Source organism: Harpia harpyja, chromosome 2 (assembly GCF_026419915.1).
Source record: "Harpia harpyja isolate bHarHar1 chromosome 2, bHarHar1 primary haplotype, whole genome shotgun sequence".
Classification (NCBI taxonomy): domain Eukaryota; kingdom Metazoa; phylum Chordata; class Aves; order Accipitriformes; family Accipitridae; genus Harpia; species Harpia harpyja.
Genome location: NC_068941.1, coordinates 54716481 through 54860659, shown reverse-complemented (window position 1 = coordinate 54860659; position 144179 = coordinate 54716481). Strand labels below are relative to the sequence as shown.

The 144179-nt window shown below is 37.9% G+C and overlaps 1 protein-coding gene across 2 annotated transcripts; it reads left to right on the top strand.

The window, feature by feature from the left end:
* Nucleotides 1–26360: 26360 nt before the first annotated feature.
* MTNR1A (melatonin receptor 1A) lies at nucleotides 26361–88330 on the top strand. 2 transcript variants are annotated; one of them, XM_052779903.1, is made up of 2 exons: nucleotides 26361–26802; nucleotides 83059–88330. In XM_052779903.1, exons 1-2 carry the CDS (start codon nucleotides 26610–26612, stop codon nucleotides 83925–83927), a joined length of 1062 nt encoding a protein of 353 aa, XP_052635863.1. In that variant the 5' UTR covers nucleotides 26361–26609; the 3' UTR covers nucleotides 83928–88330. The 2 variants fall into 2 exon arrangements, 1 of the variants encoding a protein (XP_052635863.1); XR_008234111.1 differs by lacking the exon at nucleotides 83059–88330 and adding an exon at nucleotides 31625–35280 and having other exon boundaries at nucleotides 26609–26802.
* The last annotated feature ends 55849 nt before the right edge of the window (nucleotides 88331–144179 follow it).

Below are 144179 nucleotides of genomic sequence, written 5' to 3'. Positions count from 1 at the left end.
TGCTGGAGTGATTGATTCCATCAGATTTATTGGTATTTTGTGTGCAGACTTCACTAGATTGGAAACAGATGTTTCCAATCCACTTCTACTGCCCACAGTTTTATCTGTAAAAAGCATGACAATGGGAGAGACACATCTGAAAATGATTCTAGTAATCACTGAAAGGGTGACAGCAAAATTTGGAAAGGGATTTTCATTTGAACAAATCACATTATAGATTATGAAAACCACTGAAATAAGAATAAACACTGTGACAACTGTACGTAATTTTCTGCTGTTCTCAATATACCTGTAATCATGCAAAAGGCACACATCAACTAAATAAAGGTATCCATAACTGTGCCAAGGATTTTATGAGTCACTCATTCAAATTACAATTCTACTTCCACTGTTTCTTTGTTTTCCTTCTTAAAAATTTCTAAATATCACAAGAACTGGCAGTCCCTACACTAAGGTAGCTCAGTGCTACACAGCAAACTTTCTTAGTGATTCCTGAGGCATTAGTAGCACTGACAAGATTACTAACAGTGCATAAGACAAATGCACAGTGAACTAAGCCTGACACTTGTTTTATTTGGACACCAGAGAGCTATACCAGATTAAAGTATATTGATAAATAATACAAAAATCTCAGCCCCTAAGTGAACGTTGTTGTATCTTAGCAAGAATATACACGGAAAAAAATGGGTACCTTCAATTGGTAATAACTTATTTCAGCAGGACTGTCAATAAGAGAAAAATGAGCATCTTTTTACTAACGATGGATCTTCTCTCTTTACTGACAGTTACAAGTAATTATAACAGATTACCTTTTTTGTTAATTTTCTTATCTGGGATACTTTGTGACAGCCAAACAAAACTCATTGTAAAGCACATGCTGATCCCAAGTAATACCACTGAGACTAGGGCCTGAATGACCAAGTCTGAAAAGAATCAAAGCAAGAGATACAAACAAATTACCTGTCTTGTATGCTAGGAGAGCACGTTCTTCATAAATAATGAATCTGTATGTCAGGCACAACAAAAGATATATTTCTGTATGGTAGGTCAACCTGTCAATCCATTTTCTCATACAGAAAAACACCCACAGTAGCTGAAACCCGCCAGACAAAAATATAAGGACTGCTTTCAGAAGCACTGAAACAAGTTAGAGATTATATACAAATACACACAGAAATATCACAAAAGACTTTAAAATTGTGATTCAAACAAAATAACCTTTCTCAAACTGCTGCCAGAAAAAAGCCCACACCAAAATGAAAACATACAAAACCCCAAGCCTTGTACTGACAAGTTATGCAATATTTATTTTATTTAGTTTTCCTTTATTCAGCAACCAGCTTTTTACCTTCTGTATTTTGGGTAATTTCCTCAAAATATGTCATCAAAAAAGGTAATCTAATTGACCAAAATAGCCAATAATACTAAGCAAGTTTTTGCCAAAAAAGGTAATATGTGCTCAAATTATTCCACACCATTTGAAAAGTGAAAAAACTTTGGGTTTTGCTTTCAGACGACTTCTCCTATAAAATCATAAAAGTTCTTTAGTTATAATGAAATAGCTGCAAATTCAATTGTCTCAATTAAAACATTTTGTTATGTCTGACTTCTTCATTAGTCAGATGGTTGTTCACCAAAGATTATTTTAAGCAGATTCAGTCTGCAAATAAATTGCTAGGTCACTAGATATATAGAAAATCTCTCTACAGACCAATTAAAAATAGTAATAACTACTACTCACACATGCTAGCTATAACCTCAAGTTACACTCAAAGATGAAAGGGCAAGCCATTGTCCACCTCCATTACTTTCTTATTGTGTCAGTTGAATTTGCTACAAAATGCTAATAAAAGGATTTTTTTTTTCCTTTGAAGATTGCTTTGATCCATTAACTAGATGAAAAGCATTAATTTATTTCATGTAAAACACTGAATAGTGAATACTTACCAAATAACTCAGATGGAATAAACATAAGGAAAATAAGTCCTTTTAGGGGATGACATGCTTATACCATGTCACAGCTATTAGAGTTTAGAATAAGCTTCAGTGTTTAGTACCACTGAAGTATTATTATGTATTTGCCCCTTTATGATTGATGCTATAACATCAAAAAAATACATAATGCAACTTCGGAAGTCTTTCTTGTTAACAACTCCATTGTTTCCTCAACTCTTGCACAAATAATAAATACAACTTCCAATCACTGGTATTTACCTCTTGCAATGTAGTGCTACAGACCAGCTCCTCAGACATGAATAAGGGGATATCACAGGAATCAGAGTCAAAATGTTGGCCACCCATTTTCACACATGAAATTGCAAACTTGTTCAAAAAATAAATCCAAAGTATGCGTGCACCTAAGAAATCATCATGATATAAAAATATAGCTAAAATCTGTTATGAAATTCTAAAGCAAAAGAACTTCTCTGAAACTGATCACAGCACCAACTTCAGTACTAATTCAGGTAAATTCCATAAAGTCAATGCATATAGCTCACAATACCATAGCCACAGCATTTATTCAATATCCCAGACAACATAAAAAGTATATGACAACTGTATATGATGTTTTACTATCTTTAGATATGAAAATAAGCCTAAAAGCAATACATCCCTTCATAAAGGAAATTAAAATTATATGGAAAGTTGTGGAGAATGGTAGAAATTTTCAACTTTAGAGAACAACATACCTTCAGCAGACCTTGAAGCAAATCACTGTTGAAATTAATCAGTCATGTCAACAAAGTAACTGTAGATATAATCAACATAATTGAAATTGATGGTACTAAAAATTACTGGCTAACATATGACTTTAACTAGGACAGATGACTTCTGAACACTACCTCTGCATTTTCATATTTAGGTTATTACTGCAGAATTTTTCGTAGCTGAAGTCCCAGAAGGTAAAAATTTAGATATGATGAAACTGATAACACAAAGCTGATCAAACACTTCATCCAGTATACATTGCCCATACAAACTACTGTAACAATCTTGAGCCTCCAAATCACATCAACTTCCTTGAAAAGATGACAAATATTAAGTACAATAAGCCTTTGATTAGCTTTGTCAGCTAAAGAGAGATACATTACAATTGAACATAACCTAATAAAGCCACTAACACACACTACACAAGAAACCAGGATACAGGTCACACCTTCATTTGGTGGCTTTATAGATGTTAGGAGCCTGCATACAGCTGCAAAACTCAGCTGTGACCAATTTACCCTAATGAGCAAACCAGGTGGGCCTCCTTAACTTCAGCCAAGAGGCTGATTGTAAAATATCTTAACAAAATGGGGTAGAATGAATGACAGGCTTTTGAAGATGGGAAGCCTTAAGATGATCTGGCATCAACCGGTTCAAAGTGCTCGCTGGGTAATCACATTAGTGATACTGATCAACTAGTGAGGAAATCCTCTGTCAGATTCACTCACTTTCAACCCATGGCACCAGAAGTAGAATAAACAATATAAAGTAGTGGAAGAAAAGTATAATCAAAAGCCCCAACAAAACTGAATTTTTTGAGGAAGGTGAAGACCACTAGAGAAGATATTTATTTGCAGATCCTTGTTGCTACATCAACTGGAGCTGCTAAGGGTTGACTAAGATTCTGCATCTGTAGCAAATTCTTGTAGGGCAGAAAACAGAGGGTTATGGACTCATCTGCCAAAGTGGACTTGACCAGAAGTTTGCTCTAGAATTTGGCTTCTAGGGGATCGACTCATTTTCTGGATATGAGAAATCCAGACAAATTTGCTGACAAATGTCTGCTTACATAAGATCAATGAGCAGGACTTTCCCTTCACATGATTACATCATAACTGTACCACAGGTTTCATTCCTGCCATCATCTTCTTAAATAATTTGAATGTATTGGTTTTGCTTGCCCCTCTAAGAATACTGAAGGGGATCAAAACATGTCAGCGATGAAGAAGGGTGTTCATATGGCCTTACATATCAGGTTGAGTTCTGACATTAGACAAAGCGGCAGCAGTACAAATTCCTTTTAGAAATACAAGAACCCAGAGGTCATAATCTTCTCAAACTGTGTAGCTTAGCAGACTTTCCTGATGCTTCTGTGGTTTGATAATATTAAAACCCAATACAATTCATATAACAGGAACTAGACATAAAGTGTATCATAATGTGATTCTTCTGATGTCAGTAGATATCATCAATACTGACCATATTCTCCTTAAGGACTTGAACCTTCAAAGCTGCTTATGATTGGCCTGCTAAATATTTAATAAACATACAAATGAATTATTTAAAAGAATGACCATGTCCAGCTCAGTTTTCTTAAAATCACTCATTCCAATGAAAAAAATCTAAGCATGCAAAGCCCATCTACTGTCAGCCTCAAACAGTCAAATAATTCTAGGTTCAAACTAGGTTGCAACAGCTGTTAGTTTTTCAAGCTTATTACTAAACAATTCAGTATTCAGTAGAACAAACATCTCTTGGATGTTTGGGGTTTTTAAATTTTTTTTTAATCTCAAGATATAAGGTAGTCTGCACTTTCATCTGTTATGAGATAAGAAGTAGAAGGAAAAATAAAGCTTTCTGCAGTTTGTTATTCATCTCAGCTAAACATTTGACTGGAATATGTGTGCTGTGATTTCATAATTTCACAACTGATGCATATGCAATGCAGGTTAACTACATCTGTCTTGTGAAAGTGGACCTGTCAAAAGCTTCTGGGCATAATGATCTCTCTCCCTCAATGTACTGGACACTCATCTGTTGTGGACACATATTTAGCTAACAGTCGCAAGAGCGTTCCAGATGCCTTTAGAAGGCCTTGAACAGAGTAAACAAGAAGACAAAAAAAGAAAGTTACCAATTAGAAGAACACAGGTGCGCATTCCACGATAAAGGGAACTTGGCACAAAGAACTTCAATTCGGCAGTTTATCTTGACCAATTAGACTGAGACAAGTTTCGCATGTTTTAGTTGATATAACCAATTATGTCCTATGTTTATGCGTGTGTACAGAGTTAGTATAACCAATTATGTCCTATGTTTATGCGCGTGGACACTATATGCTTGCATGCAGCAACTGATCAGAGCTTTTGAGGAACTTAGAGAATTGTATAAGAATGATCTGCTATGCTCAATAAACTGGCAACTTTGATCATCATATTGGTGTGCTGTTGTCCGTCCCCGCATGGAATTTCTCTACACTCATCCTAGGCACAGGGCACTCTCCGTACAGCTAAGAAGTTATCTGAGGCACTGAACGAGTTCCCCAGGTAGAGCTGCCTCAGCCTTTGACTAAATACATTGTATGATACCTCAGCCTGCCAGTGCCACAACTCCTTGCAGATGAAAGACAGACCACGCTTGACCCACTTTTGTCTTGGTCCAGTACTTTTTCCACTTCAGATGTGACCATGAACCACAACAGTTAATTGCAGATTAGCTCGCCACTTTTATGAGAAAAGAATCAAGTCCATAACCTTTAGTCACATCATAGTCCTTGTTCTGCCTGCAGCCTCTTTGATACTGATAAATTCAAACCCATACCTGTGGGAGAATTGTGGGAGAACTTGTGGGAGAACGAGGGAAACTGCGTAAGGCGCAACTGTTATTCTCTGTTTGCTAGCACAAGACACTACTGTTCTTTGTTATAAGTTTGCTGAAGTAAGCACAAAAAGTAGAACAAGGTCGGGCGTACGTGACTGATAACAGGAGGGCAACGTGACCGAAGACAGGGTGCAAGACAGCATGCAGGTGGAGGAACTATTCACGTGATCAGAAGAATTTATCCAATTAGACTACTGTTTAAGCGCGTGAACGGCACATGTTAACCAATCAACAAATGGCTTATGTGTGAGTAGATATTAGAAACATATATAACCGAGTGTTGCGCAGTTAATAAACGGAGAAACCGTTTGATCCACAGTATCTGTGTTGGTCCGTTTTCTCCCCAGGGCGAGTCCCTGGCGATGCGTCGTTTTCCCTAGATTGTTGCAGCGGAGAAAGTGCGGCAAGTGGTGACCCCAACGCAGACGCGGACGCGGAGTGTGTGAGTGTTTTGCCTGGCCAGGCGATTGGAAGGTGGCCCTCGGGGCGATCCTGCCGGTGACGATGGCAGGTTATTATTAAGGTACCAAAGGCGGTAGGCAGGGAGGTGGACTGTGGAGTGCATACGGCCCCAGTCACGAGTCTCATCCAGTGGATGATACAACGGGGCTTCATAGTAAAGCCGGGAGAGATATTTGATGCATCGCGGCTGCAGGCTGCGCGCGAGGAGTTGGTGGAGGAGTGTTTGAGTGGAAAGAAAGCAGCTGCGGATAAGCTCGCAGCTCTTGGTTCAGTGTTGACCGTATTGAGGAAGGGGAGAGAGGCAAAGGCGGTTTGGATGGCGGCTACAGCGGTGTTGCGCGGAGAGGCGAGTAGAGAGGTGGTTGATTTGTTAGAGGTACAGGCTGACAAAGAGAGTAAAGACACTACAGGAGTCGGAGGTGAGGAGACGTTGGGAAAACAAGTAGAGAGACTGGAAGGAGCGGGGGATGCTCCGGACGCCTTGGTGTTTCCAGTCTCTCGCGGGCAATTAGAGGATTCTTTTTTTGGGTATCCACCTCTCCCCCTGCCAGGATTGTTTTCACATGAGTCAGAGGAGCCCTCTAAGTATGTCCCGCCAGTGAGTAGTACGACCACGGGTCCTAGTGCACCCCCGGTGTCTATGATAGAGGTACATTCGGATGAAAAAGACCATTGCATTAGAAAGAAATTGCAAGCAGAAGCAGTTCCATTGCTGGACTCGGATGAGGAGAGTCCACTGCATGCAAAACAGAATCAGATCATTGAGGTAACGGAGGTTTTGATAAAATTTAAAAATTTAGCGGCGACTATTGAACAGACAGTACAGCATGCTCAAAGTGTTGTAGGTCGTGCGGCACAGCCTCCGGTGTTTACGGATTGGAAGTTAATAGCAAAAAATTGTGTTCTAGAGGGTGTGGATTTCAAACCTTCAGATGAAGGGGGAGTATTAGCATGTCCGTTGTTAATCACTCAAGATGGACCTAGATGGCAACCACTAGATTACAATTAGTAAAGGAATGGCAAACGAGCTGTAGAGATGATGGATTGCAAGGCCCAAGGACGCGAGCTCTGTTAGATGTGAATTATGCTCAGCCGTTACTACCCTTTGATTCGAGACAGCTGGCGCGTGCAGCACTTACGGCACCTTTGATGTGCCTCTGGGAGCAGGCGTTTAAAGAGGAAGCAGAAGCGGTTGTTTTGGATGCTCTTACTCCAGGACACGATTTAGTAGGGGTCTCTACGGTGCAGTTAACGGGGACCGGAGATCATGCATCCCCTCAAAATCAGGCCGGTTTGCGAGGTCGGGTGATAGCGGCTTCTTCTAAGTGTGCTAGAAATGCATTTATGAAGGTCAGTAAGTTTGAAAAGAAAAGAGTCCCATATACAAAGATTATTCAGAGACTTAATGAACCATATCAGGATTTCTTAGAGCGTTTTCAAAAGGAGGTGGAGGTAGCAGACATACCGGACGAGGTTAAGCCAGTTCTTGCGAAAGAATTAGCTCGTACACAAGCAAATGACCAGACAAGGCAAATTTTATCGCAATTGCCAGCAAAACCTTCAGTAGCAGATATGATTAAACAAGTGTTAGAAGCAGAAGCTCAAACCGCAGCGGCACCTGTGGTTGCAGCAGTTACAGCTGTACTTCGCAATCGCACAAATAACAACCCGAGGAGAAACATTTCTTGCTTTGGTTGTGGGGGAAGTGGTCACGTTAGAAGCCAGTGTCCTTCCGTGTCTAGAGCCAATCTGGGCAGGACGCCAAATTCACACCAAAAAGGGAGTTGTTTCCGCTGTGGGAAGTTAGGGCATCTTGCAAAGCAATGATGTCGCATGACACGGGCCAGGGAACATCAGGGAAACTACAGGGGCGGTCCCAGCACGGGGCAGGCGGGGCTGCCGGAGAACAATCCGTCCTGTCAAGCATATCCCGTAGAATGCCGAGAATCACCGATGATTGGACAGCAAAAGGACGAGCCCCTGCCCTGGAAGATGACCACCGATGGGCTTTAAAGACTACCACAGGAGTGTGGGTAGAGCAACCAACAACGGTAACATTGAAGAGAGCAGGATCGGGAAAGAGTACGGGTGGAATTTTAGTGGGTGATGGGGCTCACAAATGGGGAGTCGATATTATTCCGGGAATATGCACTGAAACAAACGATGCTATACAAGCCACTACAGTTCCCCTCACTGAAATACCAATGTATATTCCTGAAGATACCCCTATGGCCCATTTGGTGTTAGATATGTCAAGGCGACCTACTATTGAATGTACAATGCAAGCACTGTGCGAGCGATGGGGACAGACCATATGTCAAATTAGAGCCCTTTTAGACTCTGGGGCCGATGTTACAGTAATCCCACAAGAAGTTTGGCCAGTGTCATGGCCTCTGGAAGAGACCAGCATCTCAGTAATAGGGGTTGGAGGAAGTCGAGGTACCCAAAAAAGCCTTTTTGCCAATTCAAATTCAAATAAAAGGAGAGGACCAATCGACTGTTATCAAACCTTTTATCTTAAAAGGACTTCCTTTACCCCTGTCAGGGAGAGACGCTATGCAAGGCTTGTCGCTGCGCATAGTTTCCGACTCACAGTTGAACACAGATCCACATTTTTATAGGGACCGCTGGCCAATGCCCACTGGCCCTAGCCATGAAGTGGAAAACTCAACAACAGGTGTGGGTTGACCAGTGGCCCCTTCCCCAAGACAAATTGTCTCAGCTACAGCTATTAGTACAGCGTGAAGTAGAAAAGGGACATTTAGTCCCAACCACCAGTCCGTGGAATTGCCCTGTGTTTGTCATCCAAAAGAAGTCAGGTGCCTGGCGTCTTCTACATGATCTCAGAGCGGTCAATGCCGTTCTTGAAGACATGGGACCTTTACAACCAGGTTTACCTTGGCCATCCATGTTACCCCAAAACTGGCCTGTTGTAGTGATTGATATAAAAGACTGTTTCTTTTCTATTCCACTCCATCCAGACGACCAACCCAAGTTCGCAATGACGATCCCGACGATCAACAATCAAGAACCAGTGCAACGTTACCATTGGGCGGTGTTACCACAGGGGATGAAAAATTCCCCAACTCTGTGTCAGTGGTTTGTTTCTCGCGCGTTGCGTCGTTTTCGGGATACACATCAAAATTGGGTTCTCTGTCATTATATGGATGATATTTTGCTATGTGGGGAGGGAGACATTAACACAACTTTAAAACACTTAGTTCAAACTCTTAAAGAACATGGTCTAGAAATAGCACCTGAAAAGGTACAAACAACTGTTCCAGTGAAATATTTGGGAACACTCATTCAGAAATGGGCAGTCCAGCCTCAAAAACTACAAATTGAACACCAAGTGTCAACCTTACACGACCTACAGGTGTTGGTTGGTAACCTACAGTGGTTAAGACAATTCATTCCCATAACACACAAGGAGTTACAACCCTTGTTAGCAGATTTAGCAGGAACCCCAGATGTCGCAGCTCCTCGCACATTGACAGACACACAAAAGGCTGTGTTACAACAGATAACTACTAAACTAGCTCACAAGAGTCTCAACCGTTATACCCCAGAAATCCCATTAGAATTGCATATAACTATGCAACGAGAAGGAGCAAATGGTCTAATATATCAATTCATTGATTCACGGGTATGTCCTTTGTTATGGCTGTATACCAGTTATCCCAAACAAGCCGCACCACAATTTTTAGTAGCATTGGCAGATGCAATCTCTCGAGGACGACGACGAACGCAGCAGTTATCAGGAAGAGATCCTAAATTTATTTCAACATCTGTTAGTCCCCGTAATTTTGAACAATTACTAATGTTTGATATGTGTTTACAAGCGGCCTTAGCAGATTTTATGGGGCAAATTATCCCGGCTAGGGGTGACCCTCTCATTAAGAGTCTATTATCATCAACCTTCAAACCACAAACACCCATTTCAGAGAAACCCCTCCAAGGCCTCACTGTGTTTAAAGATGCCTCTGGAATGACTCAACAGGCAGCTATAGCCTGGTTTTTGGACAATCAATGGCATACCAGAGCTTGGAAAAGCCAAGGATCTGTTCAAATTTTAGAATTACATGCTGTGTTAACTGCTTTAACGACTTGGCCTACCATCCCTCTAAATATTGTAACAGATAGCGAATATGTGTATAACTTAACACAACAATGTAAACAAAGTTTACCGGGGGGGACTGAACCTGCTCGAGAGCTGTTATCCATATTAGAGAAAAGACAAGAGCTTGTATTTTTTGCACATATTAACAGTCATACACAAATACCGGGCGCTTTAACGGGGGGAAATGCTCATGCAGACAAAGCAGCAGGAACCCTCATTCAGACAGTAGGTGTTCCCATTTTACAACAAGCCAAACTTTCTCATGAATTTTTTCATCAGGGAGCTAAAGCACTAGCAAGACAATTCCGACTACCCCTGTCTGATGCTCGAGCAGTGGTCGCTTCTTGCCCACACTGTCGTCAAACTAACTCTTGGACATGGGGAATTAACCCCCGTGGTCTACGACCGAATCAAATTTGGCAAACAGACATCACAGTCTATGAACCATTCAAACCCCGGAAGTAGTTACACGTTACTATAGATACTTGCAGCGGCTATATCTGCCCTACTGCTGAAACTAAAAGTAACGCCACCGCCACCATACGACATTTTTGTCACGCCATCAGTATATTAGGGGTTCCACAAGAAATAAAAACCGATAATGGCCCCAATTATATTAGTTCTTGAGTTCACGAATTTTTAAATAAGTGGGGCATCTCACATATAACTGGAACACCCTACAATTCTACAGGACAAGCAATCGTTGAACGGGCCCATCAAACCCTAAAGACGCAGTTAGACCGCCTTAGGGAGGGGGAGAAGGTACCTGTAAGCTATCAAAATGAACTGTTAGCCAAGGCCTGTGTGGTAATAAATCATATGCCACGAGGCGACTCAGATCCATCTCAGCATCACACCGCGGCACAGCGACGTTTTTCTACCGCATTGCTATCTGACTGTACACTGGAAGCACCAGTTCGGTATCGAGATGGAATGGCAAGGGCTGGTACCCATTTTACAATGGGGGCGAGGATACGCCTGTGTCCAAACAGACTCAGGACCCAGATGGGTACCGGCCAAATGGATCCGACCAGATGTACAAGGAACCAATAAGGATTAACAGCCTACAAAGTGATACCCCCAAAACTGCGAGGAGGACTCTGTTCCATAGGACGATTGAGAGCCTGGGCACCTACAGAAGCACAATTAATCAACGTGACACATCGAGAAAAAAGAACTGTACAGGTAACGAAATTGGACAGCTCTTGTGACCCCAACGTCCATTTACCCACTGATTTTTTATACTTGACACTCTCATCGGTTACTCCAGTAGGACCTCGGATAAACAGAATGAATATTCAAGCTTTAGCCTGTTTGGTTTTAAAACAAGGAAATGCCACTGCTCGAGCCATCGACGTATTAACAGCGCTTCAGGAAACGACAACAAATCAATTACAAGCACTACTTCCACCCATAGATTTTCTGCTGGCTCAGTTTGAGGTAGGATGCAAAAAAACCAACACCCTTTTTCCAGAATTTTGTTGTTTAGACTTTACAAACAACACCGAGACGCTGAAAACCATCAGACAACAAGCCGAGATTATTTGACAACTCCAAGATGCCGTAAAAGTGGTAGGGATTTCAGGTATTCCTGAGGATTGGTTTGGCTGGTTGAAAAAATGGGGTTTCTCCATCATTGGAGGTCTGTGTGTTTTGGCCATTGTCTGTATGATCATCCCCTGTGCTTTGGCGCTTTGGAAAAGTATGTTAGATAGAATAGTTAAACAAACTATGCACGCTTATGTATTGTACTCACCTATTGCAAGCAAAACTGTTTAGATGAGCTTAGGGAGGGGGAATTGTGGGAGAATTGTGGGAGAACTTGTGGGAGAATGAGGGAAACTGCGTAAGGTGCAACTGTTATTCTCTGTTTGCTAGCACAAGACACTACTGTTCTTTGTTATAAGTTTGTTGAAGTAAGCACAAAAAGTAGAACAAGGTCGGGCGTACGTGACTGATAACAGGAGGGCAACGTGACTGAAGACAGGGTGCAAGACAGCATGCAGGTGGAGGAAACTTCGCGTGATCAGAAGACTTTATCCAATTAGACTATTGTTTAAGCGCGTGAACGGCACATGTTAACCAATCAACAAATGGCTTATGCGTGAGTAGATATTAGAAACATATATAACCGAGTGTTGCGCAGTTAATAAACGGAGAAACCGTTTGATTCACAGTATCTGTGTTGGTCTGTTTTCTCCCCAGGGCGAGTCCCTGGCGATGCGTCGCTTTCCCTAGATTGTTGCAGCGGAGAAAGTGCGGCAATACCAAGCAGCAATTTGAGATGTACTGAATCAATAGTTTGTCAAAACAACATGTTAGTAGTCACAGTCACGCAGCCCATTTGAGAAACAGCTCTTAGGAACATACAACAACATAGAATATGTAGGACTGATTTGTGTAGACCAAAAGAAAAGGGTGAATGTGGAAAGCAATTGCCCACCCTTTTGAGAAATTGCACTGAACAAGGCCTGTAGCACCTGCTGAGCAACTCAAATACTTCAAGAGCTTGTGTTCTGGCTGCCAGCACAGGCTTTAGCCTGTGTTAGTACATCTTTACACTGCTATAAGCAATGCTAATTGCACAAAGACTGCACACCTTCATTTGCTGATTAGCTATTCTCAGCACAATGTTTTAAAGCCTGTCTTTAATATTTTCCAGATGCATGTTTTTTCTCTTGTTTTTCCTTTGCTCAGTCTTCATCAGTAATCCAAAATTAAAATAGTTCATAACCTTTTACTGCTAGACAGGTGCACAGTATTAAGTGTAGTATAAAAAAAAAAAAAAAAGCTTGAGAAATTATGCAAACTCTTGAGACCAAACAGAGATGGGAGAGGAAAATACACATGGCAATTGAGTTTCCATCAGTGCCAGCTGTGATCACTTATGACTGTTCTTGTTGCAAACTAAAACCACTTCTCTCATCATCTAAACAAGTAGTTTGTCTTTATTTTGATTTGTTTAGGTTTTTATTTGTTTGATTTTTTTTCTTTTTTTAAATTTATGCTTCATGTCCTCAGAGAAAGCATGGCCTTTCTCTGCAAGGAGTAAGGTCAAGTTAGGATTCAGTGAGGGGAAAAAGTGCCTCACGGGATATAGATGCAATAGTGAAGTTATCTTACTTTTCACCTAGTGTAGGCAAAATTCTGAAATTTTTACGAGTCATTACTGAGGCTAAAATTTTACTGAGTCAAAGGTTTATTGTGTTTTTTGGTTTGGGCACTCTTTGGGGGGGTGGGGTGGGGTGATGGTGTTTTATTTGTTGTTGGGTTGGGGTGATGGTGTTTTATTTGTTGTTGGGTTGGGGGTTTTTTAAAATAAGGTTAAGGAATGGCCAAAAACTCAACTAAATGTCCTGATTTGACCTTGTTTGTGTCATAGTCAAACACACATTAGTAATTGGTTATATTTAAGAATTGCCTAGAGGATCTGGTCAGATAGAATTCCAGTTTAACTACAATGCAAACATTTAATAAGAGATTGTGCCTATCCTAAGAAGTTGACAGTTAAAATAGATAAGATTTAGAAATGTGAGAGAGAATGTATAATTATCTCCATTTTACAGATGGAGAACTAAGGTATGCAGAGACTAAATGACTTGTCCTGGGCAATGGAGAGTGTCTTAGGCTAAAACAAGACCTGAGCTAAGGGGTTTTTTGTATCCCAATATGATGCTGTAATTAAAAAGCTGATCTTCCAGGTAATTTTTAGCTTTATTTCCTTACAAAATAAGGTTTATGCGCTATGCATGACGTCTCTCTCAGACATTACCTCCCTTACCTAATTTACCAATTTCAACTAAAATGGCACTTTCTATGAGTTTTAAGCAACACAGAAACTAGAGAGACATCAGCAGAGGTAAAGACACACAACTCACTGTAATATACCTGGTTTTCCTACAGTTGTATGCGTAGCTTCCAGTTAGCTACAAGTCCAGTGCTTTTTACTTGCCTGGAGTGTCATGGGGCACAAAAGGAAGATGGGAACAGCTTACAGGAAAGTAAAACAAATCTTGGAAGGTTAAATCAGTTAGTTTCACTGCTCATGTAATAGCTTGATTTTTCAATACTCCCTCTGAATAGTGTCTGCATTTGAATTCAAACAAACCCAAAGGATATATTAGGAAAATCTTCACAGCTATAGGGATAATTGAATATTGTAATCAATGTCCTGTGGACACTATGAGGCATCTATCCCTGGATGGAAGAATAAGCTAGAAAACAAGTCAGGAATCAATTTGGTTGACTCTGTCACAGGATAATGGAATACATCAGATAATTTCTTAGCATTTCTCCTGATCCTATTCTCCATGATGAAAAAAGAACTCTTCTGGTCAAAAATTAGGTGCTTTATGCACAGGTTAGTTGCTGAAAAAAAATCACAACTTTGATGGAGTTGTTTTCTCTGAATTTTTACTGTATTGTTTTTACTCGAGGGTGCATCTGTGACTTCACAGGCAATAACAAGGGACCTCTTATATACCTGTCAAGTGAGCCTCTACTTCTAAAAGAATTTCCATTTAATACATCTCTCTCACCTCTGGATCTTCTACCTGGGCAAAATGTTCTCTATTTATCCTGTCCTTTTGCTTCTATTACTACTTTTTTTTTTTTTAAATTCTAACTGTAGCATAGCTTTTCTTCTTATACTTAGACATTTCTAAGTGTATATCTGTACTTTGAACTAATTTTCTCAATCCTTCCCATAAGAAGCCTGTTTATTCTCCTCAATGACATAGTGCATAGCCAGAATCTACTGTGATACCGCATAATTTACATGCCAGTTGTGCATTATCCATACTGCATTTTGCCTGTTGTCACTCCTTCTTATAATGGTATCAAACCAAGATGCCTACTCCCAAGAAACTAAGGCTATTTTAATTGAAAACATTAATTGAAAAGTAATTTTAATACTCATTTGTAGTAATTGTAATCGGCAAAAGCTGAAAACAATTACATACAATAGGACCCCAAATGAGCAAAAATTAGCAAAGCTTAATTTAAAAAAAAAAAGCAGAAGTGCTGCCATAGAAAATGGGCTTACTACAAGTTAACCAAATCAATCAAACTACGATTAATCAAATGCTGAGTCATGAAAGAGTATTAGGTTTGAGGAAGCATATCAAGTTTTAAACAAAACGTAGGCCTTAATTCCTCGATTTGGGTTTAATTATTCCTAACATCTCCATATTACCACTCTTAATGACTTTAATTTTCCACTGTTGCTGTTCCATCATCTCAGCTAATGCAAGTGATAAAGATCTGTAACTTTCATGTTACATACGCAGATAAGATCATTTGCTCTCCACTATTTGTGGCACAATGTGCGCACTGTGTAGCATGTAGTAGATTAACCATTTTCTGAAGGCTTGTTTTTCTGAAGTCAGTGGCTTCTACAGGAACACAATCAACTTTGAAATTTAGAAGAAAATCCAGATTTGCTGGTTTCCACATCATTCAATCTTAAAAAAAAAATAAATTCTAAAAAAATTCACTAGCAATATGGAATGGAAATCAGTGTGAAACTTGTATTTAATGCCCAAAGGATCCTCAGGAAAACAGAATGATTTCTGCTTCGCTCAGTTCAGTAGGCATTCTCTTACGGTGCCTCCAGTTTTTAATGGAGTGTGTCAGGGATTAGAAAGAATGTCTTTCTGGATTTGTCTTTCTGAACCTTTTTTCTGGTTATAATAGCTTCCAAAGATAATTATCTCTCTCTTGCTATAGAAGTAGAAAGAAAAAGCTATCTTTCCAAATGTGAGAAAACAGGAGGGGAAAACCTACAAAAATGGACTGGCATTACAGAGAAAATGAAGAAGATAGATTGCCTTAAAGTTCATCAAATCTCAACGGTTTGTATTTAAAGTATGTTAGAGCAAGAAAGTGTAATGAGTCCGGTAACAGGAGTACAGTAGCACAAACTTCAGAATCTTAGTTTCAAAGCCCAAACTTATTATTTACATATCCTGAACATTGGACAGAGACAAAAGAAGTGGGTTGTAAAGTAAATTGCCCAAAGATTATGTGAGATTTTAATCTAAATGTTTCTTCTGTGTGATAGTAGTATGCAGCAAAGAAGCTGCATGAGTGGGGTGCAATGCTATATTTGAGAAAACCTCATATCCTGCTGAAACAAAACAAAAGGTTTAATATGTGCTGTGAAAGCCAAAAATGGTTAACAAAATATCCATTAACAGTTGTCTATGTGTATCACTAAATTTAAGTAATTCCTTAAGTTTTTTTATAACTTTGACTTGAGGTTTTCCACAGAGGGTGAAGGAACTGTTCATGCATGTTTTCAAGAGCTCTGAAATAATTTTATAGCTGTAAAAAGAATCATTCCACCACATCAGATTATTAAGTATTGTATCACACATTGAGTTACAAATATTATAAATTCTTATGTTAAATAAAACAGTTTATAAGAACTTAGCCTGAAAGCCTTGTGCATATAAGTAATTATACCCATGTGAATAGTCTCTAGCATTTTCATGATTAGAGACTAACTGGGTACGTTCTTTTTTTTTAATAAACTAGTAAGAATAAATACACTTTATGGTAACTATTACAATTCTCAAGGGGCAAAGATTTTCAGATTACTTTTGACACTTTCATTACCATGCATGTTGTCTTTGCAGGCAGTTTTGATTTGTATATTGTCACTTTCTTATTTTTGTTTTAGAATGCAAAACAGTTTCAGTAAAACCAGAAATATTTTTACAAGGATTAATCATGGATTAATGATGTCAAACTTCTAAGCTAATACATTTAAATGGTATCCCCTTAGTGACCGTGTGTGCCACGAGTGGTGTTTATTGACTGATTAATCACCAGATTTATTTTTTTCTGTTTTACTGTCTTCTCATTTTTCTTCGTCATTTCTGCACAGACGTTAGAGGTTGTTTGTTGGAAGAGGGCAGTAATTACCATGAAACAGCATCCTCTGAAGAAGTAGAGATCACAAGTTAATAAATACCTCTGTCTTATCGTCCCAGGTTGAGGATTTAAGGTTGGAAGTGAAATGAAAAACTGCAAGTGCAGAAATTACATTGCAGGGTGAGACTGGTTCAAAACTGAAGAGAACTTCTGTGGCTAAGCACGAGGATTGGGGCAAAGTTGGGCAAACAAACTGGATTTCTCAGCAAGAAGATGGGGATGTGTGGAGGGAGACAACATAAATACTAAATAAAGCTGCAAGATGTTACCTGTTAGATAAGCACACACCCACACACCTATCTTGCCATGAGGATGCATAAACCCGCAGATCCAATGAATACAATCAACCTGAAGAGGATGCATGAGGAATCACAAGACGCAGTTCGTGTTACCTGGAACAGGCTGGGCCAAGCGTGACAGAGTGACGTAGTGCTGACCATGACGTCAGGAAGTTCTTATGGCCTCCCGCCACCACTCCAGCTTTTTTCTGAACAGACAAGGGAAATGAGACAGTCTTTTCTTATGTGACCAGAATAATATTAACTCCCTCAACATAGCCATCATCACACTGGGTATCCTGATTGGAAGTTTCAGAAAAGATGTCAAGCTCTTGCTGTGAAGGGAGAATTGCCCTCTCATGCATCATTGTCTCTGAAGTATGCATTCAGGTACAATAGTAATAGAAGACAGCATTTCTGTCCCCTGGGTGCATTGCATCTTTTCCACTTATAGGAAACATTTCTCAGATCTGTTAGTTTGCTTGAAAAAGAAAAGTGGTTTTTGATTACTGAACAATATTAAATGTGCTGAATCCCTTCTTAGGGACCTCCGATGTGTCACTTGTTTAGTCATCTGAGGAAAACATCGTATTTGTTGACTTTGAGATCCCTGAGAAGATTGAGAAACCCTTGCTGACCTTGTGGTTTATTTTGTGGCTAGGTTTTATATTGACACATGACTCTTAACGACCTGACGAGTTACTAATAAGGATGAAGTCTGGTGCATCATATTGAGGAGGGAATTAACAGGTTACAGGAGAAATTGTTACTAACTCCATTTTTTGTTTATTAGTGAAACACAAAGAGTAGGAAATACAAATAAGTTAGATAAAGTGTGAAATAACCTGTTGAAGGCAGTAAGAAAAAAAAATATAAAGAGAAGCTGAGCAAACATTCAGCAGTACACAATTGCCAGCTCAAACAAAATTACTCATTTGGCCTTTCTAGCCTCCATTTCTTCATATACATTCTTTCCTTAGAAACTGCTCACAGTGGTGTATCACCTGGATGATTTAGTGGAAGTTTTGTCATTTTCATGGACAAAGGGGGAAAGGTTTATCAATGTCACGAGCCTTATTCTCATCTACAAACTATATCTGAGCCTACTCTGGGTTTATTGGGGGGGGGGGGGGGGGCAAACAGAAACAAACAAAACCCGAACCAAGAAGTTGTTATTTGTAGACTCAAGACTGAAAAGGTTTTTGGAAACACCGCAGACAGAGGACACTGTTTAAAGATTTCTTCCTTGCCTTACTGATAATACTCTAAATGAAGAAAATGGCTCAGCCCATATTTGTTGAATACAATTTAAAAGTAACTATGTTACTGATTCCTTTTTTGTGAGCTTTTATATTATCAAAATCACTCAATACTTGGTACAGTCTCTGATGATTTCAAATCAGATTAAGTCGTAGTGTTTTTCAATCAATTCTAATTGCACATATTTCCACATTTCTTAAAGGGCACATTGCCAAGCACTCCATAGCATTACATCATGGAATTGTGTCATCACTATTTCAGTCAAGTTATATTCCACTGATTTCAGTAGAGTATTAACAGCCTAAAACTAGAATATTGACTACACACAACAATCATATGTTTTTCCACTGTAAGCATTTTAACCTCTTCCATTCCCCCACACTCAGCACCCTACCCTCCCCCACCCCTGGGTCATTCTCATCCAGCTTCATGACAAAGGCTATCAATCTCAATTCTTCCCATTCATTTCACTTATTTCCATGTTAACTTTCTCTACACATTCTTTGAGCTTGTATGTATTTTTCTGCCTTTCTACACTTGGTAAGGACCATACTGGCTGGATTTTAATACATGAAGCTTTACTGCAGTCAATTCTTTTTGTAGTGCCTTCCCAGTTCAGTGATTTCAATTCAAAACATGTCCCCTGTCTTCCCCATATTTAAACAAAAGGAAAGCCAAAGAAAACATTCACTTGGACTGAGAAAACAGTCATAGAAGAGAATACAAGGGAATATTGAAAGGTGTTAAAATTGCTGCTGAGAAGGAAAAAAAAAATCACACAACAGCAGAATATTCAAAGGTGAGTATAAAAAATATACAACCAGAAAGAGAATTTTCTTTCTGTTTTAAACCATTTTGCATTCTCTGTTAAAGGAATATGCTGTTTCCCTCATTGCCATAGGAAGTACGACTCCTGTATAGAAAAAAACAAATTTAAGTATTAAGTAGGCAGCCTGCATTTGGTCAGCACAGTGAGAACACTAGAGAAATAGGTGGACTGGAAGCAGCACGAACTTCAGAGTTTGCTAAATAACAAAGCACTGTAATAGCATATGTAAACAGGCAGCAGCCTTGCAAGAAGTTGACAATGTGAATGTGCAGGTGTGTTCCGGCTTTTGGCAGAACTTTAATTTAATTGCAGGAGTATTTCAACTTCTACAGTTAATGCAAGTAAATGGTATGTACCAGGCAGTGTCTGGAACTGTGCCTAGAAGGCAGGGCAGCAGAGTGACACATTATCATGACACTATAAAATGCCAGCGCTATGGAAATTCTTATTTTTAACATTTTAAATGCAGACTTGGAGGACAAAGAAGGCAGTCACAAATAATAGAACAGTTCTGTCCCCTCAGTGCACAAGTATGCAGTAATACAGAGTGCCTTGTCTAGCAGCAGCTTTGCTTGTTAATCACTGGACTGCTAACATTTTGGGACAATCTACATCAATCAGCTCTCAAAAGCAGTTGTTAGGGACCAATATCCTGAAGAATCACAGGACAAAGAAATGGACAGGGCAAGAAAACAGGTCATGTAGTAAGAGGTACAGTTTGAGGTAAGCAACCTCATGCTATACTTACATGTAACAAGTTAGGCCCCTTACTGTGATCTACCACTAGAAGCGCTGATTTAATACAGCGATGAAGCCACAGATGACAAAGCTGAGTATTAACTCACTCAGCAACTTTGGTGTCAGACTACAGACTTCAGAAAGTATCAGTTTCCAGTCAGGATTTATAGCCCTGAACCTTAACCACACCCATTCCTCCAGCTTCGAAGTTAGCTCCCAATTAATCTTTAAAATCAAAATTAAGAGGTAGCATGCTTAAAACAGTGAGCTACAATATGCAACATTGCACATTCCTACCCTAAACCACAGATGAGCCAAGATTAAATCTCTTTTCTGCTCACTAAGTTTCAAAGATAATTTTCTAATCATCCTAGAGAATGCTTTAACAATTAGATAATGTACTATTCTACAGTGAGAAGCTACCATTGCCTCCTTTTCAGGCAATTTCATGTTGCAGCAGAAGAGAGTATTAATATAGAGAAGAGTCCTAGGACATAGTTCCATTTCTACAGAGCATTTCTCCCTGTCCTAGCCATGGATGGCATCTCACCTTAGACACACCTAAACCAGAAGCAGCCCATGCTGCACAAGAACTGTTGTAACAGCTCTCTCTGAAAGCAAAAAGTGTGCCCTAAGACAGCGCTGAATAAAAAACTAAAGAGCTGGTGTATTTCCCATCGATCTCTTACATCACCTGCCCAAAAAAGGTACTCGTAGACAGGATGCAATTTACACAGCTATTTTAGTACTTACAACATGCAGGTAGAAGATGCCACAGATTGTAAGTGAGAAAAAACCCACTGAAATAAAAGACTTGTCACACAGATGCAGCAGGGAAAGAGAGCTGCAGATCACAAAATAGAACATGATGAAATTTCAGCACTCAAAATCATTCCTCTAAAAGACAGAAGTAACAACAGCCAAGTTCATTTGCAGTGCAGCATCACAACCAATTGTCAGATGTAATGAAGAGCAGGTATCTCCCACCATGGGATGAGATGGAATATACTTATTGCCACACCAATTTTACTGTTGATGAAGTGGAATTGTCCCTCGTGTTTACCCATAGGCATATCAGCAAGAGCTGTGTACTGAACATCAGCTGTCAAGGCAAGTTTGTGGGAAGAACTAAAGGACTGTGGTGGGTTGACCATGGCTGGATGCCAGGTGCCCACCAAAGCCATTCTATCACTCCCCTCCTCAACTGGACAGGGGAGAGAAAATATAGCAAAAGGCTCGTGGGTTGAGATAAGGACAGGGAGAGACCGTTCACCAATTACCGTCACAGACAAACCAGACTCGACTTGGGGAAAATTAACTCAATTTAATACCAATCAAATCAGAGTAGGATAATGAGAAATAAAAAACAAATCTTAAAACACCTTCCCCCCACCCCTCCCTTCTTCCCAGGCTTAACTTCATGCCCAATTTCTCTACCTCCCCCGCCACCAGCAGCGCAGGGGGATGGGGAATGGGGGTTACGATCAGTTTATCACACGTTATCTCTGCCACTCCTTCCTCCTCAGGGGCGGGACTCCTCGCTTTTCCTCTGCTCCAGCATGGGTCCCTTCCACGGGCTGCAGTCCTTCAGGCACAGACTGCTCCAGCATGGGTCCCCCGTGGGGTCACAAGTCCTGCCAGAAAACCTGCTGCAGCGTGGGTTCCTCTCTCCATGGGGCCGCAGGTCCTGCCAGGAGCCTGCTCCAGCGCGGGCTTCCCATGGGTCACAGCCTCCTTCAGGCATCCACTTGCTCTGGTGCGGGGTCCTCCATGGGCTGCAGGTGGATATCTGCTCCACCATGGACCTCCATGGGCTGCAGGGGGACAGCCTGCCTCACCATGGGCTGCAGGGGAATCTCTGCTCTAGCACCTGGAGCACCTCCTCCCCCTCCTTCACTGACCTGGGTGTCTGCAGGGCTGTTTTTGCTCACATATTCTCACTCCTCTCTCCGGCTGAAGTTGCCATTGTGCAGTTTTTTTCCCTTCTTAAAGCTGTTATCACAGAGGCACTACCACTGTCGCTGATGGGCTCAGCCTTGGCCAGCAGCAGGTCCATCTTGGAGCCGGCTGGCACTGGCTTTGTCGGACATGGGGGAAGCTTCTAGTGGCTTCTCACAGAAGCCACCCTTGTAGCCCCCTGCTACCAAAACCTTGCCATGCAAACCCAATGCAAAGACAGTGCCAGTGCTCTGGGAGAGCAGCCCAAGAGGCTGGCAAATGTAATGGTGAAAGTGCTCAGAGCATCACAGTGAAGAGGAGCTACGAGTTTCTTTTTTTCCTAGAATGCCCAAGAACCATCAGCATTATAACTGTTCTTCAGGATAACGGGGGAACTCCGAAGGTTTCAAAATAATAAGCTTTACTACAAAGAACAGCACCAGACAGAATCTGTGCCCAAGAATTTAATGCTGAGCATTCAAATGTGCAGCTGCTTCTACTCTCCCCTACTGCCTGCCACAGAAACACACTGCCACTTTGTTTACCTCATCCCTTTCTCCCTCAACTCTAAGATAGTCTCTACATTTCACTACTGAAACACCTGTTGGGATTGAGCAGAACAGAGTCTGCATTTACTTATTTCCTGTAGCTCCTGGGCTTCTCTGAAGAAGAGAAGGGCACCAGAACATAAAGGGTATCAGACGCTGCTGCTACACTGCCACAGGCACCACAGCTTACCTACTTTCTTGTCCCAGTACAGCCCTCCAAGGGCTTCCTCCCAGATTTGTGTCCAAGTCAGCCCCTGCCCAGGTATGCTATCTGTGTCATCAGCCTCCCCGGCTGTTCCCTCTGAAACCAGGACATGCATGAAAAACATGCAGTACCCTGATGAAGACTTCTTCAGATGGAGACAACTGTTACGCCTTTTGCCCTCCCACTCCATTCTCTGCCAGGCACCTGTACCAGCACTCTCAGTGCTTGGTCCTGTTACTGGCCATCACGTATTCCAGTCCCGCCTGCCAGGCAGCCTCCATTCTCTTAATGAGAGAACCAGCTGAATTGCTAATTTATTCTCATGCTTTCTACATTTCCACCTATCTTTTCAGATGGATGGTGTGGATCCATTAACTCCCCACACTTCATCTGGTGTCCCTTGCTGGGTAGCAGTTAAGAGCTTCTCCACAAGAGAAGGCAAGCCAGGAGCCAAGGCCGACAACAGCCCTAGAGAGGGCAAAGAGATGAGTCAGGCCCAGCACCCATCCACAGAGCCCACGATAGGATCAACAGGAGACAGGACCAAAATCAAGACTACAACACGAGTCCAAGGTCAGACAGGAAACAAAGCCAGAGATAGGACAGGGGCAACAGGCACATTCCCAACATAACTCAAGCAAAGACAAATCAGGGATCTTCTAAGACAGACCAGACAAGTTCTGTGTTTCTTCAGGTAATAAAGTAAATTCACCAAAAGCTGGTTCGGATCTCTGCTAACTTTACCGATTACAGTGAAGTCAATCCTGATTTAAACGATTATAATAGCGGGTGACTGGCCCTGGTGATTTGCTTGTTCTCATGCCTTCATCACTTCTATGCCGCTTTCACGTAAAGCATAACTTAACTTCATGCACTCTTTATAGATGCATATGTAGAAAAAAGTGTAGAAAATGTGAGGAAAGAGAGACCAGCCCCAGCCGATGTAACAGACAGTACCAGACAAACTGCCTCTAAGACTGTCTGACTCTGAATGCTGAGCGATGTGAACTAGCCTGATCATGCCAGAGCTGCTCCTCTGCAGTTTTCACAGCCTGCTTATTTGGGTGGCATATTAATGTCTCTAACTCTCCAGAATGTGAGTAAACACCTGTAAAACCTTAAAGAGCAGCATGTTTTCTAGGATGAGTTGTCTCTGTCGAGGCGAGAGAAGGACAGCCCAGGGGGAATGGGAAGGCAGTCCTGGCTGGAGCCTGACCTACGTGCTGATGCTCAGTTCCCACTCTCCAGGAAGCAAAGTGGGCACACTGAGCAACAGCACAAGGCTTCTCAGGGTATCTTGGCCCTTGTTAGCGCTTGGGTCTCCCTCAGCTCTTACAGGGTTTTCTGATAGGACCTCTCCAGTTCCTTTTTCAGAGAGCATTCCCTTCCCCAAGCATTGCTCTCACCAGCACAAGCAGCCCTTGTGCCCAGTGTACGCTCTTGTCACAAGACTAAAGTGAGACTGAGTGATGCCTCCATTCGCCTGTGGGTCTAAATTGCAAACATGTGGCTGAACATCCCCGCAATGAGACAAAATAACATCCCAGCAATGAGACAAATGCCAGCAGTCCCGTCATGGACCAGATTCCCTTTCTTTGAAGCAAAATCCTGGGCTGATGCTCATCACCACGCTACCTTCCGGTTAAAAATATTTGACCTTGCGAAACTTCACGACTGTCTCTGGGCAGCCCTTCCCTGTCCAGCGACACACCCGATGAGGTCTACCGAGGAGCGGGCAGTTCTGCCTGTCTCCACGTGTGCCTGCCCTTGACCTGATGGCCCCCTGATACTGGCTCCCCCCCAGTTTTAATCTTCTTCCACAGCTCGATAACCTGTTTGTAATGTACCTACAAGGACACACAGGCTCGTTTTTCCCTCTCTGCAAGATCACCTTTGGGGGGTGGCGTGGCGGACACAGGGGACGGGACAGGCTGTGCTCACCAGCGCCGCGCTGGAGAGGGGTGTGGGGGGGAACACGGGGAACCTACTGCAACCTCCCCTCTAGTGCGGGCTGCTGCTCTCCGTCTCCAGTGACGGGCTTTGCTCTCCTCGGGGAAGAGGAGAGGTTTCCCCGACACCCACCGCTTTTACAGCCAAGCGCAGCCGTGCGGGCTGGGGGCGGCGGCGGGCCCGAAAAGGGGGGTTCAGTCCTGGGGTGGGGGGGTAAAGCGCGGCCATCCGTAGCGCCTGGGGGTACCAGCACTGGCTGCCGCTTTCGCCGGGGTCCCCGCGCGGCCGCCGGTTTTGTTGTCACACCCGCCGCCGTTACGTAACGCGGCCGGCGGAGCCACCGTTGCTCGTAACGGTGTTTGCCCCGCGTTCCCACCGCGGGAGAACCCCCCCCCCCCGTGGTTTCGGGTACCCCCCAAGCCGCGCAGTACCCCGATAAGTGTTGCGGGTGGGATCGCGGGGGTCGCCCGTGGGCGCCAGCGCCGCTCACAGCCCCGTGCTTAGCGGAGCGCAGCGTGGTACTGCCCTCCGCAGCCTGTTATAAGGGAGAGGAATTCCTATGCCCAGTTTGCTCCGGTATTTTAAACAGCTTTATACCGGCCGAGCGAGAAGACTCGGTGCCGTTCTAACAGTCAGAAGAAAGTGCCTTTTTCATTTCTTTTTTTTTTTACCGGAACACCCACCGTACGAGGGGGTACCCCGCTCACTCAACCGGTTCCTCCGCACGGCTGGGCAATGGCTACCTGTTCCCTCCGCGCTGCTTTTGGGGAACGGCGGAGCCGGACCCCACCGGGCTCGTAGCCGCGGCGTGCGGCTCGCCCGCGCCGCCGAGGGGGCGGGGGAGGGGCTGCGGGGGCGCTGTGTCTCCCCTCCCCCGCCCCCGTGCAACGGCGGCACGTGGTGCTCCCGGGACGCGGGTCCTCAGACGCCCCCCTCCCTTCCCCCACCCACAGCGAGCGCGGCTTCGCGAGGAGCTTTTTATAGCAGCACCGACCCGCTCCCCGATGGTGGGGGGGGGGGGCGGGGGGTGTGTTTCTCGCCGCGCTCACGTTACCGTGCGAGTGCAATGTTAAATAAAGCCGGGGGAGGAGGGGAAGGGAGTTCAGCGCGCGCCTAACCAAGAGACGGCGTTAACCAGAGGAGCTAAAAATAGCCCCGAGCGCTGCAAAGCCCATAAACCGCAAGACGGCAAAACCCATCGATCCGCCGCTGAATGGAGCGGCCGGGCGGATGAATGGAGCGGCCGGGCGGGCGGATGAATGGGGGAAGCGGAGCGCGGGAGTGAATGGGGCCCGCCGCGCCGGGCGGGCGGGCGCCGCGCGGGGGAGCTGTGGCGCTGCGCCGCCGCCGCCGCCGCCGCGCGGCAGCTGGAACCCCCCCGGCCGCGCACGTGCCGGCGCGGGGGCGGCTCGGTGTCACCTGGCGGCAGCGGTGGCGGCGGCGGCGGCGGGCGGGGCGGGGCGGGAGGCGCGGGGGAGGCTATAAAAGCGTCCCGCCGCGGCACATGCACACTTCGGGGAAACTTCCTAGCCGGAGCGGCCGCGGCGGCCATGGGAGGAGCGCCCGGTCCCGTCAGCCCCTCTCCGCCCTAAGGGCGGGCAGCCCCGCGGCGGAGGGCGGCTGCGGCCGGGACCCCCGCCCCGACCTGTCCCCTCCCCCCCCGCGGGAGGCATCGCTGGCGGGCGCGCCCGCTCCGCCGGCACCGGGCTCCGCACTGGGAGGAGGAGGAGGTGGAGGTGGAGGTGGCGGCGGCAGGATGAGAGTGAACGGGAGCGAGCTGAACAGCTCCGTCCTCCCGCGGGACCCGCCGGCCGAGGTCTCCCCGCGCCGCCCGCCCTGGGTGACCTCCACCTTGGCCGCCATCCTCATCTTCACCATCGCGGTGGACCTGCTGGGCAACCTCCTGGTCATCCTCTCCGTCTACCGCAACAAGAAACTGCGGAACGCGGGTAAGGGGCCGCGGGGAGGCCCGGGAGGGGGGGTCGCCCGGGGTGGGGGCTGCGGGGCGCAGCGCCGGGGTCTCTCCGTCTGTCGGTAAAACTTTGCCCGGGCGCGCAACTCCAGGGCCGGGCGCTCCTTGCCTTCATCCCCAGGTAGCGGTTATAGGCTGTGACACATGCCGAGGGCTTCGTCTTCCCTACCGAGTCAGTGATCGAGCGGGTAAGGGTATTTTTAGCGCCCGCCACCGAATCGTGGTGCTATTTTTAGCTCTCGACAGTTCCCACCTAGCAAAAAAGAGAGGCAAGGAAGCCTTACTTAAGAACGAAATTCAGACGTGGTACTGGGGATGCTGCTGTGGCATACGGTGTGTGCCCGCGCATGCTGGATGCTGTTCTTCTGATTGATTTTTGCTCAGTTACAGAAATGTCTCCAGTAATAAATACTACGGTTGGAGCTTCAAAGCGAGCAAATACTAAGTTATAGACGTTGCAGGATTCAGGAAGAAAAACCACCAATAAAACAAACCAAGACAGTCGTTTCATTTTCTTTGTTCACCTCCTACTTGCTATCTAGGTCTTTGGGGAATGGGAAACATCTGACAGAAAACAGATTTAGGCACATTCTTTAAAAAAAAAAAAATCTCGAATTTTGACAGGATAGAATCTGTGATGGTCGATTGAGTAAATCCCTCTTAGTTCATGGATTATTGGTCAGACGGGCAGGAACTTCTTCACATTCATTCTGCTTTATCATGTCAGACCAGCTGCTGCGCACGTGTACCAAATCTGTGCACTCAAAACCCTATGCATCTTTCATTGAAAAAAATACAGGAGCATGTGAAGAGAGCTGCGTTGTTAATGAAAGCAGAATTTCACTCCATGATGACTGAGATGCTGCTTTTATTTTTTTCACAACTGGCTGTCAGATTCTTTATTATAACTCCACTAAGTTCATTAGCTAGTGGTTTAAAATTAATCTGAGGGGGAACTTGAGCCCGGGCTTTGCTGTAAGCTAACCTAATGAAGGTAGCTAATACTGGACTCTGGCAAACAGTGGCACACTTAGCTTTTTAAGGTTAAGTCAGGTAATTCAAATGGGTTGTACGTTTCAGTTTTATTCAGCCATAGTGGAATGCCAACACACAGGATCAAAATGAAGACTAACAGATTTTATTTTTTTTCTCCCTCTGGTTGCCACTGATGTAAATTCTAAAAGCTATGTTCTCTTCTCGATTTCATTGACAGAAATTTAATTCACTGGAGCTGGCAGGGTTACGCATTGCAATACTATATATTAGGAGAATCAGACTCCAGAAGTCCAAGTCAGTGCTTGACTACCCCAGCTCCCTGGGAGATTTTCAGGTGGAGGGAGAAAGGGTCCAGATAGGCATATCACTGGGGTTACTCCAGGGGAAAGGGTCAGATTCTCCTCCCCCTTAATTACTAAATACATACTTCAGCACTTCTGTGGGGAGTCTGCAATACAGACATGTCTGGTAATAAGTCTGAAATAAATGTGGTGCCTGTTTTCTGGAAACATAACTGAATCCTTGGGCTCTATGTGTGCGCATATTCTCTACTGTAGATCTCACGTAATCCCTCTTGAATCCCAACATGTGCTCACTTGCTCACTCTTACTGCATTTCTTGTTCTTGCCTTCTCTGTCATAGCGGCTGTTAAGAACTGCAGCAAACTGGCAACAGTTATCTCCTACAGCTAGGAGAACAAGCATTCTTCTGAACGTAAATTATTTTAGACTGGAACATGAACTAGATACTGGTTTACCCTCTGAAATTAAGGATTAATTGAAACAAGTAGATGCTTTGTACAAGATGGGAAATAGTTTTTAGTCTGTTTTAGGAAAAATATAATTAATAACAAGTTTTTTAAAATTTTTAAGTCTTTTTTTTCTTCAAAGTAAATATTTTTTTAGTACATGGATAAAAGGAAACTTTGGAAAGAACATAATTAATTAAGATTCAAAAAGGTGTGCAAAGTGTTTTTGATAAATCCTGCAAAAAACCTATGCCTGGGCATAACTTTACTTATGTGAGCACCACTATTAAACTTGGCATTGAATTAAGAAAGGGTTACTCAGGTGACTAAATTTATGATGAGGCATAAGTATTTAGAATACCCTGGCCTAATACTTGTGAGTATGAAGAAGAAAGTTTCCTGAGTCTTGTTTACACTAATTCAGATTATTCAGGAAGAGATTACATTGAAAATGATCTGATTTATACATACAACTAATTTGCAACTTGCTAATTATAAAGACAGTTACAACTTTTTCAGAGCTGTAATAAGAAAGAAACTTCTGATTTTACAACAACCTATATTTATTAATAAGTCTTTTGCTGGCACATTTATTGAGGAAAAAGGACACAGGATGAAAATTCCACTGGAAAAAAGGTCAGGGAGGAACAGAAGATACCTCCTGAAGAAAATGTATCTCATTGAAGACTTTGTTCCTTCTTTGCAAGAGAGGACTAACAGAGATAAGGAGTATTTAACACTTTACCAAAAAGGTGGATTTGGTGGGGGAAAACATCTTGCATCTCTGTCCCAATCTCTATTATATAAATATTTTTGGAAGATAACTACAAATTGAACCTATGGACTTATGATTAAAAAAGTGCATTGGGAAATAGTAGGAAGGCCTAGAAAAACCTTCTCAACAAGTGGTGTAACCTTCCTGACAGTGAGAAGGTTAGTAAAAGACACTGATCAAAGCAGAGAAGTCAGTATCTCAAAGAAGTTTGTCTCAGCAAGCGAGGAGTGTCTGATACTACAGACTCCTTCATAGTCACAAGCATGGCTTCAGTAGATGCTCTTCTAGACACAGAAGCTGATGATGCAACTGGTAGGATCCTCTTTTATTTAATGTACTTGACTTGTAATAAGTTTCATAGTTCTGGTCTGTTCTTTTTTTTTCTTTTTTTCTTCTTTTTTTTTTTTTTTATGGTGGCTTTGTAATCTAACAGGTGCCTGACACCAATTCAGTCCTGATGGGGACAGCTGTGATTTAATGCTAGCCTATGCAAAGACTGAATTTGGTTTATGATGTCTGTGATCTTTTAACTTTGAAACAAAGTTCAAGGGAAACGTTCAAGGCATAAGGATTTCAATGGCCATATCTTGATAGCACATTCATGCAGCTTGAACTTCAAATGGATGTGCTTTCTTTAATAATTAATTTTAAAAAGAATAATAGCTCATTTTGAAAAGAAGTTTGGTGTAAATCATCCTAATGTGTCTCGTTTTCCATGGCTAATATTCATAGATCAGAAATAAGGTCATTCAACAGTTCCACCCTGAAAAGATGAAATAACTAGCCTTAGGGAAGGTGAATTAAAGAACTACTAGTACTTTTTGCAACCAGTGGAGTTTTTACTTGATCAACATTGGGTTAGAGCAACTCTGAAAACTGAAGAGACCATTAAAAGTGATTTATGTAATATTACACACAAATTCAGTGATTGCTAGTATCCTTATGCCTTTGTTGTTACCCATGCCAAGAAAAACAATGCATCAAGAACAAGGTGAGAGAGCAGTTCTAAGTCTTTGACTATGGAGATTAGTTTACCACTTGTTACATTAAAATGTCAGTTGACGTGCACCTGTATTCCAGTGACAGGGCCATTTGGGTACTCAGTGGTTGCAGGACTGGACCATTCTTAAGGTCAATGAAGAAAGCTCTCTTTTACACCTCTTGCTCTTCTTTCTCTTTCTTTTGAAACTGTTCTCTTGGCCTGGTGGGTTGCTTTTTCCTGGGCGCTTTATGTGCTGAGGTCCAAAGGTGCCCTGGCTACCCCTCCAACTGATCCCTGTGTTGGAAGGGAACCTCCAGCAGGCAAGAAGAGAGCCCCAGCAGTCTCACCCTCACTCTTCAGTGCCTGTCCTGTCTGCTAACACCTGACACGAGTTGGGGTAACACAGGGACTGGTGCCAAGCTGGTAACTAGCACCTACCACATCAGGGCAGAAAGCTTCATTCACCCCCTTCTCGCCCATCTCTGTTCTGTGTTAGATGCATTTGGGGTTTTGTACTTTTTCCCAGGTTTCCCATGTCCTTGGCCCACATGTTTTGTTGCTAAAACTCTTGGTTTTGTTACTAGTGAAGAAGGCAGAGAGTAAGTCTGACACTGCTGAGGCCCCAGGGCCCTAGAGCAGCAACATAGTTACTTCAGTAGGACTGCACACATGCTTAAACTTAAGTATTCGTTAATACTTTTCTGAATGAGATGGCAATGAAAAAGGGGAAAAAAAGACAATGTTTGTATGCTAAATCTGCCTCAGCTGTATTAGGTCCAAACACTTCTGTAAAGACAGCTCTGTGAGTGCTCAAAAGAATAAAACTCAAGAGTAATCTCTGACCAAAATCTGTAAGATCAGTGAAGTTACTTATGGAAGAAGTAGGGAACACAGCTACTTATGATTTTCTTTTTTTTTTTTTTTTTTAAATCCAATTTTTGTTAAATAGTACAGCCATTGCAGAATTGGGGGATGAGATCTATCAATAAGAATTTTATTTTGGAGGCTTTTTAAACTGGCCCTGGGTTTTGGTTTGAGCAGTATAAGAATCTAGTTGAGGAGTGTTCCTCTCTTAGTGCATTTTCTAGAATATAAACTTTAAATATAAGAATGGAACTATCTTTTGATAATCAGGTTGGAGGTCTAATCAGCCTTTTCAGAATATGATTGTTCTTGATGATGTTTTGGTTTTTAGTTTTAAAATGGTAATGTTAAATGCTCTATTAAAGATTGTTTTATCTAATAAATGAAACTCCTGTTGTGAATTCAGACTAATGGAATCATTGTTTCTGTCACAGGTGGTCCTTGGACTTCTTTTTGTGCCCCGAGAGACAATGGGTAGCCCGACAAATATTTGACTCGAGGGAGATAACTTGTAGAAGATCAAGTTGTAGCGCAAATTCAGGGTTCTGATGAAAACTGGGATGTTGATGGCAATGAACATTATTTCAGACATGAATAACTTCCAGTATTAAAAATGGTAAGCTGTTTGGGAGAAGGGAAACTACCTAGTGGAGATGCTGACCTTTGCCAATTGTTGAACAGAACTGAGCATAAAAATACAGTTTAAATAAAGCTGTTCCTCAGACTGGTTTTGATTGAATATTTTACTGAATCAAAGGTTTACTTCAGAAACCTGTTTAAATGGCACTGTGCTGTCAGTGACTAAAGGTAGAGATGAGTATTTCAAATAATTAATACTCTATTCTTACTAATATGTCTGTCAAACTCAGCTATGTGTTCTTTCTGCAAGATTCTGCATTCTGAAGTTTATAGAGGCACTGCTTTTTCTAGTTTGCTGCTGCCAGCAGACAAGGGTACTGATATGCTATGCTACTTGCTGTCTCTTTTAGGTTATTTTTTTGAGGGGGTCTCTCTTTCTCATTAAGTTTATTTTCATCTTTAATCTTTTCCTTAGCAATTTCTGATCTGCTTCTATTCTTCTCTCTTTTCTATTTCTTTTTACACTATCCACTTTTCTGTCTTGTTATAACATAGATACTTCACGTCTTTCTAGCATAAGACATCATCAGCAAGTCTAGTTTAGTGACAGAAGATGCTACCAACAATAGGCATCCAGTGCTGATATGACAACGTCCTCTCTGTTTATACAAAGAGGCTTGCTTTCCTAGGGCAATAAAAATGTTGCAGTGTCAATTCAATGCTATGCATCACAGTTTAATTTTGCAACCTCAAGAACCTTGTCACCCTTGCTGTTGGCAGTTTTTCTTCTACTCACGTCCATGAGCTGCCCCAAATTCCACATTTTCCGCTCCTGAGAAACAACTACCAACCTCTGTTTCAGGAGGACAAGTGTTACTAAGAATTTTTCAGGATAACAGAACACAATGTTTTAATGTTTGCTTATTTAATAAACAAATAAACTTGTATTTACATGTGTAGTTAAGTAATGCTTGGAACTGTAATACCAATGCTGCTACTGAAGAAGTGTTCTTTCAAAATCTAGCCCTCCTGAAGTCAAAAAGATGGGCAGTATTACAGTTCAGTGGGATAATCGAGGTTCCTACCTTACATGACAGAATAAAGGTCTGATTATCTTCTTACTTAGTTTTAAGAATAGATAAAATATACAAAAAAACTTTACCAATACCCTTAAATTCAGATAAGTGTGCTGCAAACTTCTTAATCTTTTCTTTTTCAAGTACAGCAGAAACTAAGGTATAATCAGTAAGTCTATTTACAGCTTTTAGATAGTGACTTCTGTAGCTTAAATAGTTTTGTGCTAGTAACTGACTAGTAAGTGTACAAAGTTTTGTGCCCTGTAGTAGGTTTTGGGGTTTTTTTAATGAAGTTTGTTATCTATAGAGAAGGCAAACTTGTACCCCTTCCTTGAAGAAACACCTTGCACCAGAAGTAAAAGATTTGCAGCTCATTCTTTTGATTTTATAAATGATCTAATATAGTACCAGGTCATATAGTTAGATATGCTTTTTGAAGAATAGTTATTACCTTATTGATGAGCATAAAAATGCAGCTCTTGATCATCTGACAGTCCTGTACTTGAGTTAGGGACTTGAATTAGGTTGTCTTGGTTTTGGGGAGGGGGGTGAGTTGGATTTTCTTGATCATGGAGGACTCCTCATTTTTTCCATTGCTAGAGTTCTAAGAAAAAGCCCTTCAACACTTCACTCAGACTCTCTAATCTCCCCTAACTCTGAAGGTCCCTTGCTCTCTAAAACAAAAGAGACAATAGAAACAGCTGATTTCAAACCCTGCTGTGTGTGACCAAGCACTGGAATTCTCTATTCAAATACATGCTAAGTAGCTGGAAAGGTTTATGGATTATTTCTGGTTAATTATATTTTATTTTTTTGTCCATACCTTTAAACAGACTTCACCTACCTTTGTTGTGTAAGTTGGACAGGATATGTAATTTTTCCATTTAGGCCTACAGAAACCCCATTCTACATGATGTTTACATGTGATTCTACATGTGATGCTGAAATATAAGGTCTATTTATGTTCTATCACCTTGACTTTTCTTTTGGAGTGCAGATGCAAGATTAGCAAAACTAACTGCTCTTCAGGGAGAGGTTACCAAGCAGAGGTACTCTGTGCTGACAGAGGTCAGCTCCTCCCTTGGTGCTTGGTATTGCGTGAGGTCAATCAGTAATACTGCTTTTGTTAGTCGGTCATTTCAGCCGCACCTGAGTATTAGCCTAGCGTAGTTATAGTACAACTGTCAGTACTATGTTATTTAACCAGACAAGATGGTTAACTCTATAGCCATTGGCCAAAGTGATGAATGGGCATGAGTACAGGGATCGGCCTTGATCAGTCACACCATAGAGAAGTTTCAGCAGATACCCATCTTCTTGTGTGTTTTGAGGAAGAATCGTGAATGTTCTTTTCCCCCTGGTGGTAGCTATGGATTTCATTTGATGCTCCTGTTTTCCAGACTGAGCGATGAGCAGTTTTCTGTTTCTCCTTAGTCTTACTTGATTTTTAAGGACACATTCATCTCCCTGTCTGTGTTTGGGAGAAAAGAAGTGGTTTCATTTTCAGAGGTAAAAGAGTATTCTTAGCCCAATACAGTTAGGGTATGGACATTTTTGTGTTAGAGATATTGAAAGGAAGGTACCTCTTTCCATGAATTTTCCTCATTAACAGCCACTACTTGCCCCTTCAGTCAAACATCGCGAAGTCACTCATAAAATGAAGAATTGCAATGCTTTTTTATCCTCCTTCAGCCCTCTTGGGATATTTTCTTTTTTTCCTTAAGTAACAGCATCCACAGACTTATTTTGAGACTGGATATTGTTGAAAATATGGGAGTTACATATTATGAAGAATCAAAGTTTGCATAAATGCAAAAGAATCAGTTACTTCAGTTGCATTTTTGTTTCATTTTGGATGAAGAATTAATGGCCTATAAATAAAAAAACCCCACCTGTTTTTATTAATAGTTTGTGTGTATTTTGCATTAATATGTTCTGTCTTAATTATAGTACATTAAAGGTATGTCTCCAGATTATCTCTGGCTGTGTAATTCTGGGGTCTGCCTTCTGTAATTTGGGTATTGTAATATACTGTAATGCCTGCACCTAACATGCAGGTTCACATAATTGCAATTTACTTCACAAAACCTAGGTTCCTCCCCACATTTCCATTATGCCATATTACATCTCCAAACCTTCCCTGAATCTCTGTTACTGAATTAGTTCTCACTTAGAACAAAAGATTGAAAAAAAACCTTCTCGATCATCAAATCCAATTTCCAGGTATAGTAGGTGTTCATACAAATCCTTTCAGAATCACCTTTCACCTTAAGTTATAGCTTTTTCTCCTTATTCCAACTCAAGAAGGGTATTCTCACTGCCTAAATGTATTTTCTGTCAGTTTATATGCTTTTGCTATGGTACCAGTGTTACTTAACATTACTTAACATATCTATTCTTGTAATGAGTGGGAATTAAAACATGACCTCTTGGCTGTCATTTTGCTAGTCCAAACAAGTTGGATATCAAATTCTATTAGTCTATTTACAAAATAATCTTCCCCCTTGTGTGAGAGAGCACTACCCCCAGGAGCATGCGTCATCTCTGGAAATACCTTCCCTAAAAGTGAAATCCTGGTTTTACTGAAATCAACAGCAAACCTCTTACCAAGGTCAGTGCCTGTCTCCTTTCACTTTTCTGGCCGTGCTGCTTGCCCATGACTAAGAAGGCTGCTGTACTGCTAACAGCCTTAAACCCAAAGTGTGGTAAGCAGAGAACTCTTTACCATAACTTTGGAGTCAGAACAGGATTTTTGTTGGATCGCTGATATCCTTGCAATAAAGCTGATTACAGATCAGGGTCATAAGTGCCTGATCTGTATATCCTGAGGTGGGTGCATCACGGGAAGCCACTTACAATTTCATGTATGGTTGGTATGCAAACTATTAAGTCTGAGAATTGATGCTTCAAGAACACCCCTGGGAATAAAGAAAACACAAGAGACCATCTACTGCTGCAATGCTGTCCTTTCTGGGGCTTGGGGGTTTTTTTTTGTTTAACAAATAGAAATTACGTTACTTGGGTCAAGGACAGTTTGCTTGTACTAGAGTTGTCTAGTCAGATCACATCAGTTTATCCTTGATACTATCTTTGTCCTCGTCTGCTTTCTAGGAACTTGTAGTTATTTAATATGTTAATTAAGCAGAATAAATTTCAGAATTGGGGTTTTGCTGCTATAGCCTCATTGTACAGATTGTCTGGTGGTTCTGTTGCAAAATACAACATCAACATATATATATATGATGTTCCTTTGGAAATTTCTCTTATCAATCTGACTATCTCTGACCACTATCTTTTTAGCTCTCCTTTTGATTTTTTTCTTGTCTAAAGAACTGTACTGTTGAGAATCTCTGCAGCGCCTCATAAACCCGTCTTATTCTCCCTTCCCGATGATGTAACACATTTCAACACCTGTTGCTAAGGATTTTCTTAGCATTGGCTGTGACTTGTTTTGGGGATATACAGAAACACATTTATATTAAAACATATGTAAATCCTACTTGTTTTTACCACGTTGCAGAAGGTACTCATACCAAAGTTTGTTTCATTTTGTGGTATACTTTGGTTTTATGAATTTACAGATATAGATGTATCTAGAAACATTTCCTCTAATTATGTGGGTATTTTGTAGAAAGCACCTTTTCATTTTCCCTTTTTTTTTTTCCTAATGCAGCATCCACTGGCACATTATAACTCATATTTTAGTATATTGCTTGTGAATATACACACTCTCTCTAGACATGAGAATCTTTCGTATGTAGGAGAACAATATTCAGCATGTCTGACAGGAAGGAAGGACGGTAATGTTTCCTTATCTTTCCTCCACCTAGACACAGGTGGTGGGTTTACTTCATGGTATAAATTAGAACAGTTTCAGTGTTTCTGTAATTCATGCTTACTGAGACAGCTCCCACAGGGAGTTATGTATCGGTGAGTGTCATGTCAACATAGCTTTCACTGGCCAAGCTCATTCTAACTATTCTGTGTGTAAGTGTCCAGGACTACAGAGTTAACACAGTAATCCTCATAAGGCTGGATAAAACAGCTTCTCATCTCCTCTGTATACTGGTAAGTACGGAGAAGAGAGCAGAACCAAGTTTGTGTCTTAGCATATATTAAATACCTAATGTAGAGCTCAAAATGCTGTCAGATTTTCTCGCACTTTCTTGCAGCAAAGGTTTTTGAACATTGCTTTTAGGAAATAATTGGGCATTTCTTTTGCAGCTTCTCTTACAAATTTGTATACATCCTAATCCTGTTTTTTGCAGCTCTTCTCCTATTGCCTATTCAGTGTATCCCACTACTGGGAATCTCTGCAGTGGCTGATAAGATTGTCAACTACGAACATTTTTTTGGTTGCTGGAAACCTGCCTTGATTTTCATAGTTTTTATGGCATAATACTTGTCTTGTTCATAGATGCTCTCCTCCAACAATATTTTGTATCTAGGTAACATACCCACTTTTGTTCAATTATTTTTGGATGTTCCTAGGAATTTGTCATGCTTCTGTTCATCATACATTCGCACTTTTTCTTTGGATGATCCATAGCCACTGGGTATTATGCTGAAGATGGCATGAAGATGACCACTCCTGTATTGAAGAATAACTTTGCACTATCCTTGTTAAATTGTTTGCTGCTGAAGTTGTTTTGGGTTTTTTTTTTTTTTCTTCTCCCTGCATTTTTCCGTTGAGGGTAGATCTGTCAGGTTTTGTCTGAAAGGCTCTTGTTTTAGAGTTGTTACTGACTTGGGTTTCTCCTTTATGGGATCCATTACATATTCTGTGAAAACTGTTTTTTATACACTCTGTAATAATAGAATACTGAGAAGCTGCACTGTTCTTACGGGCATTATGAATACTAGCATTTTAAAAGGAGGTCGAGTGCTACTTTTGCAATTATTCCTGGTAAGAAATTCTAATGCATACTGAGTGACAATCTAGGGGAGATGATACAGTTGTACAAAGCTTGCACTTACACCTTGTTAATACTGCTTGCAGCAATCATTATCTAAAAAGTGCCCTAAAGATGTGGGTGAATCTGACAAACATGTAAATGCAGAAGTATGAATGGAAAAAAAAGAGAAGCAAATAAGCTAAGCTGAAGCAACCTAGTGGACATAGAATTTGCAGTCTGCTTGTTGTCGCTGCTTGTTTTGTACTGGGGTATCCCAGTTGTCACAACAGTGATGCATCCCTTCATTGTAAGCTTTTCTAGCAGGTCTTCTCTTTTACTTTTCTCAAGCTATTGCAGTGACAGGGCTTTGCTGCCAGAATGCTTACTGGAGTCTAGCTGCCTGAGCACATCTTTCTTGTGCAGAGATAACTTCATAGACTACCACCAAAGCAGTGAATTGATTTCTAAGATCTTTCGCTTATATTCAGATATTCATATTATCTCCTGTCCCCATATTTACTCAGAAAACCTTCTTGATCAGATTCAAATTTCACAGAGATTTCACCTGTTTCTGTCTTTTGAATTGTTGACCATTCCTTGTGGTGGCTGGACAGAATGTTTGCTTACTTTACTCAAAAACATGAAACTTGCTTGTCTTGCAAATAAATCTCCAAATCATGAATTTGCTTGTGTCTTTTTTTGGTCTACTCTCTTATACAGGTATTCCAGGGTGGCAGCTCCAGTATATGTTTAATTTAAGCTGAAACCCATTCTGAAGACATATTTATTAACATTTTAAGAATTTATTTTGTAGGAGCATTTCTACATATTCATGTGATAAGTACAAATGTAGTATGTGACGAACTACTTTTTCTAGAAACACTAAAAAATGGACATTTTTAGTACTTTGGAATGTTACTGGAAATAAAGAACTGTCTAATGATCATCTGTAAATTAAAATAATATTATGCCTTCTATATTCAGAAACTCTGAGCTTCTACTGAGGTAAGAAAAGAGTCGGATGAGCTGACAAGTTAGCAGTGTGGTATAACTGGAAAAGTTAGATTAATGTCAGCTATAGTAGGGCACTAATTAGGCAGTAATCCTAAAACCAACCTTCCTCTCACAGGTGTCAAGTATGGAGTTAGTTATTAGAAGTAAGCTGCTACTCTCTTTGCACGTGTACCTACGTGGTTACTTAGGGCTGGAGTCTGTCTGTCCTACCAGAGACCATTCTCAGGATTAAAAGCCCCACACCCCACCCAGTGATTACGGCTGCAGTAATTACAGTACTCGTGGTGGACAGAAAGGGCCCCACTGCAAACTTTCAGTCATTCAAGGTGATTTTAGTCCACAGGGTGTCATTCAGCTAGCAGCCTCAAAATGGTGCTGTTCTCTCTCATGCTTTCCTGCTGCCTTTTATTTCTCTTGCTCCTGGAAAAGAAATTGGACCCTTCAGAGGGCAGAACATTTTGAGTTGAGATTTTTTTGCAGTTAGTGTCATTTGATAAGTATCCTGATTTTGATAAGTACCCTGACTTCTTTGCCCTGAAATTAGTTATTCAACTTAGGTTTTAGCTCTGACCTGGAATTCTCCTCAGCCACCATGCAGAACAGTACAGCTACTTCAAGGATACCTTTGCACCATGCATGAGAGATGGACCTGCATGATACTATACCCCATCGTAATCCTTGTCACACTGAGGCTTTCCAGAAGGACCTGCTCTTTTGTTCAGGACACCTTGATTCCACCAGGCTTCTGGCCATTTTAGATTGCAGTATTAAGGGAATGCATTTGCTTCAGTTCTCCTACCTGTTCATTATCTGACAAGGATAATGAAACATTTTGCTGCTCATAACTAAAACAAAACTGCATGTTATCCAGCATGCTCTAAAGTACTGAATAATAAATGCAAGCGGGCATAGTTCATTTTGTCATTTTCTCTTGCCCTTTATTTCTCTGGAGTTTTACAGCAGCTTTAGGTTGTTTTTCCAGCTCTTCAACAACAAATGGCACCAAGCTCTCCAATGTTGTTATTTGTGCTCCTTCAGAAGATCAGACTTAAGAAATCATCTACTGAAGTTCTAATGAAAGGGCATCAGTTGCCCTTTTTCTTATTGTCTTCGAGAACCATCTTCCCAGTCCTCTGTGGACTTCATTGACTCTATGTCCATACTCAAAGTTCAGAAGTGACTTTTTTCTTTCAGTCTGTGTCAATATATTGAATACTAAATTTCTGAGCACTTGTGTATGTGACCTCTATTTCTCGTTCTCCCTGAGGCTTTTGCTTTTACTACTGTTCTCTTTTTTTGTCCTTCTATTTGTCATGACTTTCCTTCCATATTTGTTCCTAGCCAAAGCTCATAATACATTACATTTCATTAGATCCCCTCATAGATCTTGCTTTATGTCATGATTTTCAAGCTGTCAGTGTAGAAAATAGCTAAATCCATTGGCTTCTATTGCTTTCTGCAGTCCCTAGGCAATTTTTTCTACATGTATTTTCTACATCAAACCCTACATCATTTTAAACTGTGACTACACTTAGGAAACAATGACTTCAAAAATTACACTTTAGCGCTTCATATTTATTCTGCCTCTACATCAAATCCCTTCAGTTTACAAATCATTGTGAAATATCAGGAATGTTCAGCTATAAATGTAAGTCTTTCCTGCATAGGTAGATAGACTTGATAGCATTCCAGTAATAACTATTACTAATAGTTTCTGAAAGAAGTGCAGCAATAACATAACTTCAGTCAAAACAATTTCAAAAGATAAGACTTTTATAGTAAGTAGAGAAAAAAATAAATTTGAACCATCTGAAATACAGTATTACTCTGCAGGTATCTTAGAAAGATTTACTGACAAGTGTTCTTCACTTCTTGCTGTTTCAAGTTCTTGTTTGGATTATGGCCACTGGGAAAAAAGTCTGCTTGGAGTTGAGCTGTTTAAACCAGTACCTAATGCTTTGTTAATTAACCAGACAGATTACTTACTTTAATGACTTAGCACTGCCTTCAAAATTTCATCATGTACTGGCACTATTCTGAAAGGAGGGGATGTGGAAAAAGGGATTAACATGAGTCTTGAAATTAGTCTCAGTTAAGTGGAGCAAATGGTAGAATATTTTGAACCTGAAACTCGTAGGTACCTGAAATTCCCATTTGCTAGTTTTGTGAATCCAGAAAAAAAATCACTGCAAGTTTCCTCTGTCACCAATGACTTTTACTTGTACAGCTAACTATTATGTGGGTCTAAACTGTTTTCTTCAATACACTGTAAAGCCCTTTGAGCGGTAATAGTGTATACATTACGCAAACTATTGACACCAAAAAATAGGAAACAGAAGTATGAATGAAATAAGAAGAGTAAGGCTTTTCTAAGTATGGAACAAAAAATTCCGACCACATGAGATTTTTCAAAATTCTAGTATTAGATAAGTAGTGACTCTTTTAAGGACCTGTGTTTCCCCTGAAGCCTATTTGGACACGAGGCCTTTGGTTTTGGAACTGAAGATGCCACAGATGCCAAAGGATCTTCTAGATACTCAGTTTTCAGAGCTCTTGAAATCCTGTAAGAATCTGTAATACTTTGTAAATGAGACTTGGACAGTGTAAAAAATTAGTCCAGGACAAGAAAGATATTAGATCACATGCTGATTTAAGATACAGATGGAGTAGGCAGTTATGTATAGGAATGCCATAGGCAGAGTTAATCATATATTTGAAGAAGAAAAAGGACTAGGGTGACCTCTTCGATTCCCTTCTATACAAACTCAAATAGGAATATGACTTTAAGATAAATTTTTTTCAACTGAAGTCATGCTCAGCATAACCTTGGAAGTATTTTCCAAGAAAATTAAATATCATCTGAAATTGACTGCAGTCTGTTTTATTTTGAGCCATATTGTTTATATATTTGTTGAGGCATATGCAATGATAAGTAATTTCTTCTCAGCTGAGAATCTATTTCTTTCTTATGTTACAGCTGTCTGTCTCCTCTTACTGTTGTAGTATTGTAAAAGCCCAGTTCCTAAGCCATTTTTGGACTTCACTGTTTGAATGGTACTGGCTCATGTGTAGCATCCCAGTTCTGCTCTTGAATTTACTTGTTCCAATACTTTGTTATGTTCCCATGAACATTTCCCAGCTTCATTCTGGAGCAGTTTTTTGTCTCAGCAGGGCAGTCAGTGATTCTTTATCTGAAATAACTGTGTAGGGAGTATAATCTTCCACAGCACCTCTGTGACATATGGAAACCTTGTACAAGCCTATGACTGCAGCTTTTCTGTCAATTGGCTTGGTTTTCCATGGAGAAAACATATAGTTAATGCATTTGATTTCTTTCACTATGTCATCAATGTTATATCTGATCCAACTTGCTATTTTCTGTCACTGCTTTCTTCAGGGCCTCCTCATACTCTCTTTGAGTTTGTATTGTTTCCTTAGCCACTGCATGGACACCTGTGATGTCCCTGAATTAGTCTCTTAGCTCTTTTGTCAAAGTATTCCACTATTCCACCATTGACTTTATTCCCAAAAGAATATGAAAAAATGTTAATACTGTGTATCTAGTGTGCCCAGTTTAGCTGATGCTTCATCTTTTTTTGTCAATATCCATTTTCCTTATCCAGAATAGTTAATTTGTGTTCACCACCTGTTTGATTATTTGATCTTAAATGTTTGTGGTTAAGTGCATAGCCTCTTCTTACTTAATAGCTATGTTAGGATCTTCAAGATCAATAGAAATTGCAGTTGGAAGGGTGCCTTAGGGCTGTGGTATTAGCCTTTCTCATGACAAATTCACACTACTTATGGTTCTTCCCTTTCTAGGTGTATTTCTGAGTCTATTGATCAAAATCCATTTTTCTGAAACTTGTGTATTTTAAAGGAGTATATGAATCATTACAAATGTACAATGCTCAGGAATGCCCCTAGCCCCTCAAAGAATTTCAGGCACTGCACAATTAGATTTATTTCAGTGATGGACGCATTTGTTCAGAGCATGCCTAATTTAGCATATTTAGGCTTAGAAAAAAGGAAGCTTTTCAGCTTCAGTGGCACTGTAGAACTTTGCAAGAAAAAGTATTAAGAACTGTCCTTATTCTGGACTGTTGCTTCCACTAAGGTCATCTCACCTCAGGCTTTTTGGATTCCTTCACATCTTACAAGCACAATCTCAGACTACCTTATCTGAGGGAGACCTACTATCTTTATAAAGTGAGTACCTATAATAATGCAATAGATTGGCTTCAGTCTCTTTAAAAAGCTTGAGAGATACATTGTCTGAATACAGTGAAAGATACTAAGTTTCTCTGAATTCCAAGCTTTAGATGTGATTTATTCTGTAGTACTTTAGAGCTGAGGCAGAAATTTGTGAATTTATCTTTTGGGTAAGTAAGTCATCTATTCTGAACATGGCAGATTGTGATTTTGTTTTCCACATCTGTGATGTATTACTTCAAAACTTGTGTCTGTATATAGACTCAGTTGTGCAGACTGTTGTATATATTGCATATATGTAATTACATATATTAATTTCTGACTTTCAAGTTTGGTACTCTCCCTGCTCTTTTGTGAGTGGTCTATGAGTCTGTCACTATGCAATTCAGACTTGATCTTGCCATACATTTTTAAAACAATTTTGGTGCAGCTTGTGAAATTCTGAAAATGTACCTTGCATGTTGCAAGAACGATAACTTTAAAAGAAAACACTTGAGTTTTTCTCCAAATATCCTTCCTTATAAATGCCTTTTGTTCACAAAAGTGTTTTATTCAGAAAATATGTCCAATACAGCGTCAAAAAATTACCTTGAAATGAACTGTGTAATTAAATGTTCTTTCATAATCATGTACTGAGACAATTTCCTACATAAGTCTGCACAGACGTTTTTGGATGAGATGATACAATGAGGATAAACATTAGAAGATGTTGGGTTTATTTTTTCTGGAATTGTTCCAAAACATACCATTTTGGGAGACATCAGTGAGATGGCAAAGCCAGTGGAGTTCATGAGACTGTGATTCACCTGATCTGCTGAGTTCCACTACAGCATAGTCTTTTCAGTGTAACTGTAACTAAACATTTGTTACTGGATTACAGGTATTGGATACTACCAGGTAGATTAAGTGGCCTCCCTTCAAAAAGTCTTTATTTCCAGCCTTTCCATATAATGCCATTTAAAACTCTTATCTCCATTTACCTTTCTTTTGATCTGGGTACATCATGAAGATCATTGAATTAAACATAGGAGTTGGTCACTAGTGATACAAAGTTCAAAAGCTCATGTGAATTCTTCTAGCTTTCTGTCAGCCCCTTTAGCCATGCTGTTTAATTGACTTTTCTGCCTCATATTGCCTTGCTTCAGTGAAAATACAGCTTTTGGATATTTCCACTCTTTACGTCTCAAATGACAGTTCAAATAATGTCTAATATGCCCCAGAATGCATCTTCTCTCATGTCTTGCACCAGTGCCTAAAGTTCATGATTCTCACAGAGCTGGCCCTAAAATCTCCATCTTACCAGGTGAAATAAGTATTGTCATCTCTCCCACCACATTTCCATAGTTTTCCATACTGTTGAAAGCAGAAACTTCACAGAAGATACTGGACTCTGCTGAAAGCAGGAGATGGGCTTGACTTGCATTTTTTTCCTTGCTAAGAATGCTCACATCAAAGAAGTTAACATTGTTTTAAAGTGTACATACGGGAAATCAGCGATCAGCCCCTCAGTTTGGCCAAAAAACACTTCGCTGTCCTTGCTAGGAAATTCTACAGTGCTTCTTATTTACAGGCAGCTTTGTCTGTTTCCTCCGAAGACCAGCAAGTCTGATGACCATGTTCAGAAGACCGCAGGTTATCTGTGAATAGATTTACAGTAAGAAATTCAAGTCTCCTTTAGCTTGTGAATTTTTAAAGTTCTAATAAAATTGTTTATGTCCTTGTAAACAAGTTGAAATACCAGTCGACGGTGCCTATGCATGTGTGAAAATTCTACTGACAGCTATAGAGTAGTCATAGAATATAGGCATGGCATAGCTTTAAAATCACTACAAGAAAAGCTAGTAATGCTTGCTACTACAGTTATGGTCTTTGCCACATAAATTGCAGACATCAAAACTTTCTAGAAAGTTTCCATTCTGATGACACGTTTATCACATCGATGTTAATTTTAAGAGACAATGAGTGACTTTGACTTAAAAGTATTATCATCATAGTATTAACACACTTTTTACATTAAAATATTAGTCTAGGAGTAGCAGCCAAATATTCTGTCTCATAAAAGCAACAGCAAAGCAGACAGACTCCTGAAAAAATCTTGTCCCTGAAGAAACTAAATAGCAAAGCTGAGAGCACATCAAGTAAACCACAAATCAAACTGCTAGCGTGACTCAGAGATTTGTTAATACAGTTGTAAACAAAGATTTTCTAAAAAGCATTGGAGTGGTCCCTCTGTTGATATGTAGTGGTTTAAATATTGAAACTATCATGACCAGTGTAAGGGGAAAGCATGAATTTGGAAACAGTCTCTTGTTTTCATTTCCATGAGCCTTATGTACTGATTTGAAAAAGTATTTGCTAAACCATAGGAAAAAGATGAAAGAGACTGTTTATTGTTTATGACAACAGAAATGAAATTTCATAGCAATAGGAATAATATTTACTAGTTCCATGCATATCTATACTGCCCCTGTCATGGATTGAGCTTCTATGTAGTAAACATTGCAAAAGCACCAAAATAGAGGTCCCTATTAAAAGGGTTGCAATCAAGTAATGAGGAATTGGGATTGTGCAATTATTTATTATTTGAGGACTGATCACAGCAGTATTCTGGAATTCTCTGCTGATCATTCATTCCAGATGTGTGTCACTGCTATAACTTGTATTACAGTTGGGTAAGAGATGTGGCAGACTGAAAGGTGTATATATGTATACTATGCATATCATATACTATGGGAAATATATATCCCTGTTACATGACATCTTTTATATTGGCTGGAGCAGCACCCCTTAGAATAATAATTTCATTTTTGATTAACACCTGCATACCTTTGGCTGCAGATGTTTAGATTTGCTGCCCTCTCAGTATGTGAGAATACATCTACTGCTATATTTGTCTTCAAACCTAATTTAAAATGGACTGAATATCTCAAACTGTTCTTTTCATTTCAGTGTCATATTTCATCTATCGGATGAAAATCCAGAGCCATCTGCCCCACTGAATTCAGCTATGCTGACTTTTTACATTGAATTGAGAGTTTCACAGTAGATTTTAATAGCAGTGGCATTGCATACATTTTGTTGTGTGAAAGTGGGGTGTCTGTGCCACAACAGAGTTTGGTAGTTTCCTCCTTAATCTGCTTTAAATCAGACAAACAGATCCTTAACTGATGTTAATGGTCTCAGCTCCTACAGCTGTGACAGTCAGCTGCAGCTGATGTTACACACCCCCCTGTAATGATCTTTGCCTATTTAAGTTCAATTTCAAGCCATAAGAAGCTATGGTGTTTTCTTACTCAATAGGAAGTCTGCCTACTCAAGCCAAAACAGAATTTGGTTGGATACTACCAGGTAGATTAAATGGCCTCCCTTCAAAAAGTCTTTATTTCCATATAATATCATCTAAATCTCCTTACACGTTTTCAGTGTGCTTTACATCATTGTAGAGGCTTCAGAGGGGACACTGGGACTGGCCAAGCAGTCCTCTAGACATCTTTGTTTACAGCTGCAAGCTGTGGAGGGTGGATGAGAATCACCCATAGGAAGATATGCACATGAAAACCTGCTAGAGGTAAAAGACGAAGTTGCATACCAGGAACTGGAGCTTGCAATATGTATTATCCATGTGCATGCTCTGCATCACCTTTTACTCTCCCCATCCTGTTATCAAAGTCCCTGACACACGAGGACTCCGCAGTTCAGAAGAACTGAGAGGTGGAAAGCAAGTACCAGCTTCTCTACCACACCTGTGGAGTAGAGAGAACAGCAGGACAGTTGAGCTCTACAGGAGTGTTCTTGAGATAAACTTTCCAGCTGAAGGGTGTATGGTGCATGTACCTCCTGTACCGTTATGGGCATGCATAGCGTTCTGAAGATCTGTGATTATTAGTGAGTGTCTTTTTATCTCCCTGAGATGGAGGGGGCTTTTGTGTTGTGGGAACCACTGACTGGGGAATAGTCCATTCTGCCCACTTCAGGAAAACCTGGGTAGGTTAGTAAGGCTTTACAGTTTGCTAAGGACCTTTTTGGAAACTTGGTTCCTGCTGTCTTTCAAAGATAGTCACCTCACGGGACTCCGATGCAGTTTCTTTTTCTTTTTTCACATGACCTTTTTTGTACAAGTGAAGAAGGGGGAAGATGGTCACTGCTGGTTTTTGTTGTTGTTGTTTCTTCAGACAGTGTTCTTTTTCTGTGCAGTTCCATTTCAACACAAACATTTTAAGGATGTGAATGCCCCAGTCAAACAATGCTTATCCCTGAAGCTGACATTTAAATGCTTTGCAGGTCTGGGGCTCAGCTGTGTATGTCACTATTGGAATGCCTCGAACTAAAAGCCATTATAAAGATTTTTTTTTTCTTCCCTCTTTTTTTATCCTTGTCTAAACTGAACTTAGGATTCAAATGTTTTTGAGAGCAGAAAACATTCAGGACATAGAAAATGCTGCCACTGAATCTGCAACAAGTCCCGAGAATACTTCAGTTACTTCACATAGTTCTGTCTTCATCTTATTGTAACACCTCCGCAAAAGCAGAGCATGACTGATGTATTAAACATCTAGGGGAAAAAAAAATTATCTTCGGTGCCAGTTATACTTGAGAAGAAGAGATGAATATATTTTATTTTCTATCCAGATGCTCAAGGCACTTTCTGCTCAAATGACTTGACTCTTCTGATAAACAAAGTATTCAAAATGAAGTTCCTAAGACATGTTTTTAGCAATGGTAACTGGAAGATTTCTTATGTCACTGTATCTACATGCCTAGTATGTCCATGTTCCAGTCACTCAAATCCATGGATTTATCTAAAATCAAAATCAGTTCCAACACACTGCATTCCCCTTTGGCTTATCCTTAGCTGCTTGAGTTGCCACAAAAGTCATATTAATAGAGGCAGCTGCTTTTCATCAAAATAAAGTTTGTGATACTGTTCTTTGAGTACTGACAGGCTAAAGCTGTGCACATCAATTGCAATCCAAAGTTCAGAAGGAGCTTTCAGTGCTAAATTTTCTGGGGTTTCTTTGTCTTTGTTGTTTTAAATTTCCAGGTGATTTTATTCCACAATTTTAGTATCCCTTTTACCCCATCTTTGAATGTTTTTCATATGAGAGCTCTTACTGATGTTATTAAGCAGCCAGGGGTTTTCTGGTTTCTAAAGGCAAGTGGATGGTTTGCAAAAGACTAATATGATCATTTCCAGCAAGCAAATGACGTCACTGTTTTGTGCCAGTGATTCCTTTCACTAATCATGTCTTTTAAGCTAAATGGCACTTCTTGAAGATTTTTTCCTCCCAAAATTTCCAGGAGCTTGACTGTCATAAGAGAACATCATGTCTCCTCAGAAGAGAGTTGAGGTTACTACCTGTTGGACTGTCAAGCTGAATCTGCCTGATATGTATGCTTTGCCAATGATATCATTAACACTTGCACAAAGCAGAAAGTCTTTTTAGACTCCATCTATGTTGTAGTTCTCCAGAATGGAAAAATGTCTCACATCAGTATTTTCACAGTTTGGAAACTATATAGCCACAGTGATTGCTGTCTGATTTCTACCTGGGAGATTGCAGTGGCTGAAGAATGATCTATGACATTATAAAGGTACTTGAATTCTGAATGGGACACATAAGAATGACCTTAAACCAAATAATTTAAGGTGCTTGGGAACTTAAAATATATATTGACATTTTTTTCGTGTTGGAAATTTTGATCTGTTCCACTGTATCTCCCTTCAACCTTAGTCTTTTGTGCACTTGGAATGAAATATCAGTAGCTCTCAAAATAGTAGATATGTCAAATTCTATATGGATGAGAGCAAATAGCTGTTGTAGGAATTTCAAGGGGTCATCCAGTCTGCCTTTTATCCTACCTAACACAGGATCAGCTCTACCAAAGTGACTCTGAAAAAGTGTGTCCTAGGTCAATTCATTATTGTATTTCAGAATCTGCTTGCTTATTTCTGTGCAGTAAGGTTATGGAGTAAAGACTGACTTTGCATCTGTGCGTATAGTAACTACTTTCTCATTGTCTTTGGGAAGTGGTGTTTCTCTTCCTGCTTCTAATGGCATGTGGAATTGATGAAGAGAGCTCAGAAGTATTATCATCAGTCTCTGAGGGGCCTATCTTTGTCACATGTCTGTGTTGCATACAAAGATTAAAAACATATAATCATTTTGCAATAACACATAATGATTTTTCCAATATGAGAAATAGCTTCTTGCCCTTCATCCTTCACCTAAGACTTTACAAAGAAAATTCTCAAAATAGTTTGACCAATTAGAATCCTACTTTGGATCATGTGAATCGTCTTATTGAGGTTTACGACAAAAAATGTCTACATATGTTAGAGTGTTTACAGTTTTGGAAAGCAAAATCTTTAATTTCAAATTATATTATATTTTTATGCTTCAAGATAGATTAGCATTTCATAAAAGAAAAAAATGACTGTTTAATATTATTACATCTTTTTTGAGAAGAATAAGGGGTTTTTATCTATAGTTTGAGAGCGGTAACGTATGGCTTAACCTTGAGTGTTAACATGAGGGTTCCATACTTGTCCATTGAAAATAATCTTTGTCTTCTTTGTTGAAGTTTTGGGGATTTTTTTCCCCTGAAAGTTGTTTCCAGCACCCTACTGATGTTAATGATCCATAACTCTATCAGAATTTTCAGAACCTCATTATGAAAGCTCGTTAAGTTTGATATCTTGCCAAATTCACATTCAGATTCTTTTTCTTTTTTTTCTGGTTTAGGTTTGTGAATTTTTTTTAGTCTTTGTAATGATGACCAAGAAAAGCACCTTGGTCTATTGATACTTGAGTAGTGATAATAGGATGCAGCCTTGGTTGATTATATAAGTCACTGTCTAGAACAGTTCAGTGTGCTTTTTGCAGATGACGTTTAAAAAAATAACAGAATAAAGAAAAGAAAATCAGTGTCTTTTTAATTGCTTTTCATTCTGCTGATGATAGAAAGTGTAAATGTTGTTTCTTCTATTGCTGGTTTCTGAGAGATTTAATTAATCTGTTTTGTGCATAAGCTAAACAAATGAATCTCTCCAGAAGCAAACCTTTCTTTTCTACCTTACAAGCCCTACATATTTTTTACTCATTATAGGCCTGACTAAAGTCATCCAGCCTGTTCACATATGTCTCGCCACTTTTCTTACATAAAGTCTTAGTTTCATCAGCCATGATTTTAAAGACACAAAATGACACTTCTTCTGGAAGAAAAACTGTATAACAGTTCTTTGGTAGGTAACTCTCACTATTATTTATTCTTGCTTCATCTCCTGAAATCTGATTTCAGGTACTCTGTTTTGAAAAAGTTTTCCAGCAAATTATGCAATAGTAACTCTTTATATCTAATTGTATCTGAAATGATTTCAAAGACAGTATTAAGATGATGAAGTAAATTTTGTGTGACCCTTCATATTTGGAAAGGAGGAGTGAATGGCAATATTAGAACAATCATGAATTACGTAGCAAGTCATGATACCAGTGTAAAACTTCTAATGCTTGAATTGGACTAACACAGCAATCTTTAGTAAAGAAACTGAACCCCTGCAGTTCAACCCCTAAATCAAATAAATCATTCCTTTTGATCCAGTTTTGTTGGGGTGTTTTCCTAAAGTCTTAACCTTAATCAGCTTCTGCTTTACAGTCAGTGGACAGCTCAGCCCATTATCTTTGCACCATTCAACCTGTCAGAATTCATTAGCTTGCCATCTACAGAGAACTCCCTCTGCAACCAATTGCTTGTTAATTCATCTCCAGCAAACTCTGAGGGATTTTGTTAAAGAGCCATTTTAGGCAAAGTATTTGATTTATACTTCCTTTGGCACTATTTAGCCAAAGGTTCAACAAACGTCAGGTTTTTACAGTTCACCCAAGTTTGGTAAGATATTTTGCTTCTCGAGATTTTGAAAGTAATCCATCAGCAGTGATTTTGGCAGTGGGTAAATACCACAGTAAAAATCTTGTGGGTTATTGCATCAAACTGTTTAGAACTTTTTTCCCTGTAGGGAAATTATCTTCATTAAAAGACACTAAAAATAATAAGTTGCAGCATCTGTCAATTTGCAAGTTCCGTAAGAGACATTAATTACTTGATATACATAAAGCATATTCTTCTGCTACAGGGCATTGAAACTCTCTTCTCTTGGAATAAAATTTCTTCATTTTTGTTAAGCCTGATATGCTTTTGTAAGAAGATGACCAACATTAGTCTTTGTAATTAGGATGACCAACATACTCTTTAACGGAAAACTAGCTATTTGATTTCATTTTTACGCTGGAATGCTAAACACTTTAAACAGTAATGGACTTCAGCATTGTATTTAAGTTTATTTATAAAATGTCTCTAAAAATTGTACACCTTTTCTTGTTGCTTTCATAGAAGAGTCATAATAAAACAATCTGTCATATGTAGGAGTTCTTTCTCCCGAATGTATCTTCGTCCACAAATATTTTTTAGGCCAGAAAATACTTAAGCAATTTCCGGAACAGGGAAAATACAGTGTTGTATCAAAGGACTAGGCACCAAAAAGTCTACAGATCTGTGGCAGCTACATATTTCTGAAATTTGAGTAATATGTCTGGGAGATCAAACAGCAGTGTAGAAATCTTATCTTAAGACTCTGTTTACTGGTTTTGTTTGTTCATGTGTTTATTATTAATTTCAAACTCTTCTATCTCTGTTTCTTAAACAAGAATGGGTAGTATTTGGCATTCTTATTTTCTTGTATCTATGATTTATATCATAGTTGCTCTCTTTTTTGGAGTGTCATCCAAGGCTTCTGCTGTAAAGTACCAACCAAAGTACCTCAGTTAGGAGTACAGTATCAGAGGCCTCTATAAAATCAATGGAAACACCTCAAGAAAGCTCGTCAGCTGAGACAGAATTCTCCATTGTGTTTTTGCACAAAGTCTCAGAGGTTCATAAGAGTGCCATACAGATGGTTGATAATAATGAGCACTATTATGACTTTTCTGAGAGCCATCTTTCTCTCATTAAACAAACATCTGGCTGCTATTTGCTCCATTCCACTAGTAACTATTTCTAGTTTTTAGTTTTGTTACTGGGATAACTACTTATTCTTATAAACATATGGCATGCCTGAATCACTGAGAGGAAAAGGAAGGCCTAGTAATTGTAACAGAGAAGGAGCAAAGTGAGAGGTTTCATTGAAAAGGTATGAAGTTTCATTTTTCCCACTAAATATACAGCAATATGGGACAGCATTATGAAGATAGCAGAAGCCAGAACAATGAATGTTAGACATACACGTTGGAGCAGAGGTACAGAGGGACAAAGGAGAGAAAGATATGACTTCTTGTTTCTCTGCTTTTTTTTTTTTTTTTTTAAATTGATTAGAGAATAAAATAATTGAAGCTGGCACTCTTATTTTTCATCTCTGGAATCTCGTGTGCAAACTTTAGAGTCCAGGTTAAAGACTTTTCAGAGCTTTTTCCTTTATAAGGAAAAGTTTCTGACTGCAAAATATATATTTAAATAAATCATTGGTTTTGACAATGTTCCTCTCAAATAGTATGAAATAAATGTTACTACTTCTGTAATAGTATGAACACTTTTTTTTTCTCCTTAATGATGATCAATTATATTTTATACTGATCTTTTCCTCTGCTTAAAAGCAGAAAAGTAAAAGGAGAGGAGTAATAAGAAAAAAACATGTTTCTTGATAATCTAGCTTAGAGAAGCAGGTTGACAGGAGCCTCATGAAGTTCATCAAGGAGAAGTGCAAAGTCCTGCACGTGATTTTAGCTGACTATTGCATAGCCAAAAAAGATCCCTCTATTACCTTATGCCCTTCATCAGCCTGAGAATGGGAAGAGGGAAGAAATGGTGTATGTGTACTCATGTTCTATGAACAAATGAACATGAATGTTTTTCCTTTTGCCTTTACCGAGAAGGGTCAACTGGAGAGTAGGCTGGGTATGCAAGAGTAAGCTTTCTGTCTTTGATAGTCAGCACATCTTTAGCCAAAAAAAAAAGACATTTCATCAAAAAAACCCCACAAAACCAAACTCCCTAAAACCCAACAGGAGAAACAATGTTCAAAAGTTGCCGATAACACCAGTTTGGAAAAGTTACAGAAATTTAGTTATCTGAGGTAAGATTAGTGCAAAGGGATAATAAATTTCACTAAAATAATGGCTGGAGAAAACAGACAGACTTCCAAGTGTAGAATCCTCTCATGAGATCTGACCAGCAGCAGCAAAATCCAGGCTAAGTCCCATTTACATACAAAGGCTTTTAGTTTCATGTAATTATACAATAGATTGTAAATTCTGTGGGAATGTATGCTCCATGCAGAAGATTAGAAACATTCCGTTGTTTAGTCTGATTTCTTTTTAATAATATTTACCACTTACTGGGTGTATTCATAGAACAGACTCTTGGGCCTATGAGAAAATCTGGTCACTATAGTGACATTCAAAGCAGCAATTAATGGTTCTGACCTCTATTCTCCAAAGCGCCCTACACAGACAGGAAAATGCCATATGCAAAACATCTGCTGTAAGTTCCTAGATTACATGCTTGCTTTTCTCTACTGACTCTATAGGACTCGGATATGACAGGTACAGATAGCAGTCACTTTGAATTGCTCTTCTTGATTTCTTGAATTTAGCTGCTCTAGTAAGTCCCAGTATCAATCTATGGCTCCACTGTATTAAATTTATAGAGCCTATAGAGGCAAGCTCGGATGGGGCAGAGCAGTCTCTGACTGCAAGTTAACAGATGTTGGCTATTCCCAGAAACCATTGCTTTGTAGTGCAGATGATATTGATACATCTGAAGGTGTAGAACTTTTCCAAAATTTAAATATCCACATTTTCAATATATGTTCCAATCTATATTTGCTATAATTATTTTTAACTCAGTAGCATGATGTTACTTTAACTCATCTGAAACTCCTGAAGACATGTCTTTTTCCCAGTTTCTCATTTTAATAAGGAATTTAAACCCCATTGACATCAACAATAAAACTTTCCTTGATTTCAGTATGAGGATTGGATCTGATATTAATTCTTCACCAGGGAATAATTTCAAAATAACCAATTTGGTCTAACTAAGACTTTAATATGCTCATGAGTTTAAAAAAATCTTTATAAATTAACTAAAATATTGTAATTATTCAAAAATGCATTCAACTAGTTGTAATTTCCACTACCAGACACTAGAGGGGAAAAATGTTCTGTGTTTTTAGACCATTAAGATGCAAACCAAACTGTAATGTATTCCATTTTATGCATCATTTCTCAGAATAAGAATGCAGTGGCTCATAATAACATTTGTTAAAGATTTTCTAGCTGTAGCAGGAAGTGATTAATTATACTGTAGTAATGTTGTTATTGAGTCATTGAATTAGCACTCCGATCTGAGAAAACACAGGATTCATAACAGTATTCTTTACTAAGCAGTCAGCTGGTATTAAGATGTGGTACAGTCTGATTTTTTAATCCTTACAGAAGGTGAAAATCCATTAAAATACAGTAACAATTTTGTCCAGGTAATGGTAGCTGATTCATTTCATTCCTATCTACAGATGAAATTCTCATGAACAATTTACAGGCACATGTTCATTCACAGAAACTGCAGTTCATCTTTGCTAGGAAACATACCTTAATTTTCATAAGCACGAAGAATTCTTTTATGTTTGTGATTGTCTTTCTCCAAGCAAGTCCCCCAGCTTTTTTCTTGAACTCCATACTCTCTATGTTCTGCTTTTCCACAAAAAAACCCCAAACAGACCCCCCTAAACCCCCAAGGAAATTGGGCATACTTAGACCTTTGCAGAATCCAAATATTTTGTATATATATCCAAATACATTTTATTTTGAAATAAGCTGGAGATTTTAGAACATTCAGTGATGTTTTCTCCCAGACAGGCATACAAAGCGAAGTGTGTAAGAGTCATGGGTAACAGGGAGCACAACAGATGTGTGCAAGTGTATTCCTCAAACTACGCCAAAAAACATCCTAACCCAGATGTTGGAATGTCTCCAATACTAAAAGGCATATGGCGTTATGGGACAGTGTTAAAAACATTGGGATGTTATCTGCTGTCTTTCTCTATGTACTCTAAGTTAAAGTTCAGTTATCTCGAGAGTTTTCAGACCCATAATTTTTTAATCGTAGTTGCTAGTAATTTCTTTGCTCATTCCTTATAATTGCTACAGTTTTGTAAACTGTCTTTATGGTTGTTTCTATTACAACTGCTTAATACAACTTGCTGTTTGTAGTGCTAAAAAATGTGGTTGAGATTCTCAAAGAAGCCCCAAAAACCTAGATTTCTGGTTCCCACTGAACTTGAGTGAGACCTAGGCATCCACATCCCTGAGGCCCATTTTAGAACCTCAGTCCAAGGTTCTCCTATGAAGACATCTGCTACCTTATTACTTTGATTTCTTTGCTTAGATTGACCAAATCCCAGTGGGTTAGTTTCAGGAAAAGGTGTAGGAATACTCTGTGTAGGGCAGAGATGCATGTTAATCTGTTTTTCATATTGATAGATGCAAGAAACAGAGTAAAAGGGAGGAAAGATAAATAGAAGTGTCGGCCAGGAGAATTACTCAATGTAATTGGTGGTTACCTCTTGTCTGATTGCTCCAGTACAGTGCGAGATGATGCTGTGTTAACTCTACTAGGTGACAAAAGATGAATTGACAAGGGAAGAATAATATGAACTTTTGTTTGATACTCATTTGTTAGGTGAGAAGACAAGGATGCAAATACACTCGGGGGCTGGGGGGGAGAAAAAGATGATCATAACAAGCAAAAGACTGACACCTTTCCCCAAAATGATTTGGGTTTTTTGTTTGGTTTTTTTTAAGAAGAAATGGCAAGATCTTCAGAAGTCCCCAAATTCTTGATGAGGTTATATTCTAAAGTGTAAATATATCTGAATGTGAAGGAAAAGAGCTTTACAAACAGATCAGTTGGTTTTGTCATCTGGAAGGAGATAATTTTATATAGAGACAGTCAAATACAGAGTTTAGACAGGATTCTATACAGCTACTTTAAATAATTGGAAAGATTTGTTATTTTTATTTAACCTTTTACAAATGTAATTTTATAGAGAGTTTTCTGACAATTCTTTTGGCAATAAAATTCCAGTGCCTCTCACAAAGTAAGGGCTTGATTATTAATCAAAATAAGTAACTAATTAGACAAACCAGGGCACCACATATGTAAAAGTAATATATCTGTAATGGAATGATATATAAAAGGGAGCATTTCATATGTTTTGGACAGCTTCATACATAATGTATAGCAAACATGACTACTTAGCAAGGCTGAAATGTTCAAATGATTGCCAGAAATGAGTAGTTGGGTTATCTGAACACATACCCATGCAATTGCTGATGCAGTTATTAAATGTCATCTTCAGTTTTAAACGTGCATAAATCACTCCAGTTAATATTAATGAGACTGATGTATGCTCAACAAGGGGAAAATATATCCCTAATGAATGAGACCTGTCACTGAAATTCTGAATACGTTAAGCAGCTTAATTTTGTACTATTCTATCACATTGTTTTCTAACATTATTATTTAACAACTTTGGCTATACTATGACTTATGATCAAATAAATATACCTAAAAAAATTAACAGAGTTCAACTTGGTTTGTAATAGAGTCAGGCTTCTGCCATAAACTTGATATGGACTTGAACTTCTCTGTTATTCATAGAAGTATCTATCATAGATACCAGCACTTTATTTCTTGTGCTATATTTATACCAGAGACAATTTGTCATTATGTACCTGTGTATAATACTATATATGTGTATGTAAGCATGATTATGTATATGTGTATAATTAAAGACTTAGATTTTTCTCCTGCAGTTGCACAGTTATACATAGAAGTTGTAAAATCATTAACCTAGAAGGAAACAAAGAGAGGTCCCTATGGAAAAGACTGTATATATCCAGAAAAACCTTCATTTTGTACTGTGGCTTCTGATTTTTTGTGCCCTCTTATTTCCTAGAGAGTTTGTCAATTGCAAATACAGTGTTTTCCCAGTGTTGAAATCATAACCAATAAAGCTTTTGTTACGGAGCTCTAAGCTATGTCAATTCTTAATCTCTACAAACATTTGTATGTAAACTAGAAGAAACAGGAAAATATATTTTGTTAATCTACTAACAAAGATTAAGTGCAATTCAAGCTGGATTAACCTGCATTCCACAAAACTGAACTCTGCTATACTCAGGGTTAGGCCTTCTGTTTCATAGTACTACAGATGATCCTTAATAGCACAAAATGTTACTGAGAGAATTAGTAGTACAGTAGCTGAGAATCAGTACAGAAGCATAAATGAAAGATCTGGCATAGTCTTAGTTTCTTAATGTTGCTACTACAGTGTTCCTTTCTTTTCTGATGCAGCAATGTGACATACATACTATATATATAGAAATATCGATTTCTCTGTGTCTATTTTAAGTACTTTCTACAAAGAATTACTTCTACAAAGAAGGCTGTTTCTTGGTATTTTGGGAGAGTTTTTTTTTTTAATCTAGTCCATCTATTTTTCCAAGAATGTCTCACCTTTGAGTAGATATGGCACAAACCCACTTGATTTCCAAGATCCTAGACGTTCATGGTTATCTTTTCAGTATTTTGGGGGCATACTTCTTTAAGGCATCTCAGACAAGGCATGACACTAATTTTCTGACAATTAAGAACATAAAAAAGGAAGATTCCATTCCTTTCTATAAATTATTTATTTTTCTTCTCCCTGTCTGTTCCATAGCTTTTTTGGACATTCATCTTACTTTCTTAAGATACTTATAAATGAGGTACTTAAACCTAGGTGCCATCTGAGGTGCCATACGGTATTTGAGACAGATGTCTGCACAGGGCTGGGACATATAAACAGAACCTGCAGGGCCACCATCTCCTGAGGCAGCAGCAAGAGGCTAGTTAGGGCACTCTAGGGCCGCACAAATGACACAAGATCTCTGTGTTTAAGGAACTGAAGGCCACCTCCTATCAGTTTTCTGAGTGTTCATTATCAAGGAGACAAGGCTTTTTTGTTAAGTAACAGAAATTCACAGAATCACAGAATCATTTAAGTTGGAAGGGACCCTTGAGATCATCTAGTCTGACATCCTGCTTAAGCAGGGTCAGCTAAAGTAGGTTGCCTAGGACAGTGTCCAGTCAGGTTTTGAATATCTCCACAACCTCTCTGCCAGTGATTGAGCACCCTTACAGTAAGAAGGTGTTTTCTTATGTTCAGAGGGAATTTCATGTATTTAAATTTGTGCCTACTGCCTCTTGTCCTATCATGGGGCACCACTGAGAAGAGTCTGGCTCTCTCATCTTCATTCCCTCCCATCAGGTGTTTATACACATTGATAAGTTCCTCCTTGAGCCTTCACTTCTCCAGGCTGAACAGTCCCTCTGGTCTGAGGGATCTGGAGGCTGATTTTACGGGTAAACACTGAAGCAAAGAAGGCACTGAGCACTTCGGCCTTCAGCATTTCATTTGCCGCTAGTTCCCCTGCCCCATTCAGCAGCAGGCCCATGTTTTCCCTAGTCTTCCTTTCACTGTTTATGTACTTGTAGAATCCTTTCTTGTTGTCCTTCAGATTCCTTGCCAGATTCAACTCCAGCTGGCTTTTCTAACCCTATCCCTACATGACCGGACAGCAGCTGCTCCTAGATGACCTGCCCCTGCTTCCACTTCTTGTACACTTCTTTTTTATGTCGGAGTTCAGTTAGTTGCTCCTTGCTTATCCATGCAGGTTTCTGCCACCATTGCTTGATTTCCTAATTGTTGGGATAGACCTTTCTTGACCTTAGAGGGGATGAGTCTTGAGTATCAGCCAACTCTCCTGGAATACTCTTCTCTCCAGGGCCATATCCTCTGAAAAGGTTGAAATCTAGGGCTGTGGTCCCGCTTTTTGCCCAATTCCTTCTGTTAGGATCCTGAACTCCACCACCTCATGATCACTGCAGCCAAGGCTGCCTCTGACTTTCAAGTTTCTGACAAGTTCTTCCTTGTTCATAAGTATCAGGTCCAGTATAGCATCTTTCTTTGTTGGGTCCTCAATTGCCTGTGCCAGGAAGTTGTCTTCAGTGCACTCAAAAAACCTAGATTGCTTGAGCCCTGCTGTATTGTCCTTCTAGCAGATATCAGGGTGGTTGAAGGCTTCCATGAGGACCAGGGCCTGTGAATGTAAGGCTTCTTCCAGTTGTTTGAAGGCCTCATCTAGTTGGAAGAAAACCTCATCTACTTCTTCCTGATCAGGAGGTCTATAGCAGATACTGACTACAACAGCAGACCATGTTGGTCTGCCCACTAATCTTCACCCATAAGCTCTCAACTGACTCCTGACCCATAATATTTAGAACCCAAGTTTGATCCTTCTGATAGCAAATGTATTTGTCAATAAATTTTACCTCATCTTCTTTTTCATCATAGTCCGTACAGCAAAAGACTATCAATAGGTATAAAATATGAAAATTTCCAGAAATTTTCTACTTTGCTTTCTTCATGTAGATGGGAAAATATTTTTTCATGTACTCTTTCTTGTACTGTCATTTTGGTTCTAACCCAGCAACTTCAGGATAGTGTCTAATATAACAACCAGGACAGTTTAACACAAGCTACTGGTAGAGTAAAATAGTAGTTGGTAGGCAATATTTGTAAAGCCACTTCAAGCTGCTAGATGGCCAATTGCAGTCAAAACTGATGGACAATGTGAGTTGAAACACTAAATGCAGCTTTCAAAATCTGAACTAAAATTATAAAAAAGGGCTGTGATTTAATCTTCTGCAACTTCTTATCACTGTTGCCTCTACTGTCAAATCATTACTAAACCCACTCTACAAATGTTATATGTTGGTTGTGTAGCGAGCCTACACAATTAGTTCTGTATGTACAAAATTAAAGCCTACACTATGCATCATATTCCTATCATAGCCGGATGTTCCTTTCTGAGGTCTATATCATATGTTAGGGCCATTTCAAATGCAGCTAAATTGCCTGCAGACTCTGTTTAAGCCAGTTCCCCACAGGGTAGTAAGAATCACAATGATATCTGTGCCCTGGCTAGCAAATAGGTTGGAGAGTACTTTTTTTATAGAAGACGTATAGCCATCTTTCCACTGCAGCTCACAGTGCAGGAAGCATGTTTGCTTGCTCCTTAGAACAGCACACTGAGCACTGTCAAATATTACACACAGCTTTCATAATACCTTAGTTTAAACAGTAATGGTAAAGATTCAGTGCTACCATACACAGGGTCACTGCTTGTATAGCTATTCGATCAGTTTTAGAATACTATTAAAGAGTTTTCCATAGTAATTTATTAAAAAAACAAAGTTCTTTGTAGATAAAATTTGAAAGGGAAGACCAGTGACTACTTGATCAACTGGTATCCAGTATATAATTTCTCTTATCAAAAATCTAAAACATCCAGTTACTTCTGCATATTCACAAGTCATCTCTCCTGACTGTAGTCTTTTGAAGATAGAATGCATTTAAACTAAAGTTGTAAGCATTATGAGAGAGCTGCACTGTGTTCAAGTCATTAAGTTACTACTTTATTAAAATATTTTTGTGGACTCATTCATGGATGCACATTTAAAATGCTAAATTTACAGAATACTGGCTCAGAAAAGATTCATGACTTCGATTTTTCGACTTTGGAAAACCATCTGTTTTTCCAACAACTTTTTTTTTTTAGAGATGTCATCACTACTTTATACTTAACTTTTCTCTGAGCATTGAATTTTGAGAGCATGCTGGTTATTAGTCTCACTTGAAACGAGTGAAGCTTGGCAGGTATGTGAATACTATGTGTAATTTATTGCATGAGAAAAGAAGTGCCTAGAATAAAGCCTTCCCATATATTTTAATCCACACTTGAATGCTATCTTGAATTTTTTTAAAACATGTTAAAAATGTAAATTTAAATTTCATGAAGTAACAGAAATCTTTATGGCAAAATTATTCACTGAATTAATGGCATTCTTGCATTAAACAAAACACATTTCTAATGATGGCTCTGGCTGGCTCATTGCAGTTTTTCACAAGTAGTATGCTACTAGCTCTCAAAAAATCAGTGGGCAGAATTTTGCTGTCAAATATGCAAATTCAGACTGATTTGATCATTTTGTCTCAGAAAAACTTAAAACTAACTGATGATCCCAAAGAGTTAGTCTCCCTTGGATATGACATATTTTGCATATAGATATGATCTGGACCTGAACCAAAGTCTTTATCTGTACACTTTCTAGCTTAATAGAGAAGGAAATGGTTTAGAAGCTTAAGTAAAATTCCTCCAACCTTGATCCTTGTCTATATCAAATTTTTAGGCATATTGTGGCTAATAGACATGCTTTGAGGACCCTGAACAACTTGCCTCTACTGTGTATCTCTTCCCTCCACACAGATCTTGCACTGAGTCATTCTGATTTAGCTAACTACAATGACTGTTTATTATTTTCAGTGTATAACTCTTTGTTCCAGTTCACAGTCATCTGCCAAGAAAAGTATTATGGATTAGAAATAATGGATAAGAAATAAAGATTTTTCCTAAATTATAATATAAGCTATCTCTCTCTTTTTAAAATTATTTTAATTTAAATATACAGAGTAAGAGCTGAGCCAAAACAAAATGTTGCTAATGAACAGGATTCCAACTGTTGAAATAATTACAATATCCTCTGAAATACTATAGTATTTTTATGTGCATAGCAAATAAATAAAAATTATTATCTCACAGACCTGTAGCTCAAACAACTGGCCAGAAATTTCATATATGTTGAAATGCTGCAGCTCCCAATAGCATGGGATTTGTGAATACAAGATATAAATAGACTTCTAAAAGCTCAGTGTTTCATAATTTGAACATCTGTTCAGGTTATAGAACAGAAAGTTGTTCCTATGGTGAAACACTATAACCTCTGAAGTTATACTTATTATGGTAGGTAGCATATATTATTATGAATTGAGAATTACACATGCTTCATGTTTGACTTCTTTTTTGTTTGTGCATATTGTTCCTAAATGGCCAAGGACCAAGAAGTGTGGATATCTTGTATCATGATGGATGAGGTGATTTAAAGAACATTCTCACCCAGTGTCTGCACATACAAAGAATACAGCTCAGAAACAGGCTATAGAACCAGTGGATTATTTATATTCTCTTGACTTTCTGAAAATGCAACATGCACTCATCTAAAAATGCACCTGCAAACTGTTTGATATTTAAACTGATTTTGTTTATTAAATAAAAATTAAAAGTTAAACTTGTCAAGGATGTGATCATTATTTTTAGTAAGAGTTTCTATTTTCACCCAGGCATTATGATGAAATAATAGGATAGATTTCAATATAATAAAATTATAGCACATCTGTCTGGTTTTCGGAAAGTCTATTGGAGAATAGTAATGATTGATTTTAGGCCTTGATAAGGACACATTGTCAAATGTATGTGACTTTAAATTTGAGAAACCGCAAAATGGCTTTATTCTCAGTGCCTGTAAACCTGTATGGTTTCCTCAAAGTTACTGTGATTGTGTTGATTAACTCAAGAAAACCCAGTTGGAACTGGAAGTTTTCCTCCAGTACAATCATAAGAGAATATACCGAAATGGCATGTAACAGAATTGCGTATGTTTGTCTTGTGTGTACCAGAAGGTGAACACATACCCAATAGCAATACTTTTCCTGCAATGATCATCACAGTTACAATTCCTCACTAACATGGAGTCCTTTCTAGAGATGGTAGAATGAATGCATATTAGCACAAACACTGGCTCTTACACTTTTTATTTTCTTTTATGGCTGGTCTGTGCCATAAGAATACAGGGCTGTAACTGGAAGATTCACCCAGGCTAGTGAATCTACTATGTTACTTGTATTCATTCTTAAACACAACTGAGAGCAAGTAAGTCAATTCTATTCACAGAACAGTTAACTTTTGTCATGGTTTAACCCCAGCCAGCAACTAAGCACCACGCAGCCGCTCACTCACTCCCCCCCACCCAGTGGGATGGGGGAGAAAATCGGGAAAAGAAGTAAAACTCGTGGGTTGAGATAAGAACGGTTTAATACAACAGAAAAGAAGAAACTAATAATGATAATAATAACACTACTAAAATGACAACAGTAATAATAAAACGATTGGAATGTACAAATGATGCGCAGTGCAATTGCTCACCAGCCGCCGACTGACACCCACTTAGTCCCCGAGCGGCGATCCCCCCACCCCGACTCCCCCCAGTTTATATACTAGATGTGATGTCCCATGGTATGGAATACCCCTTTGGCCAGTTTGGGTCAGGTGCCCTGGCTGTGTCCTGTGCCAGCTTCTTGTGCCCCTCCAGCTTTCTCGCTGGCTGGGCATGAGAAGCTGAAAAATCCTTGACTTTAGACTAAACATTACTTAGCAACAACTGAAAACATCAGTGTGTTATCAACATTCTTCTCATACCTAACTCAAAAACATAGCACTGTACCAGCTACTAGGAAGATAATTAACTCTATCGCAGCTGAAACCAGGACAAGAGAAGATGTCACACTTGACAGATTTGTTAACTTCAGTGACTGCACCAACATTAAATGACATACAAAGTATTTGCCAGTTAGAATAAAAAATTACCTGAAAGATTGGAAGTAGGTTTAATGGTAAACTTTTGGTAGAGAAAACATATGGACTTTTTTACTCTTACAAATATTTAACAATTATAATGATTTTTATAGTAATTCTAGTACAACCTCCATGAGACATTGCCATGTGTTTACAATGTTAAGATCGCCAGTATAGGGTATTTATATTACAGTTTCTGAAGGTTTCCAGCAGCTATGTAAGAAATACAATCAAATTCACTATAGCTTGACACATGCTATTGGCAAAGGCACCTATTTTTTCCTAATTGCATGACATAAAATCTTCAGGACAAAAAGCTGTCCATCACTCAGTGATGGACACTGTGATATCCTTTCACATATCTACTAGCCTAGGGAATATGAGACATTTTTCTTCAGAGTCTGTCGTTAACCATATACCATCCACCAACAATTTATCAGTAAGAGGAAGAAAGGAAGCAAAAGAGTTGGTCCTAGTGTGATTAAGGTATCTCCAAATGCCTCCTCATTCCTTTTGGTTTTGGAGCACCTGTGCCCTGGAAGCAGAGCTCATCTTCTAGAGCTAACATGTTTTCCACTACTTGTGCCTCAAACTGTGGGAAGAAGAAGGGGAGAAGAAATCAAACAGAGAAGGAAACAGAAGAATGAAAAAAAGCCAGCATCATTTTGCAAAAAATCCATTAATTTACTGTCTGTGGAAGTGATACATCTTCAGTATCTCCTGCTGGCTCAGGTCAGGCTGGACATGACCACGCTGCAGCTCTCTTAAGATTACTGGAAGCCCAGAATTTGTTACAGCTCTGTTCTTGTGAATGCCACCGTTCTTTTGAAAATAGAAGTTTTGCTTTTCTGACCTTTTAGCAAAATCTACAAGAAACAAAGCTGGCTGTACTAAATGTTAGGGTTTTTAAATTAAGCTCTCAATCCAGCCTAGTAATCATGAGATTTTTTAAAAATAATCCCTTTGCTCAGAAAATGAACTCTGAAAACTAGGTGAAGTTCCACAGCAAGCAGTGGCGTTACAGTATAGCGAGGCAAAGCACCATCCATCAGCAAACAGTATATAGTGTCTAACAGACACTTAAAATAAGCACTTAAGCAGCAATTTTTCTGAAACATATCTTCCAGAGTGAGGGATAGCTCTCCATCATCCACTTCTCTGGTATTCTGTGTGAGTTTTTTCCACATAGAATTTCAGTTTATTTCTGCATACAAAGTTCTGCTTAGAAAGGAAAATATTTCTGCTTTCTGTAAAAAGCACTATTTAATTTTCTTTAACCTTTGCCAGGAAAACCGAAGAGTTGAGATATACGTTTTTTTACCCATGAATTTGCTTCAAAGGTTTGTTCAGATCTTTATATGAGTGGATCTATTGGGGTGCTTTTATTCACTCTTAAACACACTTGAGTGCAAATAAATAAATTCTATTTGCAGAATAGTTAACTTTACAAGGAAACAGGTTATGCCTGATTTGTTAATTTTGGAGACTGCATCATAATGAATTAGTATGTTGAAACTTAAAAAGATACTATGTTGAAATGTGAAAAATAGATCTATTCAAGTCCCATTAAAGTTTTTTGTAATCATGCTATTTTTTCTGAATTTCATTTAAACAATTCTGAAGCAGTTGACTACAGCAACATTTTAAATAGCCAACAGCTAATATTTTAATTCTATTGCTTCTCAGAATTTTCTTCCAGAAAAGCATTGCTTCAAAATCAGTGTACTCTAGTTACTTTTTCTTGGGACGAAGTAACTAAAATAATAAAATGCAGCAATTACAGCTAATGGAAATTTTCAGGTGTCTTCCTTGAAGGGCTTGATTGTGTGCAATAATAATGAGTGTGAGAAATATAAAATACAGGATGTATTCATGGTGGTTTGAGAATTTCACTAGACTTCTGTCATTGGCTTTTGGGGGGATTGGGATTGCCTCTCTCTTTTATGAAGATTAATAGTCTCAGTGAGCAAGGTGCCGTAGGGAACATTAAAAGATCACTGTATAGTAACTGGTGTTCTCAGTGAATCTTTTTATGTATGAATGATAGGTTTATCACATTAAAAAATCCTAATGCACTCATTTAATACTATAAACCATAGTTCAAATACTCTATATTTGTACAACTAACTGAAGTTGTTTTGAGGTTGATTTGTAATTTCAACTCATGGATAGCATGACTTTAAAATCTTAAATCTTGTACTAACTATAACCAAATTTACATTAAAATTTAAATTTTTATTATGAAATAGAGGCAGCAGTGATTTCTAATAATCTTCCCTATTTATGAAACCACAAATGCATGGCAATCCATGCTTCTTTTCCATAATATGGCTAAGATTATTTACAGCCTTGTATGGCCCACATTTGTTCAATAGTCTTCATTACATGTCTACATATGGATATAGCTATTCAGCTGTATCAATTATTGTTTGTAAATTCATTAGAAAGCCCACCAATACAAGTAATACATAGAGATCAAAATCTTACAAACTGTATGTACATATTCACAGAAAACAATGTCAGCATGTTAAACACAATAAACTACTATGCTGAGCTTTAGCTCCTGTATGCGTTTGTGATAGGGAGATGAAGAAAGAACTGCTCCATTTCCCTCCTGCCCCAGGGAATTCCACTTTATTATGGCTCACTCAGATATAGGCAGAACAGGGAGGAGAGCTTCATTGTCACAAAAAATGTTAACTTCTGTATGTTAAATATTAGTTAGCTATATGAAGACAGCAATGGAAATATAGTAATAAATCAAAAAAGTGATTTTTCTTAACTGTATACTGTTAGGTACAACAGCATATGTAACACTGAGAATACAGATGTCCACAGAGTGATTATAAATACATAATACATAGATATTGGAAAAGAGGAATATGGGAAAAAGTTCAAAAAAGGAGGAATACAAATGCTAGGCAAGAGTATAGTTTCATAGGACAAAAAGGTATTATAAAGTTGCACAATGAGGGAGGGGCAAAATCCAATCCTAAGTCTGCCATTTAGTGCTGGTCCCACTTGAAATTGTAAATAACTGATCAGCTACATTTCCTTCTAGAGATGTGGTAAGGGGTAGATTGTCTGACTTGTATCAAAGAAAAATATATTTAGAGCACTTTGTCAGATTTATGTGAAGGTGCTCACATTTCTCTACTATTTTTTTTCTTCTTTTTGTCTAATACAAATAAAACTAAGAGCTTTGTATGGAACATGGAGCTACAGCGTTAGTTCCATGAAAATTTATGCATTAGAACAGATTAAAGAAACCAAGCCAACCACTGCAAATTGGCACAAAATACTGGACTCTGGTGTGTCCTTTGTCTGTGGAACAATCAAATTCTCTCTTTGGTAGAGGGAAATAGTAAGAAGCTAACATCTGATTCCTGTCTTCACATTAGCTGCTTGATTAATAAGACCTGAACCTCAGTTAGGGCTGCCTAAAGATACTGAACAACTAACATCCCAACCGCTTTCTTATTTCTTTTCCAGATAGGTCTTGGAGCAAAAGAGTAGTGTGTCCTATAGGATAGGATTTACTAAAAGGGAACGGTAACTAAAGAACAATGCCATATTATTTTCCCCTTTAACATCTGTAATTTAAATTTAATGTATTTATTCCAGAAGAACATATTCCTTAGTGGCAAAATAGTTTCTCCCTAGACTAGAACTCTCATTCTCTTCCAATGTTTTTTTCATTTGTCTCTATATCCAGTCATATGAAGGAGTTTTGCTATGTTGTCACTTTTAGCATCTATTTTATCGCCTGTTTGTCCCAGTTTAGGGACTTGTTCAGCAGTGTGGAACAAGTTCTTATTCTGAGCAATGTTTACTTGTCAGTGTTATTGTCTCCAAGCTGGCCTGGTGTTCAGACAATTAATCATCAGGAGAAAGGTTTGGTGACCAATCTGAGATAGATAATTTGTCAGCACTGCTGAACCTGCTCCTGCTTTGTACATCTACTGACTTTTATATATCTACTGAAAACCTCATATAACTAAGTTTCTTCTTATCCTAGAAGTAAAAGGTTGAATATGTTTGTTCATTTGTTTGACTTGGTAGTGTGGCATAGGTTTTTAATTCCATGCAGACTTAAAAGAGGCATTTTCAGGAACTGTCTTGAAGATGAAAAGTTTAGCTACTGTTCTTCTCTCCCTTAAGTCTGACTAAAGGTACGCATTTCGTTTTTTCTCACTGTGTGCTACATTCTGTTAGTAAAGGCATATCTGGGTGAGGTTGATGACTCTCTCCCTCAGAAGCAGCTGAGCAGGGTCAATAAAAGCAAGCACTGGCCAAGAGGAAGACCAGGCATGGGAAGGCATCAAGAAGAAGAGAGCTTGCAGCTCCAGCAGGGACTGAGATGGCTGAGAAGAACAGAAACAGATCAGGCTTAAGAAATGGGGAGAAGAGGACCACAGGAGATCATCAAAGTGCTTGAACTGACTGAAATCAGTCCTGGAAGAAAGGATCTGTCTTGAAAGAATAAAAAAGGCAGGGAGAAACTGGTTTATTTTTATTCTTCTCTGTCTTAAATGGTTTTCTTTGTTGAGCTCACTGTAAAGAGAAGGTTAATTGATCTATTTTAAAGCTCTGACCAGCTCAACATCCTGCCACACCAAATTTACAGGAAGCTTGACATTGTTAATAAAATATACCTAAAAATATCATAAAGAACTGACACTGTCCTATTCCAGATTTTGGAGTGTATAAAAAAAATTCCCTTGGACTTTCCTAAAATATGAATTCAAGTCTATCAGGAAATTAATATAATGAGAGCAAGTACTACTATCACCCATCAGTGGTTACAGCTGACACACACAATTTCAATGAAAGAGTTTGAAGGAGTTTTTTTACGTGTTACCAAAACAGTTCTGCATCATAGACTGACTAGTTTTTCTTCACACAAATGAAGGCTGTTAGTCTAGGTTTACGTATTTTTTTGAAAGAGTGAAGAATTTTCAGATCTTTTGGGGAAGCCCTTCTGCTGTTACTTTACAAAATACATTAATCTGCTAAAGCAGACATTTTTGTGCTGTTACATGGGAACAGCTAAAGTAGCTCTCTGAGGAGCTCAAGCTGTCTTTCACTTTCAAAACTGTTGAAGGAATCTTTTCACCTACAAAGCTAAATACAGATATTTCTGAAACTAACTTAAGAAAATCTAGGAGGCTTTAGCTAAGATTTGGAAGACAGGCTTTCCCCCCTTTTTTTAGCATTCAGTCACCTGTAGAACATTTTACAAGGATAATGTTTAAAAAAATGAGGTGATTATGCCCTAATAGACCAAAGTAAAGAAAAACAAAGGGACCATTCAGTGCTGTCTGAAGCTAAGGCTTCCTTACCATTTGCTCACCACTCTATCCTTTTCGTAATAAACTTTATGTCAGGTTTTGCAACACAATATAAATACACTGTATCTTTGACATACACTGATTGTGCAGAACCTCTTCTTTCTGGCATCCTTTCAGCATAGGGATTTTTTTTAATGTTCATTGAGACAATTATCCCACATTTCTTTGGGTGCCTTCTTTATCTTTAGCTTTCTAAGTAGAAGTGTTGACTTCTGGTTTGTTAAATAAAGAAGTATGTTGGCACACTAAAAACCTGTACCTAAAAAAAGATGAAGAACTCAGGAGTAAGGTTCAGAAGGAGAACAGGCAAAGTTTTTACTGAATATTTAAAAGGATACTATCTTTAGCTGTCTATATTTAGCTTTTCAGCTTGCTGAAAAGCTTTTTTTGTAAGAATCTCCTAACATTTAAACAAAGATAGAAAGGAGTATAAGAGAAAAAATAGGCATTAAAAAAGCAAAGGAGCTCCAACAGCCAAGATGTCATATACATAATACTATGAGACTAAGATTATATTGGTGGTATAGTTTTCCAAATCTATTTTATTTTCACACAGAGAAAGGGTTCACATTTTTTACATTGGAGGTGTTGAACTTGACTTTGCAAATTGTGTTTGGATTCTCAGGGTGAGCATTTAGGATATTTATGAGTCATAACAAAAATCAATGGGTACAAATACTTCAGATGAGATATCATAACACAACTTCTAAATGCTACCATACTGAAATTACCATAATACAAAATCCAATAATTTTGACAGCAAGTATTGGTTTCAGCAGTTTATTTCATTGTACTGGACAGGTTAAGTAACAACCCTGAGTGATAAGTTCTGAAGACATATGTAGGTACTGAAAGTCAACAGCATTTTTATATTTCTTTCCTATTAGCTAGTGCCGTAGCCTTCATTGTACTTCAACTACATTCATTGATAAACAGTTTAGACTTAAACAATAGAAAAATAAATGCTTTCTGAAAAATTCCACACCACTCTTCATGAAAGAAAAACCCAGAGAACAGGCAAGTAACTAAAACAAGGTGGAGAGGAATAATAGTTCAATAATAAAATTATGAGATATATTCAATACACAGAGCCACTTATTGACTCACTTACACTACTTCAACTTGTCTTAAGTCAGTGGAGTTAGCTAAATCATTATTTTAGCCAATTGCTTCTAGTCAAAAGCCTGCTTCTAAGAATGCAATGGTTTGGCAAATTTATCAGCATGCTAAATCACATCTCCATGTAAGTGAGCTCTTAGTAAAGAACTTCATTTAATGCTGTTAAGCTAAAAGACACAAATCCAAACCCCATTTCATTTCTAATAAGCATTAAATATAAAAGTCATGTATTTGCTAATTAACTAACCAAGAGGATATTGAAAAATTTTGGAGTTGTATGTCAATATTTACTAAAGAGAAGGAAAATCCTTTAAGAGGTTGACCTCACTTACGTAAGCCCATCAGGGTACGTTGTGGAAATACCTGAAGTCTTCTATGATGTCAAAGGACAATCATACCTGACTAATTCTCTTACTAGTTTCTCTCAAATAATTATTGCTTGGAAATTTTATTCTGTGCTGTGTGAAAAATCCCATCATGCAGGGGAAAAAAAAAAGCAACAACCAATAAATGAATTCCCCTCCTGACTGTAACTTCTAAAGCCTGGTCAAACTAGAGCGAACATTTGTGGAAATTTTATCATTCAGACTGATGGCAAAAAAACAGATTATTTAGTTAAGATTAAAGTGTAGATATATTCACTAACTACAAGTATAACAGTATATCCAAGCCAAGAGTCCTGTTTCCATATTCTGTCATAAGCAGTTAACTATCAGTTGACCCATAGGTTACAATGCCTAAATGGGGGACATTCCAAACGTTTTGTAGTATGAAAAGCTTAGGTAGGATTATAGTTCTTTTTCTAAATATTATATTTAAAATTATTTAAACAATTTTAATGTTTTTAAACATTATCATGAATCCTGTTGCAGAATAACTAGCTGATGTACATGTGCATCAGTACTTCTTATATCGTTGTATACTGTAAAGGTATAGGCATGAATTTAGGATAGCTTCATTATTTGCCTGCAGTGAAGTCACAGTGTATATTTTAGGCTTCCCAGAAGAAATACTGAAAAAAAACCCTCATGCCTTTATTTGTCTGAAGAATTTAAGGAATAATGACTTAAGAATACTTTTTAAAGTTCTATAAATTCTTTATAGTCAGTTTGTCCCTGTTATTTTATCTGTTCTGCCAGCTGCTTTTGTAATGAAGAAACTAAATTGTAGTGAGAAGCCTTAAAATAAATGAAAATGTTTTTATGGTCATTCAAATATCATAAATGTTAAAGTTTATCTTAAGATCTCTATAGACTATTGCTACTAGCAATGGGGATAGCATTAGAAAACTGAGAAACTGTTTTCTCCAAATCCATTTTAGTCCTTAGAGCACTAGAAATTAGATCTTTAGGAGGAAAAAAAAAAAAAGTTTAGGTGTAGAGGAATTATATATTTCCCCCAACTTTTTGATACAAATTAAAATACAGATTTTACTTAAGGTAGTGCAATATCTTCATTTCTCCTCTAACATAAAATTTCAGCTGTAGCCTGAGGTTTTATCAGCAAGCTGTTTTAAAATGCACATCTAATGTAAGCAAACAAACATTGTTTCTGAGTCAATTATTCTATACAGGTGCTAAAATGTGATAATTAACTACCTGTATGAGTCAGGGCAATAATGAATAAACTGCCTGCTTCCTTGATTTCTTATAAATCTATCCTGTGTCATATATCTAAATCCGTGTTATTTTAAATAATACAAAGGGGGAAAATAAACTAATGCTTCTAAGCTTTTGACACACTTGCATTGTCAAGGCTATCATTTTAATTGCTTGCTGCAGCAATCCTGAATAGATTTCTCACACCGACATGCTCTAAGAAAGTTGTCTGAAACCTAAGTTGTTGCTTTGTCATATTTTGAATTTACTTGACACTCAGTGTAACCAGTTTAGGTTTAATTTGTATTTCTTACCATGTTTTCACACCAGCGTGGCAGGTGCAGAACTCTGCAGTTGGTGTGGGTGCTCACCAAATTACAAAGGCGCATGCTAAGAAAGCGGTTCTCCTGGCAGCCTGTGGATATACACAGGCACAGGAGGATAGTGTAGGTGTTCCAGTGTTGGACTAGAACAGTCTATTCTGGTCCAATAGCTAGAGTAAATTTCTCAGCGTTTATAAAACTTTTTACAGAGGAAAGGAACTTCACTCTCTCTTAATCCAGAGTTGTTGTTTTCCCATTTCCTTTTTATAAAGAGAAATAAATAAACATTAGAGAAGACAGGTATTAAGATCCTTGGCATTGCTGCCATGTGTATACAAGTTCCACTTCTTTGTCCTTTTAGTTTCCAGTGCTAAATGCATTTCTGATGCTATAGAAGAGCAAGATCTCTTGATACCATCAGTTACTTTCATCAACAAAACCCACTAATATTGCAAGTAAAATAGCACTTATTCTAGTGAATTCCCCATGACACTTGATACCATTTCACTTGTCCCTCTGTGGTCTGGGACCATTCAACTTCTGGATTGTTGCTGTAGCACAATAGGGAAAATGAAGAAATGAAAGGGAGGCAGGAAGAACTGGAGGCAGCTGGGTCTTTGATAATGACACAATGGAGTACCCCCTAAAAATCATCAAACTGCTAAGGTGGGAGTGTAATATGATAATCTTCTCTGTCTTCTCACCTTTTTTAAGGAACCTGGGACAAAGAAACAGGAAAGGAGGGGAAAGAAGGGAGGAAAAAGGCTTCTGTCAGAAATGTAAAAGATTTGGGGTTGTAAGGTGGTAAGGAGAGAAAAGATGTGGTGATGGAATAAATGAGAGAAGGAAGAAAAGGAATAGAGAAATAAAGAATGGACAGAGGAAGGGAGAGTAAATACACATGTGTTTAACTATATATAAGTGATATTTTCTATAGTGCTATTTTCCAGTTTCCTGGCAGATGTCCTACCATTGCTGATTTTAGGAGAAAGAACTGGGAAGACTGTTTTAAGAACTCATTTCATTAGCTTTGCTGTCTACTGTGGACTCTGTAGTTAAATGTGGGATTGGCTGAATGACCACCTATACTGTTATTAGTCATAACAGAAAGAAAATTCATTATTTTGTACTCCTGAGAGTTTGTTTAACTTCTTTTTCTTCCCATGAATAATTCTATGGACAAATTCAGCCACAAAATCCTGTTACATAAAACTGACTTTCAAAGAGATTCAGAAAAGGGATTTCATGTTTGCAATATTATATACAGTATGCTGTCAGTTATGTGGCTGAACCTTCACTCTCCTGTTTTCTCCTACTTGTTTTCTCAAAATACGTATTAGAACTTGGAAGGGAATAGGCTGTATCTTCCCATTTTCTAGCACTGATGCTAACTGATACATGAGATTTTGTACAAATACCAAACATAATTATATTTCATAAGCATCTGTCTCTGCCTTTTCCCGCTTTTTCCCTTTCGTTTGTTTTACTCTCTCAACTGTATTATTAGTTTTATTTATCTGAGCTGTGATATTACTGTGATAGTACCATTTTTGTCCTTCCATTTTTTTCCAGTCTCTAATGCAAATACAGTTGAAGGGGGAAAAAAGTACTCTTACGCTGATTCTCCTGCGATGCAGTTCAGTAGCGTGATCCTCTGACATCAGCAGTATTGTTATTCTAATTGGTTTCATACAGCTTGCTGAACTGTGATGACAACCTTAGTGTTCTGTAACATCTAGGCAATACCTTGTTGGAAAACAGGCTGTTCCACAGGATTTTTTTTTTCCTCCCAAATGAATCATAGAAATTAGAGATAGAAAAGATCAAATCAGAAGTGGTAATATAATTCCCTTCTGTAAAAGTGGATAAGTTACTCAGGCAAATCTATTTGGTCTCTGAAATATTGTCATCGTGGTAGAAGGGGCTGATGTTCAGAGGGAATGTATGTCCTGACCTTGAAAACACACCAGCCCAGTGAACTGTAGAAAGAACAGTCAAGGCAGATACCAGAGCCAAAACTAGGGTCACAGAACTCGAGACATCCACCACTACATCTGCCTGCTCTGGTTTCTAACTTCCACCTGCAAGACAGCAGGGTTTGTTGATTCACTTCAATGTCATTACAAGCCTTCTTGATATTTTATGTTATGACTTAGTTCACCCTTGGCTGGGTGGACAAAAAGAAACTAAGTTAAGAATGATTTAAACAGAATTCCACGTGACCAGATTAGTTGTCATGGCTTCACATTTTGGTGAAAAACATCCATAGAACTCAAAAAACACATATTTAAAAACTGAATGGGGCACAGAACTACAGCAATATTCATTCTGAGTATCAGGAAATATGCATATGGGACTTCAAACTTTTGTCAAACAGCAATTAAAATGTTTATTTTATCAACATCTACTGCAAATTTGTCAATGAAGCATTTAAAAAACTGAATTGTTCAGTTTCAGGACTACTTATTTAACAAGAGTCACTTTCATCTATTATTTCTATATTATAAAACTACAAAACTGTATGACAGTGCCAGTTTAATACAATCTTGTTACCAAAATAAATACATATTATCTAGATATTACTCTGATAAAATTTTAGAGGTTTCCATAAAAGAACAGAAGTCTTGTTCAATTTGCTGCTCCTTCTAAAACAAAGTATCTTGGACGTGAACCTACTATGTAGAGTCTCAAAGCAAAATATTTCATGGCACTGCATAATGTAACAGAAAGAAGAGTGTATCTTGAGGTTCACTGGTGGCTCTGACTGCTATTATTTAAAGTCCTTCTTAAAACTGCACTTCTTAAAAATCCTTAAAAAAGACCCAAACCCATGCCACCTCTAGATTTTTAATTTTAGATCCACAAAAGGTCTTCAGTCAAATCCTGCTTACTCCTACATCAGGTGCCTAAATGTACAATGGTAGTCTAGGCCTTTTCTTCACTGCTGTTTTTCCTGGGTGCTTTATATTTCATGTCGTATAAATTCATCCAGTGGATAGCACTACCCTTCTTGGCATACCCAGAAATACCTCAGTCTTGCCAGTATTGAGATATTCAATATCCCATGCACTACTAAATCTACTGCCTAGTACAAACTAAGTACTCCTATCATGTGAGAGGTCCAATACAAGAGACATTTCAAAGCAGCCCTGACATGTCATACAAAACTGCCAGGGGCAAGGTACATCCCCACGCCTGTAGCACTCATCCAGCATATGGATTCAATTCCTTTCTTTGCCTGACAGTAAAACTCACATCACTTTCCTCTCATGACTGAACCACCAAGAATAGCGCTGCCAAATATTTTTAGACTTTAAGGAGAGCAGTAGCTGTCTCACTCGCATGTGTGCCATGGGACTGCAGAAAAAGATGATAGGTGCTAAAGTAACAGCAAACTGTATGCCATTTGGCATATCTGCAAAACTACTTAATCACATCTAAATACCGTTTGGCTACAGTCAACTTGGACCTGACACCAAAATCCTCCATTGCTTTATTCTGAGTGTTATATAATTCCTCACTGCCATTTTCTGCCAATTACTCATTCATGCATCTAATTTTCTTGGCCAGAAGATGGCATAGGCATTTCAAATTAAATTGTTGCTGCAGCTTCACTGGAAGTTTCTGTATGATAGTTAGTATAATCTAAATACAGTATAACATTTTCTTTTCAGGGTGCATCAGTATGATCTTTCATTTATGCTGTACTGATTATGTCAATTTTTCCTCAACTTGCAGCACATTGGAATAAAGTATTACAGTATGGATTATTCTAATAACATGGTCTTTAACAAATCTATTCTTCCATATCTCTCCAATATACTGTTACGTAGTTCTCCAGCTGTCCAGACCTGTAAGATTCAGCAGCCTGAATTTCTATCAACTGCAGTTAAAAGTTGAGGTTACTTAGGTCATTGCAGTACCTGAACTTGTCTGTGACACCCAGAATCTCTACCTTAGTAAGATTATAAATGAGTTCAAACCGTAAATATTTAATACTCTCTCCTCAGTGCTAACAAGCTACCTGCCTGACATCATTACAGCTGTAGGCAATTACTGTGTCTGTAATTACATAGCTGGTTTCATTACTGTCCCAACTAGATGACAGAGGGTCTGAAAATCTCTTCTATTGTGTGACAGAAGTGTACATTTGAATGAGGCTTTAAGAAAATCGCTAAATAATACAAGGGGTTTTTTTTTCAGCTTAAAAGGAAAGAGAAAGGTTTTCCTACATTTGCTTAAAGTTAAAAGGTTCATTGTGGGCTTTAAGCCATTCAAATTTCCCTGCATCACCACCTGCAGCATCAGGGTTAATTTGCTAATGTGAAGCAAAACCCACAGGCCCATCACGCTATTCAAATTTAATGTGCACGTGGACTTCTTGATTCAGGCCAGGTTTATAAATAGTGCCTTTAGTTTAAAAATAGACTTTTCAGATCTAGGGGAGTTGATATTATGATCTGTAAAGTGAATGAAGCTCCCAGGAGTAACTGGAGCTTATGCAATATTTATTCCTACATTTTTGCTCAGCTGCTTTCTGCTATTTTGATGCTGAGCTGCAAGGACTGTTAGTTTCTTAAGCCTTTCAGATCTTTCTTCAGTGAAGCTGGGACTGTATGCATGCTTGCTTGTCTAGGTAACCTTACTTGGCTTTGGGATTTTGCCTAAAAAGCAGTGGTCATTGACCCCACTTACAGGTATTTTCATTTAATAATTTTTATTGCACAGGACCTTTGTGGAATCCCAAACTGTGCTGCCAGGTACAGCAATTTTCCAATATTAAATTGATCCCAGAAAAATTATGGACAGGTCTTTTTCTTGAAATGTTATGACTGGTTAAGGTCCCAGGGAGAAGGGTTACTGAGCCTGTAGAGCTAAGCTTTGTCTCCAGATACATGAACAAGGTTTTTTTATTAAATTTGCATTAGGCACTCACAAAACCAGCTTTCACTCCTTGATTTTGTAGTTTTTTGTGATGTTTTACAAGTGAAATACTGGTGCTTATGCAACAACATTCAGTGCAAAAATGTTCATGGAATATGAAACAAATCTGGTGTTAATATTTGTCATTGAGACACCATTTTGTGCATGGAAACAGCCATGAGAGAAGCAAGAGGTTTAACAAAATGCCTTTCTAAGGAAGAAGTTCAGTTCTTAGTGGCAAAATGAAGCATATCCTATTGAATATTATGCTTAGCATTCTAATTTTGCTTTCTTTATAAACTAGCCCATTGCCTTATTTCATGTGATGTCTTGTATTCTAGAATCAGAGACTTATTCACTCCTACCATTCAGTTGTGAAGGGGAGTTACTAGTTTTCTAAACCAGGTGTTTTGCCAGCTATCTATCAATGCTGCCACTTTTGCTAGATGTAAATGTGTCAGTATGACGCTGTGCTCAGTTATAACTATGAGGTACTACATTTAAATTTTCTACTGCTGCAGGTATTCAGTGGCATGCACCTAAACTTAGTCTTGTTTTCAGCCAGCAGCATAAAACCCAAGATTAACATTCTGAGCAAGGGCTGGATTAATGAGAAACATTTGAAAATGCCAAAAAAATATCTGTAACCTATCCTTGAAGAAAATCAGTAGAAGTATTAGAGTGATCAGAAATCAGTGCTTTAAAATGTAAATAAAAACTTTGGTGACATTAAATACATAAAAACTGTGGACATAAGCATCTTGGCAATATGGTTTTTGAATACATCACAACTTCTAGAAAACGTGATCTAGATTTATAGCAAAGCATCCTGTTAATTAAGCCTAGTTATGAAACAATCAGAAATTACTGTTAGCATATCTGGCAATATCTGACAGGTGATAAAAAGACAGTAGATAAGAATGGCACGGACCTGGAAGTTAGAAATTAAGTTTGATCTTGTAACTGGTCCAACACTGTAAATGTTTACACTATCCTCTTTCCTTAAAAATATACTTAAATAAACATTAGAGGTCTGAGTCGATGGCCACTGAAACAACAGCTTCATATGTGAGTTCAATGATAGCTGCATGTACTGTTTAGACTTACCTAAAAGCAAAAGCATCTCCAGTTAGCATAAAGGCTTTAAATCCCTCATAGCTAAATTTGGTGCAACCTGAAGCGCTAATGCACAAACAGGAAACATAATGTTATATACTTTAAAATCTAGCAACATGATGAAAACACAATGGTGTCTGGAAACATTTGTTGTAAGAAGCCAATACATTATCTACACAGGAAATAATTTGAAATAGGTGCATAAAAATAGTAACGTAGCAACCAGTATTAAAAGCTGCAGAAATATCTTGGAATAAAAGGAGGAGAAATAGTAGCCTTACCAATGTTGCCAGCAAAATTACATCTCTAAAATTCATTCAGATTTCCTTAGTACCAAAAAATTAGCTGGAGTCCCTAATACTTTGAAACACTGTTGTTTTGTTCCATAGATAAGCTGTTTCCCTTTTTTACAATATATTTTTTTGCCCAGGCTAAAAGTTTTACGAGAGTTAAAATACTTCAAAGTCTCAGCACTTGAGGAAAGAGCTCTGTAGACCACATCTCTCTCAGTTCTCCTAAAATTGCAGAAAGAATTAGTCCTTTTTGATCTGCTGGCAAAGTGCTCAGCCCTCCAGTCAAAGTCTATGGGAAGCATTCAGCACCACTTAGACTGAGTAACTGTAATTTTTTTCCATTGATATTCTGCACTTATTTAAGTTGCTAGAAATTTCTGGAAACTTTCTAATTCCCAATAACTTCAGGACATACTTAGCACTAAATCTAGGGAATGACAACCCACATAGTAATTTGTATGTTATGCAGATACAAGCTGCTACTCATACAACTACATCATGTAGTTCTTAGATACTCTATATATTCATTTTGACATCATGACAATTAATCCCATAAGCATTGTTTTTTTATAATCTGTCAGGGTCACAGATTTTACACTCAGTTTATATTGTATTTTGTTCTTGGAAAAGTCAAATTTTCTAGGAGAGCACTTGTTCATTTTCTGTTGCTTTAATTGAGTTTTTTATTCAGCAGGTAGGTCTGAGGTTGCTATGTGTTTGCTGAGTAGAAAGGCATCTTTTTCCATAAGGGTGGTGAAAATATTTAATGGAACATTGCTTTAGACAGCATCTAAAAGCATAGCCTGCTAAAGCTGGTTACCTTAAGAAAGAAGATTATCTTTCTTCCCACATACATCCATAGCACAACATCTGCTTAAATTTATTAAAGCTTATTTGACTTATGTCAAAGTCAAGAAATTCAACCTCTACCTTCTTGGTTCAGCCAACTGGTATTAATGCACAGTAATGCATTCTTTCGTTACATAAATCACAGTTTTTCACAGCAATGTGATCTCACTCTCTAAAGAGAATGAATACTTTTTGTTCAAGGAAGAGTTATAAGATTTTGATTTTGTGGCTTTTTTAAAGGGTTCGATATGGAGCTTCAGTCTTTGTTTACAGCATTCTATTCAAACCCAACTCTGAAGATAAAAATTAATTTTTTCCTGTATCTTTTTTTATGGTACGCACCTCTATAATACCAAGTGTTCCACAAACATAAGAGTTTAATTTCACAATATTCCATTAAATATATGGGAATTTCATAAAATAGTAATAATTTCCTCTAATGGTGGGTGCCTAAATCTAAGATCATATTTTTAAATTGTATATTATATAACATATGAAAGCTCAACATCATTTCAGATCCGACTTCAGAGTCTGAAACAATGAACCTCAAAATATACAACAAACATACTAATCCCAAATACATTTTTACTTGAATTTTCTATTCTATCTTAATGACAAAGTTTCTGTGCTCACAAGGAAAATGTATCTGAACTCAAGTTTGAAGATAACCCTTCCTGAAAGGCAGGTTAAATGTCCTGTCTGCAAGCAGGTAGCTGGTTTCCAGGCAGCTTCTAGCCTAATGCTTTGGTCATCCAGCTGACATGCTAACCATGAGCTGCCAGCCTGGGACTTGGTTTCCAAGCTCATGATTTGTTTAAAAAGACAAGCTCTCACCAAGGATATCCTGCTAGCCTCCAATTTCCATATGAAACAGCTTGTATTTCCAAGACTTTCAGTTTGTCGCTCTATAGCAGCCTACTGAGAAGATAAGCTGGGACAACCATGGTGCATCAGTTTATGGAAGCCTGAAATTTGGCTGATTCAGAGATAGAGCTCCTACTCTTCCCAGACTCAGTTGTCTCCAAAGCACGACACTGCTAAAACTATTCAGAGAAAATATACCACCTGTCTTCTTTCAACAAAGGGAACACCCACCCACACTTTTAACTTTGTTCTTACAGCTGAATCTTTTGGCTCAAGTGGGTAAATAATGGTAATATTAGCAATATTAATGGAGAGCACCAGAAGAAGTTTCAGTGGATGGCAGAGAGGGAAGCTTGGGATGGGCAGTCTCCAGCTAAGCAGAAAATTTATAACCAAATATAAATAGGATTATTTTAAGTATTATGTTTAAATAAGTGTCCTGGTTCTTTGTCCCATCTGGTGTTTATATGGTGCTGTTTCATCAAGCCTGCAACATTCTGGGCAGGGAAAAAAAAACTGCCAACAGCCACTTTTCATTCACTTTCCACTTCTTGAGTCATAAGATAAACACAGAGGCCTGAGTTTCATATAGTCTCTTTATCCATTCTTGTATAGCTCTCCACTATGTCAAGAGTAAATTCTGAAAGCAATGGTTTTTTTCCCTTGTCTTCTTTTGCTTAAAGGATCTCTGCTGTTTGTGCTGAAATGATCTGGAATTCTGCCAAAGCCTTCAGGATAAGCATATTTCAGTCTGGCAGTGAATTCCCAGGCAAAAGAAGAAAAAACTACAGACACTATCAAGTGAAAGTTATTTATAAATCCAGATACAAAATCTATGAAAACTAGTGTAGCAATCTTTTAACTGAGGCCATTTCTCCCAGCTGCTATTAGTATAAATATCAAATGTGGTACTTTGTGCATGTATCAAAATTTAAACAAAAGAGAATAAGTAGCATCCTGAGCCAGATAATTTCCATGTTTTTTCTGTAGAAGTTTGCAGATTTAATATTTTTACCTGGCCATTTAAAGCATGAGATTAATGAGAGAATATGCATTTTAAGATGTTTGAGATAATATATTAATAAAATAATTTTGAGAATATAACAGCTAAAATGCCCTATTGGTCCATAAATACTTTTACCTTTTCTTTTAACCTATTTTTATCTATTTGTATTTTGTCTGCTCAAAATAAATGCATAAAACAGTCCACCAAACCCACTTTGGATTAATAATGAAATTCTACGTCATCTAAAACTAGCAGTATATTTTCTTGTAGGTTGCAATAGAAGCTCGTATTTCATCTTCAGTGTATAATCTCAGATTCCAAAATATAATCTCAAACACACACACACCTATGTATACATGCATACACATGCATTTAGAAACCTACACACGTGTATATACACATTTATAGCTTTCTGTAGATATGGGCATGAATAACTAGACCAATACATGTAGTAGTTATTTTTAAAAAATGAATAAAAGCTATATCAATGTATCTTGTGACTTTCTTAGAAACTGGAATGGTTGGGAGGCATTCAGATGAGTTATCATTTAAGCAACTAAAGAAAGAATATATAATTATGCTCAAAAGATTAATTCAAAACATCTAGTTATGATGGGTTCCATTGTCTTTGAAGAACAGAGAGGGGTTCTATCAAGAGTTAACACAGTCTAAAATAATCTCCCTTTATTTTAATTAAAAGATGAACCAAGAGAATAGATCATTGCTTAATTTTCCAGTTTGGAGGCAGAGAAGAATGTGGCATCAATAGTGTCTGGGAACTGTCTAGGTCACTGCCCGGCATCACGTCTTTTACTGAACAGTATATCTCTCATACTTAGGAAAGACAGCTAAGCCTGTGTTCAGCTAGACTCTGAGAAGTTTAGTTGTGCTTGTCGTGGTTTAACCCCAGCCAGCAACTAAGCTAAGTAGCATGCAGCAGCTTGCTCACTTCCCTCCCAACCCAGTGGGAGAGAATTAGAAAAAAATTAAAACTTGTGGGTTGAGATAAGAACGGTTTAATAGAACAGAAAGGAAGAAACTAATAATGATAATAACAATAATAAAATGATAATGATAATAATAAAAGAATTGGAATATACAAAACAAGTGATGCACAATGTGATTGCTCACCACTCACCGACTGACACCCACTTAGTCCCCGAGCAGCGATCCTTCCCTGCCCCACTCCCCCCAGTTTATATACTAGATGTGACGTCACACGGTATGGAATACCCTGTTGTCCACTTTGGGTCAGCTGCTCTGGCTGTGTCCCCTCCCAACTTCTCCTGCCCCTCCAGCCTTCTTGCTGGCTGGGCATGAGAAGCTGAAAAATCCTTGACTTTAGTCTAAACACTACTGAGCAACAACTGAAAACATCAGTGTGTTATTAACATTCTTCTCATACTGAACCCAAAAGGTAACACCATACCAGCTACTAGAAAGAAAATTAACTCTGTCCCAGCTGACGCCAGGACAGTGCTAGCCAGCAGATTCAAAAAGGGTCACTTTAAAAGTCATGTTACAGTCATGGAAGCTGGAAATAGAAATGGGAAAAAAAAGATTTTCATTTGAGGAATGGAAAATTTCACGGATAATGTAAGCAAAAGAAATTAAATTAAATATGGAAGGTAAATGTGAGTTTTGAAATGTATTAGTAATTGTATTATTTCTGCTGATTTTTCAAGAGTCTATCTATTTAAAACCAAAGCAAAGTTTAAAGTTATGAATTCTGAGTCTGTGTGATTGGAAGAATCCAAATAAATGAGATGATAAAAATATTAGGTCATGGTAATTAAACTCAAAGACAGTTTTCTTTTAAAAGGTGCATCTTTAAGTTAAGCTACTTCCTTTTTAGATTAAAAATGAGTGTCTTATTTCTGATATATGACAATGGATTTTGATCTAGAAAGTAGAAACTAATTACATTTAAAGTGTTCCACTAAGGCTGCTCATTAATTTATTGAGAGCAGAAGTGACAGAAAAAAGCAAAAGAAAAACTAATACTTGCCTTTTTATATTTATTTTACAGGAAATGTGTTTGTTGTAAGCCTGGCAGTTGCAGACTTGGTTGTAGCAATCTACCCATATCCACTGGTCCTCACATCTGTATTTCACAACGGATGGAACCTGGGATACCTTCACTGCCAGATTAGTGGCTTCTTGATGGGCCTAAGTGTCATTGGATCAATCTTCAATATTACAGGCATCGCTATCAATCGGTACTGCTATATCTGTCACAGTCTCAAATATGACAAGCTGTACAGCGACAAGAATTCATTGTGCTATGTTGTTCTTATCTGGGTCCTAACATTTGTTGCTATTGTGCCCAACCTGTTTGTGGGATCACTACAATATGACCCCAGGATTTACTCATGTACATTTGCACAATCTGTGAGCTCAGCATATACAATAGCAGTTGTGTTTTTCCATTTCCTGCTTCCCATAGCCATAGTTACTTTCTGTTACTTGAGAATATGGATCCTTGTTATTCAGGTAAGGCGAAGGGTTAAACCAGATAACAACCCCAGGCTAAAACCACATGACTTCAGAAACTTTGTAACCATGTTTGTGGTATTTGTGCTGTTTGCAGTCTGCTGGGCTCCTTTGAACTTTATAGGCCTTGCTGTGGCTGTCAACCCAGAAACTGTAATCCCTAGGATTCCAGAGTGGTTGTTTGTATCCAGTTATTACATGGCATATTTCAACAGCTGCCTTAATGCTATCATATATGGACTCCTGAACCAGAACTTCAGAAGAGAATACAAGAGAATTATTGTCACTTTTTGTACAGCAAAAGTTTTTTTCCAGGATAGTTCTAATGATGCGGGAGACAGGATGAAAAGTAAACCTTCTCCATTGATTACCAACAACAATCAAGTGAAAGTGGACTCTGTCTGAACATGGTAACCTTATTGTTGCTCAACAGCATCCACATAAAGTATCTGTTTTATTAGACCTACTGTTAAATATTAAGGTGAAATATCTCTTCTACACTGAAAGCATTTGATCAAATTCCTTGCATGGTATTTGGGATCTGAAGTTACAGAGCCATGACATACAGATCCTGTCATACAAGGGTATGGCTCTCTTATAACAACACAGTGAGGGAATTACAAAATTATGCATGGATACTTTTTTTTTTCCTTAAATGGAGACAAAAAACTAGAAGGAGATTGAAATGAAAGTATCCACATTGCCTGTATCAATAAAAGAAATCACAAAACTATTCCTACCAATTTCTGCCTCCTGCTTCTGGCCAGGTTATGCTCCTGATTCTCAAACCTCTGAGAACTTCTTTTAAAAGATTAAATCAGACCTTTATGCAAGATATTAGGAAATGTGAGGTGAGAAATCAAAGTAATTGAAAATTCATTAGGGTTGCTTTGCTCCTAACATGGACACGATTGTTCATATTTTGGAGATTAAACCTTGCCAGCCCTCCTAGGAATGGCATTCTCAAATGAGTTCTCAATTTTAAAATAGCTTTTAGGAGGAGAAATATACGTGACTGATTATCTTCAAAGGTACAAGGGCAGGAGGATAAACAGCAAGGAAAGAAAAGAGCCATGATTCATCAGCTCAAGCCATTTGGGCATGAAAACGTGTAGGAGGGTTGGGAAGAGAAATATAAACCATCATTCTTTCTGATGAGACAGTAATTCACAAAATCACGATGTGCCCCAGAGGAGTTTCTGGGGAAACACCTCCTAGAAACACAAATGAGGAAGGACCGTTATTTCTCACTTGTAGTTCTAAACTTCTGTGAGAAGAAGATCAATGCATTTAAGAGGAACGGTGGGTGAGGATGACGGTTTTCTCTGGTTAGTGGAATCTTGACGTCATGAAACCCTGCAAAATGAGAAATATTTACAGGATGAGCATTTAACATCTTTCTCAACTTGATCTCCTGAGAATAGCCTGAGACTTAGGTTATTTTGTAATTTGCTACAGATAAGGTTTTCGAAATAATAATTAGGTGTTTACCACAATGATGAACGTAGTGTAATAACCTAGAACAATTAGACACCTTTAAATAATGGAAAAGAGAAGATCCTACTTATGTCCCTGGTACAAGGAGGAACATGTAACTCTCAGGACAGGACCTGTTATGTGGACCTTCCACCGACAGCAGGCACCTCTTCAGTGAGGGGAAGCATACTGTGAAGTGAGGAAGGATAGCTAGACAGGCTGTCTCCTGCAACAATGAATCTCTGTTTATAATGAAGTCCTCTGGTGGAGAAAAGCAATTCACAACAATAGGATTCATCCTTAAATTGACCTTAAAAAGAAGGAGCATTTTGTTCTGGAAAGGTGCTCCAACTGTCATAGCTTTTAATGCTCAAGTGTTCATACCTACACTGATGTTCAAATACACTTGAGCTTTTCCAAGCCAATTCCAATCATTTCAACTGGACTAAGAGTTTCTGAAGAGCCATCAGACTTCTGTTAATCTATATTGAAACATGGACTTTACCTAAACAGTTCCTTTAAATTATTACTTGCTGTACTGGAGATTTTCTTGAGCCTATATGTCTTAGAAACCAACAGTCACTCGATGTCATATAATTCCTTAGACTGCATACAAATCTAAGAGCATTTCATCTTTGTTGGATCATACATCAATGTACTCTTGACTTAATAATAAACTAAAAGGGAGTAGATTCATATTTACTTGAAACCCCCACTGACACTTTGTCAACTGACCAGTTTCTTTTACCTTAAAAATAGGTGCCTCATGTCAAGTTGACAACAGAACTAATGAACAACATTGTAAAACCCTGGAGATGAACTAGCAAGTCAATGCATTGCCAAGGTGCTTGACTCATCTTTGTTTACATTTGCCAGTCAGAGCCACTGTGTAAATAACCAGCTCTCTTCTATTGTGGTATCGTCATATGATGCAATATGCTACAACATGGCTAACAGCATAAAGTATATCACAGCTTTCTTCACTATGGTTTCATCCTTGGAGGATGCGTAGCTCTGTAATTTTATTGCTTTGTGTGTAGTGATTTCAGAATAGCAAGGGAGGCACCTTATAAGAAAAGAAGTTTTTCATGTAAGAAAAAAACACTATTTAAAATCTTACAAAACTTGCCTTATTTAAAGCATATTTTCAATGAAAATAATGTCTTATAATGCATCTAATAAAGTAGCGTAAAGATAGTGTAAGTAGCTTAATCATTAGTAAATTTAGAATTCTCAAAGATCTTTCACTTGCCATTTCCAACAGAAAATGTACATTTATCATGTCTACATATTTATGAGCTGGTTCAAGATACTGTATCAAATATTGTGGGTTATCTGAGGAACTAAAGTCCCCTGTAATTCACAAGTGCTAAAATATATTTTTGATGATAATGAAAATGGTTTGCTATATGCAATAAAACACATTATACCAAAGGTATATATTTTATTGAATAGGCCTGTAATAAAAATGGAGAGCATTTTTCAGATCTGATATTTTGAAATATTTGTATTAAATCTAAATCACAGAAGTGTGGATGTTGGTGATGTTATGAGCTGCTAAATATAGCAATAATTTTAAGAAATTAATCTCTTGTTCTTCTTTGGGGGAAGGGAAGAGTGTTAGTCTTTAGAATTTAGTTTAAATTAATATGGATGAAAAATTTGGGCAATATCTGCTGGCCTCTTCAAATTAATTTTGCATTTACTGACATTCTGAAGTACATTTTAGGGAAGGTTTGCAAAACCACTCATTGCAAAAGTGAAAGAATAACGATGTTAAACTCTGCAGTAACTATTTCTTTTAATCAGATTCTATTGCTTCAAAGGAGTCAAAGTGATTGATGTAAGACAATCAGCAGCCTCGTCAGCTGCTCATTGACAATGAACATGACAATGTAAGTCAGCACTGCACATGATCAGACTCTTTGTGGTCAATATAAAAATGACTGATGAAAATAAGCGTGATTTCTGTCCTTCTAAGGAGATGGAGTTAGAAACCTAACCAAAATTAATTGCTTCTGTGCAGATGGATGAGCCATGACATGTTTTTTACATTCCAAGTAATTAAATTTTCCCCTGTATGAAAAGGTAGCATAGCACAAATGCATTATTTAGAGTTCTATCCGGAAGTTTTGGATAGTGTACTTGTCCTATAGCAGTCATCAGCCCTGGATGGATTTAATTCTAAAACATGAGTCTTAGCAGTCTACGACACCTGCAGGGACCCATCCCTTTCCTACTTCCTATCCATTTCTGGTCTGAGCCCCAATGAAGCCAAAGGACCTCTGTGAAGGAGCAGTGAACCCCTGTATGCAACACACTGAAGACTTATAGCCTAGTTGACCCTGACCTTATCCTACAAGAATTTCTTTCATATATCACAATCTTGAATATGTTGACAATCTGAATATGATCTTATATCAATGCATCTTGAACCCTTACAGATAGATAGTCTTATTGGTGGTCATCTTCATTGCAAACTTCACGCTAACAAGAAGTTTAGCATTATTTCATATTTACCAGCAAAGAGAATATTAATGAATATGTTAATATCAATTAACAGGGTATTTATTATAGTTAAACTGTAACTGTATGCAACAATGTAATTTCATTTGGAACAGCTCACTTAAGAGTGCTTAGCACATTTTCTTCTTCCACTGGGCTAGTGGAAGTGCATAGATATGAAGCAAATATATGTTATTTCAATAGGTATAATATATATCAATGACTTTACTATTTTTCTTTCTCTTATTTGTTTTAGAAAGTAAGTCTTTGAATCATCCACAATAAACATACTATTGTAATCAATCTATATTGCAGTGTATAGCGCATCCTTCTATAGTCCATTAATATTGCACTTTTTTCTTCTTTTGGACCACTTTCGAAATGGTATCATGTTAAAACAGATTTAATATGACATACTGAAGGGAACTGTTATTTCCCTTAAACTGCACTGAAAGAAAAATCATTAAAAAACTCCTTAAAATATAATACACAAGTATATAAGTATATGTGGTCACCAGATTTAAAATAGAATCTCAGAAACTCTTCTATTTGAATATCTTGTTCAGAAACTGTAGTAATACAGATGAACGGTTATTCTTTAATTCTTTTCTAATAACTGCACTTTCTAAGTGTCATTAATATGGTTTACAAATAATTAAGAGCTACAAATGTCTGTCATCTTGTCACTGAGGCTTGGGAAATCACATGTGCTAAAGCCAAATTTCTTAGAAGAAAAAATATTCAAGTAGTGGCCTGGCTTATAGCCCATGTACTGTATCTCCAATTTTTGCCTGTGTTAAGTAAGAATTCCATTATGTGGTTTTATGAATTTACTCATTAAAATATTATTCCTACCTCAAATATGTGTCTGAGAGATTGCAATAAAGAATAGGGTGGGAAAGACTCACAGTACAAGCCAATAGCCTTTAGAATTTTTAATAGAAACAAAAGTAAATTCAGCAAAGAAGTACATGTGTTAATAATGGTCACAGAAAATATTTTCCCAATTCAGTAAAATACTCATCACTCAAACCATCCTTACTACCAAACACTAACCAAAGTATGCGTATTTTGAGAAGCATGTTATTCATAAATGTATATACCGATTATTCCAAAAGTTACAACCAAACAGTATTTGAGACACAATGTCTCATTTTCAGCTCATATAAACCAGCACAGATTCACTGGTTCATGTCAGCTGAGAATTTTATCATATTAGATTTCATAAATCTAAAAATTAGCTATTTTACACTATTACACAAGAAATATACGTTTTATTTCTAAGGAACTCATGGATTGTCAGCTCTCCAGGTTGTGAATTTGCCTGCTAAAGATCTGCAGAATTAACCTCATCCAGTGGAACTCTCTCCGTGATTTGTAATTTTTATAACTAAATTTATAAAGTCAGCAGTCTTTTATTTGGCTTCATTCTTAACTGTATAAATAGTATCTATTTAGCAGAAAATTGTCCTAACACAAGAGATTTGATCAATCCAGAGACAGGAAATCTACTTACCATTATACTTTCTGCTTATATTGCATGTGTGCACAAGGGTTTCATTTAATCACAACAAGAATTTTACTTTGCATGTTTGTTTCCAGATTCTAAAAGTGCTTATATTCAAATACATACTCTTCACTCTTCTTCAGTATGTAGAAATATTCAGTTTTTCATAATGTGTATAAAAGTCAGGGCAATACAATGAGGTTGTCAATCAGATGTACGGTTCAAACCAAAATATTTTTCCACACAATTTAAGCTGTGGAATTTTCTGCCACAGAGTACTGCCTATACAAACCCTATACAGGTACACAAAAAACCCCTGCACTGATTCACAGCAAGAAGATTCCCTAGGGCTAGCAAGCACAAAAATACAACTTCAGCATCAGGAAATCCCTAAGCCAAGGGTTATTGGAATGATACCTGGAGGAAGTATCACTATATTTTTGCCCTGTTCTTACCCTCTTCCTCAGTATAGATACTGGCCAAAGGATCCTGGAGTATATGGACGTTTTATCTGACTAACTACGTGTGATCTAGAAATGTTAAACAGAACTAACACAATACAGTGCACTTTGAAAGACAAAGGGCTTGATCATTTGTTTTAAGAAACTGGCAATGTCCTTTTTTTCCCCTACTAACCAATAACTGCAAATACAGTAAAAACTATGTTTTAAAAATATAACAGTAGTAGGGTAGGTTAGGATAGGAGAGAGCAAGAGAGCCACTCAAATTACAAATTACTATGTAGGCTTGGTAACAACAGAAAAACATATGTGGGCAAGAATAACATCAAAATCATAAGTAACTTCTAATAAGAGTAAATTAATGAGATACTTTTGTTCACTTTTTAATGATACAATATCAGTAAGCCCTTTGTGATTATTTTTAAAGTTACATAAAAATATTATGTAGTTCTATGGATTACATATGCATGCTTTACAACCTTCAAGTTATGTAAAAAGACATGTCCACAAATACTATATTCAAGTAAATGTTTACATCCAACATAAGGAAATATAGCTACTACAAGCACATTAAACCTACTAGAAAGCCCTTAGATCCCCAAACTTCAGTTTCAGACTGGCTGAAAGGCTAATATGCCAATAATTTATTGACTATTTTCTAGTCTTTCCTGATAGTTTCATAACATTCAATGTCTCTCTCACCATAAATTTTGCCTACGTTGAAAGCAGAAATATTAACTGCTTCATTAATATTTATGTTCCTACAGATCATCTCTCTCAACCATTTTTTATGTTAATGCAATTTTCCCAGAAAACTCCTAGAAATACTTCTCCTTCCCAAATCAGTCCTTTCGCCTTTCCAATCCCAGATGATGTGCTTTTGTTCCTCAGTTCTGACCATGCTGTCAGCTTGGCTGTCCCTCTTCCATCTGTCCATACCAGTGAATGTATGCCATAATGTTCTTGACTCTGAAATGTTCCTGTCCTGTTGTGATCTATTATGACCACTTGTGTTTTTTAAGAGTAGTTTGATATCAATTAAAGACCATCTTACAAACTAAATACAATAGTTTCAGTACTAGTCACCTTCAAGAAACTACGATTTAATACAAGCGTAACAATTTATAACATGAATAAAACCCCACAGGGCTCTATTCTTTAAACATAAACCTTGCTTTATAATCTTCAAAATAATTTTATTTCTTTTAAATGCTTATGAATCCCATTATTGCCCCCATCTTTTTCTCCACCAGTCACGAACCCAGCTCCTGTACTGAGGGAGGAATTAAATAGTCACTAGAAGAAGGGTTGCACTTGAAGTCTATAAGATAGGCCAGGGGTAGGTACCACTATGTATTGAAGCACTTGACAAAAAATAAGTGACTGTTACCTAAGATTTTAAAGAAAGAAATTAGACCTTGTTTCAGGAAAAGCTCAGCAATAAGGAACAGTTAGAAAGGAATCATCACTGGTGTTACTATCAAAAAGCTGTTATGGGAAAAGGGAGCCCATCTTCTATATGAAACCAAGAATTTATTGCTAGTTTAATTAATGTTTTAATAGTCTAGGAAAAAAAATGTGAGTTATTCTTAGTCCAATTACAATTAAACTAACACTCCAAGTCCAAATCATCTAATTATTATAGAAAATCCTTATTGATTATATGATTCAAGTCATGTATATGACTACAGATTAAGTATAGTTTTATACATAAAACTTCCTAGTGTCTACCACTTTTTCCTGGTTTTGCACTCACCCTTCCACAGTACCTCTGGGTCATTTTTATGCTCCTATCTGTTGAGATGAAGAAGAAGCTATAAAGTTTTTTGCAACCCATAAAGCCCCTGAAACCTCCAAACCTGAAGGAAAGGACCAGCATGGGTGCAGTTTCTGTGTGTGTAAATTTGTTTAACACACTCATTTGTTCTGATTCTTCCCAGCACGTCTGATAGTAGTAGTGGAATAGTCACTCCTTCATCCTACAGGCAACAGCATTTGAAACACAACAGTGACAGCCCATAGTGGAAAGTCCTATGTTTATTGGGATATTTTTTGTCATGGGAGGTCCAGAAAACATGAAGATACAGGGTAGGCATTTTGTCATTCCAAATAGACTTAAAGGTCTATTACACAGATGTCTGCTATTAGTTGAGAATCTAAGGGCCAGATAGTCAGTCTGGTCCTAAACAGGACTCTCCTACCTCTTGTCTTTTATTGTTTCTGGTTTACTCCTTCAAGACAGATCTTGCATTTGATTCACATATTGCCAGAAAACTGTTGTCTGCGAAAACAGTAATCAAAAGACAGAATCCATCTTATGCAATTACTTCACTGCTGTTAGAAATTAAGTGTTTTCAGAGCAATTAGGACAGTATCCTGAAAGAATTAGCTAATCAAAAAGTTTCCTTATTAATACAGAAAAGCAACAATACTATTTTTTTCAGTTAATTTATCACCTCAGAATGTTTCCTTGATGTCTAAGTGTTTTTATAATACAGATAATACTACCTAATGAATTATTTCTCAGCAAGTAGAAGAATTTGAAATAAAAAAATCCACCTGGCTGTCAAAGAAACAGTTGAGTAATGTTTATATTGAATCTTGAAATAAAATATGATCAAATCTCCAGAATAACTTTCAAATAATGAGAATAATTTTTCATAATCTTCTTATTTAGGACATTGCTTGTATATAAACACCAATACACTGATCAAAAAAACCAACTGTCACTGTTTTTCACAGATGAGTATGTATGTTCAGGAAGGCAAGCCAAGAGACTGTTGAACTTTCTCATAAATAACTGCAGAGTGTCATTGGGTCACATCTAAAGACAAATATTAGTTATTGCAAACTAACCCTCTAATCATAGTTAAGGACAGAATGATGATAGTGTAGGCAGATGGAATGAAAAAAGCTCCATTCAGAGTACAAACACACAATTAAGGAAATTCAGAGCAGTGTCTGTAGCCACATGAAGGCATTCTTAAACCAGAGTTCAGTTTCAGCCTCATCAGTTACTTTATTTTTTAGTTTTCTTCTTCAGCATCACAACCTTTGGGCAGTGTTTCATGATACTGAGAACAGCCATTTAGCATCTCTCTGTGATATTCTTGGTTTCAGTTCTTCCTTCTATTTTAGAAGAGGAAAATGTTCAAGGAGAACCCTGATAATGCATTCCAAGTATGTTTGGATACAGCTGGGTATTCATAATTGTAGACAACTATGAAAATTAGAGTTTGCATTCAGTAAAGAGTAAGTAACAGCCATAGGGAGTGACTACGGCATTTGAAAATCATATGCATTGCATTTGTTTGGTCAACACCAAATAACAAACTGAGCTATTCTGAACTATTGGACTTGCATGTCCCCTGTTATCTTACTTTTCATTTCATTTCATTTCATTTCCTTTCATTTCATTCAACCCTAATGGTTTCTAGCTGGTGGAGATGTCAACATAAAATTTTGGAGTGGACTTTGAACGTGTCTCTGTGTGTGTGTGCGTGTGTGCGCGCGCGCGCGCGCGCATGTATGCTTTATGTAAGGGGAATAGAAGAATATCTTATAAACTAGAACAGTAAGTTTAGTCATTGCTACCAGTAAGACAAGAATTGTTAGCTGCTATATATGTAGAAAAACAGAAAAGAATGGCTGCTATCTTGTAAATCACCCTGTAGTGGGTCTCCCTTCTCTCTCAGCCAGATTTTCTACATGATTGTCTCTGCCAGCTTGAGGACAGGCAAAGTGATCACCACTGTGGCTACTCTGCAGGCACAGCAGACTTCCTGCTCCAGGGTATACCTCCTGATCTGACACGTTGCAGTGCTGGGCTTGGTGCTAGCAGAAGCGCCATGCATGCTTAGTGCAAGAGGGAAATGACTCTGAAAGGTTTTGCTGGTGTTCATGAAGTTCTGGTGGGCATGGACCACACTAACCCCCTAGTAAAAGCCATCCGTGTTTCATTTTACTGTCTGCTAGTCCTAATTCTTTCCTTTCATAGTCAACAGAGACCACAATTACTAACACCAGTGATCAAGGTATTAATGGATTTCAACTGAGTTGTTACAGTAGTTCCTGTGAAGTTTTTTCTTATTTTCAAGGCTTGCAGCAACAGAAAGTGAAATCAATTAGCAGGATTTCTTCAGTTTTCAGACACAGAAATGTAGAATATTCTGTGTTTGCTGCTTCTAAAAAGCAAGTATTTTAACTCTGGAGTTGAACTTAAATAGAATGTAAGTAATTTATACTAAAATAACACCATTCCTTTTGTTGAAATTTGCTATCTTACATTTATGTCAGCATATCTTGCAGGTGAAGTTTGAATTGGTCGGTATTTGAACAGGACATGTGAATGAAAACTTTTCAAGTGTTATCAGTGAATTTTATCCAATCATGATAGTCAGTACTAGTCCAATTTTATTATGGAAGATTGGAGGACATTTTGGTCTCATTCAGACAAAATATATCATCAGGGCACCACTATTTGTCTTTTTTTAAAGGACACACCATGAAGAATAGGTAAGTTATGTCCAAATTCAAGCCTAAGTTATAATCTTCTCCCTGCCTAAAGGTCCCTCCTCTGTTTTAGAGTTAACCTACTATATTTTTCCCTTCATGCACTAAAGATTTGTTTAACATTGATATGCATTGCTACTCCATTGCAACAGGAATTACACTCCCGGGATGGCTATACTTCAGTAATAAATGACAGAGGCAGCACAAACTGTTCCTTTAACCAGCTGTCCTGGGTTCAGCTGGGATAGCGTTAATTTTCTTTCTAGTAGCTGGTATGGTGTTATGTTTTGGGTTCAGTATGAGAAGAATGTTGATAACACACTGATGTTTTCAGTTGTTGCTAAGTAATGTTTAGTCTGAAGTCAAGGATTTTCCAGCTTTGCATGCCCAGCCAGCAAGAAAGCTGGAGGGGCACAAGAAGCTGGCACAGGACACAGCCAGGGCACCTGACCCAAACTGGCCAAAGGGGTATTCCACACCATGTGATGTCACATCTAGTGTATAAACTGGGGGGAGTGGGGGTGGGGGGTTGCTGCTCAGGGACTAACTGGGCATCGGTCGGCAGGTGGTGAGCAACTGCGTTGTGCATCATTTGTATCTTCTAATCCTTTTATCGTTACTGCTGTCACTTTATTAGTGTTATCATTATCATTATTAATTTCTTTTCTGTTCTACTAAACCGTTCTTATCTCAACCCACAAGTTTTACTTCTTTTCCCAATTTTCTCCCCCATCCCACTGGGTGGGGGGGAAGTGAGCAAGCGGCTGCGTGGTGCTTAGTTGCTGGCTGGGGTTAAACCACGACACCAGCTATCAAATACATACAAGGTTTTACTTGCAAATAGCGTAGGATAAATTCTCCCTACTCAATTCCACACCATGGATTTGATATATTTCTGGAAAAAGTGTGAGACTTAATCAGAATTCAAGGGAATAGACTGGAATTGGCCCCCGGTCGCTCTGAAAGTTGGGATTGCCAGCCCTAATTCTTCACACAGCATCAATCAAGCACACAAAAACCTGAAATGGCATTAAACAAAAATGTGTTTTCAAATAATAATAAAAATAAAGTACTTTAATTTGCTTTCCATTTTCAGGTCTTTAAGATGCAATCATATTCATATTCAACCCTTCCTTAAAACCTGGAGGACTAGACATTTACTTTTTCTTCTCCAGTGAAGAGTGATATTCTCCTGTAACTGTTTGTGGGTGAAAAACAACAAATATCATAATCGTGCTGAAATTAGAAGACCTATACTAAGATACATATTTGAAAACCAGGAAAAGCACTCTCCATGTACTTCTCCCATGCTCAACAGCACAACAAGAAGCTTCAATAAACTTCAGTGTTCTTTTATCACTTGAATGCAAAATAGCTTGTGAATAGTTGGGTGGGTAAATCACAGGACTATCTTTTAACACCTCCACTCTGTTATTCTTTTCATCTATTATTTGCAAATAATCCTAGGTAGGATGAGGCAGTGTGAGGAAACCACAGTGAATGAACTGCATGTATATCTTCTTTACTGAGAATTTTATTGCTATTCAGGTCTAAGGAAAATTTTTATATTAAAATACAGTAAAAATAAAATAATAATAAAATAAAATTAACACTATTACTGAAATAGTCATGTAAGAATTAGGTATATCACATATATTAAGAAAATATTTTCTCATAAAAAATAAACACAGATGTTATTCTTCCAACTATTTAGGGCTTTTTTTCCCTTAGAAAATTTCTATTCCTGTTTTTTTTCACCCTGAATATTTGTAATATTAAAATAGATAGAGGCAATTGTACAACAAAATTCACTCATTTTGATTATGGATCCTATAGATCCTATAAGGCCTGCAGGGCATCATGAGCACATGCCAATTGGAAGACCTGGAGGAAAGGCTTAAGTTCAACTAGCTCATACATCACTTCCAGCACATGTGCGCATCCGGATGAGGAAAATACTGATGAAACTCTCCTTTAGTGCAGGTCTGTACAACCTTTTGTACAAATCAAGAGCAGCAGCTAGTGACAGGTGGTGAAATTCCCTTTCAGATAGTATTTATTGCAAGTCAGACCCAGAGGTCTGACTGTGGAAGCATAAGGGTACTTCAAACTCCACCTGGGGACAGCCCTTAGTAGCAACCAGCAGAGAAAACATATGTGCCCGTATAATAAGAGAATCTTGTGGATTTGGTTTAATAAGATCATTCAGGATTTTACAGCAGCATACAACTCTTGACAAATTTTATCTGTACTCTCCTTACATAACAATTCCAGGATTAGAAATTATTTCTAAAAGTTTCAGTGTTTTAGAGCTATCAATTTTGATTTGGATCAACTTATCACTGCCTTTACATTGTCTCCAAATTCTTGCTTTGAATATGAAACCCCAAATGACCCAATAATATATAGTAATTTCAAATATGCATAACAATTGTTGGCTAAACTTTTACAATCCTAAAATGTACACATTTTCAAACATATAAAAGAAACAGGGCTTTAAAAATATAGGAGCATATTAGAACTGACGTGGGAATTCAAAATAAAATAAAACAAGAAAACCCTCAGGATGCCTTCTTGAATAAAAATTGTAACTTTACTCAGCCTGTTTTTGACAAAGCTAATTCTGCTATGGGAGCAGTCTAACATGCTTAAGATATGCAATATTTGGTTGATTCTTGAGAACTAAGATGCAACTACCTGCCTTCATGAAGCCAGTATAATTTTTTTCCAGCCCTAAGCAAACTCTCAGATAATTTCCCTAGCCTTGTTTTCCTTTATGAGAAGCACGAACCACTATTTTTATCCACTCAAATTCCCATGGATAATTGTGTCCTGTGCATATTGTAGATGAGAAGCCTCCAAGCTCTTGCGTAGGACCTTTCCAGAAATAACAAGGGGGTTAGCCAAGTGCTAAGTGAATTGTTCTGGCATATGGCCTGTAACTGCAGCCTCTCCAGTATGGAACTGCACATGAAATTCTTACATGGCTAATGTGCAGTTGCTCCTTCACCTGGCAAATGCATATCTACTCACACGATGCTGTAAGTGTTGAAGTAAGTATGATTCTTGCACTGTAAATCAACATAATCAAGGCTGGAGACATACAATGTACAGGAGTGGAATAATTAATCTGCTGCTTATTTGGAAGTTCAAACTCTTCTAAAGTAATCCAACAACTAGAAGTGGTTCTTAGACCTATTGGTATTAAACTAAAGACCCCTTATTCTTTTGTTTTCTCTTTTTGCTAATATATTCATGCATTCCCCAGCATACTTAAACCAAGGTGCCTGCACATCATTCTCCTACTCTTTTTTACTAAAACATCAGTATGAAAATATCCATTTAACTGTTACCATCCAAAAGATGTTAACATACAAGCTATCCCACATTAACTCAAAACTTTACAAAATTAATGAAAATTCAAAACTTCCTCATTATTAACCTAATATTTTAATTGTTGCAATCTTAGGTTTTCCTCACACATTATTAACAATCTCTCTTCATGTCACACTGTAATAAGTCATAAAATCAGTTATTTTTTTTTTTATTTTCTGAATTCTTAGGATACTTCAATAATATGCAGGATTCTAAGCTGATTTATGTGAAAACTGAGGCATAGGTTTGTCAAGTGTTTGTGTTTGAGTAGTATTACTGTAAACTTTTGGCTTAGTGAAACACCACTGTAGTTACATGAAAGCACGTGAATTTTTTAAAGCTTTCTGGAATTTATAGAGCCTGCATAAGTTGAATATTCCTAATGTAGAAAAGGTTGGAGACATCTCTGTGAGAGAAATTTTACCTACTGGAGCTGAGAAAATTTTTGTACATGTTCATTTGAAACTCAATTCCAATTAAATTATCATTTAATTTGCTTTCTATTGCCTGTCTTAATTTAAGAGAATTTTATCATTTATTTCAATGTGCTTGGCCAGTGTGCAATTAGAAAACTTGTAGCCCATATTTCCATCACATTATGACATACCGACTAGAGTGCAGAGGACAATAAAATATATAGGCAGTTTGGATTGGGATTTAATTATATTTTCTGATGAAACAGAATATATTTTGTCATTTAAGATTATGTCAGTTATAGTAAAAGCTTTGTGACAAATTACTTGTTTAATTTAAAGTACAAGGTCAAAAATTTGCTGGTTTAGAGTGCCTAAGAAAACTAGCTAAATTCAAATAATGAATATATGAATGGCTTTTTTTTTTGAAGATTTATTGAACAAAAAATAAAATTCTTCAAAAAGTGTAAATAGTTCCATTTTCATTTCCTACAAATGTATGGGTACCATAAAAATGAAAAGAGCTACTCAGAATTAATAGTACAACTCTATTTCAGTCCAGGGATGGTTATTTTGATTCCAGAATGCACTTTTGTCTAACAAATAGCAATTATATTGTGTATTATTTTTTAATTCCAGCCAGCAAATGTCAAAAGAGCACTGGAAAGATCTCAGCCATCTAAATTGTTAAAAAGCTCTTTTCAGAGGCCACAAAAAATGTTGCCAATGTCAGTCTGCCTGTAACTGCATACATTTGCTTAGGATCTGAGATACATGTGACAATAGTAAGGTTTGATGATCTTGCCCCTCTGAAGGAAACCAAACTTTGGTAAGACTTCATGGAAACTTATTCATTGCTGTACTTTCAGTCATAAGGTGAAGCACACAAAAAAACCTCAGGAAGCACCGTAATAAAAGACAGTAGGAAGGAATGCTCTGCAATTGTTGTGTCTTGAACCATGTCCTGCTTTTACATCAAAGCAACGCTGAGGCAGCAGAAGAATGAATCAGACCCAAGGGCCAAATTCACTCACCGTGTAGGTGATAACAGCTCTTTCTAACCCAGCAGAGAATGAAATCTTGGCCTTTATCTAACTAAGCTTTCGTGCTGCTGGCTGAGGGTCTCTTCTCTTTTGCTCAGTGAACCACAAGATAAATATAATTACATCCACCACTATATATACACCCTGCCAATATAAGTATGTATATCACTGCAACTGCGGAGCATGGGAATTGACAAGTGTGTTTAGGATTTTAAAGGCTGTGCTGGATCTTCTGCAAACCCCCAGGGGGTGGCCAGCCCTGGGGGTGTGTTAATCCTGTGTACCCCAAGCAAGCGCTCAGGGAGCGGACCTCCACCCCTGGAAGTCTGTCACCACCTCTCCAGCCAGCAATCAGTGCCTTAGCTATGTGGCTCCAACTCCTACCACAACCCGAGCCAAAAGCACACGGTGAGCACTGGCCCCGTGAGCAGCTTCAGGCCCTCAGAGAGCGGCAGGCGGTCGCGAGCAGGCACACCTCGCCTTGCCCAAGTATAGACACACGAAGGCCTCAGACTACTAACGAATAATTGCCTCACTGCAGCTCTGCTTACTGTCTCTCGGATTAGTTGGGGAGTCCCTGAAAGCTTGAGAGTATTCAGGAGGGCCAGATTTACCTGAGCTGGATGTAATGCCTCACCCGGCGCTGCCATGTCCGGCCTCCCGCCACCAGGAGCCCCTGTCACTAAGGCAAACAGAAGCCCAGCAAAATGGGTCTCCTCAGGGGGATTGGGCCTTCCTTGACAACCAGCTGACAGGCAGCTCTCCTTTAACAGCAATTTGTCACTGTTACGGATGCACGACTAACCAAATCCAACAGGTGTTAAAACTCAGATTTATTCTTCAGCAAAAGTTAGTTAGAAGTCCGGTAACATTTTATAAAAACCACAGGCTCAATGATGTAAAGAGAATTAATACTACACGGCCGACTTAAGAATCCCCAGGATTCAAAGTGATGGCTCAAAACGCGCGTAACGCTCACCTAAAAGCTGAGGGCTCTCTCCCTCGAGGAGTTACCTCGGGCGGTGCCCTGACCCGAGGGGGAGTCCCCAACTGCAGACCCGCTGCTCCGAGGAGGACTGCCAACGTGTCCTCCGGCAGGACCCTGTCGAATCTGACCTGGGGTCATTTAATTCTATTGGCCAGGAGGGTCACCTCGGTGTACCTGGTGCATCTCGATTGGCCAGTTCAAATTTCAACCCGCAGCCTCCAGGGTTTCCTTCCCCTTCTCCCTTCCTGGAGAAGTTTCGTTTCCTGCTGGCAGGATGGGGGGGGCGGGATGTACTGCCACAGTCACCCTTTGTCCAGATGCCTGGTTCCCCTATCCACCCAAACACCTGGGCTTCAGCTAGCATTGCCATGATTCTCCATGAGGCCTTTGCCTTTTACCTTGACCAAGATGGCTGCAAAATGTTCCTGTGCAGTGCTTAGTACATCTGCTGTTTACATGAAGCAGAAGAATATCAGGAAGTTAAAAATGAAGACGAAGGCTGTTTTGCAGGTGCGTACTACCCAAAAGCTGAAGCATGGTGTGTATCCACGAGCATTTGCTGAAGAGAAGCAGTAAGGAGCGCAGCCCATGGAGAAGTGGGTTTCAGCTTGATCAAGCCACAGGCCAGGCAATGGCTTATTCATAGAAATTTCTTGTGGGTTTCAGGGTGTGTGGGGGTGCTTGACAAGAATGTGGATCACAGAAAAGCAGGTAAGGTCAGTCTGTTATGGGAAGACAAACAAGAAGGCAATTTTCTATTAAAGTCCAGCATATTCTTTCAGGCAAAACATGGCAGGCCAAGCAGACCACTTGCTCCTGCTCCAGCCCAGAGGCACTCTGATGAGCCAGCTGTGACCAACATCACCTCCGCTAACGCAGGAGCTGAGGCTAGATTAGAAACAGAAATGTCACCACTGGGAACCAGGCACAGATCTCTCAGCGCTGGCGAGTGATACTGCAGATGGCCCTCGTGTCCCTGGTGTACGTCTGCTAACGTCAGCACCAAGGTGAGGGTGTCAGTATTTTGTGCACTTAGGAGAGCTTCCCTGCTAGATCAGAAGCTCTGCTTCCAGGCTACCGGGTGAAATTTAGCCAGAGCGTGATGACACGCAAAAGGTGGCTGGACACGGACTAGAGAGCTATATTGGCAGAGTCCTCGACCTGTGTGAGACAGACAGTTTAGATGGCAAGGGATCTTTAAGCCTTTAAATTTGTTCACCTCAATTTAGCTGGTAAGTTAGCATAAGGGCAAAATGGGTCAGTTGGTAGGAACTGCAGTGTGGGACATAGTTCCTCAAGCATAAAACAGATGGTTAGTTTACCTGTGGTTAATCTGAATTATTTCTGCAGAAAAACATGCACTCAGCATACTTGTATTATTAGCCTTATGCCAACACTCAGAAATCTGGAGTGAAAAAAATTTTGAGGAAAACAAACCCCAAATTTATAAACAGATTACTTATTTTAAATATAATTTATAAAAAAAGGAAGAGAGATTGAGATACTATCCAACACCCAGGAGAGCCTACCATGTGACAGAATTTGCACAGATGCCTTGCAGTGGGAATGGCTCTGGGAGAATATTCATAGTTGCTCCCATGAATCTTAGTCCTTGCTTCATTGTGTGTATCATCACCATTACTATTTGCATAAAGCTGTTATTGTATTTTTTGCAACCTCAGAACTATCATTATAATAAAATGGACCATCTGTAGAAATCATTTAAGATGATGACTAGGAGATTCATGGTCACAGGCATTTGCAAAAAATCATGCATTCTCTTTTCCTTTAAAAAAAAGTAATTCCCATTATATCAGGGAAGACTATTGCTATTCAAAATGTATAGCTGTGCATTACTGTAACAAGGTTATTTATAATATGCTGTGTAATGCAATATAGCTGGGGGACAAATCATTCAAAACAAATATCACAATTAATTCAAAGCAAACAGGCTTATTCTACAACAGGTACCTCCAGATTTGGGGCTGCATGCCAACTAAAATGTATTTTTAGATTTCTTAGTTTCTCTATCTGGCATACTTATCAAGAGGACATCTGGAAATAAGTGTCACATTACAATTACTGATATCCTAATCTACAAAAATACTTTTTGGAGGCCATAGAGTCCCTTACTGCATTCGATATAATTACATGGTCATGCATTCTGATTTTGAATTAGTTGAATGAGAGGATGGCTTCATTGCCTTGCAGATATGTCTGTAATTTCTATAACACTTTCCATATCGTGTTGTTCTTGATATTTATTTTATTTGGATTTCTGAAACAGCATTAGGAATATTAAAATGAAGACACAGCTACATCTAATTATGACATGGCTGATGTATCTGAAAGAATCTTAACTGAGAATTTCATTTTTCTTTTGGAACACTTGCAGAAAGAACATGATTTCCTCTGGCTTTTTTGTTTAACATTCTTCTACTGATTTTTCTACTGCTTAAGGAAACATAGTATTGCATCTCAAATAAAATAGCTAAAATATCAAGTACTACCAAATAGTTGCTTCTGGTTGATACATGAAATTGATCTAATTAGTCACATCTTGGTGTTGCTGGTCCTGGATTGTGAATACATGCAATTCTAACAAAAATATTCCCTGTGTACATTAAAAAAATGTTATTTTCAGGAGCTTCAGCTGTGCCTTTTTCGTATGGGCTTCTTGTAAACATTCCCACTAATAGAGACTGGTCAGAGGGTACTTGAAGAAAAAAAACAGAATATGGCCACAGCTGAACAGAATTCACTTAAATATTCGGGAAGCTATTAATAGAAAGTGCTGGTAAAATCTGTCCACCTCTAACATCTGGATGACTTAGATAAAAAAAAAATTAAATCCTACTTTGAAATAAAATTTATTAAAGTTACCACAGTATTCTGGGACCTCACGTCAAGTATTCCAGAAATCCAATTTATTGCAGATATATTGGAGGTTCACAGAGGAGGTAAACAGTTGCTGTAGTGAAAAATGCTACAGGAACAACTAGGAAGAGGACAGAAAAGTTATTTGTTCATATTATTTGCTTTAGGATATTAATTTCATGCCCAAATTAAAACCGAGCAATGGTATTTGCATTAGCTGCGCTTTAGTGCAAAACCAAATCACTTTGTTATGAGTTAGCAGTTTTTCTTCTTAGAGAAAATAATGAAAAGCCCTATTTCTTGGACATATAAGCAGATGAGCCATCACCATAGCAACTGAAGGACGTATCCATCGCGTCATTCTGTCAAACGGCCCCTGCATGTGACTCCAAGCTCACATTCCTTACTTCCATCTGAAAGTAGGTTTTAGTCCTGCCGTCCAATAAAATCAATACTCAGTAGGATGTTTTCTACCTGCCATAGTTTAGAAATAGGAAGCTACTTAAAGTAGCTTTTTTTTGTCTTAAAGGAACAGCAAAAGTTGTTTATCTGTCAATATACTGAAAGTTAATGAAAAACAGAATTAATAGAAAATAGATCATTTGTTTCCAGGAATGCTAAGTTTCCTCTTGCTCTTTATTGTGTTTAGTGATTCAGTCATATCTTTGTTACACAGTGTTATCACAGGTTCTTTGGACAGCTTCCAGCAGTGAGTCTGGCTTATTTAAACACCGTGTTTCTCTCCTAGAGTTATGAAAGAGGCTTTGATTTCTCCACCAAAAGAAGGAGAATCACCCTGCAAACATGTTTTATAAATCAGACAGCAGGAACCAAATACAAATTGCATAGTGTTAAATGATCATCCATGTCCTTTGCAAACCCTAAAGCAGGATTTTATTTTCCTGTTCTTCCCGTCTTCAAAAGTGTTACAAATCCAGCTTCCTTCTCAGACTCTAAAAGGTCAGTTTCACCTTGCCTCTCTTTTCCTCTTCATCACCCTCAGATTCTAACCTTCTCTACACCTGCCCTGTAAAAAGAACGAAGACATTTGGCCTCTTCTTTCCTGGTCTAATTCCCAAAACAGCCAGGCTGAGCTTTCCCAAATGTTACAAAAACAATGGTGACTTATGCTTGTGTGGGTTCTGCATTTTGCCTCAACAAAGTCAGCTCAGATTCAGTTTCTGTAAGTCAAATGACTACTGCAACACTCTCTGGGAGAAAGAAATGAACTGTTGCCTCATTAGGTAGATCTGGGGGTAGCCTTGTTACTTTTGTTTTGAGCAGATGCTCTTTTTTTGCTGAGTGGTTTGGGATGAATACCAGTGGTGCCTAAGAATAACATGTAAATCTTCACTGAAATTCCAAGTCTGAGTTTAACTACAGAGTGATCAGACTCCACGATCACTTGTGTCCATGCATCAGTATGACAGTTATCAAAGATATGTAGCATAAGAGATGGAAAAAATTATGATGGAGAGAAGCCACCGTCTCTATGTACCACTACATTAAAGTCATGTGATGTTATAGCCTCCACTAGGATGTGTGACTCCAGAATCCAAACTTTTTTTTCCCAATAATGCTTTCTTCACTCTTTCCCGAGTAATACCTAAGGAGGTATATCAAAACTGTGCTCTGTCTTTCTCTCTCTCACTGTCTCTCCCTCTCTCTCTGAAATGCACAGTATATTTTAGGTTTATAAAAATGTAAAATGTATGAAAATGTACATAAAATATAGCAAGATTCTATACTCAAGTGAATTAACAGCTATATGGAAAAGTGGTTTGCAAAATAATTTGCCATAGCGGAATAATGGTCTTGAAACCCTATGTAAACAACTTCTGACTGTCAGTTTCAGTTAAGCTAGATGGACTGGCAGTTTTCCAAAGCAGATTACACAGAATCACACCAGTGAAACTGTTTCTTATAAATATGATAAGTGAGTTTGGCAACCTCTGGTAAAAAGAAATCAAGCAAACCATGCTGTATACCCTTTCTTTGTTAGGTGTCATTAGCAAAACCAAGAATCAATTCAAGTACGATGTCTAGCAGTTCATTTTTTTCAAATAAAACAAAATATTTGGGTTTTAATCCTGAGCCAGAAACTTTCAGGTGTTAGGAACTTCAACTCTAAATCCAAAGAACAAATGTTTTCTTCTCACTTTCAATCCAGTTAGTGGTTCCTGGGAAGATGAACCTCACTGAGGAGTGGGATGTAAATAACTGTTCTCATAAAAAGGAATCAGCAAGGCTACAAAAAAAATGGATGACAGCCTGCACAGTTTGTGCTGGCTCAGTTACTTCACAGTAGTGTTCAAATACAGTGTTCAGTCACACAGGACTCCCTTAGGAATTTAGTTAGACTGTTTCTACCACCAAATCTGATTCTCCTTAGCTGCCATTAGGCCAGGTCTGCCTAGTTCAAGGTTTGTGCCAACAGATATGCTGTATTTCTTCCCAGTCTTGAAAAATTGCTGCCTGACAATAAGGGGACACTAGTCCTTCATCAGAGACGTCAACCTTATCAGGTGTCCCATTTTACGAACGCTGCCACTACGTGCTGACCTAATGAGGTTTGTTCCACCTGACTGCTGACAAGTCTCGTTCAGCAGAGCCATCTTGCGTCATTTTATGAGTTCCTGATTCACTTGTGTTAAGTCTCTCAAAGTCCAGATGCAAGTGGAATCCTGGGCTATCATTAGATCTCGGTTGTGCCTGATGATTTACTTGGCCCTTCTCAGTCTGAGTTTATGCACATGAACAAAGTACCAGTTTTCCAAGGTTCCTATTAATCACCTTATCTATACTTTCAAAACCATTATCTTGACTAAAATAGAAAAAAAATTATATATAACCACCATTCCTTGAAGAAAGGACTGCCAAGTCATCTTTTTAATCCAAATGCTTTGTGTTTAGAAAAAAAAAAAGGTCAGTGGAAAAAATTATTAGCATTTTGAAGGCCACACAGTATTTTTCTGAAATGTTTTCTGTAAGATGTGTTCTATATGGAGAGCATCAACTATTAACTGTAAATACAAGTATCATGTCTTTAGCTCATGTAATACTAAGAAAATAGATCTGTGCCTGTGTTCAGAAAAATCAATACTGCAATTTGATTCAGATATGCTGTTGCTTCCCTTTTTTTTGTAGATCTGTGGACATTAAATCATGTCAGTTTCCATTTGTGAGAAGATTGCAGATGTGTATACCCAGATTTAGTCTGTAATTTATTATTGTTTTATATTTAAAATTTGGTAGCTTCCAGTGTCCCTGCTCAAAGCTGTGGCTTTGCAGTAGCAAGTACAAAATCTCAAAAAGTAAATGTAGCCTATGTGCCAGTGATTCCCAAAGGGTGTGCTGTGGTATATAGTGTGCCCTAAGAATCATAGAAATTTGGCAGCACCCTGTGTGCTCTGCCATTTGCTTTTAGCATCTAATCTTAAGAACCTGATAGAATTGAGCAGTGGTAGGGATGCCGTGTGAGCAGCTCGTGCTGGCCAGGCTTGGGGCAGTTTGGGAAGATCTCCTTTGTACTGCTAATTTTAATTCAAATTAAAGTGCACTCCAAGTATCAAAAACTTGGGATATGTCACCATGTGCCAACAAATCTCCATAGGAATTGACAATGTTCCTATTTTCAGAGACAAGTTAATTCTTTTAGTAATATTTCACTGCCCTGCAATTTTCAGGCAGCAAACAATGGATTTCTGGCCACGTAGTAGCCCAGGTAAGGAGACATTTGGAAACTGTGGACAAATGGCTTGTGTACTTATCTACATAAATAGCTTATACACAGAAATTAGGCTTTACCCAAGATACTGATGTTGGTGGATCTGGTCACTAAAGACATAGTATATGTGTGTAAACAGTTCCTAGTTTGCTTTTGCCAAGTTTTTATGTGTTTTGTATGCTGAAAACATTTATCAGGATCAACAATTAAAATTTTATGTGAATTAGCTAGTTCAATAGAAACAATATGAGTCACAATGCTCAGTCCATTAAGCCATCACTCTTTTTTCAAACAAATGATTTACTAAGAAGAATGATGATTTAAAAAATCAAAAAAATCCCAACTCCTATGACTGGATCTATTAAGGCTAGCAGAAATTAAGGGGCCAGTATTCATTATGACTATTTGGCCAGTTCCACTTGGTTAAAGCACCTTGATGAGCCTGCCTGCATATCCCTTTGTATCACTTTATTAGTTCCTTTCAAATATTGACAAATAGAAATCACTTGGAAAATTGTGCATATATATTTAAACTACAAGGAAATAAAACCAGAAATTATTATTGTATAAGGTTTTGTGTTTAGAATTTACCTGCTGGTATTTGCTTGAAATGCCTAACATACTTTCCAGACATTATCACTGTAACAGATGCTTTTGCTTAGAACTTGTTTTCTAGATTTGCTTTCTAGAGTTAACACCTTTCATTTAAGACTCTGTTTTCAAGGGTGTGTAAAGTTGGCCATTAATTTTTATTTCTTTATATCAGTGCATTCAGAATGAAAATGTCTTTCTCAAACTTGCCTATCTGTTTTTGAGATGGAAGCTGAACTGGAATGCTGAAGATGGGCTTGAGTAGGAATTCCTCAACTGGAGTAATTTAGATGTGTTTAAGTATTTGAGTGTAATCTAGTAAAAAGTAGTTGATAGTGTAAAGCTCATGCATATCAGTGGTATATACCTTGACAATTTTTAAAAGAAAAAACAACATTTACTACTTTCAGAGAAGTTTAAGTTTACATTTAACACTTCTTATATTGTTGGCCATTGTGAAGAAATCAAAGGGCCCCCAGGGTAGTTGTTCATACCTTATAGGTTTCTCCTGTGACCCAGGAATGAAGCGGCAGGTAGATTGTCTAAGTTAAGACTTTCACCCATCACAGGCAGTTCAAAATCTTATCTTTGTGGTTGAGGATCTCAGAGCATGTGATACAGTTCCCTTGTTCTATAAACTTTGGCTCTGCTGACACTGGCAGTGGGACTGAGTGTGTGTATCCAGCTTCTGATGGAGAATTGTCAGGTACACTGGCTGTGTGACTTAAATAATTTGCACGCACATCAAAGATAGTATGAAATGTTCTGAAACTTTACAGAGATGTTGTGTTGGAATCATGATACTTGAAGTGACTTACTGCCATCCAGTATCTCCTCACCTCATCTTCCCAAGACTCAGTCCCAGCCCCAAAATCACAGCTTCCTCCAGCGCCAGTAAAAGCTGCAGCCTGCAAACTGTCATGATTTAATTTTATTTGTCAACTTTCATCTTTGCCCATCATTATTCATACTGGGAGATGGAAATCCCTGCAATGTACTGCAGATGGAAACAGCTTAAGTGCAGTAAACAAACCTTACAGTAACGGTTTGTATCGATGCCATCTTCTCTCTTTTGCTTTAAAAATGTAAAATACAGCTCAAATGAACAAGCACTGGTTAACTGTACTGCCAGTTTTTTAGCAAGCAGGTAGTCCCCAAAGCTGCCACTAACAGGAAAAAATTATATAGCCTGCCTATCACAAAAAATGTCATCAAGAACAGTTCAACATAACAAATATTCAGATGCATAACCAGACATGGAACATTGGTAAACTAATTTCTCACATTCAATTCCTCCAACTAAGTAACTCTTCCTAAATACAGTTCATCCAGAAATTTAGAGGAAGAGGAAAATTACACATCTGCATAGGAAACCAGAAAAGCCAAGTAGATCTGGAACACTTAGCATTAAATCTTTAATCACAATTAAATAGTATTTTTTCAGCATTTGAAAAAAAAAAAGAACTTAAACACAAGAACTAAAGAATGAAAATTATGCATATTGCTAGTACTACATAAAGAGCATCTGGTCTCATTAAGATGGTATTTTTTTTTTTCACAGTATACCACTTCAATGGATTCAGCAGGGAAACAGCAACAAAAACTAAGCAACTAGAATGACAGTCTGACCTCTGTGGAAACATCAGCACTTATTCATCATCATCTTCAGTGCTATAAGATGTCACCTAGAGAATTTCTTCTGAGGTTTTTCTTCTTCTGAAAAGGATTTAGCTTAATTTATATTCCCTACATGTAAAATGCAGCTGTATTGGTTTAAATTACATGACGTCTGTACCTCTCTGTATAAAAGCCCGTTTTAAGAGAAACAAAATATTTACTTGCCTTGATCCCAGGTGTTTGGCCTAAAAGAAAAAAAAAGATTTCTTTATAGTTTCTCCAACCTGTCCTGCATTTCAGACAATAATGGCATTGCTAGTGTTTTTCTCTCCTTCCCCTAGGTTCCTGTAGTTATTGTCTTTATATGCAAGAACTTCAATATTTCATTTAAGCAGATGTAGCATTGTCGTGGTTTAACCCCAGCCAGCAACTAAGCACCATGCAGCCCCTCACTCACTTCCCCCCCACCCAGTGGGACGGGGGGAGAAAATCAGGAAAAGAAGTAAAACCCATGGGCAGAGATAAGAATGGTTTAATAGAATATAAAAAGAAGAAACTAATAATGATAATGATAACACTAATAAAGTGACAGCAGTAATGAAAAAATGATTGGAATATACAAGTGATGCACAATGCAATTGCTCACCTCCCGCCGATCAACGCCCAGTTAGTCCCAGAGCGGCGATCCCCCCGCCCCCACTCCCCTATAAACTCACAGAGAACATTGGCATTGCCAGTGCCTTTATGTGATATATTTCATGTAATTTTCACCTATTTTTGAGCTTTGTTTTTTATCTGATCTGATAACTTTTTTCAGGTTATTATACAGTCTGGCTAAGATAAGAAATTATTGCTTAATAACAGCAGACCATACACTGCTAGTAGTGCCCAGAGGATGAGACTGGCTCAAAGACCACCAGCTAGAATACATAGGATTTCAGGAGATTTGGCAGTGACTATTAAAACTAATTTGCTGTTATACTGGATCATACAAAAGCAAAGATTTGCTGTGGTCTAAGAACAGTTATACAATTACTTTTCTTTATAATTATCCATAGCAAGATATGAATGCAGAGCAAAACATGCCATCCTTGTGCATAGACAGGGCCAAATAGGGGACCAGTCATCCCTTTATTTTCTCCCTTACCTATAAGATCATAAGTTGTGAAGTACTGTCAATTACACTATAGGCAGACTCAAAAAACTGTGCTAAATATTCTGAATTGGCACAGTGAATAGAAATGTCTTGCAAAGAAGTCTTCTACTTTGAACTGTGTATATGTAGTCTATAAAGTGCTAAATATTATGTTTTCATTCACCCCAAAATTTACCTGATAAAAGAATATAATAAATAGTTTTAGAAAAGCTTATCATCTCCATACAGCTACGTGCTGTGATGTGTGTCATCCTCGTGGGCTTCTATACCTATAGCAGCAGGTGCCAGTAAAAGGATCCTAGCAACAACGTGGGGGATACAAGTTACGTATGCTCATTAGAAGTGTGGTATATTGAGTGGTCATGGAGAAATGACTGAAATAATTTATTTTTATTTCACATCTGTAAGTAGAATTGGGAGTACAATTTTCTTTTTAATCAAGTTTCTATCTTTCTTTCATTGTGTGATTAGCTGAAAGAAATGGGTATTTTACCAGAGAGGGAACTCAATGGCATTTCAGGTTCAATCGCTTTGTTTGTGGACTCCATAAATCTTGGTACTCTCAATTGTCCCCAGTCTGATACTCTGACACCTGCCCCCCACCTGCCCCATCAAATTGCATCGTATGTACTTTAGAAACGTACAATATATAGTAGCAAAAGAAGGCATACAGAAATGTAATAGAAGAGAGAATAGTGCCCATTAAAGTACATGCTGTGGAAATAAACCTCTTAAAAAAGAATTAATTTGCTTTTCCAGTCTATATATTATTTACAAGGTAAGGCATGCAGGTTGCAACATCTTTGCGATGACTCAAGGTTGTTTTCTATATTGAAACTTTTTTGTATACAATCCAAAGAGATGTGATTTGCAAAAGCAAAGGGATTTCAGTATTTGTAGACAGGAAATTATGTCAGACGATGCAGAGTATATTCCCTAGCATACATTCAGATGAGGTTGTTTTCTTTCCTGTATATGGGACATTGCTACTTCATCACTTTTGTCTGTACTGAGACTAGGCCATAAGCCTGTTGCTCCATTTCAGCACAAGTATACTCTACAAGCTTTCAACCTTTAAATGCTTTTAGACTAAAATAGGCCTCCAATTTTCCATGTTCTTCATACACCCTTTTAAAAGATAATTGGCTCGCAGTAGTGTGAACTACACAACATAGATTATTATGGATTTGCCTTGTTTGTTGAGGATGAGAAAGTAGCCTGGCTGAAAGAAATAGATTTTTCCTCTCCTCCCATCTTGTCTCAGAAGTTTTAATGTTTATTTGACATAATTTAAGCTTCAGGTGAAACTTCAGATTCACCCTTTTGTAAAAGAATCCAAAGACTTTGCAATGCTACCTACATGGCTACCCAGCTTCCAGGACTGTCTCTCATAGGACTGAGGAAGCAACTTCACAAGTACTGTCATTTCAAATATATTTTTCCAGCATGCAGCTGTAAAGGTTTTATGTCATTTGCTATGTACTGGTAGCTAATTTTCTGTTTGATTTTTATTAGTATTTTCAACATAAGTGCTTACATGATTTACTAATCTGCTTTTGACTCTTCTAGTGAACAGCATTTCAGACCTGTTTTCCCCATGTTTATGGTGAAATATAACGAACTACGGTTCCATCCTTACTCTTTCTTTTTTTCTTGTCATGACCTGAAAATATATTTTCAGGATTCTTTCCAGTTTTTGAAGAGATGGGGAGATGTGAAGCAGCTGGAAATGTGAAGAGCTGCCAAATTACAGTCTTCTTGAGGACTTTGGAAGAAGGACCTCTGGCACAAATATCTCTGCCTTGGAGTTAAAGCAGTAGGGACCTAAATGCATATGCACCTCCATACATACCCTCCAAAATGAGCTTGTCTTTTCATGGTTTAACCTCAACTGGCAACTAAGCACCACATGGCCTTTTGCTCACTCCCCCCTGGTGGGATGGGAAAGAGAATCAGAAGGGTAAAAGTGAGAAAACTCATAGGTTAAACTAAAGACAGCTTAAAAGGCACAGCAAAAGCCACACATGCAAGCAAAGCAAAACAAGGAATTGATTCACCACTTCCCATCGGCAGGCAGGTGTTCAGCCATCTCCAGGAAAGCAGGGCTCTACTATGCGTAACAGTTACAAACGCCATCACTCTGAACATCCCCCCTCTTCCTTCTTCTTCCCCCAGCTTTATATGCTGAGCATGACATCATATGGTCTGGAATATCCCTTTGGTCAGTTGGGGACAGCTGTGCCAACTGTGTCCCCTCCCAACTTCTTGTGCCCCCCCAGCTACTCACTGGTGGGTTGGTGGGAGAAGCAGAAAAGGCCTTGACGCTGTGTAAGGACTGCTCAGCAGTAACGAAAACATCCCTGTGTTATCAACAGTGTTTCCAGCACAAATCCAAAACATAGCCCTGTACTAGCTACTATGAAGTAAATGAACTCTATCCCAGCCAAAACCAGCACAGTCCTGCAGCAAGGCATGGTATCTGGATGGAATTACACAGTACCCAGATTTTCTCAAAAGACTTGCACCAGCATATCCTGCAACGTTTTCATGGCTCCACATATTCTGAGAAAGAATTCATTTTATTTACAACACAAAACATGCCTTTTCTACCAGCAATGGTACCAGCTAGCAGAGGCTTTCCATTTCCAGGCTTCATCCTCCACTCATACTTCAGAACATATCTACATTACAAAGCCAATGCTAGCATAGCCACGCTGGCATAGCTCCTGCTGGAGATGCAGCATAGGCTGACAGAACCTTTTCAGCTGTCATAGCAACACTACCTACCCTGCATAACATAACCTAAAATGGCAAAAGCACTTTTGTATCAGCATGGCTGTGACAGTCACCAGGGGGGTGTCGATACTCTGTGTTTGCTAAATACCCTGAGAGAATGCACAATATTGTAGTTTCAAATATAAAGAAAGGTGGTTCTTACACTGATATTTTTCTGTGTCGTGGTGCTTTGAAATTATCATACAGAATATTCTGAATTAGTGCTGCAAAATGTAGTTCTTATCACAGAATCACATAATGGTTGAGGTTGGAAGGGACCTCCAGAGGTTATCCGGTCACTTATGCCAGGCATCAGCCTCAGTCAGAAAAGGGCCAGGTTCCAGTCTGGATCACAGGCCTGCAATTAGACCTTTGAAGCTCAGAGAATGAATAGTAGTAAGATGGAAATGTCAACTAAAGGAGTGAACTAAACAGGTGTTGTCCAGATATAGGATCCCCTGTACAGAAAGCAGGTATAAACAGAAATTGTCATGATGCTCTTCACACACAGAGCTGGCTTTCAGGAGCACAGGTTTGGTACCATGAGAAAAGGGTAGGCTGCAGGCTGCCCTGCATACCCTCACTACCAGAAAGAAATTGGCACATGCTGAGATTTTGCACAGACTTGAGAGATGAAAAAAATTCCACACTGACTCTGCAATCAAAAGGATATGATTTGCTTTCTGAGGCTTTGAGGAGGTTGCAAACAACAAGCAAAAAGGTAGTGTGACAAGTCTCAGAGCATGATGTCTAGAGAAACAAGTGCAAACATCTTTTAAAAAAAACAACTTTCATCTTTCCCATCCACAATAGGTTGACTTGGTAGATGTGGAGTAGTTCTCCATATATAATACTGGATTTAAGTATATCCTTATAATGATGTAAATTGTAACCGAATCTGCCTAAGCCTTAACGTATAAAAGACTAAATGGGGGAAGAATTTTCCTAACTTTTTACAAGTATTTTTTATTGAAGAAAAAGTAATTCAAACAATGCCAAACTCACTTGGATAAATTTTTTGAACCAGTCACTAAGCCCCTTGTTAAATAACATGGTTTTAATAGTTCTGAAATTAACGCTGAAGTAAAAACTGCTGCTGTAAAGTATTTAATTTCTAAAATGTAGAAATATTTTGCAACCACACTATCTGATGAGTTGCTTGCGCTTACAAAGACATATAATCACAGCCTTCATAAGTCTGTCTTCTTACTAGCCTTGGGATTATGTAAACCTGAAAATTTCTGAAGGTATGAGAAGTTGCTTATGGGGACTATTTTAAATAAAGAGATTGTTCTTTCTTTCACAAAAAGAGACTACATAAAGGTGTCTTCCTAACAATGGAGGAAGCTATTAACCATGCACAAAGAACCTTCAACTAGACAAAAGCCTGTGAGGGAAAGCAGATCACAGACCCTGAAGAGTTAAAGAAGGTCAGTGCTAATCAGGATGGGGTTTAATTAATTGGTGTAACTATTAAAAAGAAGGAGAGAAGGAAACAGTGCTAACAAAATGTTGCTGTGGCCATTAAATTACACAGGTTAGTTAGAAGCTTCTTACATCTGTGATATTTAGACAAGCTGTTGTTGGGGGAATGTCTTGGTTTCAGCTGGGGTAGAGTTAATTGTCTTCCTAGTAGCTGGTATAATGCTATGTTTTTGAGTTAGGTATGAGAAGTGATGTGTTCTTTTGGACATTTGAAGTTTTTGTTTGTTTGTTTGTTTCTTTGATTGCTTTATATATTAGTCTGCTCAGCAGTGCCTGTGCTAGCAGCTGGGACTTGAAGAGAATGAAAAGGTTCTCTTTCAGAGGAGAAAAAGAGGTATTTTAAATGTGGCTTTTGGTCACTGTAGTTCTGAGGAGTGTGTCAGGCCTAAACTAGGCAAAGAGGTAAGGTAAAGAGAAGCCTGTCCATAAAGGTCATTATTTCTTAGTCATTGCAGAAGCCAGTCCACTTAATATTTTTAATGATGGGAAATGCACACAGAATACAGATTTATACCATATGTTGATATGCCTTTGTTTTGGATTGTAAAAGAAGATTGAACTGATCTTGATAACAGGGCAGCAATGGTTCCAGCGAATTATCCAGCCTCCTGAGGAGTATTTTGGCAGCAGTCTTAATTGGAGCTGTCATCTCAGCACTGTCATTGTATAGCTGTGTTTTAGTAGTTATTTCTTTTTTTTTGCTCCACCACATTCGATTCTCTGGCAGTCAGAGTCCGCATTGACATCAGCCAGAAACTTGCAGTACCAGGAATCATGTGATGTAGCCCTTATTACAGCTTAGATGCTGAACAAGGGAGGGCTTTGTCAGAGTGTGTAGGTGAGATGTCACTTTCTGAAACTTCAGTCTCAGTTTTGTCTTCCAGTTGGATGCTACATCCAAGGTAATTTAATTCTACATTGTAATCTAAATACACCTCTGGTTTTTGGAGAATAGTTAGCGGCATATGGTATTTTTGCATTGCAGAAGCATCCTTAGTGATTTATATTACATGAAATTTAAAGAACTACTATTTTACAGAACAAATATATGGTATTTTTCTCTATTGTCACTGTTTCTGCTGGATATGATTCAGGGATTAAATCTACACATCTATTTTTGGTCTCTCTTCTGGTGTATAAGAAACCATTACAGCACAGTAGAAAAACATAATATCTATTGCCTTCATGATGATGCACAGAAATAAAATAATGAAGATTTTTTTTCTATCTAAATCTATTGGAAAATTGTTTGCAGTCTTATTTTAAAGCATATTGTAATTGTTGTTACAAAGTTAACACAGACAATATCTCTTAAATCAAGTATATTTCAAATGTGAATGTTTTATTTCTGCTAGTTAAATCTACAGAGTCTCATGCTTTCATTTGGTACTGTATCATGTATAAATTGATTTTCTAGACTTAGGAGGACATATTTAGTTCCTACAGTTTTCAAGAGCATAATGGTCTACCAAGCTGTCTTGTTCTCATAGCTGGCAGGACACTGAACACTGCTGTAAGTAACAATTTAAAAATAAAAAGGAAGGGAAGGACAAACTAGAAGAGACAGGTCACCGTTAAAATGTCATGACTTACATATAAGTACAAAAACTTTCCTTGAATCATTTGCATCATGGAGTTATTTCAATTCTGTTGGGATTGTATTTCAGGAAAATGTATTCCCCTATTTAAAAACAGTGAAGTCATCCTATGTCAAATTCACATACAAAGGCAGAATCTTTAGTGAACTCAGTGTAAGATTACTGCTGATGAAAATGCAAGTGGCTTACTTTATGCTTGCATGACTTCTAGGACTTTTCATTGAACTAAACTAGTTTTCCAGGATATGTCTCTGATTCTGCATGTATATTTATATAGAACTAACATTGCTTACAGTCATATTCATCACAACTTAATTAAATTACTTATATGTAATTGCAGGGCCTCAGACTGAATTGCCCAGTGGATGCTGCAGTCATGTGTATTGCAACATAGTTAACATTTATTCTGTTCTCTTGAGCATTGTGTGACAATGGTACATCCCAGCTTAGCATGGACTCTAACTTTCCATCAGAGAGAAAAAGTCTGGGTGACCAGTTACAAAATGCTGATGTACATATTGAGCAGGTCTCAGGGACTATTGAACAAATCTACATCTATACGCCCACAGAAGATTAGTCTCTAATCTGCCTGTGAAGTCTTGTCATCTCATAATAATACATAAATATGGGAGTATGGTTGGGAACGAGTTAGAAAATCACAGCCAGATTGTTTGACCATGCCAGTATGGCTAATGAGAGTAGGGCTAGCCATGCTAAGCCACCTTCCATGCTTTGAGCCCAGCCAGTTCCCTCACTGTCATGTCTCCTCTCTAGTTCTCCCCAGAGAATATGACTGACACACAGGTGTGCAGGTCATCAGTGGAGCTGCCTCTGAACTTTTATCTATCCATTGCGAACAAACTATGTTTAAAAGGGCAGAAACTGTAATGATCAAAATCAGGTGGTCAGTCTTTTGGGGGGATGTAACTGTGATCAAAGCAACTTTCTCTGACATAATTTGCTTATTTGTCATCACTGATGTCTAGTTATTTCAGCATCCATTTCTATGCAGTTACTGTATTATTTATAGAAGTATGTCCAAAACAGACACTGTTAAGACTGGTGCCAAATATAAAACCTTACCTAACATTCATATTGGTACAAACCCCACCATTCTAAAATTACTCCCCAAAAAGGAAACCAAATGCTTTTTCCACAAAAAACTAAGCCAAGGTAGTTTGAATTCATGACAAATGGTGGATATTTATGATGATCTTTTAACAGACAACTACTCACTCAATGATTAATTAAGAAAAATTATTCTGAATAAGAAACAAATGTGTGAAAATAGCAATCTGTTCCTCGACAAATCTCAGGCAGAAAGAAGCAAGCAAGTTAGCTAATTAAATTGCTCGTTATGAATTATTCATTCAGCTCATGATATCATATCTTTTTTATAAATGATTTTTTGGTAGTAGACATTAGTTTTCCTAAGGCTGTTTTAAATAGTATGGTTACTAATAATATCTCTTGTTTCAGTGGACACCCAATCCCATTTACAACCAGGGCTAGTTACTGTTAGATAGGCAATAATGATCTTGTTTCCCTGTCTTGGACACATTCACATTTATTGTTATGTTTTTATAGGTTGAAAAGATCCTAGGACAGTTTTCAGTTTGCCCATGCTGACACGGGGATAGATATTGTCCCTAGAACATATATCCTTTTCCCCAAGTTCTGAGAACTGGCTTTATTTTTTGCACTAAAAAAAAAGGCTTTGTTATCTAGTAGGGAAAGAAATGAGATTGATCTTGTCAGATCTTTCAGACTGTGAAATTGGAGTGAAATGGGTAATGTTTATCCCTTTAATTGTATATTTTACTTGTACTAAAATACTGGAGACAGTTAAAGCAGCTTATAAAACAGATAAAAACTACTAAAACCCTAAAATAACAGTATTGTTTCTCTTTCTTCCCACTTTTGATTTCCCCTTTTGGTTTTTTTTCAACTGGAGAAGAAGCGAAGGAAGAAAGCAGAAAAGGAAATGGGAGGAGTTGAAAGATGAGAAACTTGTTATAATCATAAAATCAAATTTTTGCACCAGTAAGGTATTTCGTTTCTTTATTGAAAAGAAACACTTTTAATGACTCTCACTTCTCAAAAATGACAAAAGTCCTGCCAGGTCTCCAGCACCTTTCCAGAATTTGGATCCTGCCCTGGCTGTGTGTTACCACTTAGGAAACCTGTAGCTCTGTGGCCTTCTGGGTTGATTATTGCAGTGTATGTTGAAATTAAACCTCTGCCTATAGAAAGCAAAATGTTTACTTTGATTAGAAGATAAAACTAATTCAAAAAGGTCTTTGAGACTGTAACTACTGTTCCCACACTGGCTTTCAGTTAAATATCAGTTCAAAATCAAGGTCTTATTCCTCTTCAAAATGCTCTCATTTAGTGTTTCAAATTATTTTCCTGCTTACATGAGCCGTCTGAGTGACCATAAAGTCCTGCAATAGTTACTTTCAGTGACAGTAATGGGACTGTCAACTTCCAAGCGCCATATGTCTGCTCAGGGCATAGCTCTTCCAGCAACCATTCCACAAACATAGGACTTGGCACTAAAGAGATCAGAGTGGCCATGAGCCCTAGCTGCTGCAAAACAAAACCTTAGAACCTTAGAGCATTAGAACCTTAGAACCACTTGAGTAGAAAACCTTAGTCTATAGCCCATGTGGTTACAAGAATCACTGCAGACTGGGGATAGGAAGGTAATCAAAGGAGGACTTTTTATATTTTCTACAATAAGCAGTCACTTCAGATAAGGAGTAAACCTTTGTCATTTCTTCAAACATCTGAATTTACTGATTTCTCATTTATTTTGTTACTTACCACTGTGGTTTTCTACATTCTTCCCAGTGACTTGTTCAAATCCTCAGAAGTTATTCATTTTCTACATATGTGTCAGCATACAGCAGCATTTCTATTTGCTGTAGTTCCACTGTTTTTCCACTTCTGAAACTTTGACTAATTTTATTGGCTATATATTTTATCTTTTTGCATTAACACCGTTATCTTGCCTTGGCTTGCACTTCTTGCCATATATTCCGACCTTGTGTTAAAATTTTTGCTAAAATTTCCATCTAGCTTCCTTTTGGCTCTCTTTCTCATATCTTTCCATGGTACAGAAAATGGAGTCTCTGTTCCTTTTGTTATGGTGACTTGCAATACTTCATTCTTCTTGCCTATGCATCTGTTCAGAAGATTTGCTCACCTGAGTTTTCTTTTCACAGCCTGCTTCTCAGCTGGCTGAAAGACATCTACTTAGTTTTGCAATCATTTTGATAAATAAATTGTAAGAATAATCTAAATTATATAAATACTTGATACTGAACAACATGCTAGGTATGTACAAGATTTAATAGGGAATTGTTCACATGATATATAGTTGTTCAAACTTCTGAAAATGTAGCAAAATAGAACAGTTGTAGCTTAATATGCAAAGCAAACACATGCACAGTATGTTCATGTCTCATACTGCAAGATGTATCTGGAGGTAATATGTCCAGGAAGCAGATATAAATTTGGTGAGGGAAGCTGGGAAAGGTTTCAGAAGCAGGAGGAAGTATGGACAGGAAGCAAAAAGATATAATACTAAGTTAACTGAAATTTTATTTATAGTTCTCTTTTTTAAATTCTCATCTTTGAGGGCCTGTTCTGAGTTATATGGGACTTGAGCAGAAACTGCTAAAATGCAAGGTCTTTATGAAAACCATTTCAAATAGATATTTTTCTTCTCTGTTTACTGCTGCTGCACTGAAAAATGGCTGTAGGTCTTATGGAATACATAGGGGTAGGAGACATATATAAAACTGTTTATTATTATTCTCCAAATTTAAAATAAAATTGTTTTGATGAACATGTTTCATTTTTGGATGATCATAACTGTATTTTACTATGAAATACTGATGTCAAATATTATGCTAAAATGATTGCAGAAGCTGTAAAGTTTATTCTGTATTATGTGTGTTATGTTACAATGCTTTTTTATGGCATATGTAACAGGTAGTTGTTCTCATAGGATTGTTTTTTAATGAGAAGTGGCAATTTGGGTGCAATATGTGGAAGTAGTATGTAAATTATCTGAATACATAATACAAAACATAATTCTTGGCTTCAAGCAAGTCTGGTAAGAGTTTACCAATAGATTATGATGGGACCATTATGATACACTGCAAATGGAAGATGGTAAATTATATAACTAAGGGCCAGGGAATTCCAGATCACCATCGGTTCTGGATAATTGAACTTTGGCTAGCATTACTGCTTTTCCCCTAACCAATATAAAAATTTTACAGTTCATCTCAATATCTCACATGTATTGGAAATTATGAAAATCTGGAGGTGTAACAAATGGGGTAGCTTATTTATTTTAGTAAAGTACATTGATTGCTAGCAATAAAAGAGGAAGGCTTTGTATTTTTCTTTTTACCTTTAATGATTGGTAGTGTTTTCTAGCATTTAGGATCCATATTTATTACAGATATCTTTTCTCCAAATGTTTCTTCTTATACCTCTTTACTGAAGGTTTGGCAGCCTATCTAAGATCAATGTAGCTGAAAATCAAAGAATAGACTACTGTGATATCTTAGTGTGCGTCTGACTATTGCTATTTTGTATGTTTCTTTCTTCCTCGTGGTTTGTATTTAAATTCAGATGCAGTCATTAGTCAAATGCGTTATGGAGTGCTATGATCCAGTTTGCCTCATAGCCTTTTCCAGAGACATCTACACTCACCCTGCCTGTGCTGAAAATTGATCAAGCCCTGTAGCTTTGACCTCAGTATGGTTTACTGAAATAAAACACAATGTGTTCAGAAAGGATGTGTTGGCATCCAGTAACCTTGGAGCGCTGGTGGAACAAAGCAGGCATCATGAATCCAGTATTGCAAATGAGTACAGCCGTCTTTCCCCAGGTATTTTGGTAGTGTCTTCTTGCTGGCCAGATTCAGACGTGTAACTGTTCTTCAAGCTTGACATTAATGGAGCAGCTATGTTAAATGTCCAAAAAAATAAGTTCATATTGGAGATGGAGGCCACAACTTATGCGGAGGTTAAATGACTTTCAAAGAGCTTATGACAATGAGATATGATCTTTTGACAATTAAGAAACCCTTATACTTGTAAAATCTCTGGAAAGAAAGAGATAACAGTAGCCAAGTGGTAATGTCTAGAATTACAGAGATGCAAGTTATGTAGAAAGTGTCTTAAATGGCTTTCTCAATTCACCTATAGTGTGATCGTGGTATGCTTGACTGCAGAGCCGAAACAGCTCTAGAGCTGAAGTGAGAGTCTTTGTGAGATATGCTTGGCCTTGCTGGTCCTCCTTTTTAGCTTTTGTGGCAATGCAAAGGAGTACCTCCAAATGCAGATATTACAGAGGCGGTGCAGGGGCGGAGAAAAAGACTCACCTCCGTATCTTTCTTCTAATTCCTCTGAGAGAAAACTTAGGTGCCATACAAGTGGATTTATCAGCTTGTGAAGATTCTTGTTGTCTCCTGGTATGTGCAGCACTGCAGTGACATTTTATTCTGATGGTAGCAGCCAATGTAGTCTAAAAATGAACAGTACTAGGAAGTCTTTTAGGATAATAATTCCTCTAGTTCCTCTCCTACTCTACTTCATAATGGTGTACACAAGAGAATTCACCAATTTATGAATTTCCTTACCAAAAAGATACAAGCCTTGAGAAATCCTAGTCTGTCAAATACTTTTTAAAGCAGAATTGAAAGTCATATAGTGATGCCGGTGACCAGTAAAAATAGCATGAACCCCCCTAACCTCTTGTTTATTTATCTATTTAAAATATTTTTTTAAAAAAATACATTGAAGACAGAATGACACAAACCAGAAAAGAATAAGACTTATTATAACTCAGAAAAGAATAACGGTTATTTTATCCACTCAGAGCCCTACAGTATCTTGTTTCACATAAAAAAATGAGACGGAAGGTCTACACTGAGTGTAGACTCTTCAGGAGAAGTCTGGTGCTCTTTTTCTTGTATTAGCAGAAGACTTTGTATTTTTAATCGTATTAGTGTGCAATATTACTTTTTGTGGATCAGATTACCTCCTAAGAATGCAGTGGCAAACGACAGACATATTAATGTGACTTTTGAAGCTTAACTGATTATATCATTATTACAATGTTAATAAAAGGATAAATAATATATACAGGCTTTCTGACTTGGTAATAGTGATTCTGATATGAAAGAAACCTATCCATCCCCCTACTTTAAGTTCCATGTTCTGACATTATTGCCTTATGTCTTACTCCAGACTAATGCCTTCAATGGGAGTAGAAATGAGTCCTTAAAGATTAACTCTGTTATTAGAGTGACTGTTTCAAAATAAATAATGAGATCTTAAGTTTCTAAAGTCTCACAGATTTGTTTCTCTATTTTATACTTTCTACAAGTAAGGAAATGTGTTTGGAGCTTTTTTTCTCTTTTTTTCTGTGTCAGTTTTGCAATCTCAGCTTGGAATTTTGCAGTTAACTGTGAGCTTTCCGGTTCCTTTGTCATTGCCACCACTGCAGGTCCAACAGGGCAGTATCTATCTCCAGCATTCAAAAGCCAGGGTTCCTGAACTGTTGTTACATTGTCTTTTCAATTACTGCCTTCATAACTATGTTGACTCTAAATTTCTGTAGGAGTAAAAAGCAGGCAAAGCTTATTTTAGTTAGTAAGTTAAGCAGATATTATTACAAAAACATCTGAAGAAGGGATATTTTTCATTTTTTTTTCCCCAGAGTTTATATTCTCTCCTAAGTTTTCTTGAAGAGATTGAAAAGCAGGCTGCTTGTCAAATGCTCCTACAAAGTAATTAAGTTTTTGACATAACTTTGACATAAGATTTATCGGACGGATACGTATTATTTAAGTTCTTTACAGAAGTAGCTATTGCAGTTATAAAGAAGCCATATTCCACAGACTAAAGCTTAACTTTCCCAGCAGTTCATTACACAGTTTCCAGCCAAATAAAATGTATATTAAGAAAGTGTATATTGAATTTATACAATAGATCTTTTATCTAGTGTTATATTTAAAACTTTGTTTAAAGATCCCAGTCCTTTCCATAAAAATGTAACAGGGAGATTTGTCCTTGGTTTATTAAAGACAGATTCATGAAATGCAGAAGAATGCAAGTAGTTGTCCTATGTTTTTACAAATAAGAGGTACTTACTTAATTACGAATATAGCACTTTAGAACATGCATTCTTCTGTTTAATGCAGATAGAATAACAACAAGAGTACTTGGCAAAACTGCTGTAGTTCCAAGGGGGGAAGCTCATCTGTTTTGAAGTGACAGAACTAATGTTTCCCTTGCTCATTGCAAAAGGTGTCATGAGTATCTGCTTTAAGCACTTTTCTTATTCTGACCATAATCTGTATATGAGTTTCACCATTTCCTGTGAAGAGCCATTCCTGTGCTACCTAAATACCTGCCGTCTTTCATGCACTGTTTTTGTGAGGTTAGTTTCCTTTCATGAACAAGTAATGATGGAAATTTCTGTGGTATTTTCTTTGTGCCTTTTTGTGGCTTGTATGAACTGTTTAGCACAAGATATTAAAGTTCCCATAGACTGCAGCAGAATATCTTTAATCTAACACTCAGAGTTTTTAACTGGCTGGCCATCTGTACAGATTTCTTCTGCTGGTTTTGGGGATGACTACAACAAAGTTTGTAACAGGTTCTATATGGCTATATAACTGATTGTGTGCATGACTGCTCATTCAAATCCATACTTTAATCTGTGCTGTGGTATGAAACCAAATGCTCAGATATCAGAAAGTTTATTGTTAAAAAAAATAAGTGTCATTGTCATTGCTTATAAGCAATTTCTTACATTGAGAGACGCAGAAAGAGAATTTTTTTGTGTGTATGCTTACAAGTTCTTAAAAATTTACTGCCAAAAGTTAGGAAGTAGACACAGTTAACAGCCTGAAATGAAAATAAAATCAAGTTTATGAGGGTTATAATATATCTTAAATGTAAATGCTTCAAAAATTTTAGAAGGGCAGAAGAAATTGTTTAATAAAATACAAAGCCCTTCAGTTCAGTATCTGAAAATTATATTGATCTCATTTAAAATGTTTATAAATATTCCAGTCCACTTTAAAAAGTCTATTGCAGGGTACATTTTTTATTTAATAAAAATATGAAAAACGCTTATTTTCTTTTTTCTAATACTCTTTTACACAAAACTCAATTCAAAGTTTACATAAAACTATATTGAATATTTAAAATGCATTTAAAGGAAAGAATGTCTTGTCTCTGGAAAAATCTGTTTTCCTGGAGTGTTTTTACTTAATTAACTGAGGTACAATTTTGTTATCTTTTGTTTCTATGTTTGTTTTTTCTGTTTTCCATTATTGTTGATAACTATTTTGGGGAAAAAAATTATTCACCAGAAGTATGTTCTTTTACTGGAAATTCTAGTTGAAAATACTGAATCCATATTGGAAATGTTTATATCTGTATTTCAAATTTATTAATGTATTACACTTGCATTTAATACATCAAATCCTCATACTTTTCCAGAATTTAAATTAATTTATTTCTTCCTCTTTTTCTTGAAGTGCAAGTGTAAGTAAAGCACCTTCTCTGAAATAAGCACAGTTCTCAGCACAGTGTGTATATATACATTTATCTATCACACTGTATAGATCGATATGAACACATTGCTGTCCTGAAGAGCCTACAATCTGAACAGAGAAGACAGGACAGGAGAATAACAGAACATTTATTATCTCACATTTATAGTTACCAGACTGATGCAAAGAGAATTGCCACAAGAAATTGCCAGTAGGAATCTTGGAGGAAAGCTTGATCTCCTGGATACGATCGTGCTTACCTACCTTCCTTGCAACTGGTACATTAGTTCAGTCTGTGAGCCAATGCAGCCACAGAACTGTTTCAAAATATACAGTAATGTCTGCTGATCTGCATAAGCATGTAAATTCATCACTGTTACCAGATTATTCTGCCTGAAAGGCAGAGCCCAGTTAGGAAAGATTTCTTACAAATGAAAGTGTCACCTATGGATTTTTGTTGTTTTAAATGAATGAACAAAAATACAGTTTTTAGCTCTGAATAGTACCCACACAATCTGCATTTATTGGACAAGGACAACACTTCTCCATAGTAGTTAAGAAGTCTTCTAACAAGAACATGAGAGTCATAGTCTTCCCTACCATAAAGTTGATTATATACATGGGGAAAACACCCACCAAATTCATGAATGAAGCTCACATGAACTGCTCTGTATTCATTATCATGCACTACAGTACTGTGCTTGTATTAATGGATCAGAAGTGGACCCTTTTCCCTAATAAATTTCATCAAACCATTTATTTGATACAGCTTGTTTTGAAAGGCAGTGCTTTTAGCACTGAGGGGAAAAAAAATAAAATAGGTCACAGCTCATCTAAATTCCAAAATGCAGTTAACTGTTATTTCAAAGCCTGTAGCAACAACTATGGAGATGAAACATTAAAAGGACAGCGAGTTTAACATTATGTAAGTATAAGAAGGCAGGCACAAACAGTTACATTGAAAATATATTTAATTCTGGTAGTATTTAAAAATTATTCCCCCAATTATGTCTCACTTTTCCTTTAAATGTTGCTGCAGATATATATGAAAAGAGAGAGTCTAGAGCACAATTAGAAGAGAGAAAAATTCCATTTTTGTCCAGCCTGAGATGGGAAATACTAATTTAAAGTTCTGTCAGATGCACTAGTGTGGATTTAGCTAAGCAGTTTCCTCACCCTTTTGCCAGAGATCACCACCATCTCCGTAGCTACAGCACAGCAGGGTGCTTGTCAGCTGCTGCACTTTGACATATTAATAAAGAGTTCCCTTTATTAGGAGTTGGAGACTCACAGTCAGACTGTGAACCTGTGGCAGTGTGCTCCCCCGCCCCCAACCAGACCTGTATTTCCTGTAATCTTGCTCAAGCAATAACCACCAGTGGCTATAGTCATGGATGCATCTGGTCAGATAACAATACAATAGACAAGGGCTAATTTGAACAATGCACTCACCTAACCACAGTGCTGGTCAATGTCTGACTCAAGCCAAATTTGGAAGAAACACTGTAGTCAGTATGCAAATATGACTATGCGTCAATCATCTTACTCCATAATAGTGGACAGCCTAGGGCCTGTTGAGTTCTGTACGGCAGTGGGCTGCACACCAGGATCTGCCCTTGAGTAGGGACGCCTCCCAAGGTTGCTCCTCAAGGTTGAGAGTTTCCTTGCCACAACTGATTCTCAGTAAGTGATTAACAGCATGTTAAACTTTGAAATCTTAGCTAAGTGATATAAAGGATAGATTGTGCATATATAATCCTTTAGACATAAACAGTTGACAGTCTGGGACTAGGAGTGGATCCAGCCACACCTAGACTCCTCTCTGAGAAGGAGTTTAGAAAGCAAGGGGGTCCATTCTGAACCTCATGACTCAATGGGAGGGTCTCCCTGACAGTTTCTTCTGACCCTGTCTTCTATGCAGTAAATATAAAGTGAACCTTGCCATCGAATCTTGTTAAATCACTGTCTCATTTCCTATCAAACTTTGTTAAATCACTGTTTTATATCAATAAACATATTGCTACTTCTCTCTTATGAGTGAAGTGCATCACTTCATCTGCGACAGAACCAAAGCAACTGTAAGAACATGCAATCTGTTCTCTGCTGTCTCTACAGGGCAACCTTTGACAGAAAGATGGTTCAGATAGGTTAGGGCAGTAACGTCTTTCTTAAAACACTTTACAGAAGACAAATGTCTCCAAGATTGTCAAGTTATAAATTTTCCTTTCTCACTTGTGGATTCAGCTGCAGTTTTCCCAGGCTCAAATTTGTCTAAATTGCCATCTAATCTTTGCCTGTATCAAGAAGGTGTATGCTTTGTTGTATAAAAATTCACTTGATCTTTCTAAATCCTATGATGTGATTCATTAACTTGAATTCATTTGATCACAGTATATATTCCCTTTTTGCCACATTTTACTTTCCAGGAAATGAAACCAAAAATATTAACTTGGATTTAGAGGCATGTGCCTTTGACTATGCTGATCCAACTTTGGTTCCCCCCACACACTCTGCCCCCCAAATGTTCTTCATATGATGAAGATTAATCTTAGTGCCAATTTTAACAATGCTTCATGACATTTAGAGAAAAAAATTGGGGGACACATCTGAAGCTTATACAGATTCATTGGATATATAGGAATATTTGTATCTGCCTTTCACATCCTTGCCATTTTCAAATCCAGTGCTGCAAATTTAGGTGATGCTTCTGCATTTCACGTTGGTAGCCTGTCCCCTTTTTAACCTTTCATACAGCTTATTTTTACTTTCTAGTTCAGTCAGCAATTCCTTATTCAACCAGTCTGGCCACCTGCCATGCCTATTCAGCTTCTTGCACATTGGAATGGAACATTAGACAGTACTTTGTGAAGGTTGTCCCCCTAGAAGATCAAGTAGCTGTCCTGGACCCCTTTCTCCTGCCCAGCAGCATCACACAGCTTCCTATCAGTTCCCTGATGATGCCAAAGTCTGCTGTGCTGAAGTCTCCTGTCTCCCTTCCCCAAGGATATAAATCTCTACTGTCTCACAGTCACTTCAGCAAAGGCTTTCATCAACTATTACGCATCTGGCAAGTTCATCCCTGATAGTGAGTAGCAGATCCAGCAAAGCACCTTCCAGATTGTTGTGTCCACCCTGCATCAAAAATTGTCACTAGAAATTTGCTGGATATGGGGTGCACCCATTATGTAACATATCAAAAAAAGTATTAGAGCAGTGGAAGTCAGCAGGCAACTTCTTGTGCTGCCTGGTTCCTGGCTGTAGTTGTCTCACACTGTTCACTTCAAACACTAGGTCCACTCCCCTTTCTTTCATCTTGTCCTGTGCTCCCCACATACTCTAGCTTTATTGATGATTTTTCTAAAACCATGCAGATAGTTCCTGGAAATTTACTTAGCACCTATCTGCTTCATCTTTGACCCAATAATAGAGAAGTTTTAATCTGAGAGATTAGATAAAAGAATTACTACTATCAATGATCCAAGGAGTTCTTTTTTATTGCTAACAATTTTTATAATCCCTTCTTGATCTATTGAGTGATATTTTCACTTACAGGGCACAACTTGTTCACAGCCTCAGCTTCTATTATTCTCTTTGGATGTGCAGTCCATTGCCTTGCTCTATTTTTAAAAAAAGCTACTTGAACCCGTCAAACATGAGTCTCGCTTCAAACAAAGAATGTAATGGTCTATAAGAAGGGGAATTTCCTTAATTCATCATGGTTTTATAGTCCATTGAAGGAAAAAAAATATTTTCTGGGGTTTTTTTTCCAGAGTTCATAAATGTAAGTCTTCCTCTGCAAATACTTTTAAACACTGAGGTTTCATTTTTGGAAAGCTGTCTACAAAGCTGTTACTAGAAATATCAGGGCATTTTTATATAGATTTCAAAGTGGTATACAGGGAAACCCATCATGATTAGCATTGTTTATGTTATAGATAGGGAATCTGAGACACAGAAAGGGGTTCTGCTTTTGAGTGTAGAAGATCTTGCTATATTAACTTTTCAAAGCATAGTGCTTATTCTTATCTTGAAATTTTCTAGCCATGATTTAATTTTTTTTAGAAGCCAATTTTGAAACATTTTGTATTTTGTAAGGTAGTGCCAGGTACTCTACAGAGTTGCAAAAGCTATAGTTTAGGTTTCAACCTAATAATTCTTTTCTGCTCACCAGGACAGTATATGTGTCACAGAACTTTCTGTCCTCTTCCCCTTTTCTGATCCATCATCAATAAGGCTGTTTATGTTTTCTTCCATTTTATCACCTCTTTATTCCTATTATCCTAATTCAATCTATGTTTTAGATTTCTTTTCAATTCTAATTAGGTAGTTAACAAATCTCCAAGGTCACACTTTGTTTATGACACAGGGACTGTTTATTTTGGTTAGGCTTGCTTTGAAGAGTCTTTTCACATTGTCTTTTCAACATACAAATTAAATGATTGAAGGGACATTACCACAGTGTAGGGACCTTTGAGACATTTGTTCATTGTATCTTAAGCATGCTCATTAATGAAAAAAAAAAAATTAAAAAAATCACAAACTGGAGAACACAATCAGAATGTTTTGTGGTCACAGTCTCCTAACAGGTCTGTCTAAACCTTGTGATTTTGATGACCCTAGATCTAGAATACTTTAAATATCCTTAATTGACTTCACAGTATCTAAAGGCTAAAACTTTTGTGATCTTCAGTTTCTCATACTTAACCTCACTACTGAAGGTGGATAACTGAGGTCATTATTTAGTATATTTAGATCAACAAAACCATGTAAACAAAAACAATTTTTCCTGTTTGAGAATGCAAGTGATCTCTGAGTTGTACAGTTGCAGGTTTTTATAAACTCAAGTTTAATGATGGTAAATACCCCAAAGATCTACTGAATGCTATATTAATCAATTTATGTTACCACTGATAATGCTGTTTATTAAAATTCACCAATCCACTGTGTTATAATCCCACTTGTCCTATGTACTATAGTTGCATGTGGCTTAAGTCAGCTGACAATGAAATAATGTTAGTGATTTAAGGAAAGTAACTGGCAGAGATAGCATATGCTTATCTGATTTAGGGAGAGTGTCTGGCTAGAGTTTAAAGTATTGGCTTTATGTTACTAAGTTCTAAACATCTGTGATAATGTTTCTAGTTGTGATCATTAAAATCAGATGGTAAGGGATTATTAGTAGGATACCTTCCAGAATTAAGAACTTGCAATGGTTCTGTAAATCAAAAAGAGCCTGGATGTTCTATTGTCCCCCTGCAGAGAACAGAAAGAATTTTTGGTTTTGTTTTTGTAAACTTTGAAAGAGACTAGTGGCTTTCTACGTTGGATAAACTGGGGACTGAAGAGAAGTTTATATGACTCTGCTTTGGCAGAATAAATTGATTTGTATTTGCTTTTACTGCTTTTGCACTTGGAAAAATGATTAATTTAGGTATTGTACTGGAAAATCATGACATGTTTTAAGTGTTGTTTCTAAATGTTATGAGACACCTAAAAACCCGGAGAGAGGCCAGAGACTGCAATTTTATTTAAGTTGTACAGTATACACTGTACAAAAATCCCCAGCAATCTCAAAAAAAATTAGAAGTTCACAGAGCCTTTGCAATATTTGCTTTTTTTAAGAGAATTTCTAATTGCAGATGTTCTGGAAAAATGAATAAAATTAGTTACTTAGACTGGTTAATACATCAGTTAGTTGCCTTCATCTCAATCTTCTAAAGAAAGAGACAATACCATGATGTCTTGATAGCTGACTTCGATAGCATGTGGTTATTTCATCAGCTTGAAGCACTGGTTTATTATGAACCACTTGAATCATAAATGACATTTTGTGTTTATCATTTCATTGCTGAAAAGTGACTAGACAATGTGTGGTCTGCCAAGCTTGCATATGTCACAGAGCTCCATGTATAATGCAATTAGGTGGAGAATCAGGAAAATCTATAAATTACTACCTGGTTGTTCTGTTTGAATTTGCAGAATAATTCTACCCTAGTATCTAAGGTTTGGGGCTTTTCTTTAAGCATCTCTAAGCAAGTGGTTTTGAAAAAAAGCCGTAAAAGACTGAACCAGAGGTAAATAAAAAAGTAGTGTATTCCGTTTTGTGAAGGCAGCTGTAAGCAAAGCCATGAACTGTATGAATTTGCTCTTCTATTCTTGTCATAGGATTTCCCTGAAATCACCTTAGCTACTAACATATTTAACATCTCCTTGTGTAGTCCAGTAAACATCATTACCAGGAGAAGGTGCCAGGCTTTACACTGACCTGGCAGTGCAGGGTCTCAGCACTTGCCTTCACTTGCCTTGGCCTGTGCTGGCTGGGGCTTGGTTTAACATTGTGCAGTGGTCAGCAACTGCTGCCTGACCTGGTTTAGCTTGAGCCCTGGGAATACTTAGATTAAGGCATCTGTCTCATTCAAAAGATGAGAAAGGAGAATTCCCTCACTGTACTAAAAGATTAGCTGTCTTCTGACAGCTTCTGGCATAAGCATTTCCATACATTTTAATTGGTGCTGATTAATTATTTTAAGGAGATTTAGGGTTTTTGTAATAAATTACAATTGGTCTTATTTGGAAATGTACTGCAGTTTCTATAGCACCCAAATCAGAAGATAATTATGTACATTGGCTGTGTCTAGATTATTTTTGAATCTACAACAAGCAAGTGGTTAGATGGAGTCTGGATTGAGACCTTTTTATGTCAAGTTTTATATGACTTTGCTCTCAAACCATATAAACCACCATACCTCCACAGATTACAGTGGGTTAGATTACCATGTGTGTGCATATCTTGCTTTTCTTGTAACGTAATGACATATGTTTGCTGATACTAGCGTGTTATCATTGTGTAGGAATGCCTGAGAAATTCAGATGGAATAAGTGTTTCATCCTGTTACTGAGACCATATACTAGTACTGCATCATATATTGTCCTTTGTGATTGTATGGTCCAATTGCTTGCCTAAAACTTTGGGCAGATATCTACCATGAAACAGTGATTTTTTTAGGAAATGCAGTCTTCTTGCATTATCAGAACTTTTGCAACAATTCACTTGGATAAAATGATGAAGGAATTAGACCTTTTCTCTCAGTCTTTTTATTTCAGGCAGTTGGCCAGTAAGACTTGATGCAAAATTGTTATCTGAGAATCAGTGGAAGAGAAGGAGGCTTCTGAAAAGCAATCCAAATCTCTGCCATAGGATCTCATCAGTGAGAAACAGAGATTACAGTGCTCTTTTGTCTTCTGTGTTGTGGTATGCCTTGTTCAATCATATGTAATCTCTGTTCCAATGAAGTAAACATAAGAATACCAATAGCCTGTTTTCCTGTTTCAAATCATTGCAATTTGTTCAGTATAATTCTTGCTGAGTGAGGTCACAAATTATCAACTGATTTTAAAATAATTATTCTGACTTTCCTATTAGGTTTGATAATTATACTTGTATCTTTATTCCTCTTGCCATTTTTCTCTTGTCTGAAGTGCTAGTTTGAATAAAAAGAGAGAGTCTGTGGCCTTGATGATTGTTATTTGGTGCAATTTACAAAAGAGAACCTAGGGAAGTCTGCGACACAAAATCAGGAAATTAGCAAAGCACCATAGTGGAGAGCAACAGATCAGTGATGTTAAGCAGGTTTAAAATGTGGGGACAAGTACAGGTAGGAAAATCAATTAATCTAAATTAAAAAAAAAAGATCAAAAGACAGGTTCAACTAACTTCAAAATCGATGGACCCAAAAAAAGCTCTGAAGTATTCTGTGATATGCAACAGGCAAGCTACGTTCAAAGAGCCAAGTTTAACAAAAGTTATACAGTAACTTTTTCAAATTCAGGTACACACAGAGGAGATTAACAGAATGATGCCTCTTCTTTCAAAGTCCGTGGGTGTTTTTATTTTAGACTTGGGTTTCTTTTGGAATCAAGTATATCTATATTTTCCTCATAATGAAGATGAAAATTACATTAAGCAATTACATAATTTTCTCTTTATTTTCTCCCCAACAATACATCAAATATTACCCTGGTATCTGTCTGATACCTGCATCAGTTTTGTTTCTCCCTTTTTGTAACTGCTAGTCAACTTTTGTGGGATGCTCATTCATATACTTCCTTACCATATCACCTTACAGTATCCTTTTTGAATTAGATTTATACCTTGTAATTTAATATCAAACTAGACATCTGACCACTAATATCTATCCATTGTTTTGCCTTAACCAAAGAACAGTTACTCAGCAATAGATGTCTTTTGATTTTTACAAATGTTCTTATGAAGCAGTCTATGTGCCACTGTCCTGCTGAAAGACAGCTTGATCGATCCTATTCTTTGCGTCTTTTGATACAAATCCACAAAGAAAAACTATTACCAAATAATAGTTTGGAATATTTAAGCAACTGGCTTTTCTTGACCTTCCTCAGTTTCTCATATCTTGCTTGATTGCTTGCCTGAAAAAGAATGCATCTTTTTCATAGTACTGCATACTTTTTTCACATACCCATAAAACCACCATTGCTTTTGGTCCTGCTGTCCCATATAACATATTCACTATCTGAGTTCCGTATTTCTCTTTAACTTCTTTGAAAGACAAATCTGGCATTTTTCCTCTATTTTCATCTCACAGATTTGACCAAATTCTGATTTCACAAACTCTTTTTTTTTAAATTCTGTTATAACTCAACCTACTTCAACACAATTTCTTCTAATTCATTATCCATGTGGAAGAATACAACTAATTTTCTACCAACCTTATTTTTTACTTATCACTGTGCTCAGAACTCTAGAGTTTATTTTCCCATTTCATTTTATCATTTCAGATGTATTTTATTCCCCAATGTTCTATTACTCTCTTCATATGTATGCATTTGTTTACAAAGATTCTGCTATAACTTCTCTAGTTATGTGGGTTTTTTGGCTTAAGGTTTTTTTCCACGACTTATTCTATGTCTCAATTAATCAGTATTTAAAGACCTATTTTCAGAAGTGAGAGATCTTTTAAAAAACCACATTTTTTGGAAGGACTGAAAAGTATGTGATCAGTTTTATATTTTCAGGTTTTGGCATTGAAATCACTTTAGATTTGCTGAGTTTCCTTGTAGCTAGGATAACTTTAAACTAACCTATGTGCTTCCTTAGGTGACGGGTCAGCAAATGTTATCTTAACCCAGCAAATACTAACAACTCAAACATACCTTTAGGACTTCCAACTGGTTACTTCAATTGTATTTTATCTACCCATTCAACCTGCTGGCACAAAATGCCGCCACCTGTTTTCTTAATAAAAAACCAAGTTGCCAGAAAGTTACCACAATGCTCTTTTTTTCTGCTGATCAATCCCCTAACTGATCTTTTCCTGATCAGTCCCCATCCTAATATTTAAAGCATTCTGAGGAACTAGTTCAAACTTTGTCTTAAGCATAACTAAGATTTTCTATGACTGTTTTTCCATCTCAATACCCAAGATGTTAGTCAGTAACAGAAACATTTTCATAAGAGCTGAAAGAAGATGCGCTAGAGATATGTTATTTTATGACTCTGACATGCATGTTTATCAATAGATTACATAGGAACATAAGAACAGGAACCCGCCACCCTTTGAAATTTATGATTTGGTCCTTAGAAGAAAGAAGCAAGAAGCTTGCAGCCTTGTTAGTATTATCTTCCAAAGAGGTATTCATAGGAGAAGCTTTTAAAAAACACTTGGGTTTATGGTTGATTACATCAACAGTATAGCAAAAACAGTGATAACCGATGAATATATCTGCTTCAACATCATGAAGTAAACTTTCTTTGCCCTGTAATTATTGGGAGAAGGGTGTCTTAGATTGTTTAAGGGTTTTTTATATGTCCTGGTGTTTTCACTGACTAGAAACTGTAAAAATGGATAGAGCTATCCTACATGAAGGACAAAAATTTACTAAATAATTCTGTGGGAATTACATTAAGTTCTTAACAAATATAGAACAATTACTTTTTAAGGTATGTTAAAAAAAAATGATTCAGAAAAGGAGTAAGCAGTGGGTTTGGTTCATAACAATCTGTAGCACTGTGTAGGTTATTCTCAGTATGCCTGGCAGTGCTGTAATTTCTGACACTGGCAGTGTTGGAAAGAAGTTTAAACTGTATTAAATGTAAAAGTGCAACCTGTTCCTGGATACTGGGTTTGAAATTTGCCTTTAAAAGAATACGATCTGTATAGGGAGACAAAGAGATACTTTAAACTCCTACATGTGAGCACTGTTTCCAATCTCCCTTTGAGAAAACTCTGGAAATTGTTGGTCTGAATGCCAAGGGGACTTCAGAGATTTCTGTTGGTAATGAATGCTGTTGCAGTTTACCAGCTCCTCTTGTGTAAGTTTACACAGTATAATGATACAACAGCTGCTGTCAGCAGATTAGTGCAATTGCTTTCAGTCATGTTTGTTTCTATCCATAGCATGAGATTATAGAAATTTGCCAAACATCTTCATATTATTAACTAATGAGTTAAAATCGTTCTCACACTTGTCAGCATGTGTTTCCAAGAACTTTTTAATCTTAGAGATTAACTAATGAGAATTCGTTGTTGAAGATGTTACAAATTATGATAAGGTGATGTGCTGGTTTTGGCTGGGATAGAGTTCATTTTCTTCATAGTAGCTAGTACAGGGCTATGTTTTGGATTTGTGCTGGAAACACTGTTGATAACACAGGGATGTTTTCATTACCGCTGAGCAGCACTTACACAGAGCCAAGGCCTTTTCTGCTTCTCCCACCACCCCACCAGCAAGTAGGCTGGGGGGGCACAAGAAGTTGGGAGGGGACACAGCTGGGACAGCTGACCCCAACTGACCAAAGGGATATTCCAGACCATATGACGTCATGCTCAGCATATAAAGCTGGGGGAAGGAGAATGAAGGGGGGCATTCGGGGTGATGGTGTTTGTCTTCTCAAGTAACCATTACGCGTGATGGAGCCCTGCTTTCCTGGAGATGGCTGAACACCTGCCTGCCGATGGGAAGTGGTGAATGAATTCCTTGATTTGCTTTGCTTCCGTGCGTGGCTTTTGCGTTACCTATTAAACTGTCTTTATCTCAGCCCACCAGTTGTCTCACTTTTACTCTTCCGATTCTCTCCCCTATCCCACTGAACGGGGGGAGTGAGTGAGCAGCTGTGTGGTGCTTAGTTGCTGGCTGGGGTTAAACCATGACAGGTGACCTCAGATATAAAAATATATAGGAATGTATACTAAAAAATGCGTAAGGAAAAATTAATCTTTTAGGGATGAATAGCACTAGTCATTAATAATCTTTATTTAAACTGTATTATATGTATACTATATATATATAATCATTCTAGATATATGCTCTGTCTATAATGTAATTAGATATATATATTTAAACTATATATGACTAAGCTACACAGTCTCAAAGTTTATTGGAATCATTAAAACAACTGTTGTCAGAAATGACACCTTTTTATTCAGCAGCCATTCTCCCTCTGGGGGAATTTCTGCACTCTTATCTCTGGGTAAGTGAACTCTGTGATAGACAGATTCACTGGGTTTGAGGGGAAGTATCTCTCAGGCTATTAATAAGAAAAAAATGCCACAGTAATTGTTACCATATGGGAATGCCATGACCCCAGCAGTCAGCTCTCTTTATCCTTACTGAATAAGTACTAAGGAAGCTCTATAGAGAGATTCACAGCTATTTTTTTTTTTTTCTCCTATGCTGTTCTCACACCGTCCCCATATACTTTACAGGGTAGAAAACAAAAAACCACGTGCCTCTGTCTTCTGGTCTGCCAAGCTTGTGAACCATTGTATGTAACAAAATAACAAATTGTTCCAGCAAAGACTAAAAAATTTCTAAGTCAGAAGAAATGGCTTGGCGAGTTTTTAATGAATCATCACAACATTTTTTATACAAAACTAGATCCAGCTTTTCCATATTCTGCCAAAGATCAGTGGACTTGTGCATTTGTTTTGAAATCAGTTTAAATCAGTGAGTGATTTGCTCTCATAGGATCAAAGTTTAGCCCACAATACTATGCATTTTCTGTCTGAAAAGACAAACATTCTGGGCGTGTATTTGATACATTTTTTTCTTAATAAGGTGAGGCAGTTCTATAGAGAGAAGTGAGGATTCTGGGCAGTACTCTGAAACATTGCTATGAGCAGTCCAACTGAAGGAAAAGCTGTTCAGTGAGTGGGATAAGGTCCTACGTTCTTGTAATAATTTTGCATCCAAGTTTTCCAGCAGCAGTTCAGATGAAAAATAGTCCAAATTTTCAAGTGCATAATTGTGATGGGAAAAATGCTTACTGTGCCTTTGGCCAATTCATTTTCCCATACTCTTAGATCAGTAGGTGTAAAACAGTGCTATTATCAGTTATTAAAAATGATTATTAATATTATTAACACAAGAATAATAAAGACTTTAAGCTATTCAGATGCTAAAGGGTACTAAGTAAGTACCTTAACTAGATGTAACATAAAAGCTTCCTGTAGGCTTATTCCAATAACATGAGTGTGGTTCCACTACTGTGTCATCCTCTCAAGTGTTTTGGCTTTTTAATTGATCTATTTTGTTTTCAAAGGTTGGTATACACACCTATAATTGTTCTCATTTATTGATGTACCTACTGAAATGGGAACCTTTAGTCCCAAACTGTCACTGTAACATTAAAAATTTTTTTTTTGGCTCATAAATGAAGCCTCCAGAACCAATTTACCTCAGGAACTCATTAGTGATGAGGGCACCGTGTTGCTGTGATAGTGAGTGTTTAAAATATCACTGTGTGGGTGGTATGTTGGCATGTTACTTTTTACAACCCAAGCCCTTCTGATTAAACAAAACATAGAGTAAATCAGAAGTAATTTTCTGTTTACAAGTTCAGATTTCACTTTTAAAAAATCATGTATTTTAAATCAATATAAACTGTATTAATCTACTCTGATAAAATTTTATGTGCTTTGATGATTAATCTACAATTGATTTAAAGATAGTTTGCTGAGCAGAACAAAATCAGGATATGAGACGCTGCAGTAAAACTAAATGGTTCTATTCTCATTTTTATATCTTTGAGTGTGTAGACTCCAAGTACTGCTGAGGGCTAAGCTCTAACAAGTTGTAAAAAGATTCTATGGCTCTTGGAAAGCATGTTTTTAGATATGTATATCTGTATCTCTGTGTGTTTCTGTGCCTGTTTAAGTATAAGAGAATTTCAAGCACAGTATTCCTCTACATCCCTCTCCCCTCCAAATGGAATGATCTGTTGCTATGACCACTGTTGCAGTGAGTCAACAGCTATTTAAATCTAGTAGGTTAGCAACATGCAGTCAATCACTGGATTTCATTTGCTGAATATTCCCAAGGGTTTTCTAATTAGTAGAGTATTCCTCTCCACTTAAAATGCCACATAATTTTTCCAGGCACATACTGCTAATTTAGTGAGTTCTTTCTCTCTCTCATTCTCTCTCTTTTAAAAAAAAATAATTTCCTCCTCTAATGTCAGGGATGTTGTTAAATAAAGAGCCCGTATAAATATATGAGTATGTGGAATATAGGTACAGAATTGTATTTTTAAGACACATGCTACTAATGAAACAAAGTGCAGGTCAGCTATGAAAACTTTATCCCATGCTCAGAGAAATGAGCTTGAAAGAGACATGATGCGATTAAAAAACAACCAAGCTCACTTCCAAGCAGCTTCATCAATTAGCATTTTAGGACACTTGCGATTGTTTAACTGACACTCTAGCAATATACCAGCAGAAATTTAATGTTCTTTAAATAAAGTGCTGGCAAGTAGTATGGACAAGGAAATAGTGTCCATAGAGAGGCCAATAGATCTTTTCTCTCAGTCACCATGGATCTCTTTTATCAACCTGTTGCCCACTTAAACACTCACCTTGCATAGACAGATGAAGAAAAGAATGCCTGTGTCCTGGTTTCAGCTGGGATAGAGTTAACTGTCTTCCTAGTAGCTGGTACAGTGCTATGTTTTGAGTTCAGTATGAGAAGAATGTTGATAACACACTGATGTTTTCAGCTGTTGCTCAGTAGTGTTTAGTCTAATGTCAAGGATTTTTCAGCTTCTCATGCCCAGCCAGCGAGAAAGCTGGAGGGGCACAAGAAGTTGGCACAGGACACAGCCAGGGCACCTGACCCAAACTGGCCAACGGGGTTTTCCATACCATGTGACGTCCCATCTAGTATAGGAATGGGGAAGTGGGGGCTGGGAATCACCGCTCGGGGACTGGCTGGGTGTCGGTTGGCGGGTGGTGAGCAATTGCACTGCGCATCATTTGTACATTCCAATCCTTTCATTATTACTGTTGTCATTTTATTAGTGTTATCATTATCATTATTAGTTTCTCCTTTTCTGTTCTATTAAACCGTTCTTATCTCAACCCACGGGTTTTGCTTCTTTTCCCAATTTTCTCCCCCATCCCAATGGGGAGTGGGGGGACTGAGTGAGTGGCTGTGTTGTGTTTAGTTGCTGGCTGGGGTTAAACCACGACAGCCAGTCAACATTTTATCAGACTCAACTGGAAGAGAGGAGGTCCCCAGAAAATTTCTGAATTCAGATGTGGAATGAGGCACCATCAAACAGATGGAAGTGCGGAGTGGTGAAGTGGCTTCTTTTGGGACATAAGAGATATATTTAGAGTACACAATCCAGGAGCACATTTTGGTCCCTAGGCCCATGTAAGTGATCCAGGCATATTTTAATCCCATATCAGAATGAGATCAGATGCACAAAAGCCCCCATCCATACATTCCTTACCCTGGCAAGAAAAGCACTCCACGTGGACTCTAGAGAGAACGACAGCATGCTGCAGCCAAATCTTGAAGACCAGGACCTGCCTTGTGCTATGCATCTCTTGCATGGCCAGAGAATCTCTTGAAGAGATCTTCTCATAAAGATTCCTGACCTCTTTGTTCTGTCAGCATGTAAGCCTTCATTTACAAAAGTGATTCTAGGTTTTAGATCGCTCATTTATGTCCAGCTTTGAAAATGCAGTAATCTACTTCCCAGAAAATCAAATCCATTTAATGTGTCTGATGTTGCTACTATGACATGAATAAAATGAGAATACAGTCTTGTTTAAAAATGTAGACCACAGCCCTTGCCTCCCTGTTTTTAAATCATTCTTGAATCTTTCTTTTTATTATCCCAAACTTTTGTTTTTCATTTTGCTAATCTGTGTTTTCCATTTAAGTCTTCCACTATAATTGCAAAAGAAAAAAACAAAAGACAAACTATTTAATTTTTTATTAGTAATCTCTAGGTTAATTTTGGAAAAGGCAATGTAATTTTCTCCATACATCACATATTATTGTAGGGAATACTGATAACAGTTTTCCATGCCATCCAAACATGTAACAATAAGCTTTATTAATAAAAAAAAAATCATCATAATTTGTACCTCATAAGCCTGAGCTGTAATTTGCAGTCCAAGTAGAAAGGCACCTGCCCAAAGTCATGGCTTTTTGCAGCCATATCACCACTACAGTTAGTTTGTATAAAACACAATCTATGAAAATCATGTCATAAATCTCTTTTATAAGAAACTGTAATCAAATCAGGAAATATGTATTTCATATTCATACTTTATTAATAGGATACCCACATAAAGAACCAAATTTAGAAATCCAAAAGGCAAGAATTCAACCAAACTGCATTCCATGAGACACAAATTCATTTTGGTGGCACTAACAGCATTGAGAATTAAATGTAAAAGGGCAACTGCAATAATCAAACCTAATAAAACTAGCTAGATGCACAGGGAGATAACACATCTCTGATAAATGAAAGCAGATAAACATGACTTGGACTTTCAAACTGATAGAAATCGAACTTTACATAGTCATGAACAAGAAAAGGTTGACTCCAGCTGGTGACAATGTTCAAGCAATTTATTCACAAAGGTTTTCTGCACACAGAAAATTTTTGCTACTACTTTTCAATTCTCCTAAGACACTGGCCTTCCTGGACAAAGAAGGAAGACTCCAAGGGAATGACAAAGCATCCCAGCTTCCAGTTGAGAAAAAAGGTAGTCTTTGGAGTCAGAGAAAATAAAAGAGAAAACACTTCAGTGGAAGAGTGATCCCCCAGGTCCAGCAAAGTGATAGTCATATAAATGTGGCTATTACATTGAGGGTGGAAAAGAGCAAACTGCCCAAATACTGTATTCCACAGTAATAATATATAAGCTCATGTCTTTATCTGTCTATACATGGAGCTGACTGATGCTTAGGGTTGGTTTTTTTCACCTACTTAATTGCCCAGGTGCGCTGACATATCAAGTCTCCATATTCTTTCTTTTTCTGTTTCCCCTCTCCATTTCTCCTGAATTCCACACTCAGATGCATGGTTCTGCTGTTCTAAGGTATCACAACTGTTTAACTGTTTTGATAGTAGGTATTATAACATCTTGGTTAAAGAAAAGATTTAGAGTCTTCTAGCACTTTGAATTATTATAGAACATAACTATTTTTGTTAATAGTTATGTAGTTTAGGTTAGGATTTTTAAAAATATTTGAAAGAATTAAGTATTATTCTCTTTCTTTGGCAAGTAGCCTTTAAGAATATAAACTGGAAAAACACTAAACTTTACCATGAGCTTCTTAAGAGCAGAATTTCCCAAAGTATTTGCAGACTTATGTGGTTTTATTTGTCTTATGGACAGGATTATGTATGTCATGATTTAAAACAAGTCAACTCCTTTAGCCAAGAAAGATGAGATTTGAAGGCTTCTTCCAAATGCGTTTTATATCCAAGGATGTGTGCATACTCAAATAACATCGTGTGTAGCTGCAAATCAGAAACTTTCTCTCAGGTCTGCTTATTTCTTCTGTAGCTGACATAGCCATGGGCTAACTATTTACATCTAAAAAAATGGGGAGAAATGGCTATTGCTCTAGTAATTTACAGCTGGCTGCAAACTGAACATAGGCTACCGTAGCTACATAATTACTGTAACAAAAACTGAATTAACATTAAAAGACTAAAAAAAAATCCAACCCCTCAAATTCCAAAAAAGATAACAAATACAGGACATTATATTTTCTACTGAAACTAGCAGTTGGAAAATGCTAGTTTAATTCTCAACTCTGCTACAGGCTAAGCAAGCCATTTACCCACTTAGTGCCCCAGTTTCTCTGACTATAAAAATCTGGATAAACTTATTTATACATGCTCATACAGTAATTTTGGATCCAAAACAGGAAAGAAATGTTAGAGAAGTGTGAAGTATATTTTTTAGAAGAACACAATAATTGCCCAAACAGACAGAATCTGGATTTCCAGTCCATTATGGTGGCTCCTCAGTGCTACACTCATCACCCCTATCATCTGTTAATACCCACCAGTATTCTGTTTCTAAAAAGTGAGTAGTACTGTGTGCTTCCAAAAAAGATTTTAAAACCCAGATATAACCAAGGGGAAAAGAAAAGTCTACAAGATTCTTTCTAATCCCCAGCCTGCCCTGTTCTTCTTTTAGAGAATTTGGTTTTTGCTGAAAAAAAAAAAGGGGAGTTTGGGTTCTGTTCTATTTAGATCTGTTTATATAATCTCATGGATGCTTTCATGTTAATACATGAGCATTTCACAGAAAAGAAAACAAAGCATTTTATCTATATCTTTCTCTTCCTCTGTTACCCTTCTCCAGAGAGACCTTCTTCAAGTTCCTACTTCTTATATTAGATGAAAAAAATCTATTTGAAAGATGTTTCTCAACATTTTGTGAGACTTCAAGTCTTAAAAACATCACTCACCAACAGCCCTCTATAAAACATGAGGATTTCCTATGGTGTAATATTTTGCAGATTGCCTCTGCAAATCTGAGTTACAAAACATTCCTTTCTAGTCTTCTTGACATTATATCCACATAATTACCAATGACAGAACTTGACACTCTCTTACCACAAACATGCCTGTATTGAGGTATTCAATCGTATTTGATGATGATGGTCTTTTGTCAAGGCTTGACATCAGTAAAGGGGGTAAAAATTGTGCAAGTAACATCATCTTTCTTTCATAGCTGTTTCTAATTACTCACAGTTTGAAGACTTAATGGAAAATACTTGTAGTCGAATAAGCATAAGCTGAAATGAAAAATTAATCAAACTTTCATTTTGATTTTCAGGGATCTTACTTATTATTTTGTATTTTTCATTTGAAAACAACCAACTATTTGAAATTTTTACATTTGATACACTCTATCTCGTAGCTTTTTAGTATTTCCACTTCAAAGTGCTCAGAAAACATAAAACAACTTTCCAAAATTAAGGAAATTTGCTGCAATGTCATGAATTATTGATGAAATAATAAACTGTGAGTTGTTTTCTTTCACTTCTTGGTTTTGAGCACTTAGAATACTTCGGATAATGTTTCCCACATTTTTTCCCCCCAAAAATGGATTAATTTTTCAACTTTTTCCCACATTCATGAGGCTTGAAATTTTTTTTTTAACAGGAAAACATTTTTCCATATTTAACAATTCTAGAAAGAAAGCAAAAAGTAGTACAGAACCACAAAGTATTGTAAGACCTTCATTGCACATTATTTTTCCAGAGCTCCAATACTCTATGATATGAAAGCAGAAGAACACAGATTCTTGTATCACAATAAAAGAGAGCTGGTAAGAAATATTTGCATAAGCCATCACAACTCAGAAGTCTACTGAGGATTCCCCAAGGCCACTCAGAATCCTCTTTGATATTCTACTTTAAGTGATTACAGTGTCCTCACAGAGGACTTTCAAAAGAATAAACATGGTGGGTGTTAGTAGCTTCTAGGATCTATATTTTTGTTGTACCTTAAAATGACAGCCATCTGGAAAAGTGTTATTGGCACCTACCCTGATGTCAGTGATTAGTATAAACATTAAGATATATGTGGGAAGGGTGTGGAGGAGTCACTTTCCTATCCTCAGGCAAAAGAGAGGTTTATATACAAGTATTTTATCTAATCTTTAACTTAGGAATATTTTAAATCCTGAAGATTTCAAACATGTAATTGTCTTTCCATTTGAAATATCAAAATATGGAAAATAAACAATATTCATTGTAAAAATCTCCCCTTTCATACCAGAACACGCTCCCCCTCCCCCTGGCTGTATATGAAAGAAAAATTCCTTTGTAAAAAAAACCCAAACCCAAACCCCAAACAACCCCCCCAAACAAACTAAAACAAGACACTGACTCTCTCTATGCACTTCAGCACATGATACACTTTAATGATAATAAGTATAAATTGCTACACGAAGCTGTCATATTACCCTATTAATTTTCCTAGGTTACAGGATATTTAGAATAAGTTCCTGAGTTGAGCAGTCTTTCTCTATGACAGCAGGATTATCAGTTATTTGTAGGAACTTACACTGAAGTATAACTTATACATTAAAGTGTCTTGTTATAGTTAAATAAGAACCTTACTATATATATGGCTTTAATAACCCTTGAGAAAAATGTTGGGAGTTTTGTTGTTCCCAGTTTCTAGCTTTAGTGCCGTTTCAGCTAATAATGCAATTATGACTTTAAAACCCGCAGCTGGAATTTGAGAAATTCCAAACGGATCACTCTGACACATAATTTATGCTTTTCTTTGCACACTCCTTTTTATAAAAAGTGAATCCGCTAATGTCTTAGATGAGAACATTCCATACATAATAAAAGATCAAAGGGCTCTAGTCTGAAAAAAAGGTTGTGTAACACGATGCAGACTTTAAACATGTAATTTTGAAGTTCTTGCTTCTTCAAGTAGAATCCAGACTAACGTGTTAAGGATGAAGACCCTCAATATGATACCTGAAGAAAGTTAGATACTGGACAAGCTAGGTATTGAGCACATAGACCCAGAAAAACTGAAATAAGCCCATATGCCCTTTCTCTGTAGAACTAGGGTGCATTATTTCAACAAGGTGAATACTTCCTTGCAGGACTGTCTGCAGAAACTTCTCTGTAAGACAAAGGTC

Bases quoted from the DNA above. Each gene is read 5' to 3' on its own strand.
- MTNR1A (XM_052779903.1), top strand. From the start codon at position 26,610: ATGAGAGTGAACGGGAGCGAGCTGAACAGCTCCGTCCTCCCGCGGGAC. The intron at 26,803-83,058 runs GTAAGGGGCCGC...TTTATTTTACAG, and splicing joins CAAGAAACTGCGGAACGCGG to GAAATGTGTTTGTTGTAAGC.